The following is a 144,179-nucleotide window of genomic DNA, read 5'->3' on the forward strand; positions in this document are numbered from 1 at the left end:
TAAACCGTCGCTCATTAGCGACATTGCATGGGAACAGCCCAGATCTGTCGCTAATTTACGACACTTGTATAAAAATGTCGCTAATTAGCGACGATTATTCTCAAACCGTCGCTTTTTTGAGAAACAGTCGCTAAATTAGCGACTGTTTCTCAAAAACCCGTCGCGAAAAGCTACGGTTTAATGAACCGTCGTTGATTTTAATAAAACCGTCGCTATTTTCTTAAAAACCGTCGCAAATTATCTATAAATATGGGCGTTTCGATCAATTTTTTAACACAACTCTTCATCGATCTAATATTTTTTGCTCTCTTAAATTAAACAATTTTGTTTATTTATTAACTTAATATTTAATTGTTTCATACATTATTTATAAATTTGAAAATCATTAATTTATATGAGTTGAGTAAAATATTTAAATATTTGTTAATTGTTTCATACATTATTTATAAATTTGAAAATCATTAATTTATATAAGTTGAGTAAAATATTTAAATATTTGTATAAATATTTTTAAAAACAAAAATTTATTTAAAGAAATTATAAATTAATTTTTTTAATAAAAACGAAACAATTAGCGATGGAATATGAGGACAACCGTCCCTAATTAGCGACGATTTTTAAAGAAATCTTCGCTAAGTAGCGACGGGTTTTATCTAACTCGTCGCTAAATTAGAAACGGTTTTTCTGTAAACAAAGGTTTTTAAATCCGTCGCTAATTTAGCGACATACTAATTTAGCGACATATTTTCTCTTAACTGTCGCTAAATTAGCGATGGTTTAAAACCGTCGCTAAATCCGAGAAACTGTCGCAAAATTTAGCGACGATGACTTTAGCAATGTTGCGATAAACCGTCGTTAAATGACATTAGCGACGGTTTATCCATTTCAATTTTTTTTTATATAGTATATTATTTATAAAAGAAAATACATCTAATTTTAAGTTTCTAACCCCAAAACGTCATTTAAAAATTCACACGATAATATTTTTAAAAGTCCCCCAAAATATTTTAAAAAAGAAACTTTTTATCTTTTCAGATATTTCAAGTAGATTTCGGATGATTAAACGAGTTATTTTTCATTCTAAATAGGAATCAAATGGATAAATATGGAAACATTGTAAAATTTCCATTCCTATTAGGAGTTGGAACTCCTTGCATTTCTATATATTGACATGAGATATGTGTATCTATCACATACGATTATATTTTTTCACACGCATTCGTGCATGCATGGCGTTCTCCAGTGATTCTTCTCCGATGACAAATCCCATCGGAGGAGAAGAAAATCTCAACCCTTCTATTGTTTCTCCCGACGACACTGGTCTCAGAACTTTTGTACTGTTTGGAGTGACAATCATTTTTCCGATGATTAGGTTCCTCCAGCTGCGGTTCCCCCGAGTAGCCCACCACTTGTGCCCTAGCCGCCGAATTTAGCCATCGTCCCTGATGATGACCCTCGGACGATCACCCAAAAGTTACATCATAGCGATGTTGATGGTTTGTCGAGGCTTATGCTAGGGAAAAAACATATTGATCCCATATAGAAGACTTCGACGAGGAGAAAGGGGTGTAGCTCGTCGTCTACGATGTGGAAAACGAAGAGCTACGTCCTTTTGAAAGGGTGGACGAAAGATTTTTTTAAGAGGCGAGAACTGAGTAAGAACAACGAAATCAGGCTCCGATGGGAGAGAAACCATCGAAGGTTTGAGTTTACAGTAATCAAGTGTTAGAGTAGATGGCTAGAGAATATATTGACTCAAGTGTAATAAACAATCTTTATTTTAGTATAATTTAACTTTTTATGGTCTTATATTACTTTATCTGTATACCCATACAAACAACATAGATAAAGCTCTTGATTATACTTTAATACAAATGAATCGTAATTCGATGATGAAACTCATTTGTAAACACTGTATAATCTAAATTCGTTCCTAGTCAATTCAGCCACCTAAAACATGGATAAAGGTCTCTTGAGCTCGAGACTAACATCTGTGATGTTGTGTACTACGTTTCTTGGTAGGGGCATAGAGATGTCCAAACATGCAGATGGATAGTCATATGATGATTATACCGAACAACCCTCCCTCGGACTTTTCAAGTGGCTTTCATTCATCGAGAGGATACGTCCGTGGTATTGATTGTACACCATTACTCCTTACGACCCGGGACAACACTGAGGCTCTATATGCTAGGGATGTGCTTTGATTCATTTACCGGCTCCAGGAGAGTCATCAAGTGGCAAGGTTGAGTACAGTTACGACACATATAGGAGACAATGCATTGTATTCGGGGATTCACCGCTCACCTACGAGTGTGGAAATCTTATGTGATGTGATGAAATAATAGTGCATGGAATATCTGGCCAAAATATGAGATGTACATTAAAGAAGGAGTTCTCCAATAGTACATGTGATGCCACTATTTGTACGTATCACATAGTTATCGAATTATTATGCAACCCTCGATGAACCAATTGTTGCAGATTCGATCAGGTTATATGAGATAAAGGGACCGTACTGCACGTTAATCATAATCGACTGGTTCTTGCATGCACTATCAATGATACCTGGGGAATCATGGGACGATGCTACTAGACGCTCTTACCATGATTCGATGGCTTTAATCAGAAATATGATTTCTGACATTCTCATGATCAATTGTTGATACATAGAATATGGCAATTAGGGTAAGCCCGAATAAAGGATTATGTCCCGAATCACAAAGAATTGTTAACCCACGGCTAGCTGTATCCCTGAACCATTGAGGGTCACACAAGCACTGAATCATTTGTTCTCGTTGAGAGAATAAATTCAAGGAGTTGAATTTATATTATGATATAGTAAATTCAAGGAGTTGAATTTAGAATAATTAAATTTTTAGAAAATAAATTCAAGGAGTTGAATTTATGAGATAGTAAATTCAAGAAGTTGAATTTATGAAATTTGGAGAGAATAAATTCAAGGAGTTGAATTTATAAAATTTGAGAATTTAATTTGTTAAACTCAAAAGTTGAATTTATTAAATATTAAATTTTTGAGGTGATAAATTCAAAAAGTTGAATTTATAATTTAAATATTAAATTCAAATATTGAATTTATAATGAATTTAATTTATTAAACTCAGAAGTTGAGTTTATTAAATATTAAATTAAATATGGTGAGAAGTATGTTTAATGGGCTTGTAGGAGTATAAGTCCAACATATTAAATAATTAAAACTCCTACAAGCCCAACATACTAAATAATTAAAGTTTTTAATGGACTTTGATTAATTAATTAAACTAGTTGGACTAGTCCAATTAAATAATAAAGCTCATTAGTTTTAATTAAGAGGCCCATGTATTATTTTATGGTAATTAGGTCTTGGAGGCTTTATTTAAGTAGGAGACTTAAACCCTAGCCAGCATACCACAACCATAATTTTCGAAATCCATCTCCCATCTCCTCTCAAATTTCGGCCACCACTCCTTGGAGCCGTGTGAATTTTCATCAAAGGTATAAAATTCTAAGTGCTTATTAATGTTTAATCATAAAACCATACGAGTGCTCAAACAAAAATATTTTGTTTGTCAAAATAAAATAAAATATTTTAAACTTCCGCTGCGTTTTGGACACGAGAAAACCGAGATCCAATAGTGATATCAGAGCCAAAATTTTTCTAAATCGTATAGTTTTTATATTGAATAATTTTTTTCTAACAACACAAGAAAATTTTTCAGAAAATTGTGGCACCATAAAAAGTTTATTTTTCCAGAAATAAAAAAAAGGAGGATGCCTGGAACTGTTTCGGGCAGTGCGCGCACAGTGACGCCATGCAGCGCACATCGTGCGGAGCGTCCGCACGCTGCGCGCCCGATGCGCCCAGGATGCTCGCAGCTTGCCCGATACGATCGGGCTAGCACGCGGGCGGCTGCCCGGGAGTGTCTCGGAAACAGTTCTGGATAATGGGCTTGAATTGTTTGGGCCTAGGGTGCGATTTTTTGATTTTCAAAACTTTTGATTAAATTGATATTTTATTAAAATTAGTTCAATTTATTTATTTATTTTTTTGAAAAATTAATTTTTAGAAAACTAATAATTTTCTTGTAAAATAAATAATTGGAATATGATTCTAATTATTTATGGTAAAAGTGAGTTTTACAAGAAGTCAATTATTATTTATTTAATGGAAATAAATAAAGGTGTTTATTTAATTTATTAAAATTCTTAATAATTGTGGTGGTTAGTGATAAAATTATTAGATATACGATTTATCAGTTAATTAAATTTTTTTAATTAATCGATGTTAATATTTGATATTAAATATATGAATGATGATCGAGAGCCTTGACCAATATGTTAGGTGTATGTTAGGATATTTTATTATTTTATTCATTTTGTTAATATTTGATATTATTAAAGTGGGCCTGGTTTATGGCCCGTTCTCACCCAATGAGATGTATCTCTTATGTGTCATGGCTATTTAAAAGTAATTATTAGAAATAATGGGGGATCAAGACTGGAAGATGGTGGGCCCGATGCACAAGATGAAGACATGTAAAATATTGGAAGCTGTTCTAATAGTTGCATTTGCATCCCTGCATTTACCTAGGTTTTGAACTTGGATCCATGTCTGGCTCACATGGATCTAATAATCTTGGCGATCAATCATCCTTATTTATTGTTGAATGTCATATTATGATAAATGCGATATATAATAGTATACATGTATGTATATTATTAAATAATATAGTTGGATGAATCCGGCAAACACACAAACATGGCACACGATTTTTAAATTAAAATGATGAGACAATTTTAAAATTAAAATCCCCCATTTTGAATATGATTCACAATTTATATCAAACCAAAAAAAAATAAGTAAAAATTAAAAGAGTTTAAATTTTCCTTGCCTTCCATCAACCGTGGTTGCATGTTGATCGCTACCTACGGACAGTGTCTGGCTCATATTATTGGAGAGGCCTAGACGCCGGAAAGCTGTGACTTCCACCGGACATATGATGTGAATTGAGTGGAACTCTCAAGACTTCGGCTCATATTATTGGGGGAACTCATGGCGACCGTCCACTGCAATTCAATATTGATGGGTTGGTTTGACACTTGAAAATAAATGGCGTCATATTATTGTATCCTAATTAAATGTGAGGCAAAACACGCGGAGGTTGCATAGGGATGCAATTGGATTCTACTTTTTAGAAATTGTAATTGACTGATATTATTCGAGATTATAATTGGTTAATTGGACTCTACGTGCCCACTAAGTAAATGTGATTTCTCTTTTTTCATCAGAGGGTGGTGAAAATGTCAAAATAGTGGGAGGGAAATTTATAAAACAATTCCTTGCCTCACCTGAGATGAGAGGGAAGGTCGATTTGACTCGAATCCTGGACCTGATCTTTAATTGAAATCCATATTTTATATCTTAAAATTATTTTAAAATAATCAACAACCATTATTCTGTTTTCATATCAGTATATTTTTGATTTCGTCACGTAATTCATTTATATTATTATCAAGCTAACCGAATCTAACTTTCAAGACTGGTTGGAAAATTGTTCTGAATTCGGAGATAATGACATACACACTAAAGTCAGTCATGCTGAACTGACATAGCATACAAGATGGTAGGACCATATTATACAAAATAAAGTTTAATATGCTCGCTTTTATGTCAAATGAACTGTAGGGACAGTTTGAGGAAATGTTGATTGCTGCTGACATTCGAATACACGTGCAAGAGTTGCATGGATCATGAAGCTCATACAATGATACACACCACTTTCAAGGAGCTCATGACTACAAGTATGCAAGATGGGGCTTTGGCCCATGAGCGTGGTGTACGTATTAGTGGGCTTATTGAGAATGCGGTGGGTCTGGAATATGTGATTCCTAACGAGTTACTAGATAACATCAAATTGTTTTCTTTCTCTTCCTTATTTGACGGGGTTATGGTGAACTTCAATTTGAATAAAATAGATGATAGCCTTGAAGAGCTAGTCAATACGTTTATAACTTATGAGATCAACATAAAACATGAAATTGTTGTTTTTCTAATGGGCCTATCGTCAGACGAAAAAGCCTCACAAAGCAAGGGAAAGAAATGTTCTACCCCTCACAAGAAAAACATTCCCAATAAGAGGCAAACTCTGAAGGACACTTAAAGGGCCTACAAAGCCCGATAAATTAGAACATATTTATTTCACTACAAGAAGTCCGGACATAAAAAATTATATGCGCCAAAAATGTTCTGGAAATGATAAATGAATGTCCAAGTAAACATGATTTCAACAACAAATAAAAGAAAAATAGAAGATCCAAATCACACACAAATATTGCACGCTAGACTATGTCATATTTCTCAAAGAATGATGCACAAGCTAGTGGGAGAAGGCATGTTTGACTTGTCAGACATAAATTCTCTACCTATTTGTGAGTCCTGTCTAAAAGGAAAAATGACTAAGACTTCATTCAATGGAAACGTGGAACGTGCACATGGTCAACTGGATTTGATCCACATGGACGTTTGGGCATTCCTACTTCATTAACTTTACGGATGACCATTCGAGGTATGAGTACGTTTATTTGATGAAACACAAATCTGAAGCATTTGAAAAGTTCAAAGAATTCAGATCTGAAGTAGAAAACCGGCTAGAAAGAAGTATTAAGGCACTTCGATCTGATCGAGGTGGAGAATAATTAAGTGCTGGATTTTTGGTTTATCTAAAAGAGAATGAGATTCTCTCACAGTGGACTCAACCAGCAACACCACAATTAAATGGTGTTTCTGAACGTCAAAATCGAACCTCGATGGACATGGTTCGATGCATTATGGTATTCACTGAATTGCCTACATCGTTTTGGGGCTTTGCGCTTGAAACTGCGGCAATGTTGTTGAATAATGTCCATACTAAAGCAGTGAATAAAACACCATATGAGATATGGATGGGAAAAACTCCCAAATATTATTACATGAGAATAATGGGAATGTCCTGCTTACGTGAAGCAGATAGTGGGAGACAAATTGGATAGTAGATCCACTTTGTGCTACTTTGTAGGATATCCAAAGAATTCTGTTGGATATTATTTCTATCATCCCAATGAAACAAAAGTGTTTGTTTCAAGAAATGCCACCTTTTTGGAAAATGAATTTCTATTAAATAGAAAAAGACAAGATGATAGAACTTGAAAAAAATTCAAGATACTGCATCAACTATAGAAGTTGAACCCATTTCCCAACAACCAGTAGTTGAAATACAAGCTCCTAGAAGGTCTGATTAGGTAATTAGACCACCTGCAAGATATACGCTTCTTCATGAACAAAGCCGTGATGAGCATTGTGTTGGATGTGATCCAATGAATTTCAAAAAAGCAATATCTGATACTGATTCAACCAAATGGCTTGAAGCTATGCAGTCTGAAATGGACTCTATGTATTCAAACTAAGTCTGGACATTGGTGGATCCACCTGAGGGAATCATTCCCATAGGATGCAAATGGATCTACAAAAGAAAGCTTGGGGCGGATGTGAAGGTAGTGACCTTAAAAGCAAGACTGGTTGCTAAATGTTATACTCAAAGCCAGGGAATTGACTATGTGAAACTTTTTCACCAGTTGATATGTTTAAGTACATTAGAATACTACTAGCCATAGCATCATTTTAGGACTATGAGATATGACAAATAGATGTAAAAAATGCATTCCTCAATGGAGACATCAAAGAAGAAATTTATATGTCTCAAGCTGAGGGATGCACATCAGTAGAAAGTGAGCATAAGGTATGCAAACTTCAGAGATCAATATATGGTGTCAAGCAGGCGTCAAGGAGTTGGAACCTCCGATTTGATAGCACTATCAAAGATTTTGGTTTTGCTAATAATCTTGAGGAACCATGCGTGTACAAGAAAGTTAGTGGGAGTGCAGTGACATTCCTAGTACTTCATGTTGATGACATCCTACTCATTGAGAATTATGTATGATTACTGCAATCAACTAAAGTATGGTTAGCAAGTAAATTCTCCATGAAAGACATGAGTGAAGCATCCTATGTATTGGAAATACAAATCTATAAAGATAGATAAAAAAGGATGCTAGGGCTCACCCAAGCCACTTATATCGATACCATTCTGAAGCGATTCTCGATGGAAGAGTCCAAGAGAGGATACTTACCAATGTGTCATGGTGTTACTCTATCTAAATCTATGTGTCCCAAAACTGATGAAGATATATAGATGATGACACATATTCCATATGCGTCAGCCATTGGTAGTATCATGGATGATATGATATCGACACGTCCTGATGTTGCTTACGCTCTGAGTGTTACAAGCAAATATCAGGCGAACCCTGGTCCAATACATGGGAAGGTCGTGAAAGATATTCTTAAGTACTTGATAAGGGCTAAGAACTTGTTCATGGTATATGGGGTTGGAGAATTGCAATTGGAAGGCTACACTAATTCTAGCTTCCAATGTGACGTAGATGATTCGAAATCGACCTCTGGTTTTGTATTCATGCTTAATGGTGCGGCTGTCTCTTGGAAAACACCGTTACGGATTCCACCACTGAAGCTGAATACATTGTTGCATCTGCTGCAGCCAAAGAGGTAGTTTGGATGAGAAATTTTTCCCAAGAGTTGGACGTTATTCCTAATGGAGTTGATCCAGTCCCGGTGTACTACGACAACACTAGGGCCGTTGGCAAGCAAAGAAACCAAGGTCTCATCAACGATCCAAACATGTACTGAGGAAGTTCCACATCATCCGGGAGATTTTGGGAAGAAGAGATATATCAGTCGAAAGAGTCCCCTCTGCAGATAATGTTGATGATCCACTTACAAAGCCCGTGCCAGGACCATTGTTTGAAAAGCATCGCGAAACAATGAGATTAAAGTTAAGGGTAGTTGGCTCTAGGGCAAGTGAGGGAGATTGTTAGAGCAGATGCCCTGCAAGCCAACGGTTGTCTAGAGAATTTATTGACTCAAGTGTAATAAACAATCTTTATTTTAGTATAATTTAACTTTTTATGGTCTTATTTTACTTTATCTGTATACCCATGTAAACAGCATAGATAAAGTCCTTGATTATACTTTAATACAAATGAATCGTAATTCGATGTTGAAACTCATTTGTAAACACTGTATAATCTAAATTCGTTCCTAGTCGATTCAGCCACCTAAAACATGGATAAATGTCGCTTGAGCTCGAGACTAGCATCTGTGATGTTGTGTACTGCATTTCTTGATAAGGGCATAGAGATGTCCAAACATACAGATGGGTAGTCATATGATGATTATACCGAACAACCCTTCCTCGGACTTTCCAAGTGGTTTTCACTCATCGAGAGGATAAGTCCGTGGTATTGATTGTACACCACTACTCCTTACGACCTGGGACAACACTGAAGCTCTATATGCTAGGGATGTGCTTTGACTCATTTACCGGCTTTAGGAGAATCATCAGGTGGCAAGGTTGAGTACAGTTACGACACATATAAGAGACAATGCATTGTATTCGGGGATTCACCGCTCACATACGAGTGTGTATATCTTATGTGATCTGATGAAATAATAATGCATGAAATCTCTGGCCAGAGTATGAGATATACGTTAGAGAATGAGTTCTCCAATAGTATATGCGATGCCACTATTTATACTATCACATAGTTATCGAATTATTATGCAACCCTCGATGAACGAATGGTTGCAGATCCGATCGAGATATATGAGATGAAGGGACCATACTGTACATTAATCATAGTCGACTGGTTCTCGCAGGCACTATCAGTGATACCTAGGGAATCATGAGACGATGCTACTAGACGCTTTTACCATGATTCGATGGCTTTAATTAGAAATATGATTTCTGACATTCTCATGATCAATTATTGTTACATATAATGGGGCAATTAAGATAAGCCCGAATAAAAGATTATATCCTGAATTACAAAGAGTTATGAACTCACGGCTAGCTGTATCCCTGAATCATTGAGGGTCACACAAGCACTGGATCATTTGTTCGCGTTGAGAGAATGAATTCAAGGAGTTGAATTTATATTATGATATAGTAAATTAAATGAGTTGAATTTAGGATAATTAAATTTTGAGAAAATAAATTCAAGGAATTGAATTTATGAGATAGTAAATTCAAGAAGTTGAATTTATGAAATTTGGAGAGAATAAATTCAAAGAGTTGAATTTATAAAATTTGAGAATTTAATTTGTTAAACTCAAAAGTTGAGTTTATTAAATATTAAATTTTGGAGATGATAAATTCAAGGAGTTGAATTTATAATTTAAATATTAAATTCAAATGTTGAATTTATGAATTTAATTTATTAGACTCAAATGTTTAGTTTATTAAATATTAAATTAAATATGGTGGGAAGTAAGTTTAATGAGATTGTAGGAGTATAAGTTCAACATACTAAATAATTAAAATTTTTAATGGACTTTGATTAATTAATTAAACTAGTTGGACTAGTCAAATTAATTAATAAAGCTCATTAATGTTAATTAAGAGGTCCATGTATTATTTATGATAATTAGGTCATGGAGACTTTATTTAAGTAGGAGATTTAAACCTAGCCACCATACCACCACCATAATTTCGAAAATCCATCTCACATCTCCTCTCAAATTTCGGCATCCACTCCTAGAATTTTAGGAGTTTTTTGTACCGCCTTTAATTTTAATCTCCAACGAAAAACATCTTCTAAATTTTTAATGCAATTTGGAAGATGAACAAACGATCTAGTCGTGGACTTGATAGGAGGATTAAAGAAACGAGATTTGAAGAAAGTTCGTAGGGAATTCATCAAGAGGTATTCGCTAACCCCGGAATAGTTGGAGCCGTGTGAATTTTCACCAAATGTATAAAATTTTAACGCCTTATGAATATTTAATCATAAAACCATAAGAGTGTTCAAACAAAAATATTTTGATTGTCAAAACAAAATAAAAAATTTTAAACTTTCGTTGCGTTTTGAGCACGAGAAAACCGATATCCAACATCAAGATGGCGCACAAAGTAACAGAGATTGCTTTCTTATGAAATTAACAGGTCTGAGTTTGCGTAGAAATTTATTTGTTATTTGCCTAATAATTCCGAGGCATCAAATTTAAGAAGGAATAATTTAGGCCGTTGCAATTCTTTCGTTAAGGTTTGAATGTTAAATCTGAAATGATGTTTTATTTCTTTAAAATAGAATTTCTACTTTTGGTTTAGAGAATATATTGTGGTTTTTTTTTATCATGATTATTATTTTTTTGGCAGAACTTATCGCCTCTTGAAACTTCCACTGCGTTTTGGTCACGAAAAAATCGAGATCCAACCGTTCTTATTTCCTACCTTGTTATCGATATTTTATTTGGTTACTAATTCATAAAGAGATATAATTGGATAGATTTTTTTCCGATGTGCGCACATTTTTTTAAAACACTACAAACAATTAAAAACTGCATTGTCTATTGGATTTGTGTGTCCAAAAACTTGACAAAAGCTAAGATATAACAATTTTTTTTATGATTAACTGACTAAATTTTCTTCATTTTTCACAGCGATCGACTCGGGTTCTGCAAACTAGGATATTTCCATTCAAGTATATCTTCAGTGAAATCTTGAATCTTGCATAGAGAAGAGTCTCTTTTGTAAAAAAATTCTCAGCTGAGCAGAAATAACAAGCTTCTCTATTGGATTTGTGGAGGCTTGCTAATGTGGGCATTTTTACACGAGAAACAATCACAGATGATGTCAAAGTTGTTGCAGAGGCAGCAAAAGACATGAAAAAGTTGGATGGCTTTAGCATCATTCACAAGATAAAAAAAAAATTACCAGAATACTGACTGACAATAAAAAAAAATTTAATGTCTTCATTGAGTTCTGTTGTGTGTGTCAGTGTGTGTCTATATATATATATATATATATATTCATATTCATAATTGTTTTTTTTCTAAATTCTCAAAGTCTATCCTTTTATAGAAAGGGTCTCGTGTGAGATCGTCTCACGGATCATAAAATGTGAGACGGGTCACTACTCATATTCACAATAAAAAGTAATACTCTTAGCATAAAAAGTATACTTTTTCATAGGTAACTCAAATAAGAGATCCGTCTCACAAATACAGCCCGTAAGACCGTCTCACACAAGTTTTTGCCTTTTTTATATAGCTAATTGTGTTTTTTTCTAAATTATTACTGTAGCGAAATGAGAAATATGGGGAGCCAGGGGAGGGAGCACGAGCTGAGGAGAAATTCGGGTGTCAGAGTGACCCAATTTAACGATGATTTTTTTTTTTAAAATTCTTTTAAGATAATTTTTTTAGGAAAAAAAATAGTTAAGAGAAATTTGTGAAACGCTGTATAACATTGTAATCGTTCACATCTTCGATTAACTCAAATTCAATGCTGAGTGAAATTTTGAGTTGGATGCCGGATTATGCAGTAAAATTTATTTTTTATTATTATTACAATAACTTTTTTGTCTCGTTTCTGAGAAAACAATAGCATCGTCAATGTTCACATTTAACATCGCATCGTGTCATTTTTTTTAAAATTACGTGATTCACTAAAAAAAATTGATATGATTTCAATAAATGTCATTTATCTCCCAATATTCCACCGCTATATTTACCAAAAATATATATAAATTTTAACCGTGGGAACTTAATATATCGATCAATCATCTGTCTCAAATAAAAAAATCTAACTTATATCTCTTATCATGTTATTGAGAATCAGTAACTATTTTTGTATGACTATTTTCTTATTATAGAAATAAAAAAAAAAATCACACTATATCTCTTATTATGTCACAGATTTTTTTATTATTTTAATTATCGCCCTTTCATATAAATTACTCGTGCAGTTTTAACAACTGAAATTCAAATATCATACAGCTCCATAAGGAGTGTAAATAAACCAAGAAGCTATCTTTTATTTTACAGCTTTTGGCATTGATAACAAAAAAGCATAAGAAAAACCTTAAAACATATAATAATATCCACAAGAAATTACACCCAAAAAAATTTACGGAGAAAAATTAAATGAACACACAATTTACACAAGAGCACTAACCTGTTTGTTTATAAAGGCGAAAAATTGTAAAAGCCACCCAACTACGGCTGAGCCTGTGCTAAATTAGTAGACTATAAGAATCCAAGTACAAGGAAAGGTAACTAAGATATAGAATTATACAACAGAGTTGAAACAATCCATGAAATTCCCATTTACTCAAATCTGGATATTACCATATCGACTATAACTCAGATAAAGCAAAACGAATTGCTTCTCTTTCTATATGCGGTTTCTTGACATGAATGAAGTCATTGTTCGATTCAAGTAACATCCTTTTCCGCACCATCCCACATGCAAACTCTGACTCCTTCCCCATTCAATTTTCATCCAAAATATATCACTACTTCAGTCTTGCTAGTCTCTCTTTGCTTGCCCGTGTAAAAAGTGGCGACCCTCGTCTGTCACAAGAATTACCAAAAGAGAAGTGGATACTCATCCAGGAAGTTTTCATGAGAACCAAGATCATGAATAAGTCTTCACAAAAGAAATACCACTAGAGGAGTATTGAGTTATAGAGCTTTTATGAGAGAGTAGTTACGATAAGATGATCTCCAAGGGAAAAGCACACCATTCAATTTAGCAGTGAAACAGCAGAAAACAAGTGTGGTATATAACTCCAAGGGAAAAATTAACATATTGTCAATGATAAAACCAGAAACAACATAGGGCCAACACAAAAAAAAAAAATATATACCAGTTTCATTGTCAGATATGTCAGCAAGCTTCGAAATGGCGTCAGTTAGTGCCTGTTCATGCTCCTGATAAGATAAACATTGATGAGCCAATCTAAACAAAAGTTCAAATTTAAGAAAAAAAATAGTTGATGTTGGTGCTCTGTCTAACCTTCAACACTTTCATTGCTTTCTCCATCTCCAAAGGGTCTGGGTGACTAGCACCAAAAACCCTCTCCACCTGTCAAATATCAACAATCAATTGATAGCACATGGCATCTTACACGTGCACTGTGAGAAACTGTTTTGTACCTCCTTAATTAGAGTATCAGTTTGAAGCAACTGTATATCATCTGGTGCCTTCTTTCCGACGCCATTCTGCGACGGTGGAAAGTCCTTTCTGGATTGACTTTTAGTTAGCCCTCTTCCTCGTCCTCTTCCTGCACCTGGAACATTCTCTCTCCCAACAGGCCGTTCCAACCCATGGCCCGGTTCGCCATAACCTTCATCCCATTGTATATCTTCAGGAGAAATCTTCATACCAAAAACAACCAAAATAAGAAAGATATCTTTGTATTTCACAATTGAACATTTTAGTTTCATACACGAATTCCAGGGAATTCTTTCACTGTTTTTTGTTCCATGGTGCTGCCACTACTACGCGAAAAGGAAACTTATCCCATGTCCTGTAGAGATTGCATACCAGTACACGGCTAGGCTTCCATTTTTATTTTTCCATTTTGTTGCAACTCATATTGGGATCATGCGGTCAGTTAGGGTCCATATCAAACATAAAATTTACCTTATGCCAAGACATCCCTAAGCATCCTATAACATTTCAAGTCCTTCCTACAAATGCTTAAGCCAAGACCATTGGTTGCAATGCAAAGACAAATATCAGTAACTACAAAATGAGAACATGTGTTTCAATGTAAAGCCAATTTACAAAGAAATGCACATTAAAAATTGGAGGCGCGTACGCACTTGAAAACATAAAATCTTTGGCATTACGTAGTGCCCGATAATACTCCATTGGTGGCTCACTAAAAGTATGCCCACCTCATTATTTTCCATGAAATTATAGTGCTTTCACAATAATGCAAGCAACGCCAACCCAGATAAGATGGCAATTCATTGGAATGAAAAAAATATATGGTGTAAAAAATTATTTTAACATTAGCAAAAGATATCATCACAAAAATACAAAATTTAGCATGATTCCCGAGGAAAAGGAGAAACCAATGACTAGAAAAATCTAATGGTCTCACCGGTAATGACATGAACAAATTCAGACCATAAACCCCTGTTGCAAACCTCAATTCTAAGCTTTTTAACTACAATTTAAATAGTAAAAAACTAACCAAACACCACATGTCTTAACAAAGGCACCTTTTAAAAAAAAAATACTGTAGCAAAGCTTTTTCATCCAAAAATGCCAAAATACCAACAAGTGAAACTCAAAATGTACTCAGTCATGATTCAATTAAAAGACATGACCAAAAAGGCAACCCAAAAATTTATGATTCCATGCTCAGAATCTAACCATTAGAAGATCAATAAAAGATTAATGCAAAGCTAAGGTTCCACATGTTTGATCATTTGCACTAATTCTGCCTATTCTCGAGTAGTCTTTTCTTCACCAATATTATGATCGAATAGAGAATATTGTTTTAATAGAAATAATAGAAAAACAATGGAAACTAATGAAGCATTCGTGAACACACCCACCGATTGCTAAAATATAGGCACTGAATTCATCGATATTTTGTGTTAACACACAACACATCCATAGCAAAGAAATAGTGAAATGGATAAACAATCCCATAGATGCTATTTTTATATGATATATAACAGGAGAAAAGAGTGTGTATCTACCTCTGACAGGTTGACCCATTCCCATGTTTCATATGAAGTGCCTATATCATACACAAGGGCATGTCTCTCCTGGAAAACCATACAGACAAAGTTACGCATAAACTGAGCATAATTAAGTCGTCAAACCACAAAATTTGTACATTTACCAGTTCCGGATCATAATTAGTTATCACAGCTTCATAGAAACTATTATCGTCAGGCCATCTGGTTCTGACTTTCCTTCCAATCAATGGATCAAATGAAGCACCTTCTGCGGGCTCATTTGTAAGGCCACCAGATGACATGCGGTTACCAAATTTACCTCTTCCAGCTGGACCAAAGGGATACTGCATTTTCATTGACGATGCCCCGGCCGGTACCTGACCCATAAAACAAATTGTAACTAAAAATAAGTATAAGTAGATGTGCAGCAGAATTAAACTGAGTAAATAATGAACCTTAAACTCACAGATTTATGCTTTTTGCCTTTTGCACCCATCGTGGTTGCACGCTTTGCAGCTGATGAAGACGGCTGGTTGTTTGTAGCCATCACCTGTGGGTGGAAAGCAGGAGATGGCGCACCAAAGGACTGAGAAGTTAGTGAAGGAGCTATCTTCTGTTTTTTACGAGAAGCTGAGATGGAAGGACTGGGTATTGGATCATGGACAGCTTGACTGGCACCTCGCATGGCTGGTTGAAGCCCACCAGACTGTCTCCACTCCCTGATTTTATTCCCGCGATTGTTGTAGGAAAACGTGGAAAAACACGAGTTTTATATAAGCTTGAAAACAGGGTATGGTTCCCATAAAAGGACAAAGCTTGCACAAACCTTATTCTTCGGATTGTTTCATCTGCATTAACCCTACTAAGAAGATCCCTGTGTTCTTCATTTGATAATCTCAATTCTCTTCTGAGCTCGGTAATTAAACCTTCCTTCTCCTGAAGAAATTAAATGAAATCAAGATTCAGTCATATCTTATAAAAATTTCATGCCAAAATTTACATAATGCATGCCATAAAAATTACCCAACTAATGGCATCAGCTTGAGCTTTAAAGGCTCTTAGAATTGAAACGTATGCTTCTTGCTCGAGCTGATGAATTTTAGCTTCCATATCAGTCTCCTCATACACCCTGGGGTACGGCATTGAACCAAAGGCAGCTGGTCTTCCATTACCGGAAATGCGGCCACCTCGTGACATTCTATTTTGATGTGGTGGAGGAAAATCATCATCAGTTCCTGCAACAGCGACAAAACGGGAAAAAATCAATTGTTTTGCCAAACAAGGTACAAAGAATGAAATGATAAAAATTCCCATGGCAAGTGGAAAAACAAACATGTAATCTGAACATGGGTCGGCATATAAATAGTTTAATAGAAGAATTTATTATCCTAGACTTAGGTTGCTCATCTAAAATCTACTAATATAGTAACCTGTGATTCTCTCAAATACCCCAATTCTTACACTAAACTTACCTTCCCAAATCAGCGCAATATTGTAGTCTTGGCATATGCTTATAAGTGAATGTGTAAGGTGATCCAGTACAATATTTCCTCAAATAATAACTAAATTCAAACATACATAATATAAGGGGACAAAACCAACTTAACAAGGATCAGGACATCAGCTTATCTAACCTAAATCAGTGCCAGACTGCAAAGAAAGTACAGCACACTATAACAAGATTTGAAAACTAAACAAACACCAGGTATCCAAGTTATTGCCATCAAAAGAGACTATTTTTTCCAAAATTACAGTAATGGCATGGAACAGAAAACTCAGAATAAGCAAAGGATTGGCTGCATCATAACTTAAGTTTGCACCTGTTTCAAAGATGTAAAACATAGGATCTCTTTATTATGCATGCGACTACATGGGATCAAATATCCATCAGCACAATGCAAGTCAACAACGGTTATAGTAAATACCACAAATGATGACTTTGGTCAACCAATGGAATGCATCCAATGAAACACAAGACAATGTGGAACAATTAAGTGTGAAAATGAATATGCATATATTTTGAAATTGGTTACAATAATGTACGTGGATGACTTATTCTAGCTTTCTCACTGTAACAGTGTGGTCTAAACTGATTGACCAGAACGAAAAGGATCAGACACTGCAAATTGGGAAAAAAATGATCAAACAGTTTCCAAACAATTCAAAGTTCACATTCATGAGTCAAATGTGGTATAATAATAACCTAAAACTTAACATGTGTGCATACGACCATAGTCCCACTACTCCCCAAATAACAAGCACTAATAAAACCTAATCTACTTGTGCTTTATTTTGACAAAGATTAGCAAATTTGCACATGTACACTAATTGGATTCAATCATAAAAACTCTTTTTTGTTTATTCTCATTAGAAGGCTGATCCTTAATATCATTGTTAGCATAATTCATTCTGCAAAGTATCCAAGTACTACGACAATATTTTGGTGGCACATAAAGTCTCAAACAAACACCAATTGCAAAGCAGAGACTTTTAATGAAACATATGGTACAATGAAGTGACACATGGGATCAAACCATATCTTTTCTGAGACAAAATCAATTAATCTAAACTTATTACTACTTTTCTTCCCACAGCCACATCATGAAAAACCGCAACATCTTTTACAATTTTTTAATTCAATGACCGCTAAATTGGAAAACTATGTGCTAATCTTATTTTCTCATTTATCATTAAATTTCTCTAAAAGTTTCAGAAATTATTTGACATACCTATCAAGTTTGAAACAAACAGACTCTCACACTGTACTATACATTTCCCTGACACGCGAACCAACCAAAATAACCAAACTTTAACGAGAATCCAGAAAGTTTTACAAAAGGAAATCAACAAAGAATTATCAAATAACATTGTAACAAATAATTTGCTAAACCGCCCAAAAAGATAAAGAAAAAATGCCTGCTTTAATCAAAGACCCCTGGTGACATTTTCCAATTTCCAGTTAGATATCTGAGCATCTCATGAAATTCTGAAGTGGAAAAGAAAGTAAAATTTCTATTTTTCGAAGAAACACTCAATACTTGATACCTGAACCCCTAATTGAACTGTCATAACAAACATAGTTAAATAAACCCTCATCAAGACAACAATGCACATAACTTTCACAAAACCTAATCCAAACTTTTCAAATCCCAACATCAATAAACTACGCAAATCGATATAAATACAATTTACTGGCAGAAACCGAAATTTCATGCACTTCAGAGAGAATTACGCACCACTGCTGTCGTACGGCTCGTAGTCCATAGACAGCTTTTGCTTTTGCACACCGAATCGAAATACGTCGCAGCTCAAAATAACGAAACCCTAGAATTCAACTTCGAAACTACAGAAACTCGCAGAAAATCCTACTAAAGATCGCAACTTTACCAAGTTAACACAACGAAACGAGCATAATACGAGAAGCTTAGATTCGATTTTGTATGATTTTGCGAGCTTTCGAGTGTGCGCAAGAGTACGCACCCGGACGTGAAATTGGTCAATGAAATTAGGTTCAGAATTGTGGGGTTTGAGTCCACGCTTGTTCGCACGTGCGAATTAGAAAGAATGGGGAGATGGATTGTTATTAATTATAAGTTTACCTTTTAAGTGATAATGACTTAAAAAGTTGCTTTTATAATAATTCCAAAATTTCCTTTTATATATTAACTATGCTTTTAATTTTAAATACACACTATTTTCTCCTTCCAATTATTAATTGTATTTTATATTTTCTTAACATTTAAATTGCAATGTTATTTGTTGAGAATTCGTGCAGATGAGTTACTCAACAGTATCAAGAGACAAGGTTCGATTAAAGAATGACGACAAAATTTGACATAAAAAATTTATCAGGAGAAAATTACTTCAGTCTCCGATGAATCGCGATGAAGGGTCTATTGGTGTTGAAAAGAATATTATTTTGTAATTATTTTTTTGATATTGATAGTATCTATGTAAAGTTTTGCATTTCTATATTATAAGATTTTGCTTCATTCATCTCTGAAAATTAAAGAATTTGTTTTTAATTTAGTATTTATCTCTAATATGTGTTATCTTTGTTTAAAAGAGTTCATTTCTAACAAAACTTTGAGGGTTCTATATATTATGGGACTCTTGTATAGAATGTGGAGGAAGTCAAACAAAGGATACATATAGAGAGCTTGAGGGACGCACAGAAGGGTGTTCTTGCATAGAAGAAAAAAAATGAGAGTCAGGCTTATTTTGATGAGAAATTTTTGTGTGATCGAGTGACCACTTTGCTATGTTGCTGATCCATGTTGAGGACACTCGAAGGACAACAATCGTGTGGAGTGTTGCTTGAAGAGTCTCGGTGGTCTTTATTTTATGTGACATAAGATTTGCATATGTGGTTTTATTAATTGGTTTTAGATGTAATTTATTTCCTTGGATAGTCAAAGAATGTAGTTTTTATACTTGTCATTAGTATTGATTTTTGTAAACAATTTACAAGTTTTTAGTGATAATTTTTTCCATGTGGCAAATACTTGTACATAATTTAATTTGTCTTATCCTCGTTATTAAAGTTTACATGAGCATTAAATAATTTATTCCGCTACATGTTGTGAACGGTGTTGACAACAACGACACACAACACTATAATTTGATACACGCAGTTTATCGTTGCTGCACTTCTATGTTAAACAACCCCATTTCAAGTGATATCTGATAAAACTCTTGATATACTAAGTGATTGATTTTGGTTATTTTTTGTTTATACAGACGAAAGTGCAATGGATGTGTTGTCAGCTAAATCTGCTTTTCGACCATCGATTCTATATGGATCCAACTATGTCATTTGGAAAGTCAAGATTAGGGTTTTCATATGTGGATTCAATGTGCCATCTCAACCAACTTAGTCAGCACTTAATGAGTGACTTGGCAAAGATAACTACTTCAAAGCTGAGGGATCGAGAAAGCAACGATGAATGAAGACTTCTGTTGTAACAAAAAGGATAACTGAATAAAAGAGTTATGCCCATACCAATAGAAACAAGGAGTCTTGAAGATAAGGCATTCAAAAGAAGAGATTCATTCGGTCATCTCCGAAGATATAGAAGTAAACCATGAGAGAATTCAGTGCATGTGTTCTGGAAAGGGAGAGTGCATGAGAGTGAATTCTGTAGGAGTGCTTGTTGTTTTCTTTGTAATTCAAACTCAGATTGTTGATCAATAAAAGATAAGCTCCTCTTGTGGATGTAGGTCGATTAATGACCGAACCACGTAAATAGTGTTTTGAGAGTTATTTTCTTTTCTTGCTTATCGTGTGTTGGGTTCTTGATTGTTGTCTCTTAGATCATCAAGTGTGATCAGCCCCAAGTTGCTTGAGGATATTCAGAGACCTTGGTTTCCTTTCATCATCAAATCCATGGAAAAAAGTGTGTGACAACGAGTTTTGGATGGTTGGGCCTCTCCTAAATCTGTTGATATTGACAGAAACAGCCTTATAAAACCAGAGAGTGCATGGACAATTGATGAAGTCCAAACCTCAAATTTTACCTCGATGGCGCTTAATGCTATTTTCACCTCTGTTGATGTCAACATGTTCAGCTTTATCACCAAATGTGTCTCTGCCAAAGAAGCATGAGACATCCTTAAGAAGCACTGTGAAGGCTTTGAGAGTATATGCAGAACCAAACTCATGATGCTAACCTCCAAAGTTGAAATCTTGAGAATGGAGGAGAACGAGACTATTGTTGCATATGATCGAAGATTACATGATATTGCAAATGAAGCTTTTAGTCTCAGTGATCCTATGTCGAATGAAAGACTGGTTAACAAAGTCCTGAGATCCCTTCCAGAACGCTTCAACATCAAAATCTTTGCTATTGACGAGTCTAAGGATACTTCTAACTTAACCTGGAAGATTTGATCAGCTCGCTCAGAACATTTGAGATAAACATAGACTTGCAAAAAATGGATAAAGAGTAGGAAGTTGCACTTCAAGTTTCTGACAATTCATTCCATGAATTGACCATCATGTCCTCATTAACATCAATGCTCACCTGCATCAATCACACCTAGTGAGTCTATTGACTCAGTAAACTTTAATCATGATAACAAGTAATATATATACAATCACATGCAAAAGTGAAAATACTTTTACTTAAAATAGCTTTTCATGACCATGCATAAACTTAAATATTTTTTCTTTCATCATATACATATATGTTTTCCTTTTATTGAATTCAGATCGTTAATTGTGACTTTCGTATCAGCTGAAGGTCGATAGATCCATCTACATGTAACCACAGTATTGGGCGATGGGGACATAAGCGACACTGTCACCTATCAACTGAGCCTTGGCCTTACATATTATCATATCATGTCGACGGAAATATGATCGTCGGGCTCCCTCTAGGGCCTTCTCCCGTAAACGGCTCCCTATGGGTCCTTTTCCCTCACAATATCTCCAATCATATCATCTTATTAGTCACATTCACTTCACCTCCTTCAACTTTTCATATTTTCATCACTTATAAAAATTCATGCATATATAAATAATTTTTCTTTTAAAACCAAGCATGCAACATGTCTTTCAACATTAAATTTTCATCATATAATTTTATAAACATTAAAAATAAACATTTTAACATATATTACAGCATTCAAGGCATTGCCAGGACATCTATCATTTTTTAGGTGTAAAATGACTGTTTTACCCATAGACTTAGAATTTCTCGATTTTGACTTTTTCTTACTTTCATTGACTATAGACCATCTCAAATAATTATTTAAACTTAAATTAAATTTCTCACATTTTTTTTAGCTTAAGTTCGAGGCTTTCGATTTAATTTTCTACATGTTTATTCGTAAAGCATTTAATTCTCAAATTAATTCAAACTTTAATATTTTAATCCCAAACTTTTATAATGAACTTTTCATACTTAAATTACCGTCGTGAACCATGAATCAATCCCGTGGACCATGGTTCGACCCCTCAACCATTTAACTCAAAAATCGAACCCTGGTTTATTTCCCCTCGAGCCATCTAGCGATTTCTTCGAATCACACCGGAGCCACCTCGAGCCAACCCCTGACTAGACAACCTAAGGACCCTACTGACCAGTCCTATCCCATTTACCCAGCCCCTAGCCCACGCCACAGTTCCAGCATGAGCCGCAACCGAGACATGCAATATAAAAATCCAACTCGACGAGGGCTCCTCACCCGAGTCCGAACTCTCATGACCTTAACGGGACCACCCTCAGACCAAGCCTGACCCCTCGGCCAAGCTGTGACCCCCCTTTGCACAGCTGCTGCCTCAGTTTTCATGGGTAGATTCCTATTGTGCATGGACTCTTCCCTAGCAGCTGTGCATGAGTCCTAGCCCTCACACCTAACCACGTCCATCCTGAGCCCTGGTCATGCCGCCTGCTTTTTCCTAGCCGAACCCTAGTGCACAAGCATGTAATTCTCGTTCAAGCCTTGGCTCACCTATGGTCCAGCTCTTATGCATCCTTTCCTAGGCTCCTAACCCTGTGAAATTCATCCTTTTTTATTGAGCTAGGATGGCAGCCCCTTTATGCATCATATACATGAGTTTTAAATCATATAAACATAGGTTTTTGATCAGGGCATGTCAAAAAACGAAAATAAAAGATGTGCATCATGTTTTTCATGCAAAAATGGTTAAATACAAATAATATGGTGTGAAAGATTGATGGATCGTGTGTGTTAGCGCCTTCGAAGACATTTCGCACGCAACAACCTTCAATGAGCTTCAATAGCTCGTGTTCTAATAATATTAACACCGATGAATTAAATCGAATTTGGTTTTAAACCAAGCGGAAGAAACTCGAAGTAATCCTTCGTAAAGAAAACTGGAATGTTAGAAAATATTTTAACTTGTGTAAACTGACTAACTGAAAGAACACACATTAGTTTTTGCATTCTTGTATTTCAGTTATGGTAACAACTGAACACACGAACACTCTAACTAATCAAAAAAATTTTAAAGCAATAGATAATCAGTTAAATACACAAGATATGTTTATGGATGTTCGGAGACTTCAACTGCTCCTATGTCACCCTTCTATCTCCACGGATAGGATACACTAGAAGACTTTGATTTATACAACTACGTGTACAAGCCCACTCAGCTAGGACTTATCTACTGTCTAACTGAACTCCTAGCTACAACTGAAAAACAACACTTTCAGTCAACACTTATTTAACGTCTATGTGAGAAAGACTACATACACAAGTTTTACGTCTTTGTGCATTGAGAGTGAATGTGTGTGAGAACTGAACAGAAACGTTCTCACACACTGAGGGATAACAGGCTTCTAAACTAAGCAGATATCACGATAAATAATTCGCTCTGGGCTTTAAGTGCTTCTGAAAGCTGATAAGCAACTGAGCGTGCCCTTTTCTCTCTAGTATTGTATATGTGCTCTCTCAATTATTTGAGTCTTTCCCGCTCTTCTCTTTATATAGAAGGAGGAAGGTGAACGTACAGTGAGACTCATTTATTGTATCTGTTGCATTTGAATCGGCTTCTTGGACTATGTGTCTCGTCTTTTTGACTGTCCCTCTGAAGCGTTTTTCTATTTAATGTTCTGATGCAACGTCCATTACTGTCCTTTGGCTGGAAAATGGCTTATTACCTTCTCGCACAGCTGGAATCCACTCGAAGGAATCTATCATCGTCCATGTAAAGGCCCGTATTTCGTATTCGTATTTTTGCGGAATTATAAAAAATTTTCTAAATAAATATATAACTTGCCTCATTCATAAAATAAAAATGTAAATAAAATTTAACTTTAAAATAACAGCGGAAGTAAATATTGTTTTCGAACAACAATTTAAAAATAATCCAACGTATTAAAACTGAGTTTGAATAATAAAAGATGCATAAACTAAAACATGAGGTCATCGGGTTTACTACTGCTGCCACAAGATTGCTCACTGGTCTACGCCCTCCGTCTCGACCTCATCAGTACATACAACAATCAAGTCTAGTGAGTCTAAAGACTCAACATGTATATATCGTGAATAACAAGTAAATATATCATAAAATCGCAAGCAACGTAAAAATATAGTATCGTAAAGCGCGGTGAAAATCGTATCATGAATAATTATAACTACGTGCATATATGAAAATCATACGTAAAATTTTTGCTCAATAGAGCTCTGTCATATCATATCATAATTTTCTGGTAGAGATAATGTTTCTAAGCAAGTGGCCCATATCATAACGTGAGTGCCTGATCAGACTAAACCACAATATACTGAGCGGTAAAGATCACCACAGCCCTTGGACTGGATATCCGTACCCATACATAATCATAAACCGGTCGTAAGTCACCGGGTGGAGAGGTCCTCGGTTGCGCCAACCGACTTCCAAACCCATAAACATAAGGTGGCCACAAGACATATCGCATATATCTCAAAAATAAACATTTTATATTTTATGCACGTAATATAATTATAACTTTATTTTTACCAGATGAGTTGGATCGCTCACAGGGTTGCTGCGACTTAATTCTAATATGTGACACATGCAATTAATCTCATCTTGACCAAAACTTAGCAATAGAACAAAAAATGAGACGATTAGAACCCATAACTTGATTTTTAAATCATGGTTTCGTACCAAACCGAACCAACATTATACCGACGTTTAACCATGATTAAAATACCCCTAATATACTGGAAAATAACCATAGGAACAACTGTACACGAAAATTGGTGAAGGGAATCCACAAACATAAAACACTCTTCCGAGAGTAATTTTGGCACCTTGCACCGTAAATTCTCGTACGACCTCAAAACTCAACCGAATAACAAACGGCTAAAAAAATGACTTTTCTAACTCATTAAGGTACTATCCAGTCAAAGGCCATGGGCTAAAAGCCAACCAAGAACTCAAACAAGCACCAAAACCAAACTGAAAGTTGCTGTCAAATTACAGCAGTAGCAGCTTGTGTGTTTGTGGTGTAAACTCTGAAATTTAATGACCATTGGCTTGAATCACTGCCCAAGGACTCTTACTAACATCCTAAGGCATGGCTTGGACCATGGCTAAGGGGTAAAAGCCAACCAAAACCCAAGCAAACACCTAGGACAATCACAGTATACCAACCGAAGGCACCACTTGCTGTGTAGTGTGTTGTATTGAACCATTTTACTGTCTTGTCTCGTTCCAAGGGCCAATTTATCAACCATGGCTCGATCTAGACATGATGGAGTTTTGTATGAACCATGGTTATGGGCTAGAAGCCAACCACCATCCATTCAACACCCAAAAACCGAAGGTGTACACTCACAGAAAATGAAGAAAACCGAAATGCACTTGTGTTGTTTTGTTGAAATTTCGATGGATCCGTGAACCAATCCTTGAAGGGGTGGTTTGGTCACGTCCTTGACATGTTAAGGTAGAGTTCTAACCACGGCTACAGCCCCTAGGACAGCTAAGATTTGAACACACCCATTGAACACTAAATGACAGAAAAACGTGCACCAAATCTGTAGCTTGTGGAAATAGTTGCTGTCATGCTTTTATTTGAAATGTTTGGACTCAAACCAATAAATCACTAACATCCTAACATACTCTAGATCATGCCTAGCAACATCCGTGGGTGCCTGGAAAACGAAGAACATCCTGAAATCATCAAAACTCAGCAACCGTGAGTAAAAAAAATCAGCATGGCCGAGAGGCCTGTACAGAATTTTTAAAAGAATACTTGCTGTCATTTTCGTGTTCTTGCTTGAATCCTGCTTATATATTGGTTTAAACATATCTATAGGATTTGAATGAAGAGCAAAGAAACAATATATACATTCCTAAAATTTTTTTTGACACAAAAACAAATCAATACGACGAATACGAGCGGCAGAGTCGGAGTTGGGAATTCTTTCTTGTTTCAGCTGCTGTATCTCGATTCTAAGCTGCTGTTTTCTCTGATGTTTTTGAATGGTGAGAGTGTGGGTTTGCTAGACACTAAATATGGGTGTTATAGGAGTGTTAAATGTGTATTGAAATGCATTTAGTTGAGAGTTACAAGTGAGAATTTGAATTGTTTCTTCAACATTGTTGTAGCTGTTCCTATTCTTTTATTCTTGCTGTTAACTCACGATTTCAGCAGCCTATTTCTTCTGATATTTTCAAGCACATGGAATGAAGGAATGGTATGTAATGGAGGTGATGGTTACAAGAGGTGTTAAAGATACCATAATGTGCATTAAGGTGGGAGGTTACAAGTGAAGGCATTGAATGAAATTTGAATTGCTCCTCTTGCTTTGCTAGCCGATTCTTATTTTTATTTTTCCCCGCATGTACTCGTTTATTTATTAGCATATTGGATTGAGGAATAATTAAGGTGTATTATTGTATTTGAATTTACTAATAATTTGGGAATTAAAATGAGAGAATGAATTCATCTTAATGGCCATTGAGGTTGACTTGAATGGTTTACTACACCTTTTAAAATGTCTTGACCGAAATTTGTTACCCATTTGCATGGTAAGTTATTATTTAAACTTGTATTTTAAATTCTTTAAGGTTTTGAATACCCATTATACATTTTAGTGAATTAACATTTTAATTTATAATAAACTCTTGTATCATCTTGCATGGATTCAAATTTAAGTATTTAAATACTATGTTTATTTTCTTGAATATATATTGTAGTGCCCAAATTCAGTACACGTATAACCCGTGCATTCATTTTATTATTAAATCATTTAATTAATTTTAAAGGAGTTTTAGCCATGCATAATTTATGAAAAATGCATTATTTTAAATTAATCATGTTCATTGTGATGCAGGTTAAAAGGTTTTTCGAGTTTCATGTTTCAGGCGATCATTCGAGGCGGAATAGAGGAAAAGACCCGGTGACGATTTTGGCAAATTAAATGCGGTATTTTAAGTTTAAGTGAGTTGGGGAATTTTAAATAAATTTACTAAGTTTTAGTATTTTTAAATTTAGTGATTTTAAAGTGTTAAAACTCCTAAAGTTAGCATTTTGTATATTATGTTGCTTATTAGAGAATTTTATTAAAATTTGTGTGTATCTATTTTAATTAAGGATTTTGTTAAAGTTATTGGTAAGTTAGTATTTTATTAGTGGTTAAAAGGTTATTAAGCAATTTTCATTCCATAAACTACCCAAACACACGCACACACACACTCTACACACACTAGAACGTAAAAAACACAATACACACACACACACATTCTCATTTTCAGATTTTAAAAGAAAGAAAAACTAGGGTTCTTAGCCTAGAAGCAGCCGTCCCCTTCCCCTTTAACTTCCAGCAAGTTTCAGTGAATTTTATTGCAAGAAATCGGTGCCACGTTCGTCCCGGATCAAGCATCGCTCCGTCTCCGCTTCGGTGTCGTCGTTACGGTATCTTTAAATATCAAAAGGCACGTATATTCTGTTCTTTCTGCATCGATCTTGTCATAGTATGCGTTGTGTATTTTTATGCGTGAAAATTCATGTGTGACGTTCGTCGTTTGAGCGGAAAATTGTTTGAATGCGTTTGAAATACTTTTTAGATCTGAAATCTCGTAACTTACTGTTCTGATGAAAACTGCGATTTTCTGTCGGGATTTTGAGAAAACTTTCAACTAGAAAATTGTAGAACTTTTCGATACCTTCGATTTGATATAAAATTCGAGATTTTTGGATGAAAATTGAGTGATTTATGATGTTTTTCGTGGGACTGCTCAAACTACGTTTTCAGAAAAGTTATGATATTGATGTATTCTTGAAGTCTCAGTGTAGCAGGCTTCGTTGGAGATCGACGGGCGATTGTTGCTGCGTACGGGTATGTTAGTAATGAAGTTAAGAGTGTCTTTGAGGTTTCGTTTCATGTCGATAGGCACTCGAATTAATTAGAAGTCGTAGGAAACATTTTGATGTCATTTGTCGTATATTGGGTCGTATGTGTCGTAGAGCGAACGTTGTTGCTTTGGAACGTTTGTACAACTGGGATTGATGTTATGGAATGCTAGGATGGGTCTCGAGGTGTCGGTGCATGGCCCGTATAATCGAGTCTAGAAGGATAAACATTGGGTGTTCAGAATTTTCGTAAGTTCGCGATCACAGTGGGTACGCGATTCATGAGATCCATGAAGATCGCTGGCGCGTTCGTCAGGCCAAAAGGCATCACTAGGAACTCATAGTGCCCATAACGCGTCCGGAAGGCTGTCTTGTGCACATCTGACTCTCTCACCTTCAGCTGATGATATCCAGATCGAAGGTCTATCTTGGAGAACACTGAGGCTCCCTGAAGCTGATCAAACAAGTCTTTGATCCTAGGCACCGGATACTTATTCTTCACTGTGACTCTGTTCAGCTCTCGGTAATCAATGCACAGACGCATGCTTCCATCCTTCTTCTTAACAAAAAGAACTGGTGCGCCCCAAGGAGAAAAACTAGGACGAATGAAACCCTTATCCAACAGATCCTGAATCTGATCCTTGAGCTCCTTCATTTCTGCGGGTGCTAATCGGTAGGGTGCCTTAGATATCGGCACCGTCCCTGGCATGAGCTCAATAGAGAACTCCACCTCCCTGTCTGGTGGAATGCCTGAAACATCGACAGGGAACACACTGGAGAACTCGCTGACCACATCAATATCCTCCAGCTTCTGACTGACTGGCTCTGACACTGATACGATGCTGGCTAAGAACGCCTGGCAGCCTCTCTTAATAAGCTTTCTTGCACGCATGCAGGAAATGACGTGTGGGAACTGCTGATGTCTCGCTGCCTCAAATACAAACGGCTTTCCGTTGGGAGGTCTGACCGACACCGTCCTCTGGCGAAAATCTATGACTGCTCCATGAGAAGAGAGCCAGTCCATGCCCCAGATGATATCAAACTCTGGCAGCGGTAGTACTATCAGATCTGCCTGTACTGTCTTCTGCTGCAATCTGAGCTCCAATCCTCTCACTATTCGAGATGTGAACATCTGGTCCCCGGATGGGATCGATACACTGAAACCTGAATCCATCGCTACTGGTATGATCCCTAGTCGCTTCACGAAGGAGTCAGATACAAACGAATGCGTAGCTCCTGAATCTAGCAACGCATGCGTGACTACTCCTGCAATAAGTATCCTCCCTGCGACAGAATATACCATCAAATCTAATAGAGTTGAACTTAAGAGATTTCTTATCGTCAATTCATCCCAAAATTCTCGAATAGACTCTGAATTATCCCTAATATCAATCCCCACCCGTTCGAATTTCGCATTATAATCCTTAACTTACCCATTAGTACATTTGGATCCTTACAATACTTCAGACCAAACAGTATAATTCTTAGTCCCAACCGAGTAGAACATGCATCTTAAATCTTTCTAAGGTATAAATCCCATAATTAAGTCCTCATACAAGTATAAAATCCATGCAATTGAACAGTAAATTAAAACATTAAACCAAAAGGGTTACCAGTAATCAATGCCGAGTCGGGTGCTGCCTCAGCCTCCTCGACATGCATCACATATGCTCTGCCGGTAGTGGGGCCCTTGTTCCTAGGGCAGTCCGCTGCTTTGTGTCCCTCTTGGCCGCATACAAAACACTTGAATGTTCCCCACCTGCACTCGCCAAAATGGAATCTGCTGCACTGGGGGCACGGCTGCCTATCATCTGGCTTAGGCGCCCCTGGCGCCTGAGGAGGTCTCTGTTTCTGTGGCTGCGGCCTCCTACCCTGCCCTTGGGGCCTCTGCTGCCCCTGCTGCCTCGGTGGTCCCGTGTACTGCTTTTTCTGTGGTTGGGAACTGGACTGGGCCTGATGTCTCTTTCGCTGCATCTCAAAGTCTATGTCTCGCAACGCCTGCTCTGCCTGAAAAGCGCAGGCAGTGGCCTCGTCATAATCTGCTGGCCTCATCAGCATGACGTCTCGACGGAGAGTAGGTCTCAGTCCATCCAAGAAATGCCTCAGTTTCTGAGCGGCATCTCCTGCTATCATGGACACGAAGTGGCAGCCCCTGTCAAACTTGCGGATGAACTCCGCCACCGATAAATCTGCCTGCCTGAGGCTCATGAATTCTCTCGTCAAGCGGCCCCTGACGTCAGCTGGGAAATACTTCCCGTAGAATAACTCCTTGAACTTGGTCCAGGTAAGGGTGGCCAAGTCCACAGCATGCGCGGCTCCCTCCCACCATAGAGACGCATCATCTCTCAGCATATAGATGGCGCACCTAGCCCGGTCGCCATCCCTCACCTGAAGGTAATCAAAGTGCAGCTCCAGTGATCTGATCCACCCCTCAGCTACGAATGGATCAGTGGTACCCCCGAACTCCTTCGGGTTGAGCCTACGGAACTGCTCAAATACGTCTGTCTGCTGGCGAGGCGCCTGCTGGGCCTGCTCCATGAATCTCGCTAACCACTCCAGTACTCGGGTAGCGGGATCTCCCGGTGGTGGTGGTGGTCCCCTGCCACCCTCAGGTATATCATTCACTCTAGCCATCCTGGGCCGTCCGCGTCTAGGAGGCATATCTGAATATAGACCAATTAAAACGTAACCCTTCATACAATTAATCTAGTTTTAAAAGTAATGGACTTTATGGTATAACTATAGTTAAAGATAAGCAGTACATCATCATAAAATGTACATCATGGAATCGTGCAAGCGATAACAATACATCACTTTAAATATTTTAAACATAAAACTTACAGACTTGAGGCTTTGAAGACTGAGCGGTAGAAGCTGGCGACGGCACAACCCTATACAGGACCCTCGCTCTGATACCAACTGAAACGTCTACTGGTTTTAAAATGCGGAAATATTTTTTTTTTATTTTTTTAAAACTCTCCTTTTGAAAATAACCATTTAATTAAATCGCATACATGCACTCCTATTTTAAAAACGTCATTTAAAAATCATCATGAGTAATTGCCAATAAAATATACCGAAGTGAAGACGAGGAAAATCATAACATCAACTGTAAAATAACACAGCTTAAATACTCGTATCCTCTCAAAATATGAAATCATAATAATGCGGAATAATCATAGGTCCTCGGGTAGTGTCGCCCACCAGGTCCACTGACTCAGAGTCCAGCACCTCCAGTCTCCTCGACATCGAACTCACCTGCATCACACACGCCTAGTGAGTCTAAAGACTCAACACACCTGTACCGTTAATAACAAGTACATATACATATCACACAGCAGTGAAAAATATCATACTCAATATATCTTTCATGAACTTAAAAGCATAACGTAAACGTGTCGTATAAAATCATGTCATGTCAACTCATGTCATCTCATATCATGTCAGCTCATATCTTCATATACGTGTCAAAACAGCTCATCGTGTCATCATAAACTTAAACATTTTCTTTTAATTGAATTTAGTTCATTAGTTGTGACTTTCGTATCAGCTCTATCGTATCAGCTCTATCGATGGATCCATCTATAAAAACCGTGGTACCCGGCGGCGGGGGACATCAGCGACATCATTACCCACCCACTGAGCCCGGGCCTCAGCTCATCATATCTCATGTCATCGTATGCATATACATCGTCAGTCACAACCAATTCACATCCTTCAAAAATTTCATCATTTTCATCACTTAATAAAAACATGCATATGCGTAACTTTTTTTTTAAACCAAGCATGCAACGTATTTATCATAATTGCGTAAAATCGTAAAAACGATACATAAACATTTAAAATATCATATATTTGTGCTCAGGACGCTGTCAAGACCAAAATCTCACCCCAAGTGCAAAATGACCAATTTTGCCCCTAGAACCAAAAAAATTATCGTTTCAACCCTGGACTTCTAAAATTGACCTGAAGCTTACCAAACTCCTTAAAATGTCCCAAAACATAATTACAAGCATTCTTAGATGTAAACTCGAGCCCAAATCACAACTTAACCGATTCGTTTAAAACTTTGACCTAAGTCCCGATTTTAACCCGAATCGACTCGAAACTCAACCAAATTTTTTTCCAACTTTTACCATACCTTAAACACAATATAAAGCTCCTAATACTAAAGTAACAGGCCCAAAAACTCTCGGCTACTATCCAGGAAAAGAACAATGCTCTCGGCCAACCTTATTCTATAACCACATTACAACACATGTCCCCCAATCATAAATCACTCAGTCCCCTCTAATCCTACCACTTGTCCAGCCATTCAATCTCTTCCTTATGACCATAAGGGACCTATTAACTAATCCAATCCAAAGAGAAATGCTGTTGTACAAGATCACACGTAAATCCCGATCGGCTAACACAATTTCTCCCTAACAAACTACATCTCCAAAATCCGAACTCCTCCCTCGTCCAGGTGCCCATGGTCCACTCCTAACATCATACCAGACATGACAAAGGCTGAGACATGGCTGGGATCGAGCTCATGCACAGCCGCAGCCTTGCCGACAGAATTCGAACCACCCAAGCCTCAAACTCTCGATCTCTCACCCTACATCATCTGCATTTGGTTTAAATCTTTATACAACATCTTGGCACTAATCTCAGCCCCTTATCAACACCTCACAGCAGCCCCTTGCACAGATTATCATTACGTGAGTATCAAACTAAGGGTAGCATGATCACTTGAAAACCGAATGCATAAATGAAGCAACAACGGGTTTAAACATTTTTCGTATGCGAGAACACGTGTAACAGCATATAATGGCGTGAATGATGCAGAAATAAGGATACAAAGCGTGCCTTAGAAAGTTTGAATAGCAAGATTGATGAGAGGAGTCCTTAATGGATCTTCTTCTTTGCAAGGACAAGAGGAGATCTTCGCTTTCAGTTGTTTAGGTGAGGAAACCGATGGGTGTGTGTGGAAAGAAAATGGGTGAATATCGGTTACGGGATTAAGGGAGATTAAAGGGTAGCAATAAGTTTAGTTGTTACGTTAATTGACATGATTAAAGGCTCTAATCTTGTTAATTAAGGTTTAAAATAATACTTAAGTCTATTGAGTTTAAAAATTGGCTCGTTAAATTCAAATACACTCCCGAAAAATATTTTGTGTTGACAAGATTCTTAAAATATTAGCCGAAACCTCGAAACGTCTCCCGATTCGATAAAATTCGCGTACCGTAAAAATAAAAATCATGCGGGTAAAAATACCCAAAAATTCTCAATTTTTAAAAAAATACGCTTAAAACACCTTACATTAATTTATAAAAATAAATCGTGAAATAAAATAATTTTTCTGAAAATTCTCTGATCTCCGTTCCTCTTCGATCGTGAAATGCACCTAAAAATCCTAATGCATGAATTTCGTGAATTAAATTCTATAATTCATGAATAATTAAGTACGTAATTAAAAATTAAAAATAAAAATCCTAGATTGCATGCACTTGGATTACGCGAATTTAAATTCCTGGACCTTACAACTCTCCCCCCCCCCCCTAAATAGAATTTCGTCCTCGAAATTAGAACGTACCGAATAACTCCGGGTAGCGACTCCTCATCTCGGTCTCTGTCTCCCACGTGGCCTCCTTCTCGGAGTGATTCAACCACTTGACTTTGACCATTTGAATCACCTTATTCCGGAGTCTCTTCTCCTGTCTATCCAAGATCTGAGTCGGTCTCTCCTCGAAGGATAAGTGCGGTGTCAGCTGAAGTGGCTCATAGTTAAGCACATGTGAAGGATTCGACATGTACTTACGCAGCATAGAGACGTGGAACACATTATGCACTCCCGCCAGACTCGGCGGTAAAGCAACTCGGTATGCGAGTGTCCCTACCATCTCTAGGATCTCAAATGGTCCGATGAATCTAGGGCTGAGCTTGCCCTTCTTCCCGAACCTCATCACTCCCTTCATAGGTGCGACCTTCACAAAAACATGATCCCCTACTGCGAACTCAAGATCTCGTCGCCTCTGATCAGCATAACTCTTCTGGCGGCTCTGCGCAGTCCTCATCCTGTCTCTAACCCTGGCCACTAAATCTGCTGTCTGAGTGACAATATCTGGACCCAACTCTGCTCGCTCGCCTACCTCATCCCAATATACTGGCGACCTACACTTCCTCCCGTACAGTGCCTCGTATGGAGCCATATCTATCGATGCCTGATAACTGTTATTGTATGTGAACTCCACCAGAGGTAACTTCGGCTCCCAGCTGCCCTGGAAGTCAATCATGCATGCTCGAAGTAGGTCCTCCAGAATCTGAATTACCCTCTCTGACTGACCATCCGTCTGAGGGTGGAAAGCGGTACTGAACAATAGCTTCGTACCCAAAGCCTGGTGAAGACTCTTCCAGAATGCCGACGTAAATCTTGGATCCCTGTCTGACACGATGGATACTGGAATCCCGTGTAGTCTGACTATCTCTCTGATATACAGCTCTGCATACTGAGTCATGTTGAATGTCTTCCTGATCGGTAAGAAATGAGCTGACTTAGTGAGCCGATCAACAATCACCCAGATGGCGTTGAATACACCAGTAGTCCTCGGAAGCCCTGTCACGAAATCCATAGTAATATTTTCCCATTTCCACTGGGGAATAGGGAGTGGTCTCAGCTTCCCTGCAGGTCTCTGATGCTCTGCCTTAACCTGCTGACAAGTCAAACACTCGGAGACGAATCGCAGAATATCTCGCTTCATGCCCGGCCACCAATAAAGAGTCTGTAAATCCTTATACATCTTCGTACTCCCTGGATGGATGGAGTACGGGGTGTTGTGGGCCTCACTCATGATATCTGCTCGAAGGGAATCACTGTCAGGAACCCATAGGCGGTCCCTATATCTGACTATACCATCCACAACTGTATACAGTCTCTGACCCTTTGTCTCGTCCCTCTGTCTCCACTTCTGTAGCTGCTCATCAAAAGTCTGCCCTGTTCGAATTCTGTCTCTCAGAGTCGGCTGAACTGTCAGAGTAGCAAGATTCGGGGCCTCGCCCCTGGCATAAGCTGCAAGCTCAAATCTCTGAATCTCAGCCTGTAGCGGTCTCTGCACTGACAGATGGGAAATCGCTGTGTGCTTCCTACTCAGAGCGTCTGCCACTACATTAGCCTTACCCGGGTGGTAGCTAATGTCACAATCATAATCCTTCACCAACTCAAGCCATCTCCTCTGACGCATGTTCAATTCCCTCTGTGTGAAGAAGTACTTCAGGCTTTTATGATCTGTGAAAATCTTGCACTTCTCCCCATACAGATAGTGTCTCCAGATCTTCAGAGCAAATACCACTGCGGCTAGCTCGAGATCATGAGTCGGATAATTCTTTTCATGAACCTTCAGCTGCCTGGACGCACAAGCTATCACTCTGTCCTGCTGCATCAGAACTGCGCCCAACCCAAGCTTAGATGCATCTGTATAGACCACAAATTCTCCCTGTCCTGATGGCATAGTTAGCACTGGTGCAGTGGTCAAGGCCTGCTTCAGTCTGTCAAAGCTTTCTTGGCACTCTGGTCCCCAGACAAACTTGACATTCTTCTTTGTCAGAGCGGTCATAGGCACCGCAATAGAAGAGAAGCCCTGGATAAAATTTCTGTAATAACCTGCCAATCCCAAGAAACTGCGGATCTCTGTCACGCTCTTCGGAACTGGCCAATCTCTGACTGTCTCTACCTTGCTAGGGTCGACCTCTATGCCATTATGAGATACAATGTGGCCAAAAATGCCACCCTGTCGAGCCAGAACTCACACTTACTGAATTTGGCATACAGTCGTCTATCCTGCAGAGTTTGCAACACTGTTCTCAAATGATGACTGTGCTCCTCCCTGCTCTTCGAATAGATCAGAATATCGTCAATGAAGACTATGACAAACTGATCCAAGAATAGCTGGAATACGCGATTCATGAGATCCATGAAGATCGCTGGCGCATTCGTCAGGCCAAAAGGCATCACTAGGAACTCATAGTGCCCATAACGCATCCGGAAGGCTGTCTTGTGCACATCTGACTCTCTCACCTTCAGCTGATAATATCCAGATCGAAGGTCTATCTTGGAGAACACTGAGGCTCCCTGAAGCTGATCAAACAAGTCTTTGATCCTAGGCAGCGGATACTTATTCTTCACTGTGACTCTGTTCAGCTCTCGGTAATCAATGCACAGACGCATGCTTCCATCCTTCTTCTTAACAAAAAGAACTGGTGCGCCCCAAGGAGAAAAACTAGGACGAATGAAACCCTTATCCAACAGATCCTGAATCTTATCCTTGAGCTCCTTCATTTCTGCGGGTGCTAATCGGTAGGGTGCCTTAGATATCGGCACCGTCCCTGGAATGAGCTCAATAGAGAACTCCACCTCCCTGTCTGGTGGAATCCCTGAAACATCGACAGGGAACACACTGGAGAACTCGCTGACCACATCAATATCCTCTAGCTTCTGACTGACTGGCTCTGACACTGATACGATGCTGGCTAAGAACGCCTGGCAGCCTCTCTTAATAAGCTTTCTTGCACGCATGCAGGAAATGACGTGTGGGAACTGCTGATGTCTCGCTGCCTCAAATACAAACGGCTTTCCACTGGGAGGTCTGACCGACACCGTCCTCTGGCGAAAATCTATGACTGCTCCATGAGAAGAGAGCCAGTCCATGCCCAAGATGATATCAAACTCTGGCAGCGGTAGTACTATCAGATCTGCCTGTACTGTCTTCTGCTGCAATCTGAGCTCCAATCCTCTCACTATTCGAGATGTGAACATCTGGTCCCCGGATGGGATCGATACACTGAAACCTGAATCCATCGCTACTGGTATGATCCCTAGTCGCTTAACGAAGGAGTCAGATACAAACGAATGCGTAGCTCCTGAATCTAGCAACGCATGCGTGACTACTCCTGCAATAAGTATCCTCCCTGCGACAGAACATACCATCAAATCTAATAGAGTTGAACTTAAGAGATTTCTTATCGTCAATTCATCCCAAAATTCTCGAATAGACTCTGAATTATCCCTAATATCAATCCCCACCCGTTCGAATTTCGCATTATAATCCTTAACTTACCCATTAGTACATTTGGATCCTTACAATACTTAAGACCAAACAGTATAATTCTTAGTCCCAACCGAGTAGAACATGCATCTTAAATCTTTCTAAGGTATAAATCCCATAATTAAGTCCTCATACAAGTATAAAATCCATGCAATTGAACAGTAAATTAAAACATTAAACCAAAAGGGTTACCAGTAATCAATGCCGAGTCGGGTGCTGCCTCAGCCTCCTCGGCATGCATCACATATGCTCTGCCGGTAGTGGGGCCCTTGTTCCTAGGGCAGTCCGCTGCTTTGTGTCCCTCTTGGCCGCATACAAAACACTTGAATGTTCCCCACCTGCACTCGCCAAAATGGAATCTGCTGCACTGGGGGCACGGCTGCCTATCATCTGGCTTAGGCGCCCCTGGCGCCTGAGGAGGTCTCTGTTGCTGTGGCTGCGGCCTCCTACCCTGCCCTTGGGGCCTCTGCTGCCCCTGCTGCCTCGGTGGTCCCGTGTACTGCTTTTTCTGTGGTTGGGAACTGGACTGGGCCTGATGTTTCTTTCGCTGCATCTCAAAGTCTATGTCTCGCAACGCCTGCTCTGCCTGAAAAGCGCAGGTAGTGGCCTCGTCATAATCTGCTGGCCTCATCAGCATGACGTCTCGACGGAGAGTAGGTCTCAGTCCATCCAAGAAATGCCTCAGTTTCTGAGCGGCATCTCCTGCTATCATGGACACGAAGTGGCAGCCCCTGTCAAACTTGCGGATGAACTCCGCCACCGATAAATCTGCCTGCCTGAGTCTCATGAACTCTCTCGTCAAGCGGCCCCTGACGTCAGCTGGGAAATACTTCCCGTAGAATAACTCCTTGAACCTGGCCCAGGTAAGGGTGGCCAAGTCCACAGCATGCGCGGCTCCCTCCCACCATAGAGACGCATCATCTCTCAGCATATAGATGGCGCACCTAGCCCGGTCGCCATCCCTCACCTGAAGGTAATCAAAGTGTAGCTCCAGTGATCTGATCCACCCCTCAGCTACGAATGGATCAGTGGTACCCCCGAACTCCTTCGGGTTGAGCCTACGGAACTGCTCAAATACGTCTGTCTGCTGGCGAGGCGCCTGCTGGGCATGCTCCATGAATCTCGCTAACCCCTCCAGTACTCGGGTAGCGGGATCTCCCGGTGGTGGTGGTGGTGGTGGTGGTCCCCTGCCACCCTCAGGGATATCATTCACTCTAGCCATCCTGGGCCGTCCGCGTCTAGGAGGCCTATCTGAATATAGACCAATTAAAACGTAACCCTTCATACAATTAATCTAGTTTTAAAAGTAATGGACTTTATGGTATAACTACATTTAAAGATAAGCAGTACATCATCATAAAATGTACATCATGGAATCGTGCAAGCGATAACAATACATCACTTTAAATATTTTAAACATAAAACTTACAGACTTGAGGCATTGAAGACTGAGCGGTAGAAGCTGGCGATGGCACAACCCTATACAGGACCCTCGCTCTGATACCAACTGAAACGTCTACTGGTTTTAAAATGCGGAAATATTTTTTTTTATTTTTTTAAAACTCTCCTTTTGAAAATAACCATTTAATTAAATCGCATACATGCACTCCTATTTTAAAAACGTCATTTAAAAATCATCATGAGTAATTGCCAATAAAATATACCGAAGTGAAGACGAGGAAAATCCTAACATCAACTGTAAAATAACACAGCTTAAATACTCGTATCCTCTCAAAATATGAAATCATAATAATGCGGAATAATCATAGGTCCTCGGGTAGTGTCGCCCACCAGGTCCACTGACTCAGAGTCCAGCACCTCCAGTCTCCTCGACATCGAACTCACCTGCATCATATACGCCTAGTGAGTCTAAAGACTCAACACACCTGTACCGTTAATAACAAGTACATATACATATCACACAGCAGTGAAAAATATCATACTCAATATATCTTTCATGAACTTAAAAGCATAACGTAAACGTGTCGTATAAAATCATGTCATGTCAACTCATGTCATCTCATATCATATCAGCTCATATCTTCATATACGTGTCAAAACAGCTCATCGTGTCATCATAAACTTAAACATTTTCTTTTTATTGAATTCAGTTCATTAGTTGTGACTTTCGTATCAGCTCTATCGTATCAGCTCTATCGATGGATCCATCTATAAAAACCGTGGTACCCGACGGGGGGGACATCAGCGACAGCAATACCCGCCCACTGAGCCCGGGCCTCAGCTCATCATATCTCATGTCATCGTATACATATACATCGTCAGTCATAACCAATTCACATCCTTCAAAAATTTCATCATTTTCATCACTTAATAAAAACATGCATATGCGTAACTTTTTCTTTAAACCAAGCATGCAACGTATTTATCATAATTGCGTAAAATCGTAAAAACGATACATAAACATTTAAAATATCATATATTTGTGCTCAGGACGCTGTCAAGACCAAAATCTCACCCCAAGTGCAAAATGACCAATTTTGCCCCTAGAACCAAAAAAATTATCGTTTCAACCCTAGACTTCTAAAATTGACCTGAAGCTTACCAAACTCCTTAAAATGTCCCAAAACATAATTACAAGCATTCTTAGATGTAAACTCGAGCCCAAATCACAACTTAACCGATTCGTTTAAAACTTTGACCGGAGTCCCGGTTTTAACCCGAATCGACTCGAAACTCAACCAAATTTTTTTCCAACTTTTACCATACCTTAAACACAATATAAAGCTCCTAATACTAAAGTAACAGGCCCAAAAACTTTCGGCTACTATCCAGGAAAAGAACAATGCTCTCGGCCAACCTTATTCTAGAACCACATTACAACACATGTCCACCAATCATAAATCACTCGGTCCCCTCTAATCCTACCACTTGTCCAGCCATTCAATCTCTTCCTTATGACCGTAAGGGACCTATTAACTAATCCAATCCAAAGAGAAATGCTGTTGTACAAGATCACACGTAAATCCCGATCGGCTAACACAATTTCTCTCTAACAAACTACATCTCCAAAATCCGAACTCCTCCCTCATCCAGGTGCCCATGGTCCACTCCTAACATCATACTAGACATGACAAAGGCTGAGACATGGCTGGGATCAAGCTCATGCACAGCTGCAGCCCTTGCCGACAGAATTCGAACCACCCAAGCCTCAAACTCTCGATCTCTCACCCTACATCATCTGCATTTGGTTTAAATCTTTATACAACATCTTGGGACTAATCTCAGCCCCTTATCAACACCTCACAGCAGCCCCTTGCACAGATTATCATATACGTGAGTATCAAACTAAGGGTAGCATGATCACTTGAAAACCGAATGCATAAATGAAGCAACAACGGGTTTAAACATTTTTCGTATGCGAGAACACATGTAACAGCATATAATGGCGTGAATGATGCAGAAAGAAGGATACAAAGCGTGCCTTAGAAAGTTTGAATAGCAAGATTGATGAGAGGAGTCCTTGATGGATCTTCTTCTTTGCAAGGACAAGAGGAGATCTTCGCTTTCAGTTGTTTAGGTGAGGAAACCGATGGGTGTGTGTGGAAAGAAAATGGGTGAATATCGGTTACGGGATTAAGCGAGATTAAAGGGTAGCAATAAGTTTAGTTGTTACGTTAATTAACATGATTAAAGGCTCTAATCTTGTTAATTAAGGTTTAAAATAATACTTAAGTCTATTGAGTTTAAAAATTGGCTCGTTAAATTCAAATACACTCCCGAAAAATATTTTGTGTTGACAAGATTCTTAAAATATTAGCCGAAACCTCGAAACGTCTCCCGATTCGATAAAATTCGCGTACCGTAAAAATAAAAATCATGCGGGTAAAAATACCCAAAAATTCTCATTTTTTAAAAAAATACCCTTAAAACACCTTATATTAATTTATAAAAATAAATCGTGAAATAAAATAATTTTTCTGAAAATTCTCTGATCTCCGTTCCTCTTCGATCGTGAAATGCACCTAAAAATCCTAATGCATGAATTTCGTGAATTAAATTCTATAATTCATGAATTATGCATAGAATGCCTAAAAATAATTAAGTACGTAATTAAAAATTAAAAATAAAAATCCTAGATTGCATGCACTTGGATTACGCGAATTTAAATTCCTGGACCTTACTCGGACCCTCACCCGGACCCTGACACGGGGTCCGTGCCTTTGCTTTCCTTCGGTGTCAATTTCCAGACCCTACACGGACCCCTACACGGATGTAGGTACGGGGTCCGTGTCCTTCATTTTTGGGGAAAAATAATTTAGTATGATTTGAGATTAGACGTCATGGGTTAGTACAATGATTTACAAAGTCGAGTCATGGGAATTGTAGAACGTCCTAAGGAATTGAATGAACTCGTAAGTGAGCATGATTACCTACGTCTAAGTATGCAAGTTAAGTATGTCAATTCATGATCAGTATGTGCAGCAACGGCCCCGATCGAAGTCCAACGAATCCCTCAACGCCAAGTAAGTATGTATGACGTGCAAAGAAAATATGTTTAAGTTTTGAGGTATGCTAATTGACTTGTGACCAAATTATGAATGGGTTTGGAAGTCGGTGAATGTGGCCGAGGACCTCTCCGCCCCGTTAAATTATGAACGGGTTAGATCGTGGTTGGAAAGCGTTAAATTATGAACGGGGACCAACCAGCCCGTTAAATTATGAACGGGGATCTCATGTATGCGACAGTGGATACGTCCCTGTCAGCCCAGTACTGTGGTGTGTCTGATCAGGCGTTTATTATGTATGTGTCACTTGCTTTGAAACATCCTCTATGCAAAATGAAGTCATGTATGTTTTAGTACGCTCAAGTATGCAGTTATGATCATGAAAGTTTCACGTTATGGCACGTCTATATATGTATGCAAGTTCAAGTTATTGTGCAAGCTCAAGTTTCAAATTATGTATGTTCTATTTTTAAGATGCATGCGATTTTATTATGTAGTACTCGTTATCCCAGTTTATACGTGTTGAGTCTTTAGACTCACTAGACCTGATCGATGCAGGTGACTATGTTGAGGAGACAGGAGGTGATGACCAAGGGGCAGGCTTGGGCTGAGTGACAGGCTAGACCAGAGGACCGCAATGTTTATGTTTTTGTGCAAGTTTAAAATACTCTGATTTTTAAATATTTGGATGCGAAATATTTGGAGACAGTTTCTTTTAGCAAAATTTTATTGGTGACGGATGATTGTGAGATTTATTTTATGAATGTTGAGTGACGACCGTATGGATGTTTTTATTTAAGAAAATTTTTAATTTTTCCGAAAATTTTAAGTATGAGAAGTACGGTTCGTTACATATATTATACCTAGATTAATTCATCATCAATTGTTTACACTTTTTAATTTAAGCTTTAATTAAATATTGAATCTAAAAGAACTTATTTAATAATTTAGCTCCAATTAATTAAATAAATTCTAAAACATTCTATTTATTTAAATTAAATTATTCCTTGACTTAAATTAAATTTAGGAATATTTTTCTCATTATTAATCTTATCTCTAATCTCCAAACTCCGGTCCGGCCTCGCGTAGACATCTACCTTTAAAATAAATAATCATGACTTAAAATTATTAAAATAATAAAACACTTCATATATATATATAAAATATTCATTTTAATTTAAAAGTAGCAATTATGCATGGCTTATACGTAATCTGATTTTCGGGTTATACAACTCTCCCCCCCTTAAAAGAAATTTCGTCCCTGAAATTAAAACTTACCGAATAACTCGGGAAAACGACTCTTCATCTCTGGCTCAGATTCCCACGTAGCTTCCTCCTCCGAATGATTGAGACATTTGACTTTCACTAACTTGACCATTTTGTTCCGAAACTTTTTCTCCTGTCTGTCTAAAATTTGTACTGGTCTTTCCTCATAAGACAAGTTCGGAGTGAGCTGCAACGGTTCAAAGTTCAGGACATGCGATGGATTCCCCATATACTTCCTCAACATAGAGACATGAAACACGTTGTGTACTCCGGCCAGATTCGGCGGAAGAGCAACACGATAAGCTAATGTCCCAAATCTGTCGAGGATCTCAAATGGTCCAATGAATCTCGGACTGAGCTTTCCTTTCTTCCCGAACCGCATGACACCTTTCATCGGGGCAATCTTCACGAAAACATGTTCACCAACAGCAAACTCTAAATCTCTCCTTCTCTGATCCGCATAACTCTTCTGTCTACTCTGAGCAGTCCTCATCCTATCACGGATCTTAACTACTACATCAGCAGCCTGCTGCACAATCTCCGGACCCAATTCTGCTCTCTCCCCTACTTCATCCCAATCAATAGGCGATCTACACTTATGACCGTACAGTGCTTCATATGGAGCCATACCTATAGACGACTGAAAACTGTTGTTATAGGTAAACTCCACCAACGGTAGCTTTGATTCCCAACTTCCTGAGAAATCAAGAACACATGCACGAAGAAGATCCTACAAAATCTGGATAACTCTCTCTGACTAACCATCTGTCTGTGGGTGGAAAGCTGTACTAAACAAAAACTTCGTACCCATAGCTGAATGTAGGCTCTTCCAAAATGAGGAAGTGAATCTAGGATCTCGGTCAGACACTATAGAAACGGGAATACCATGAAGTCTAACGATCTCCCGGATATATAACTCTGCATACTGGATCATGGAGAAAGTCGTCTTAATAGGCAAGAAATGAGCTGATTTTTTAAGATGATCTACGATCACCCATATAGCATTCGACCCTCTGACTGACTTCGGCAGACCGACAACGAAGTCCATGGTGACATTCTCCCACTTCCATTCGGGAATAGGAAGAGGCTTGAGCAAACCTGCTGGTCTCTGATGCTCTGCTTTCACTAGTTGATATGTCAGACACTCGGACACAAAACTTCTGATATGCATCTTCATTTCGGGCCACCAATATAATAACTGCAGATCTTTGTACATCTTTGAACTCCCCAGATGAATAGAGTACGACGACATATGGGCCTCAGATAAGATATCCTCTCGAATAGAATCGCTGCTCGGAACCCACATTCTGTCTCGATATCTGACAATACCGTCTCTAACTGTGTACAAGATACTGCCCTTGGCTTCATCTCTCTGCCGCCACTTTGTCAACTGCTCGTCTGCTAACTGTCCACTCCGAATACGGTCTAGAAGAGAAGACTGAATCGTCAAAGTAGATAGACGAGGAACTCTACCTCGAGGATATGTCTCTAGATCAAACCTCTGCATCTCAAACTGAAGAGGTCTCGAAACCACCAAATGAGCCATCCCTGCAACTTTCCTGCTCAACGCATCCGCAACTACAGTAGCTTTGCCAAGATGATAGCTAATGTCACAGTCATAGTCCTTCACTAGCTCCAACCAACGCCTCTGCCGCATATTCAACTCTTTCTGTGTAAATAAGTATTTGAGACTTTTGTGGTCGGTAAAGATCTGGCACTTATCTCCGTACAAATAATGCCTCCAAATCTTCAATGCAAATACTACGGCTGCCAACTCTAGATCATGGGTAGGATAATTCTTCTCATGAATCTTCAACTGACGAGAAGCATATGCTATCACCTTCCCATGCTGCATCAATACTGCGCCTAACCCGAGTTTCGAAGCATCGGTATACAGAACAAAATCTCCGGGTCCTGAAGGCATGGCCAACACTGTTGCTGAAATAAGAGCTTGCTTCAATGTATCGAAGCTCTTCTGACATTCCTCGCTCCACACATACTTAACATTCTTCTTCGTAGATGATGTGAGTGGAACTGCGATGGAGGAGAATCCCTGAATAAACTTCCGATAGTATCCTGCTAGCCCAAGGAAACTACGGATCTCTGATGCATTTTGCGGCACAACCCAATCTCTGACTGCTGCAACTTTCGCCGGGTCTACCTCAATACCGCTGCTAGAAATGACGTGGCCTAAGAACGCCATCTTCTCTAACCAGAACTCGCACTTACTGAACTTCACGAATAAATTGTGCTTTTGCAAGGTCTGCAGTATTGTGGTTAGATGTCTGCTATGATCCTCTTGATTCTTTGAGTAGATGAGAATATCGTCTATGAAGACTATCACGAAATGATCAAAATATGGCTGAAATACGCAATTCATGAGATCCATAAAGATCGCTGGCGCATTCGTCAAACCGAACGGCATCACAAGAAACTCGAAGTGTCCATAACGAGTACTGAAAGCAGTCTTGAGAACATCGACGTCTTTCACTCTCAGCTGATGATAACCAAAACGCAGATCAATCTTGGAGAATACTGAAGCTCCATGCAACTGATCAAATAAATCTTCAATCCTCGGAAGTGGGTATTTGTTCTTAACTGTAACTCTGTTCAACTCCCGATAATCAATGCAGAGTCTCATCGAACCATCCTTTTTCTTCAAAAACAAGACCGGTGCGCCCCATGGAGAAAAGCTCGGGCGAATGAACTCCTTGTCAAGAAGTTCCTGAATCTGTTTCTTGAGTTCTGCCATCTCTGTCGGTGCTAATCTGTATGGTGCTTTCGATATCGGTGTGGTACTTGGCATAAGCTCAATAGAAAATTCCACCTCTCGCACCGGTGGTAACCAGAGATGTCATTAGGAAAAACGTATAGAAAGCCCCGAACAATAGGAACATCGGATGCTGACTGTTTGGGCGTCTCGGGAACAGATACAAGAGTAGCTAAAAATGCTTGGCACCCTCGATGCATGAGTTTCCTAGCCTATACATAAGGTATTATACGCGTTAAATTAAAATACCTGTCTGGTTCGAATAAGAATTGTTCCATCCCAGGCAGTCGGACGAGAACAGATCTCCGCTGGAAATCAATCAAAACTCTGTTCCTCAATAGCTAGTCCATCCCTAGAATTATATCAAATTATGGCATCGACAGAACAATAAGATCCGCATACACAAGATTACCATGAAGTTCAAGGTCTATATCTCGGATCACATTAGTAGCTGTCATCTACTCTCCAGAAGGTAATGCTACTGAATACGCTATGTCTAGCCCAATTGTCTTGATCTTGAGAGAATTTGCAAAGGTTTCTGAAATGAATGAATGAGTAGCCCCTGAATCTATCAAGGTTCTCGTAGCTGAATCGGCTATAAAGATTCTCCCTGAAAGATTGGAATATTATGCTAAAGCCAATAGTTTTACAAGAACTATGCTTATAGACATGCAAAGGTCAAAGTTATTTTAACCTAAATTCCCGTAGCTAAAACTGGTTAGAACATGCAATCCTATCATAAAGTCTAAGTTAAAAATCTTAACTCAATCTCTTAAAACATTACATTTAAAATACGAACTTAAAGCTTTTAGGATACCTGTCATGAGCATCGTCTCCGGGTTAGTCTCCGCAGCATGGAGAGCAAAAACTCTGACTTGGGTAGGCAGATTCTTCTGAGGGCAATTCTTCAATATGTGGTCAGTACTACCACATTTGTAACACTTTCCCGAACCATACATACAAGTCCCAGCATGACGACGTGAGCACTTGGCACAGACTGGATACTCCAGTGTCCTCGGGACTGCTCGTCCCTGCTGTTGCTGCTGCTGCCCTATGATCCTGGGTGGACCGTGGAAAGGTCTTTTATTCTGATGCTGTTGCTGAGGAGGACGGTGTGGTGCCTGAAATGGTCGTTTACCCTGGCGATCGCGCTCAATATTATTCTGGTCTTGCTCTGCCGCTAGAGCTCTGGAAACAGCAACATCATAGGTAGTAAGGCCAGCCACCCTAACATCACGGCGTAAGATCGGCTGCAGACCATTCAGAAAATGCCTCAATTTGGCTCCAGCATCATTAGCACTTTGGGGTACAAAATGACATCCCCTCTCGAACTTACGGATGAACTCCGTAACAGTCAAGTCTCCCTGCCTCAGGGTCATGAACTCCGTGCTCAACCTCGAACGCACCTCTTCAGTAAAATATTTAGAGTAGAATACCTCTGTAAAGTGCGTCCAGCTCAAAGTAGCCAAATCCAAAGCTACAGATGCTCCTTCCCACCACAGACGAGCGTCTCCTCCAAACAGATAAGTCGCATAACGAACCCTATCTCCATCTTCGAGCCCCATGAACTCGAAAATAACTTCAAGGGACATAATCCAGCCCTCGGTAGCCATAGGATCTGACGTCCCCAAGAATCCTTCGGTCTCATCTTCATGAACCTCTCATAGATAGCCTCCGATCCCGTCTGTCTGGCTCCGACTGCATTGTTCCCCGAAAATTGTGCGAAAAACTGAGTCATCCCAGCTAGCATCTGGGCATTCATGTCTGGTGGAGGGGGTGGTGGTAAATCTCTCTCCTCGTCCTCATGACGATTCTCATCACCTCCCGTGCGATCAATATTGCGTCTAGGAGGCATGCTGTTCTATAATTATAACCCATACGTAAACAACATGCATAATTCCACGATTTTCTTTAAATTTAAATAAATACAGCATAATTGTAATCTTGACATAAAATATTTCTTGCAATCATGATGTAAAAATATTTCATGCTTTAAACAAAATGCGTAATCGTAAAACTTACAGACCGAAGACGTGACTTCACGAGCTTTTCGAGAGCAGTAGTAGTACAACTCTTTACAAGATCATAGGCTCTGATACCAATTGTAAAGGCCCGTATTTCGTATTCGTATTTTTGCGGAATTATAAAAAATTTTCTAAATGAATATATAACTTGACTCATTTATAAAATAAAAATGTAAATAAAATTTAACTTTAAAATAACAGCGAAAGAAAATATTGTTTTCAAACAACAATTATAAAATAATCCAACGTATTAAAACTGAGTTTGATAATAAAAGATGCATAAACTAAAACATGAGGTCCTCGGGTTTACTACTGCTGCCACAAGATTTCTCACTGGTCTACGCCCTCCGTCTCAACCTCATCAGTACCTACAACAATCAAGTCTAGTGATTCTAAAGACTTAGCATGTATATATCGTGAATAACAAGTAATTACATCATAAAATCGCAAGCAACGTAAAAATATAGTATCGTAAAGCGCATGTTGAAAATCGTATCATGAATAATTATAACTACGTGCATATATGAAAATCATACGTAAAATCTTTGCTCAATAGAGCCCTGTCATATCATATCATAATTTTCTGGTAGAGATAATGTTTCTAAGCAAGTGTCCCATATCATAACACGAGTGTCTGATCAGACTAAACCACAGTATACTAGGCGGTAGAGATCACCACAGCCCTTGGACTGGATATCCGTACCCATACATAATCGTAAACCTGTCGTAAGTCACCGAGTGGAGAGGTCCTCGGTTGCGCCAACCGACTTTCAAACCCATAAACATAAGGTGGCCACAAGACATATCGCATATATCTCAAAAATAAACATTTTATATTTTATCCACGTAATATAATTATAACATTATTTTTACCAGATGAGTTGGATCGCTCCCAGGCTTGCTGCAACTTAATTCTAATATGTGACACAAGCAATAATTTTAATGATTTCCTAACTCATTAAGGTATTGTCCGGTCCAAGGCCATGGGCTAAAATCCAACCAAGAACTCAAACAAGCACCAAAACCGAACTGAAAGTTGCTGTCAAATTACAGCAGTAGCAGCTTGTGTGTTTGTGGTGTAAACTCTGAAATTTAATGACCATTGGCTTGAACCACCACCCAAGGACTCTTACCAACATCCTAATGCATGGCTTGGACCATTTCTAAGGGCTAAAAGCCAATCACAACCCAAGCAAACACCTAGGACAATCACAGCATACAAACCAAAAGCACCACTTGCTGTGTAGTGTGTTGTATTTAACCATTTTACTGTCTTGTCTCGTTCCAAGGACCACTTTATCGACCATGGCTCGATCTAGACATGATGGAGTGTTGTATGAACCATGGTTATGGGCTAGAAGCCAACCACCATCCATCCAACACCCAAAAACCGAAGGTGTACACTCACAGAAAATGAAGAAAACCGAAAGGCACTTGTGTTGTTTTGTTGAAATTTTGATGGATCCGTGAACCAATCCTTGAAGAGGTGGTTTGGTCACGTTCCTGACATGTTAAGGTAGAGTTCTAACCACGGCTACAGCCCCTAGGACAGCTAAGATTCGAACACACCATTGAACACTAAATGACAGAAAAACGTGCACCAAATCTGTAGCTTGTGGAAATAGTTGTTGTCATGCTTGTATTTGAAATGTTTGGACTCAAACCAATGAATCACTAACATCCTAACATACTCTAAATCATGCTTAGCAACAGCCGTGGGTGCCTGGAAAACGAACAACATCCTGAAATCATCAAAACTCAGCAACCGTGTGTAAAAAAATCAGCATGGCCGAGAGGCCTGTACAGAATTTTTAAAAGAATACTTGCTGTCATTTTCGTGTTCTTGCTTGAATCCTGCTTATATATTGGTTTAAACATATCTATAGGACTTGATTGAAGAGCAAAGAAACAATATATACATGCCTGAAATTTGTTTTGACACAAAACAAATCAATACGACGAATACGAGCGGCGGAGTCGGGGTTGGGAATTCTTTCTTGTTTCAGCGGTTGTATCTCGATTCTAAGCTGCTGTTTTCTATGATGTTTTCGAATGGTGAGAGTGTGGGTTTGCTAGACACTGAATATGGGTGCTATAGGAGTTTTAAATATGTATTGAAGTGCATTTAGTTGAGAGTTACAAGTGAGAATTTGAATTGTTTCTTCAACATTGTTGTAGCTGTTCCTATTCTTTTATTCTTGCTGTTAACTCACGATTTCAGCAGCCTATTACTTCTGATATTTTCAAGCACATGGAATGAAGTAATGGTATGTAATGGAGGTGATGGTTACAAGAGGTGTTAAAGATACCATAATGTGCATTAAGGTGGGAGGTTACAAGTGAAGGCTTTGCATGAAATTTGAATTGCTCCTCTTGCTTTGCTAGCCGATTCTTATTTTTATTTTTCCCTGCATGTACTCGTTTATTTGTTAGCATATTGGATTGAGGAATAATTAAGGTGTATTATTGTATTTGAATTTACTAATAATTTGGGAATTAAAATGAGAGAATGAATTCATCTTAATGGCCATTGAGGTTGACTTGAATGGTTTACTACACCTTTTAAAATGTCTTGACCGAAAGTTGTTACCCATTTGCATGGTAAGTTATTATTTAAACTTGTATTTTAAATTCTTTAAGGGTTTGAATACCCATTATACATTTTAGTGAATTAACATATTAATTTATAATAAACTTTGTATGGTCTGGCATGGATTCAAATTTAAGTCTTTAAACTATGTTTATTTTCTTGAATATTTATTATACCTAGATCAATTCATCATCAATTGTTTACACTTTTTAATTTATGCTTTAATTAAATATTGAATCTAAAAGAACTTATTTAATAATTTAGCTCCAATTAATTAAATAAATTCTAAAACATTATATATTTCTTTAAATTAAATTATTCCTTGACTTAAATTAAATTTATGAATATTTTTCTTATTATTAATCTTATCTCTAATCTCCAAACTCCGGTCCGGCCTCGCGTAGACATCTACCTTTAAAATAAATAATCATGACTTAAAATTATTAAAATAATCAAAAACTTCATATATATATATAATATTAATTTTTAATTTAAATAGTAGCAATTATGCATGGCTTATATGTAATCTGATCTTCGGGTTCTACAGTCCATAATTGAAGGATTCTAACTGAAGCTTCGAACTGGTCAGTTTGAACTGATCTTTCAGTTGGGCTGGTGAAATCAGTTGACTCGTCAGTCGAACTGATTTAACACTCGTTCAGTTGAACTGATCAGCTGGGTTTCTTCATCAGTTGAACGCTCTTTCGGCTGGCCAGGCTTCTGAGGTTTTCCTGCTGAATTACCTATCAACTGACCAATCAGATGTACTGCTCAAATGATGTAGCCAGTTGAACTGATTCATTTTTGAGCGATCAGTTGGGTCTTCAGTTTTGCGATGTAAACAACTCGTAGGTGATCCTAGATACTGCACAACTAAGGTAGATCATTAGTAAAACAATTAACAAGTTTTGTTACCATCAAAATCAAGATTACGAACTTAAAAAGTTCCAACAATCTCCCTCTTTTTGATTGTTACAAAACTTGGCCAGTTAAGCGCAATATATTCAGTTTAAGAGTTAATACATTCAAATTGTCGAAAGCTCCCCCTTAACAACTGAATCAAAAGAAAAACACCTTTTAAAACTGAGTAGAAAGGAGAAAAAATTTAAAACAATATTTATCAGTTGACTGAAAGAGTAACTGGATTTTAATACATGTTTTCAGTTAAAAAGAACGCTCCCCCTCAGAAACTGAATGAAAGCCCGTATTTGAGAATTATTTAATTAGACATTTAATCATTCAAGTATTATAGGCAAGAAAACTGAGAATATCTATTCAATCACAAAGAGACACATCTGAATAATCATGATGTTTTATTTGAGTAAACTTTCATATATTTACATATGAGTACATACATCAGTTGAGAAAAGAAAAATTGCTACAACAATAGCATATTTTAAACATCATCAGATATCAGTTGGTTTCTGTGACAGAACTGGATATACCATCAGCTGGTTTTCTTGACTGCTTGAACTGTTGCGTCAGTTGTGAGTTCAATTTGCTAGAGAAACGAGTAAAACTGCTTTGAACTTGTCCTCTATGCTTAACCAACTGGTCAAGCAGAGTCTGACTAGGCTCACGTGGAGTTTAGCTGGTGATAGAATCGACCAACGTCCCAACATAGATGAGTTTCGTCTGAAGAACAACTGACTTGGTAGGTTTGCAACTGATTTCTTGTTCAGTGAGCAATTCAGCTCTTCATCTTTGCAGATGTTCATCAGTCCCCTGCAAGCTGATTAAGATCTCCAAGGTTAGGAAATTGGAGAAGTGGCCATAACGAAAATTGCAGTACCAATCATCTCAACTCTTTACCAAGGAGCGCCATATAAATATTTTCAAATAGTTTTTGAATCGTATAAAACATTTTCAAATAGCTTTTAAAACTATTTTAGGGTAATATCTTTTAAACACAGTTTTCTTCAAATGTTCTTCTTAGAACAACCTGCTCTGATACCAACTGATGGATCGTGTGTGTTAGCGCCTTCGAAGAAATTTCGCACACAACAACCTTCAATGAGCTTCAATAGCTCGTGTTCTAAGAATATTAACACCGATGAATTAAATCGAGTTTGGTTTTAAACCAAGCGGAAGAAACTCGAAGTAATCCTTCGTAAAGAAAACTGGAATGTTAGAAAATATTTTAACTTGTGTAAACTGACTAACTGAAAGAACACACATTAGTTTTTGCATTCTTGTATTTCAGTTATGGTAACAACTAAACACACGAACACTCTAACTAATCAAAACAATTTTAAAGCGATAGATAATCAGTAAATACACAAGATATGTTTATGAATGTTTGGAGACTTCAGCTGCTCCTACGTCACCCCTTCTATCTCCACGGATATGATACACTAGAAGACTTTGATTAATACAACTACGTGTACAAGCCCACTCAGCTAAGACTTATCTACTGTCTAACTGAACTCCTAGCTACAACTGAAAAACAACACTTTCAGTCAACACTTATTTAACGTCTATGTGAGAAAGATTACATACACAAGTTTTACGTCTTTGTGCATTGAGAGTGAATGTGTGTGAGAACTGAACAGAAACGTTCTCACACACTGAGGGATAACAGGCTTCTAAACTAAGCAGATATCACAATAAGTAATTCCCTCTGGGCTTTAAGTGCTTCTGAAAGCTGATATGCAACTGAGCGTGCCCTTTTCTCTCTAGTATTGTATATGTGCTCTCTCTGTTATTTGAGTCTTCACCGCTCTTCTCTTTATATAGAAGGAGGATGCTTAACGTACAGCAAGACTCATTTATTGTATCCGTTGCATTTGAATAGGCTTCTTGGACTATGTGTCTCGTCTTTTTGACTGTCCCTCTGAAGCATTTTTGTCTTTAATGTTCTGATGCAACGTCCATTATTGTCCTTTGACTGGACAATGGCTTCGTACCTTCTCGCACATCTGGAATCCACTCAAAGGAATCTGTCATCGTCCATAACTGAAGGATTCTAACTGAAGCTTCGAATTGGTCAGTTTGAACTGATCTTTCAGTTGGGCTGGTGAAATCAGTTGACTCGTCAGTTGAACTAATTTCACACTCGTTCATTTGAACTGATCAGCTGGGTTTCTTCATCAGTTGAACGCTCTTTCGGCTGGCCAGGATTCTGAGGTTTTCCTGATGAATTACCTATCAACTGACCAATCAGTTGTACTGCTCAAATGATGTAGCCAGTTGAACTGATTAATTTTTGAGCGATCAGTTGAGTCTTCAGTTTTGCGATGTAAACAACTCGTAGGTGATCCTAGATACTGCACAACTAAGGTAGATCATTAGTAACACAATTAAAAAGTTTTGTTGCCATCAAAATCAAGATTGCGGTTCCAACAAAGATGTTTGAAAGAAAGTTAAGGCGTGTCTTTGCATTTATTTACGCACAAAAACGAGTTGGTGATGCGAAGAACGGCGAAGTAGAAAACCCTAGGCTGTAATCCTCTCAAAACCATGGCTTTTTCTTCTTCAAGATCTTGTGTGTGTGTGTGTGGTGAGGTGGAGGGAGAGTCCATGTGTGATTATGAGGGGTGGGGCGTGAGTTGTGAGGGGTGGGGGAAGGGTTTGGGGATTTTATTTTTAATTAAAAACCATAATATAAGCTTAAGCACATTAACACGGTATACTAGGCCCATTAGTTAATATTTAAAATATTTTTTTTAGGAAAGTTCGTGAAAATATTAGTCAAGTTCTCAAAAAATTCATATTTTTGTTAAAAATCAAATACCGTTTAAAATTACGTCTTGGCGTATAAAATCATCTCAAAAAACCTCATTTTCAAAAATACCATATAAAATTTACAATATTTTAAATAATTAAAAAAAATTATTTAATAAAAATATTATCCCTTTTCAGCCCTCGGTCTCCGTTCTTCGATCGCGTCTCGCATAAGTTTTAAAACATAGTTTCATGCATTCGGGTCGAAATGTGCATTTTAAACATGTAAGCATGCACCCTATATTTAATTCATGCAATTAAAACCATTTAATTAGTCATTTTTATTTTTTCCCTAGATTCGCATGTGGTTAGGTTACGTTATCGCATTTTGGACCTTACAATTCCTCCCTCCCTTAAATAAAATTTCGTCCTCAAAATTAAAACTTACCAAATAGCTCCGAGTAGCGACTCCTCATGTCTCTCTCAGTTTCCCAAGTAGCTTCTTCCTCCGAGTCATTTAGCCACTTGACTTTGACTATTGGTATGACTTTATTTCGTAGTCTTCTTTCTTGTCTTCCTAGGATTTGGGTAGGTCTTTGCTCGTAGGACATATTTGGAGTTAATTGTAGGGCCACATAATTCAGTACATATGAAGGGTTCGACATGTACTTCCGCAACATCGAGATGTGGAACACATTATGTACTCCGGCTAGCATCAGTGGCAACGTCACTCTATAGGCTAGTGTTCCAATCATTTCCAAAATCTCAAACAACCCTATGAATCTCGGACTGAGCTTGTCTTTCTTACCAAATCTCGTAACACCCTTCAAGGGTGCTACTTTCACAAACACGTGGTCACCCACTGCAAACTCCAACTCTCTTCGACGCTTATCGGCATAGCTTTTCTGTCGGCTTTGTGCAGTTTTTATCCTATCTCGGATTTTGACTACTAGCTCCGTTGTTTGTTTAATCAAGTCCGGACCAAATTATCCCCTTTCACCAACCTCGTCCCGATGTATGGGCGATCTACACTTCCTCCCATATATTGCCTCGTAAGGAGCCATTCCTATTGATGATATATAGCTATTATTATAGGTAAACTCCACTAGAGGTAACTTAGGCTCCCGAAAGTCAATCACACAAGCTCGAAGTTGATCCTTCAATATTTGAATCACCCTTTCAGACTGACCAACAGTTTGAGGATGTTATGTTGTACTGAATAACAACTTAGTCCCCATCACTGCATGTAGACTCTTCCAAAAAGATTATGTGAACCTCAGATCTCTGTTAGAAACAATAGACACTGGAATCTCATACAGTCGAACTATCTCTCGTATATGCAGCTCAGCATACTGTGTCATGGTGAAGGTCGTTTTAATAGGTAGAAAGTATGCTGACTTCGTAAGACGATCAACTATCACCCATATAGCATTAAATCCCTTGATAGTTCTTGGTAATCCCACAAAAAAATCCATGGTGATATTTTCCCATTTCCACTCGAGAATAGGAAGTGGCTTAAGTTTTCCTGCTGGCCTCTGATGCTCTGCTCTAACTTGTTGAAATTTTTTAACATTCGGATACAAATAGCAGGATATCTCGCTTCATGCCCGACCACCAACATAATAATTGAAGATCCTTGTACATCTTTGTGCTTTCAGGATGGATGGAATACAGAGTATCATGGGATTCCTTAATAATCATTTCTCTCGAAGAATCACTGTTAGGAACCAAAAGTCGATCTCGATATCGAACTATACCATCCATCTCAGAATACAACTTCCGACCCTTAACTTCATCTTTCAATCTCCACTTTTGCAGTTGCTCATCAGTTGAGTGTCCTCACGGATTCTAACTTTCAAAGTTGAATGTACTGTCATGGTGGAAAGATTAGGGGCCTCGCCCCTAGCGTATACTGCCAGCTCAAATCGCTATATCTCGGACTACAGTGGTCTTTGAAGTGATAATTGAGTAATGACTATTGTCTTCCTACTCAATGTGTCCGCTACTACATTAGCTTTTCTCGGATGATAGCTAATTGATAAGTGCAATTTATTGTACTTTTATTACTTGTTTTTAACTTAGAATTTTGTGATTCTTGAGCAGGTTTTATGTGATTTGTTGTTGTTTTTGTTTTTGTAGTTTGGAAGCTTAGAATGAGAGTTTGGAGTATTAAAGTGTTGAATTGGAAAGTGCAAAGGATAAAAATTGCCGAAGCTCCAGTGCACCCGCGCTAACAAATAGACCGCATCCACGGTCAATGAAAATCGAATTTCAGAAAATCTTCCGAAGCTATACCGCACCCGCGGTCATTGTTCTACCGTACCCGCGGTCACTGAAGTTCGAAAATGAAAGTTTTCCCCGAAACAGCAGCGCACCCGCGGTAACATTTATAGCGCACCCGCGGTCTTCGAAAAAACAGAGTCCGAAAAATCTGTAACTTTGTGGGCTGCACATGAAAGTCTATGAAAATGGTGTGCTGCGATTTGAGACTTGTCTGGACTATAAAAAGGCATCATTTACTAACCATCTAGGGTATTGGGAGCCAAGGAAAGGAGTGGAGGCTGCTGCTACAATATAGAAGATCAAGTTCATCAAGTTCTTGAGAAATCTTTTGCACAAATCCACGGAGGGAATTAGCACTTCAACTTCTTGTTCTAAGTCTTCTTTTTTTTTTTTTTTTTTCATTTGATATGTCTTGTTTTAGAACCATGTTTTGTTATTTTATTTGTGTTATTATGAGCTAAGTTTTTATTTCTAGAGGAAAGATGGAACAAAACTAGAAACCATGTGTTGAAATCTATGAACTAAGTTATTTAAGTTCTTCATATTGTTCATTTGTATTGTTCTAATCTTAATGCTTTCAATTTATTGGCCATAAGTTGAATGATTTATATGTTTACAATTTATCACTTGGAAAAGGAAATTATAAACAAGAAAAGAGAAAAATACATCAATGGTATTTATAGAGTTTGGGAGAGCCTATAATGCTATTGAAGCCTATAGAGAATCTAGTGCTTGATGTGTTATTTATTTGTAGATTGTTGATGGGAACATTGCAATAAAATTTTAGAGAACCAATATCTATTTAACACTCGGGAGAGGGAGTAGATAACTATAGGATTCTTGGCTAATAAATAAAAAGGATTTTTATAACATAGCTACAAGAAATTACACATGATGGATAGTTATGTGAAATCGGACCTCTAGATCTTTTATTCCATTGTTATTTGCAATAGTTTGGTGTGATATTATATTTAAATCCATTGTCAATTTAGTTATTCTTGCAAACAAATCTTTTAATTGATTTTTATAAATAAAATTGAGACTATTTTAATTACAAGCATTAATATACATTTAGATACATACTCCTCGTGGGATCGACACTTGTAATCGAAAATACATTTTATTACAATTTGACGTTGTGCACTTGCAAGCAATTAAGAAAACAAGCAACACTAATGTTACAATCGTAGTGTTTTACCAACTCTAGTCATCTTCGTTGTCTCTTATTCAACTCCTTTTGTGTGAAGAAGTAATTTAAACATTTATCGTGAGTGAAAATTTGCACTTCTCTCCATACAAATAATGTCTCCAAATCTTCAGTGCAAATACCAATGCGGTGTGCTCAAGATCATCTGTGGGGTAATTTTTCTCGTGAACTTTCAATTGTCTTGACGCAGAAGCTATAACTCGATCATTTTGCATCAAAACTGCGCCTAACCAAGTTTCGAAGCGTGCGTATAAAGAACATAATCTCCTTGCCCCTATGGCATCGATAATACTGGCGTTGAAATCAGAGCTTGTTTCAACTTGTCAAAAATTTATTGACATTCGGATCCCTATATAAACTTTGCATTCTTCTTTGTCTAGAAATGACATGGCCTAAGAATGTCACTCTCTCAAGCCAAAACTCGCCCTACCTGAACTTAGCGTATAATATCCTATCTTCCAATATTTGCAGTGTTGTCCTCAATTGCTGACTATGCTCCTCTTTACTCTTCAAATAGATCAAAATATCATCGATAAAGACTATAACGAATTGATCAAGATATGACTAAAATTCGCAATTCATGAGATCTATGATCGCTGGTCCATTGGTCAACCCAAATGACATGACCATAAACTCGTAATGACCATATCGAGTCCTAAATGTTGTCTTATGAACATCCGACTCCTTAATCTTTAATATATGGTATCTCGAACGAAGATCTATTTTTGAGAATATCGATGCTCCTTGTAATTGAACGAATAAGTCTTCAATTCTAGGTAGAGAATATTTATTCTTGACGGTGACTCTATTTAGCTCTCGATAGTCAATGCAGAGCCGCATACTTCCGTCTTTTTTGTTCACAAATAATATCGGTGCACCCCATGGAGAACAACTGGGGTGAATGAAATCCTTGTCCAATAATTCTTGAATTTGATATTTCAACTCCTTCATCTCGGTGGGTGCTAGACGATAGGGCGCTTTAGAAATTGGTACATTGCCTGTCCTCAAATCATTAGAGAATTCCACCTCACGGTCCAGTGGAATGCCAGAAACGTCCTCAGAAAAGACACTAGGAAAGTCTCTGACGACCTCAACCTTCTCTAGCCTCCGGCTGTCACGGACATGTGCTGAAGTAACACATGCCATAAAAGCTTGGCATTCTCTTCTCATAAGCTTCCTCGCGCACATACAAGAGATAATGTGCGGCATTTTCTTGTTCCTCGCTGTCTCAAAGACAAAAGATTTCTCACTAGGCGGTCGAATAGACACTGACCTCTACCGAAAATCTATCGAAATTCCATTCAATGATCACCAATCCATGCCAAGAATGATGTCGAATTTAGGCCTTGGGAGTACGATAAGATCTGCCCGAACCGCATCTTTTTGCAAACGAAGCTCCGGATTCTTTACAATGCTTGTAGTGATCATTTGATCACCGGAAGGAATAGAAACTTTGAAGCCCAATCTCATATTCTCGGGTATAATATTTAGTCGCTTGACGAATGTCTCAGATATGAATGAGTGTGTAGCTCCCGAATCCAGCAATGTATAGGTAGCTACACCTAAAATGAATATCCTCTCTGCCACGAAAATTCCATCAAACCCATTCGTGTTGAAGCTTAAGGAGGTTCTATCATTATTTTCCCAAAGTTTTTGAAGTTTTAATGCTTGGATCCCAATATTCTATTGAAAATTGCATTTTTATCCCCCTCAGATTTTTTTTGAGAACAGCTTTATCATCCCCAAAAGTTTCGAATATTACATTTTAGCCCCCGAGATTTTCGAAAATTCTTATCTTTACCCCATAAATTTCGAATTTCATCATTTTGAGCCCTAAACTTTCGGAAATCATGATTCTGACCCTTAGGAATCCATAATTACAAAAAAGACTCTAAATATTTGAAATTCGGAAACAGCACCTGAACTTACTAAACTTTGCAATTTAGTCCCTGAATTTTTCAAAAATTCCATATTTCACCCTAGGATTTTTGGTTATCTCAATTTCAGACCCTGGAAATGTTGGAAACGAAATTTCTGAGTATGACAAATTAAGCGTGAAAATATTGAACAACTGATCAAGAAAACTGAAGGTAAATGAACTGAATATTTGTAAACTGATAGTTAAATTATAGAAAACTGAACTGAGCAAAACTAACTGAAATGTGTTGTCAATTGAAGGATCAGTTGAGACTGATCAGTTACACGATAATCATTTGAGAATGATCAGTTAATCATATCGGCTAAAGAAGTCAATTGATGTTATCAGCTTGACACGTCATTATTAAGGACATAGCCAACAACCAACAGTTTGTATAGAAGCAGTGGGAACAACGCATCTCAGAAAATATACAGTGTACGACTGTCAGAGGAATGTTGACATGGCTATACAAATAAAGATTCAAATGCATTCATTGTTACCGTTGGAATCAAAGCTTATAAATAGCCGAAAAGATCAGCTGAGAAAAATACGAAACGAAAGAATAATGCAACACATACAAAATAACTAAGTCATTCGACTATCAAGATTTTCAGTCAGAACTCCATGTGTATTCTTTCAAAGCTCAGTTTTAAAAATCTCACACTTCATAGAAATATTTATAATATCCAAGTTATCATCTGAGCTGAAGTACTAACACCTTACACAAGATCAGTTGTGCTTATAAATTGTATCAGTTGAGTATTGATACATATTGTATTGATACTAAGAGTTTCAGTTTTGGCATTTTTAAGACCAAACTGAAGAGGGTTTGTACAAATCATTGTATAGATCAAAGTCTTTTAGTGATTATCGTATCTTCGTGATAGAAGGGGTGACGTAGAAGTTATTGAAATCTCCAAACTTCCACAAATCTGGTATTTTTTCTTATCAGTTATATTCTATCTGTCTTTCAGTTATTTCCGCACTTTTATTAAATTAAATGATTGATATTGACAACAAGATTCCTGAATTTAGTTAATCACTTAACTGATTCTACCTTCGAAAAGTAGTGAAATATTTTCAAGTGTTTATTCAACTCTCCCTTATAAACACTTTATCACACCCAACCGATCCTAACAGAGACTCTTCAAAAAATTTGGATTAGCCCCTTGAATTTCGGTTATGTGCAATTGAGTCACCTAAGTTTCGGATTTTTCAAATTGGTCCTCATAATTTTTCAAAAATACTCATTCATGCCCAAATTTTGTTTTCTCTCAATTTTAAGCCTTAGTACTCTTATTTGTATTTAATTACCCCTTTTGCATGATTAAGACTCATAATCCATATTCAATTTCTATGGTTTCTATTATCATATTTTAATTCCAAGTATTGTAGAGCATGCAACCTAATTTTCACTAGGTTCTTCTTGATCCCGAATCGATTCCCATAATCAATTTAACATTTCATGCAATAAAAGCAATATAAAAACATTAAATAACTAGGTTACCGGTAATTAGGGTCATGTCTGACTATTCCTCAGCTACCTCAGCATGCATAACATAAGCTCTACCCACAGTTGGTGCTCTATTTTTCGGGCAATCATCAGCTTTATGTCCTTCTTCTTTGCATATGAAGCATTTGTACGTCCCCCACATGCACTTGCCAAAATGTGAGCGATTGCACAATTTGCATAGTGGCCTCTCTACAGGTGAATTCGATGGTCCTGACTTCTACACTTTCCCTTGGGGCTTCTGCTACCCTTGAGCTCTAGGAGGTCCTATAAATTTCTTTTTATTCGGCTGGGAGTTCTGTTGGTGTTGTTGCCTCTTGCGCTGCATCTCATAATCGATATCTTTTAGGGCATGCTCAGCTTGGAATGCATAGGCAGTGGCAGCTGCATAGTTCATCGGTCGTATCATCATCACATCATGACGTATGGTAGGTCAAAGGCCATCCATACAGTGCCTTAATTTCTCCGCAGCATCTCTAGTAATGAGGGGCACAAAGTGACAACCCCTATCGAACTTCTTCACAAATTCAGCCACTGTTGTGTCCCCCTGGATGAGACTCATAAAATCCCTCTTCAGGCGCCCTCAAACATCAACAATAAAGTACTTCTCATAGAATATTTCCTTGAATATAGCCCAAGTAAGTGTAGTCAAATCAATCCCATGTTTTTCCCCTTCCCACCAAATGAAAGCATCATCTCTAAGCATATACATGGCACACCTAACACGGTCGGCATCTACCATATTCAAATTACGAAAGTGCACCTCAAGTGATCGAATCCAACCCTCAGCAGCAAACAGGTCGGTGGTGCCAGAAAATTCATTCTGACCTAGCCTCTGGAACTGATCGTAAACATCAAGTTTTGGCATCGAGGCATGCTGAAACTGCTCAAAAAAGCGAGCCATGCCTTCCAATGCACGAATAGAAGCATCCCCATTAAGAGGTGGGGCTGCATTCCCTTGACGATCCTCAGTATTCTCAGCTTGCCTATCAGTACTAGGTGCGCGTCTAGGAGGCATTATATCTGAACGTTTTCCAAATTCTAAACGTAACCAACATGTAGTTAAATATAAGTTTTCTAAACATGCAACATATACTAATCCCTTTATAAGAAACTTTTAAGAAAATATATAACATTTAACCTCAAATAGCTTTTAAACATTTAACATAAGCATATAAACCATATAAACATACAGGTATCGTCATAAAAAGCATGTAAAACAACTAAAATTATAGGCTTGAGGCTTGACGACTGAGCTTTCTGGAACTGGCAGTGACACAACCCTTTGCAGGAACGTTGCTCTGATACCAATTGAAACGTACACTACTCATTTTTCTTACAAATATACTAGAAATATTTTTTTATAAAACAAACTCTTGACCCTAATCATATATAAATATAATATTTGCAACTCCTTTAAAATAAATTTACCAACTAACCATTTAAAAATCCAAAAAAAAGAAATGCAAATATAAAGTCGTAAAACGTCAACCAAACCTAACTTTAACATTTTTAACAATAACTTAACTCTAAAATCCTCTCAAGGACCTCTTAAATCATCATAAATCATAAAATCTTAAAAGTAACTCAAATCATTAGCAAAAGTCATAAACAAAAATCATAAACGTAAGTCGTAAGTACAAAAAAACTAGCGCTGGTCCTTGGGTTGTGTGCACCTTCAACCAACAATAATAACCGTCAAGTCCCTCATTAACATCAACATCATGCTCACCTGCATCGATCACACCTAGTGAGTCTATTGACTCAACAAACCTTAACCATGATAACAAGTAATACATATACAATCACATGTAACAGTGAAAATAATTTTACTTAAAATAGCTTTTCATGACCATGCATAAACTTAAACATTTTTCTTTTCATCACATACATATATGTTTTCCTTTTATTGAATTCCGACCGTTAATTGTGACGTTCGTATCAGCTGAAGTTCGATGGATCCATCTACGTGTAACCACACTACTGTGCGGCGGGGACATCAGCGACACTCTCACCCGTCAACTGAGTCTTGGCCTTACATATCATCATATCATGTCGATGGAAATACGATCGCCGGGCTCCCTCTAGGGCCTTCTCCCGTAAACAGGCTCCCTATGGGTCCTTTTCCCCGTCGATATCTCTAGTCATATCATTGTATTAGTCACAATCACTTCACATCCTTCAATTTTTCATATTTTCATCACTTATAAAAATTCATGCATATATAAATAATTTTTCTTTTAAACCAAGCATGCAACATGTCTTTCAGCATTAAATTTTCATCATATAATTTCATAAACATTAAAAATAAAATTTTTAGCATATATTACAGCATTCAAGGCACTGTCAGGACGTCTATCATTTTCAGGTTTAAAATGACTGTTTTACCCCTAGACTTATAATTTCTCGATTTTGATTTTTTCTTACTTTCATTGACTATAGACCATCCCAAATAATTATTTAAGCTTAAATTAATTTTTTTACATTTTTATTTAGCTTAAGTTCGAGGCTTTCGATTTAATTTTCTACTTGTTTATTCGTAAAACATTTAATTCTCAAATTTAATTCAAACTTTAATATTTTAATTACAAACTTTTATCATGAACTTTTCATACCAAAATTACCCTCGTGAACTATGAATCGACCATTGTGGACCATGGTTCGACCCCTTAACCATTTAGCTCAAAAACCAAACCCTAGTTTATTTCCCCTCGAGCCATCTCGTGATTTCTTCGAGCCACACCGAGCCACTTCAAGCCAACCCCTGACCAGACCACCTAAAGACCATACTGACCAGCCTTGACCCATTTATCTAGCCCACACCACAGTTCCAGCATGAGCCGCGATCTAGACATGCAATATCAAACTCCAACTCGATGAGGACTCCTCACCCGAGCCACCCCGAGTCTGAACCCTCATGAACCTCATTGGACCACCCTCAGACCTAGCCTGGACCCCCTGGCCAAGCCGTGACTCCCCTCGCACAGCTGCTGCCCTTGGTTTGCATGGGAAGAGTCTCATCGTGCATGGACTCTTCCCTAGCTGTTGTGCATGAGTCCTAGCGTGGCTATGAATCTTCCTCACACCTAACCATGTCCAACCCAAGCCATGGTCAAGCGCTGGTTGTGCCGCACGCTCTGCTTCTTCCTAGCTGAACCCTAGTACACAAACATGGAATTTTCGTTCAAGCCTTGGCTCACCTACGGTCTAGCCCTTATGCATCCTTTCCTAGGCTTCTAACCCTCTAAAATTCATCCCTTTTTATTGACCTAGGATTTCAGGCCCTTTATGCATCATATACATGAGTTTTAAATAATATAAACATAGGTTTTTGATCATGGAATGTCAAAAAAAGAAAATAAAAGATGTGCATCATGTTTTTCATGCAATAATGGTTAAATATACATAATATGGTGTGAAAGATGTTTGAAACAAAGTTAAGGCGTGCCTTTGCATTTATTACGTACAAAAACGAGTTGGCGATGTGAAGAACGACGGCGTAAAAAACCCTAGGCTGTAATCCTCTCAAAGCCGTGGCTTTTCTTCTTCAAGATCTCGTGTGTGCATGTGGTGAGGGGGAGGGAGAGTCCTTGTGTATTTATGAGGGGTGGGGCCTGAGTTGTGAGGAGTGGGGCAAGGTTTTGGGGCTTTTATTTTTAATTAAAACTCCTAGTATAAGCCTATGCCCATTAACATGGCCCATTAAGCTCATTAGTTAATATTTAAAATATTTTGTTTAGGAAATTTCGTGAAAATATTAGTCGAGTTCTCAAAAAGTTCATATTTTCGTTGAAAATCAAATATCGTTTAAATTACGTCTCGGCGTATAAAATCACCCCAAAACACCTCATTTTCAAAAATACCATATAGCATCTAGCTTATTTTAATAATTAAAAATAATTATTTAATAAAAATATTTTCTCTTTTTCAGCCATCGGTCAACGTTCCTCAATCGCGTCTCGAATAAGTTTTAAAACATAGTTTCATGCATTCGTGCCGATGCATTTAAACATGTAAGCATACATCCTATATTTAATATGCAATTAAAACACTTTAATTAGTCATTTTCCAATTTTCCCTACATTCGCATATAGTTAAGTTACGTTATCGCATTTTGGAGCTTACAGAAAGTGTGCAGACCATGTACGAAGAGCTATACGAAGATTGGATAAAAAGAAATCAGATAAATTCAATCATCTCCAGAGAGAATGTAGAACTAAAGAAATGTGCGTCTCGGCTTGAGTTTGTTCTAAGTAAAAAAGATCTAGAGTTGTAACATTCAAGAACCAACCCAAGTAAACAACATGCATGCAAATGATTTAAATTGCTTAATTGCTTTATTTAATTGATTTTAAACGCTTACTTGATGTATATTATATGATTGAATGTCTAATTGCATAATTAAATGATTAGATTGCACGATTTCATGAGAATGAAGATTTTATCAGAATACTCGATAATAGGCTGGAGAAAGGAGACTGAGAATGACCAACATAAAATATTTTTTGATAAATATTTTTGAGGCTTAATAATATGATTAAAATTTTCTAAAAATTCTGAAGCCCAATATTTTTATGAGACTAGTTCGATTTTATCCGAAAGTCGGTTTTGGACAAACGAGAGACTTTTACAGGACCAAAAGTATTTTTTTGAAAAATAATTTTAGTAAACCTTTATTTTTCAATTAAATAGGTATTATTGGGCCTAATTTACATAATATTATTAAGCCCAAGTACTACTAAACACAAAGGCCCAAACCTTAACCCATTAACATGCAATTTTCAAAATTTATAAAAAAAAACCTAGGGTTCTAAGCCTCCATAGTAGCCGAAATTTCACACACACAAAATTCGAAAATTTCGAGAGGAAAAATCAAGGATTTTTCGTCACCCGTTCGTCTCCCTTTGCAACCCATGCCAATGATCGCGTATTCGAGCATTTTAAACATGAAGGCATGCTTCTAAACCTTTTTGACGCAATATTCAAATCGTATTATGCTTGTTTTAATTATTTTTGCATTGAAAATATTGAAGCATGAACTGTTTAACGTCAAACAAATATTTTCAAAGTTTTGATGATTGTACGCTTGTTTGAAATACGTTATGAATTTCAAGGACATGATGCCAATAGGATGTGTTTAAGGGCTAGGAAAAGAGTCGTTAAGGGACAACACGAGGGCTGGAGTCGAGCTGGGCTAGGAAGAAACGAACTTAGGGTTTGCTTGGGATACAAGGCTCGGCCATAGGGGAGTTCGAGCGAGGGGCTGCGTGTAAGGGCTAGGGCTGGTCAGGGCTGTCTCATCAGAGTCTGGTGCAGTCGTGGGAGGTTCATGTAGGGCTGGATCATGTAAGGCTCAAGATTATTAGTTTTTATTAATATGATACTCGGGAAGATATGAGAATGTATGAGGTGCAAGGAGAGGAGAAAAGACATGAAAATTAAGAGCTTGCAAGACCGCACCCGCGCCCAGAACAGGAGTGCACCCGCGGTCATGCAATTGTAGATTTTAACAAGAAAAGTCGAAGCTACACCGCACCCGCGGTGCTAGGAGACACAGCACCCGCGGTGCATTGACAGAAAGTTGGTGGATTTGTGCGAAGCAAGACCGCACCCGCGGTGGTGCGACCGCACCCGCGGTCCTGCAATGATCGCACCCGCGGTCGGAGAATGTCAGAAAAATGCAAGGCATGCCGTGGGCACAGCGCACCCGCGCTCCTGAGCCACCGCACCCGCGGTCATGCGTGCCCTTTGAAGAATGAGCCATGTGTTATATAACATTCAAGATATAAATAGAGGTGTCTCGTTTCTCCTCATTCAGCAGCAAGAACCGAAGGATTCCAGGGAGAGAGAAAGCTTCATTCCTCATGCTTTTAAATTGTGATTTTGTAAGATTCATACATCCAAACTTTAATCCGATTTCGGTTTTGAGCTCCCCTCATCGTTAGCTTCAAGGGGATGTAAGTTTCTTTCAGTTTCAGTATGGTTTGAATTATAGATGTTGGGGAAATTGTAATATGTTGGTTATATTGCGTTCTTGACGTATCGAACATGATATATTTGCAATCGGATCAAGAAACGGATGTTATATGCTATGGTGGATAGTTTACAGAATGTATAGATTGAAGTGATATAGATTTTGAGTATTGTCCTATGCTTATGATGCTGTTTATGAGTTGAGGACTGTATACTGTTGATACATGTTGAGATCGGATTGATTGGTATCAAGGAATTAAGTCGTTATGCCGTCAAATTGTACCAAGATCATATATAGAAGTAGATATGTGTTGATTTGGATTAACGATTGATAGAATGTCTCAACATTGCTATTTCAGATTAGGAGTGACAGTTTGTATCCCGACTTCGAGACTTCGAGTTAGTTTACAACAAGAAAGGTATAAGCCATGTTTGTTTGGGAAGCCACAACTCAAATAAGATATTATTTGAGTTTCCCAACCAAAATCACATACTAGAATTATTGTATATATAGTAACATGTTATGAATTGATTATAGAGTTATATTCAAATCTTGTTACATGATTATGCTTTGATTATAGAATTGTATTCAAGCATATCAGATCATTATGATATTCAGATATGAATATGAGCATGCTTTGTTTACAGATTGATATTCATTGCATTTAAGATAGGAGAGTCGTTGACAGTCATTGTCAACTATCTAGATGTTCGGTGTATCTCAGCTTAGGAGCAGCCCTGACTCCTATTGCAGTCGTTGATACAGCTCAGACCGAAGTCTAGGAATAAGACGTACAGTCACCCCGAGTGGGAGGGTAGGTGACAGCCATTGACGTCTTATTCACACCGGGATCCCTAGAGTTCTAGTTGAGTCAAGTCCAGACATGGTTTGATTCGCATTGCATTGCATGTGCATATGATGTCATTCATGATAACATGTTTCATGTTTAATTGATTATATGCATGTATACATGTTTATACTGGGATTTGTTCTCACCGGAGTTTCCGGCTGTTGTTATGTCTGTATGTGTGCATAACAACAGGTGGGGCAGGATCTGGGTCATGCAGAGGATGAGAGATGGACATAGCGTGGTGATCTCAGGCTTAGCAGAAGAGCTAGTAGTTGTACTTTTGGCATGTACTGTATTTAATTACTAGTTATTGAGCATGGATGGAACAAGACATGTTGTACTTTATGTTTGTATATTATGATTGTAAAATAAATAAAGACTTTATGCTTGTTTATACAACATTAGAATAAATGTTGAAAAGCAAAAATTTGACCCACTTTTTATATTAACGATCCATTGAATCCCAAAGAAAGAGTTAGAGCCGGGGTCCCCACAACAGGTGGTATCAGAGCCATAGGTTCTATAGATTGAGATAGAATAGAATGAGCGGGGTAGATCGAGTCATCTTCCTTGTTTATATCATGCTAACATATCATGATTTATTGCTTTCCCTATTACGTGTTGTGTTATCTGATTTGATTGCAGCATGTATTGGTTAAGACTGAATCAGAACCGATTCTGGATCAGCGGTAAATGATCAGAGGAGGGCTGAGACAGTTGGTATAGATGGTATACTAAACTGTTTGTATAGCAGATTCATGCCTCCTAGAAGAGCAGCCGTCCCTTTACGACCACCAGTACCAGAATAGGGTAGCACATCTGGTGATACGATGGATGTTACTGCTACGCCCATGGAGACTCTATTAAAGCGATTCCAGTCTTTCCGACCACCGACCTTAAAGGGTACAGAAAATGCAATTGAATGTGAAAGTTGGTTGGAGGATATTGAGATGTTATTCGAGTCTCTGGAATATAGTGACGAGAAGCGAGTGAAACTCATTGGCCATCAACTGCAAGACGTGGCTAAGTATTGGTGGTTGAATATAAGGAGAGCACTAGAACAGCGTGGCACCGAGGTTACATGGAAAGCATTCAAGACGGAGTTCTATCAGCGATTCTTCCCTGTATCATATCGCAAAGATAAAGGCGCTGAATTTGCAAACCTGAGGCAAGGACAATTAAATATTGAAGAGTACGTTGCTAAATTTTCTTCTTTGCTTCGCTTTGCACCTCACGTTTCGGGTAATGATGAGGTCGTGGCAGATCAGTTTATAAACGGCTTAAATCCTGATGTCTTTACATTGGTTAATACTGGGAGACCCAATAACTTCGCTGAAGCATTGAACCGTGCCAAAGGAGCAGAAGCAGGATTGCTTAGGCAACAGAGTGTTCCGTATGTTGCCCCGAGTCCGAGACCGCCATTACCTCCAGCACAACATCCTCCTAGATTTGATAGCGGCGGTAGTAGCAGCGGGCGGAAGGATCCGTTGAAAGCGAAGGGCAAACAGTTTAAGAGGGCAGGGAGCAGTTCGTCGAGCTCCAGCGGGTCAAGACAGAGAGGTCCTGGCCAGAGTTTAGAGGTGATGAGTGGATATTGCAGTATTTGTGGAGGTAAGAATGCCACAGAACAGTGTCAAGGTGTAGTGGGCAGGTGTAACATATGCAAGCAACCGGGACATTATGCCAAGGTCTGTCCTCAAAGAAATGGAGCATCGAGATTTCAGGGTGAAGGGTCATCAGCATCAGTGACTCAGCCTGAGAGGCAAGCTTCATCTGTTCACTCATTTTAGCCGCCACCTACACAGATCCAGCCTCGATCCAGAGGTGGTCAGACCGGGAGCCAGCCGACCCGACAACAGGTTCAGGTGTTTGCGTTGACAGAGGAGCAAGCACAGGATGCCCCAGATGATGTCATTGCAGGTAATTGTTTCCTTTGCGGTTATCCTGCTTATATATTGATAGATACGGGTGCATCGCATACATTCATATCAGAACGATTTGCATTATTGCATTCTCTGCCTGTTGAGTCTTTGTTAGATGTCGTGTCTATTACTTCGCCGTTGGGAAGTGGTTTGATATCGGTGACTACGGTTAGACATTGCATCTTACAGTCTGAGGGTCATGAACTTGATCTAGATTGCATAGTACTTGGGCTAGCTGACTTTGATTGCATTGTTGTAATTGATATGTTAACAAAGTACAGAGCCACTGTGGATTGTTTCCACAAGATTGTCAGATTCAGACCGGAAATGGCAGAAGAGTGGAAATTCTAGGGTAAAGGTTCCAGATCTCGGATTCCCTTGATTTCGGCTTTGACTATGAATAAGTTGTTGCAGAAAAGAGCAGATGGGTTCCTTGTGTATGCTGTAGATGTACAGAAATCTAGCCCGACATTGGCAGATTTGCCCGTGGTACGGGAATTTGCAGATGTGTTTCCAGAGGAGATTCCAGGGTTACCTCCAGTGCGAGAGGTAGATTTTAGTATTGAGTAGATTCCAGGTACCACTCCTATTTCGAGAGCCCCGTATAGGATGGCACCGATAGAGTTGAAAGAATTAAAGGCACAGTTGGAAGATCTTCTAGCCAAGGGATATATCAGACCTAGTGTATCTCCTTGGGGCGCTCCGGTGTTATTTGTGCGAAAGAAAGATGGATCGATGCGGTTGTGTATCGATTACAGGCAACTGAATAAGGCAACGATAAAGAACAAGTATCCTTTGCCTAGAATTGATGATTTATTTGATCAGTTGCAGGGATCTTCTGTTTATTCTAAGATTGATTTGCGATCCGGATATCATCAGCTCCGAGTTCGAGATATAGATATACCGAAGACAGCATTTCGAACCAGGTATGGGCATTACGAATTTATTGTCATGCCTTTTGGTTTAACAAATGCTCCGGCGGTATTTATGGGCTTGATGAATCAAATCTTTCAGAGGTATTTGGACGATTTTGTGATTGTCTTTATCGATGATATTCTGGTGTATTCTAAGAACAGGAATGAGCATGCAGAACATCTCAGAATTGTGTTGCAGACACTGAGAAATGAGAGATTGTATGCCAAATTGTCAAAGTGTGAGTTTTGGTTGAATCGAGTTGTCTTTTTGGGACATATCATATCTGGAGATGGTATTTCTGTAGATCCGAGTAAAGTGGAAGCTGTGATCAGTTGGTCGAGATCGACTTCTGTGCCAGAGATACGCAGTTTCATGGGTCTAGCAGGATACTATAGACGATTCATCCAAGATTTCTCCCGTATTGCCAAGCCAATTACACAATTGACACAGAAGAATGCGCCATTCTTATGGTCTGAAGAGTGTGAGTCTAGCTTCCTAGAATTGAAAAAGAGGCTAACCAGTGCACCTATCTTGATGATTCCTTCAGGTACGGGTGATTTCGTTGTATATTGTGATGCCTCTCACAGAGGTTTGGGATGTGTTCTTATGCAGCGAGGTCATGTGGTCGCATACGCCTCACGACAGTTGAAGACTCACGAGACTCGATACCCCATTCATGATCTTGAATTGGCGGCTATCGTATTTGCACTGAAGATCTGGCGTCATTATCTTTATGGCGAGAAATTTGAGATCTATTCAGACCATAAAAGTCTAAAATATTTGTTTTCTCAGTCGGAGTTGAACATGAGGCAGCGTAGATGGCTTGATCTGTTAAAAAACTTTGACTGCGAAATCAAATATTATCCAGGGAAGTCAAATGCAGCAGCAGACGCCTTAAGTCAAAAGGTTTGTTCTTTATCCTTATCAACAATGGGTGTTACAAAGCTAGTTGAAAATTGCTGTTTCTCTGGACTAGAATTTGATACAGATAGGAGGCCACTACGACTTGCTGCTATTCAAGTTGAACCGGACTTGATCATGAGGATCAAAGAAGCTCAACGAACCGATCAGAATGTGCAAAGATCAATTCAGATGGTCAGAGCAGGACATTTATCAGAATATCAGGTACGTGATCATGTGCTGTATGTGAATAACCGCCTTGTAGTGCCAGATGTTTCAGACTTGAGACATCAAATTTTGTCCGAAGCACACTGCAGTCGGTTCAGCATCCATCCTGGTGGCAGGAAGATGTACAATGATTTGAAGACACAGTTCTGGTGGAAGCAGATGAAGTCAGACATCGCAAAATATGTCTCTAAATGCTTGAACTGTCAACAGGTGAAGGCCGAGAGGAAGAAGCCCGGAGGGTTACTTCAGAGTCTAGCTATTCCAGAATGGAAATGGGATCACATTTCCATGGATTTCGTGACGAAGTTACCTCGATCTTCCCGAGGCTGTGATGCGATTTGGGTCGTTATCGACAGACTGACCAAATCAGCTTGTTTTATCCCATACAGAATGACGTATCGGCATGATCAGATGGCGGAGATATATGTCCGAGAGGTAGTCAGATTACATGGTGTGCCGAAGTCTATCGTATCAGATCGTGATCCACGATTCACTTCACAATTCTGGCACAGTTTACAGCAGGCCTTAGGTGCGACATTACACCTGAGTACTGCTTACCATCCTCAGACAGACGGATAGTCAGAGCGGACTATCCAGACACTAGAGGACATGTTGAGAGCCGTAGTGCTAGATTTTGGCACTAATTGGCAAGATTCCTTATCTCTTTGTGAATTCTCTTACAATAATAGCTATCAGACGAGCATTGAGATGGCACCGTTTGAAGCTTTATATGGTAAGAAGTGCAGATCTCCGCTATACTGGGATGACATCTCAGAGGTACCAGAACTTGGGCCAGATATGATTCGTGACATGACAGAGAAAGTGAAAGTCATTCAGAAGAGGATGAAGACGGCACAAGACAGGAAAGCGAAATACGCCAACATCAGACGTAGACCGTTAGTATTTGAACAAGGAGACAAAGTGTTTCTAAAGATCTCCCCATTCAGAGGCGTTGTCAGATTTGGCAAGCGTGGTAAGTTATCTCCTAGATACGTCGGTCCTTACGAGATCCTAGAGAAGATTGGCGATCGAGCATATCGACTGGCTCTTCCTCCTTCTCTATCCGGTATACATGACGTTTTTCATGTATCGATGTTGCGTAGATACATGCCAGATATTTCTAATGTCATTCAGCCTGACGAAGCTGAGCTTGATCAGACATTGAGCTATATTGAACAACCGATACAGAATCTTGATCGGAAGGAAAAGAAGCTCAGAACGAAGACTATTCCTCTAGTGAAAGTCCAGTGGAGTCGTCACGGCGTTGAAGAAGCGACATGGGAGACAGAAGCCGACATGCGACAGAAACACCCCGAGTTATTTCAATGATGTAAGTATTGATCTAACTTTGATGTTATTACTTTTGATACTTGCATTGATAGAATAAAGTGCGATTTCGAGGGCGAAATCATTTCTTAGAGGGGGAGAAATGTAAGGCTCAAGATTATTAGTTTTTATTAATATGATACTCGGGAAGATATGAGAATGTATGAGGTGCGAGGAGAGGAGAAAAGACATTAAAATTAAGAGCTTGCAAGACCGCACCCGCGCCCAGAACAGGAGTGCACCCGCGGTCATGCAATTGTAGATTTTAACAAGAAAAGTCGAAGCTACACCGCACCCGCGGTGCTAGGAGACACAGCACCCGCGGTGCATTGACAGAAAGTTGGTGGATTTGTGCAAAGCAAGACCGCACCCGCGGTGGTGCGACCGCACCCGCGGTCCTGCAATGATCGCACCCGCGGTCGGAGAATGTCAGAAAAATGCAAGGCATGCCGTGGGCACAGCGCACCCGCGCTCCTGAGCCACCGCACCCGCGGTCATGCGTGCCCTTTGAAGAATGAGCCATGTGTTATATAACATGCAAGATATAAATAAAGGTGTCTCGTTTCTCCTCATTCAGCAGCAAGAACCGAAGGATTCCAGGGAGAGAGAAAGCTTCATTCCTCATGCTTTTAAATTGTGATTTTGTAAGATTCATACATCCAAACTTTAATCTGATTTCGGTTTTGAGCTCCTCTCATCGTTAGCTTCAAGGGGATGTAAGTTTCTTTCAATTTCAGTATGGTTTGAATTATAGATGTTGGGGAAATTGTAATATGTTGGTTATATTGCGTTCTTGACGTATCGAACATGATATATTTGCAATCGGATCAAGAAACGGATGTTATATGCTATGGTGGATAGTTTACAGAATGTATAGATTGAAGTGATATAGATTTTGAGTATTGTCCTATGCTTATGATGTTGTTTATGAGTTGAGGACTGTATACTGTTGATACATGTTGAGATCGGATTGATTGGTATCAAGGAATTACGTCGTTATGCCGTCAAATTGTACCAAGATCATATATAGAAGTAGATATGTGTTGATTTGGATTAACGATTGATAGAATGTCTCAACATTGCTATTTCAGATTTGGAGTGACAGTTTGTATCCCGACTTTGAGACTTCGAGTTAGTTTACAACAAGAAAGGTATAAGCCATGTTTGTTTGGGAAGCCACAACTCAAATAAGATATTATTTGAGTTTCCCAACCAAAATCACATACTAGAATTATTGTATATATGGTAACATGTTATGATTGATTATAGAGTTATATTCAAATCTTGTTACATGATTATGCTTTGATTATAGAATTGTATTCAAGCATATCAGATCATTATGATATTCAGATATGAATATGAGCATGCTTTGTTTACAGATTGATATTCATTGTATTTAAGATAAGAGAGTCGTTGACAGTCATTGTCAACTATCTAGATGTTCGGTGTATCTCAGCTTAGGAGCAGCCCTGACTCCTATTGCAGTCGTTGATACAGCTCAGACCGAAGTCTAGGAATAAGACGTACAGTCACCCCGAGTGGGAGGGTTGGTGACAGCCATTGACGTCTTATTCACACCGAGATCCCTAGAGTTCTAGTCGAGTCGAGTCCAGACATGGTTTGATTCGCATTGCATTGCATGTGCATATGATGTCATTCATGATAACATGTTTCATGTTTAATTGATTATATGCATGTATACATGTTTATACTGGGATTTGTTCTCACCGGAGTTTCCGGCTGTTGTTATGTCTGAATGTGTGCATAACAACAGGTGGAGCAGGATCTGGGTCACGCAGAGGATGAGAGATGGACATAGCGTGGTGATCTCGGGCTTAGCAGAAGAGCTAGTAGTTGTACTTTTGGCATGTACTGTATTTAATTACTAGTTATTGAGCATGGATGGAACAAGACATGTTGTACTTTATGTTTGTATATTATGATTGTAAAATAAATAAAGACTTTATGCTTGTTTATACAACATTAGAATAAATGTTGAAAAGCAAAAATTTGACCCACTTTTTATATTAACGATCCATTGAATCCCAAAGAAAGAGTTAGAGCCCGGGTCCCCACAGATCAGGCTGCCGCAAGAGATGGGAGAGTCCACAAACCCTAGGATGGTGGCTCGATTAATGAGGGCCGCGACCAAGGGAAAACAATAGAGGGGAGCACACGGCTTGGATATGGGCTATGGGCTGGTGCGCTGGGCTAGGCTAGTTCAGGAGTGGTCCAGGAGGTACTGGTGAGGGTCTGGTCCTAGGTGGCTCGAGGGTGGCTCGGTGTTAGAGGGAGTCGTGGCTTGACTTAGAGCTTAGGGTTCGAATTAGCTAGGGTCAAAGGAGATGGTTCGAACCATGGGTCCACGGGGGCTGGTTCGTGGCTCATGGGGCTAGCTTAGGTATGAAAAGTTTATGTTTAAATTTTGGAAATAAAATATTGAGTTTTTTATTAATTCGAGATTTAAACGCTTCACGGTTTATTAATTAAGGAATTAAATCAAAAAGCCCGAGTTTACGTCAAATAAAAATACTAGAAGTCAAATTTAAGCCTAAATAAGTATTTGGGATAGTCTCAAGTCAATAAAAGTGAGAATAAGTCAAAAATCGAGAATTTTAGAGCCCTTAATTTTACGTCCCAAGTAGTACGAAAGGCTTGGCAATGTCCTGAAGAATCATAACGCATGCTAAAAGATATTTTAAAATGTTTATGATGAAAATATGAGATTTTATGATTTATGATAAAGATGCAATTTTTACTGATAAAATGCTATTTTACGAATTTGGATAAGACGCGATATTTTATGATTAAAAAGAAAAGAAAAATATTTTGAAGGATGTGAATTGACTGTGACAAAAAGGATATGATATATAATCATTGGGAATATCGTGAGGGAGAAGGCCCCAAAGAGAACCCATTTACAGGGGAAGGCCCAGAGGGAGCCCAACGATCATATTTTCATTTACGTCGGTGCCTAGTGCCCGTCCCCATGCGCAATGGTGAGCTAAGACTAAACAGTTGACCAAACGATACAGCCAGTCACTTTCAAAGATCAGATTTCACCCAAAACGATAAATGATGGAAAAGCTTTGTGATTTGACGATTTATGATGTTTATAAATTTATGCTAGCTTATTTTGAATAAAAGTATGATTTTTAATGCATGTGTTTGTATATTTATTATTTTCTACTCATGTTTAGAACATGCTGAGTTATTAAACTCACTAGGTTTGAATGTTGCAGGTGAGGATGAGATTGAGGGAGGCGCTGACGCTTGAGTGAATCGAGTCCGGCAGTACAATCCCGAGGGACATTATTTTCCGCATTAGCTTGATAGTCAAAGTTTTAACGATTTTGTTAATGATTTATTTAGATATTTTTATGCTTTATTTTGAAGTTAGTGTTGATCATGTTAATGGTTGACGTAAGATTTTGTTAATTGACGAGTTATGGATTTTATATACGTAAGATTTCAAATGTTAAATTAAATTTTTATTCATTTACGATTTTTGAAATGCTGTGTGGTTTTTAGTTAAATGTTTCGAATTTTATAAAGAAAAAATTAGTAGGAATTTAAGGTTTAAAAGTATTGAACATTTCAAGAGCTCTGCAGAGTCAAAAATGATATTGAGAAGGCCTTAAAAACGCTTGTAAAATTCAACTCAAGCTCAACAAAACTTGACTCAATGCTAATGATGGGAAAGGACGGTAGAGCTGGTCTTGGATACGTAAAAAGCACATATGAACATGGAGAAACCTCCAACACTGTATCACAATCAACTGTTTTCATAAAGGAAAGGAAATTCGATCCGATCTATTCAAAGATTGATATTGTGGTGAAGACTCTCCAAACCAAGAAACTAGACATGGTGCAAAAGCCGAAACAAAGGAAGCGTCACTTTATTTGCCACTACTGTCATAAGCCAGGTCACACCAAACCTTTTTGTTTTAAGCTGAGAAATGACTATGTAAACTGGATTGAAAATCATGTATTGCACAGTGTTTCTCAACACCAGGCACAACACTGTAGTCGAAAGGCATCCTATGTAGAAAGTTTGGATACCAAAAACAGTTATTCATTGTAATGTCATTTATACATCATTTAAAACTAATATTGCAAGTATATTCTCGTTCTCAAAAAATATAGAAAAAGGAGTATCCGAAAATCCTATTTCTGAATTTTCGTGGAAATTCCGCCAAGATCCCTTCGTTAGTTGAAAAGTTGACAAATGAAGTGGGTTTATTTGTTTCTGTCCATAGGTTTTTTTTTTTGCTTTAAACTGGTATTTTGGCAGTGGGTGACGTCACATGAGTGGGTCCAAGGAACATCTCACTGATTATATTGAAGAAAGAAGTGGACATATAACCTATGGAGGTGGTGTTAAGGAAATATTGTCGGCAAAGAAACCTTAAATGTGTATGGACTCCCTAAGCTTCACAATGTGCTTCATGTTGAGGGACTTAAATCAAATTGAATAAGAATTAGTCAACTTTGTGATGATGACTTGCATGTTTATTTTAACAAAATAATTTTGAAGTATTTGACATTACTAATATCTGTGTTATGACAGGATCTAGGTCTGCCGACAACTGCTATCAACTAGGTGAAGACCATGCTCACCAAAATAGCAAGGTGAGCGAGTTCAATCTATGTCATCAAAAATTGGGACATGCAAACTTTAAGACACTGAAGAATCTTATTTGTACGAGGTATGCTCAACTTAAGCTCAGGAACTGTATACATTTGTTGACCATGTCAAAAAGGTAAGCAAACCCGTGTTCCACACCAAGTGTTGCAACACCTTGGGACAACACGGTGTCTTGAACTCTTGCATATGGATCTCATGGGTCCAATGGAAGTGGAGAGCCTGGGAGGTAAGAAGTACTCATTTGTTTGTATTGACGATTTCGCATGTTTCACTTGGGTAAGTTTTCTTAGAGATAAATCAGACACATTTGATGCCTTCAAAAACTACATACCAGGGTCACTAATATGCATAATATGACTATTGGTAAGATCAAAATCGATCTTGGTAAGGAGTTTGAAAATTCTCAATTTGAATCCTTGTGTGACCAAAAGGGTATCATTCATGAATTTTCAGCCTCTAAGACTTCTCAACAAAATGGTATAGCTGAGAGGAAAAATCAAGCCTTGCAAGAAATGGCTCGAGTCATGCTAAGTTCTAAAAATATCTCAAAACATTTTTGGGCTGAGGCGTTGAACACATCGTGTAATATTTCAAACCATGTATATTTAAGAAGTGGTTCTACAATGACATCATATGAAATTATCATGGGAAGAAGACCAAACCTTAAATGTTTTCATATTTTGGATGTGTGGGTTATGTGTTGAATGACAGAGATCATCTAGTTAAATTTGATTACAAAATTGATAAATGTCTATTTCTTATATACTCTACTAACAGCCGTGCTTATCGTTTATTTAATATAAGAACCAAGTCTACAATAGAATTAATTGACGTTGACCATGATGATCTTGCAGATCTGGCAGCTAAAACACCGGAGGATGATGTAGAAGACTTGCTGTATACGTGCGAGCCACTGACCAAAATTGGTGTTGAGGCTAGTGTTGAGCCAAGTGTTGCAACATCCAGCACAACACTGCCACAAATTTGTGCAGAAACAGTGGAGAATGAAAATAATGATGATGCAGTAATCAATGGTGGAAAAGAAATTCCCAACAAAATTCAGAAGAATCACTCATCATAACAAATCATTGGTGAAGTACATGAAGATGTGGAAACAAGAAAAAAGGATAAAGTTGATTATCGAAAGATGATTGGCTAGTATGCATGAGCTCCGTGTACTCCCAGGTAAGTCACTCTTGCTTTGTGTCAAACACTAAACCAAAACATATTAATGATGCACTAAAAGACGAATTTTGGATCAATGCTATACATGAAGAACTTGAATAGCTTGTGCGCAATGATGTGTGAGATTTAGTTTCAAGATCCAATAATGTAGATGTTATAGGAACTAAATGGATCTTTAAGAACAAGACTGATGACTATAGTAATATCATCAGAAACAAAGCATGATTGGTTGCTCAAGGGTATACACAGGTTGAATGGGTGGATTTTGATGAAACCTTTGTTACTGTAGCCCGAATTGAGTCAGTCTGATTGTTGCTTACCATAACATGCCACATGCATATTAAGATGTATCAAATGGACGTTAAGAGTGCATTTTTTAATGGCACTCTAAATGAGGAAGCATATGTGAGTCAACCAAAAAGATTTGAAAATCCACATCACATGGACCATGTCTACAGGCTGAAGAAAGCTATCTATGGACTTAAACAAGCTCCACGAGCATGGTATGGTAGGTTGGCCGATTATTTGATCAACTTGGGCTTTAAACGGGGTGAGATTGATAAAACCTTCTTTATTCAAAAATTGAAGCATGACATTTTGATTTTTCAAGTTTATGTTGATGACATTATTTTTGGTACTTCATTACAAAAACTTGTTGATAACTTTATTGAGTGCATGTCATCGCAATTTGAAATGAGCATGGTAAGAGAGTTGAATTTCTTCCTTGGATTGCAAATTAAACAACTGCATAATGGTATATTTCTGTGTCAATCTAAATATGCCAAGAACTTGATCAAAAAATTTCCAATGACAACACCATCTACCGCAGTATCATTGATAGTCTTTTATATCTAACCGCTAGTTGCCCCGACATCATGTTTAGTGTATGTTTCTGTGTCAGGTACCAAGCCAATCCTAAAATATCACATTTAGAAGCTGTCAAACTTATTCTATGATACATAGCAGGTACACTTGATTTAAGATTATGGTACACATGAGAGACCAACACGAATTTGGTAGGATTTTCTGATGCTGACTGGGCTGGTGACCTATATGATAGAAATAGTACAACTAGAGGTTGTTTTTACCTAGGGAATAATCTTGTTTCATGGTACAATAGATCTTTTATCATGGTACAATAGGAAACAGAATTATGTGTCTCTTTCCATTGCTGAGTCTGAATATGTGACAGCCGGTAGTTGTTTCTCACAACTTGTGTGGATGAATCAAACGATTGAGGACCGTGGCTTTCACAGTGATACCATGATTGTTTATTGTGACAATTCCAGTGCCATTAACATTTCTAAAAATCCAGTTCAACACTTTCGAGCTAAGCGCATTGGCATAAGGAACCATTTTATTCGAGACTTGGTTGAAAAGCTATAATTCGAATGGAGTTTATTGGAACTGAGAACCAACTGGCATATATATTCATGAAATCTTTGGATTTGAGAAATTTTCCTGCCTTCAGAAGTTTCTCAGCCTGTGTGCACAATGATCACTCATGCGTGTTGTCGCAAGTGTTACGACACCAATGACAACACCAATCATGCATAATTTTTATAGGATGTTAAACATATTGCATACTCACAATCATCATGTTTTTGTGTGAAGTCTGAACAGTGAAGACAATTTATAAAAGGCGCTCTCTGAGTGTTCATACTTCCAATCAAATATTGAAGAGCGAATTATGCTCAATCCAAGGCATCAAGTAGTTGAGGATGTTCATGGAAATCATGATAATGTCCAATGTGAAAAAGTGATTCGGAAATTATGAATAATGATAAAAACAAAAAAGAGGTAAATAAAAAAATTATTTAGAAGAAAATATAAAAAAGTTACCTAGAGGAGTCAATCAAAGACCGTTCTTCTAATGTGAGAGCTACCACTTCTAACTCAAAATAGTAATGGAAAAAGATACATATGAGAGTTCATTGAAGACTATTCTTCTAGTATAGTGAGCTACTATTTCTGAATTAATAGAAAGTTTATGGAAGTTTGACTCAAACTCAGGGATGTTGCCAAGAGGTGTTGCGAACATCATAGTTCAGACACTTCACAATTTGTTCACTGCCTGATTATTTTTTGTATCATTATATTTTAATTATACTTTAGGCATAAATAGGATATGCATATTGTTTTGTTTTGTGAATAAATCATGCTCAACGAAGTATCAGTTTTCAATCCACAACATTTGAAGAAAGACCTTGATTTCTTTACTTTTGAATTTACGTGGTTGCATATAAATAAATGGGCTATGTTCGAAGTGGCATTACAATTGGATTAACTTCTAAGTGTAAAATTTTAAGTAACCGTTGGATGAGGGTGTGACATGTAAATGGGAAATCAACTTTGAAAATTGTTACCGTCACCGTACGGATTGTTTGGAATTGAAGGATTGCGTCGGTATTATTTTTTTTACTGTTGGAATATGAGTATATGTACAATGTTACCATTGAATATATGAAAATTCCTCACTTACCCTCGCATTTTTCCTTACTCTCTATGATTTCTTTGTGCTTTCTTGTGCATAATTTCTGATACTCTTTGTAATCCCCTCTCACATATTACAGATGGCCGTATCAGACTATGACCCGTTGGATATTCGAAGTAAGATGGCTGGAAGAAGTGGTGTTCCGCCACCAGTGGCAATATCACCCACAAAACCGCCACCAGAACCGTCTGCAGAAAATCAGTTTCAAATGATCACTGTCGTCGAGAACCCCATTCCCTTGGAAACCATTGCTCCAGGTGAACTAGGAAATGAAATTGATGCCCTTAAATCCATCGGATTTTGAAGTCTTGAATAGGGCATTTCCAGTCCCCCCTGAACAAAAGCGGTCAAAAGTCAAGCAAGGTATGACCCCGAATTTGCACCTGCTGAGAAGCCTTGTGCTTCTTCCTTCACTACAAATGTTCTGGACCCGGATTTATCGTGGGGTGATGATTCAGATGATGTGGATTTTGAATTGGTCGCAAGATCAAAATTGGTAAGTGCTGCCCCGAAATCAGCCACCCCTCAAAAGATGAAGGCACAAGACATGTCTGTAGGACAAAGCACAGCGGCTGAGTCCTCTGATGATGAACTTTCTTGGCTGAGATACTTGATGGCCTGAAGGAGGAACGAATTTTGAAGAAATCCACTCTGGCCAATGAAGAGCCCGATGAAGAGATGCTTCACGAATTCCACGACAATCGACCTGATTCATCAAGCGTTTCATCTTTTGACTCCAACTTTGAGTCCGAAGAACTGAGTGATATAGGATAAATTGAAGATAGTTCTGATGAAGAAGCGGAGTCTGCTGCCGATGTTGCTGGTGCTGAGCTAGGTGTTGTCAACACTCTGGACAACACAGAATCTGAAGACTATGATCTAACTGTCTCTTTCTCCAACAAGTTCTACTCCGAGTCGGCTGTGTCTCGATGGTCAATCTATGCTCATAGAGAGTTCATCGAAGAAAAGAATATTGACATCGAGGCTTATGCAAGGCAGAGCCTGGTTGCATTTTTTCGAGCTCGGGGGGCTGAGCGCAACAGTGGACTATGTGCTGCCCTACTTGAGAAGCCCAGTACTAGAATTCTTCTATAATCTTTTCTTTTGCTTCAGTGATGGGAGCTCTGCCAAGTATGGGCATGTGTTTGTGCGAGACACCATCTATGATTTCTCGATATATTCCATCAATGAGTTCTATAACACTCCGACTGAAGACGAGGAAGATGATGCTCCTGATATTGACATTATCACATTCATCCTCATTGTGATCTAATCACTCAGTTTCCGAGTCTCCCCAAACGTCTCTCCGCAGCGAACCTAACGTCTTTTTACTCTATCTTGCACAAGACAACCATTCGGAATTGGACCCTTTCTTCAAATACCACGGTGGTTACCCGACCACAAGCCATCACCTTGTTCTGGTACTGGTCGCCCTTTAATTTGGGACAGCTAGTGTTCAACACGGTCCTAAAATTTGTAGAAGAAGGCCTGGAATCTACCAAACTACATTTTCCATCCCTAATCTTTGGGTTACTGGAGTCACATGGATCCCTCAAAGAAGAGGATGAGGGTGTATCTGATATAGAAGAAACCCTCAAAATCTCTCATGCATATTTCAAGGGCAACAGGAAACTGGACCTCCATAGGTCACCAACTGGTGTTGCCACTGGTGTTGGCAAGATGGCGTCCATATCCTCTTCAACTCCCGAAGGCTTTGTCATGCTCTATGCCTCTCATCTACAGGCACAAATTTACTTTGTTCTACAATAGATCCAACAGGCCAAAGATCTCAATGCCTAATACGAAGAGCAGGTGGCTAAGTATAGGCTACTATGAGAAGTTGGCCTACATTCTGTCAAAAAAAAAGGGAGCAGAAAACCCAAAAATGAAACAGAAAATGGATGATGCCGAAGCTGCCAAAGATTCTGGAGGAGCTGAGACTGATGAGCTTATAGAAATAAAAGAAGATAAATAATAAATAATTATGATCTGTAGTATGTAATGATGTTTTTTTTATCGATTTTCTCTTATATCTGTTTGTGTTTTAATGAATTTTTCGTTCATATGCCTTCTTATGTTTTCATGTGTTCTAAAGTTGGTGTTGACAACACGCTTTAACACGTTTAACTTAGGGACAGATGAACTTAAGCTCAGGAGGAGATACACTCTAACTCAAGAGGAGCTTAACTGAATGCAGAAATAACCAAGATTATCATTTTTGGATGTTTTGTCCAGAAACATAAAAAAGAGAAGATTGAAAGGAATATTTTATTCCTTAATTATTTAGTATCTATTTAAAGTTTTGTCTTTCTAGATTATAAGATTTTGCTTGATTTATCCCTAAAAATTATAGGATTTGTTTTTAATCTAGTATTTATCTCAAAGATATGTAATCCTTGTTTAAAGAGTTCCTTCCTAAAACTCTCATGTTTCTATATATTATAGGACTTTTGTATGGAATGTAGAGGAAGTCAAACAAAGGATACATATAGAGAGTTTGAGGGGCGCACGGAAGGGTGTTCTTGCACAGAAGAAAAATACGAGATCCGAGCTTATTTTGATGAGAAACTCTTGTGTGATCGGGTGATCACTTTGTTGTGTTGCTGATCCATGTTGAGGACACTCGAAGGACAACACTCGTGTGGAGTGTTGCTTGAATAGTCTTGGCGATCATTATTTTATGTGACATAAGATTTGCATATGTGGTTTTATTGATTGGTTTTAGATGCAATTTATTTCTTTGGGTTGTCAAGGAATATAATTTTTTATGCTTGTAACTAGTATTGGTTTTTGTAAACAATTTACAAGCTTTCTAGTAATAATTTTTGTCATGAGGCATACTTATACATAATTTAATATGTCTTATTATTGTTATTAAAGTTTACATGTGTGTTGAATAATTTATTCTGCACGATGTTGACAACACCGCCACACAACACTATAATCTGATACACACAATTTATCATTTCTGCACTGTTATGTTAAACAACCCCCTTTCAGGTGCATCATGGATTTACATGTGCAATAAATAAAGAATTTATTATCATCGGCTCTAACTCGAAGAAACTAGCGGAGATTGATTCAAATGCTCACAATACAATTTTACTAAGCCTAGGGGGTGAATTCCTTCAAAAATTGGTAAGAAAGGAGTTGCTATGGAAGTTAGGGATCTAAGAAGACATATATGGATGATTTTAATAAGACCATTTTTATTCTCAAGAATATCAATATTAAGAACGAAGAAGAAGACCAAGTGATTTTATTATTGAGCTCATTGCCAAAACATTATGAATGCTTTTTTGAAACTATGTTGTATCTTCTTTATTTTTTTTACAATTCGATCTCCTTTTTTATCGATACTTTTTTTTGAAATAATTCACTTTTTTGTTACTGAAAAGTTTTTTTTAACAATACTTGCACGACAACAAAAACGAAACATGCGCGACAAGAAACACAAAGAACAACTCAAAGATTTTCTAGAATCACAAGATTCAAGAACAAACGAAAAAGATAAACAATATTTTAAATAAAAATCTTGCGATAAAAGAACAAATAATGAAAAATGATAGAACAATGCAAATTGATAATAAACGAGATACTTACTTGATTCAAAAGGAATCTAAGCAGTACCAAATGATATGAATCCTTGTACGTATGAAAAGCAAATACAGTTTGACTTAAATTTTGCCTTCAGTTTAATAAAAGAAAAGGATTCGTGTATGTGTTTGTCCCGATCTTTGAAACAAATAACATGTGATATTCAACCCTAAACTACGTAGTTTAAGGATAAAGAAAACAAAAAAAAAAAAAAAAGACAACTAAATTCAAGAGAACCTTTAAAGAAGTTGTCTTGACAATCCGCGAGAAGAACAATTGACAAATGCCACAAAGATTGAATCTTTGATAAGTTTGATTTTTTCAAAGAACAAAGCTAAGCTTCTTGGTTTTGAAAGAAAACTCACAAAAGTTATCAATAATTGTCAAAATCTTCTGATAACGGTGTCTTGAGATGTTTTTTTTTTTTGTTAAAAAGGCAACAAATCAATTAAGACTCCCAACTATGTTTTCCATAATTAATTTACACAAAATATTGAACTCCCGCACTTCTCGTCGAGCAGGGGCCGCACGGGTTGGAGCACTAGGGCTCGTCTGTTTGGGTGCTAGGGCACACTTGTTTGGGCTTTGGGGCGTGCTTAGTGTGCTGGGACGCGATGTTGTTGCGCACTAGGGTGCGGATGACCGATTTCTTCTTGGTAGATCATCATGAGTCCTTGAAAAGTTTCCTTAAATTTCTTGTTTCGCCCTCTCATTATTGGTCTTTCCGGCAACTCTACCGGATAATCAATACAGTTCAAAATACATATTTCTATCATTTGGTTCATAGTCATTAAGTGCACAAAAATTAGTAATCAATAATCAATAATCGTTTTCAAAAAAATTATACTTTTAAATATGCATGTGAATATGTTTTGATTTTGACATATAAGATAAATTTTAAAACAAAAGTTCACGTACTATTGTCGATAGTATGTTACGAAGGGTTTGAAGCTATATAGAACGTGACTACTTCTTGAAAGTCGCCGTGTTCGCTATTAGTTAGCTGCTTACGAAATTTTTTACTGACTTTTTGGATGTTCTTAACTAGTTATGTGTTTCATATCGGTAGTTACATTTAGGAATTCGGGAATTACAACCCCATAATTGACTCTTTCACACACTCATAATCAATCAGAAACCTTATTTATCACTCATTAATCACAATTAATTGGCCGTTACGATCTATTGAAATGAGAAGTTTCACATCCCTCCCTCCTCATTATAAGTTCGTCGTCAATGTTTGAACCATTATAATCAAATTCTTCATCATCCTCTTCTTCCATCAAATCGTTCTAAGCATTAGCATATGCCTACTGCAATTGCTTGAGATGATGTAGGATAATGTTTAGTTAACAAAAAGTTTCACCACATTTCAAATTTATTAATACCTTAAATTGGTTGTCTAAATCAATAGCTCCCAATCGATTTTTCTCTCAACTAGACATTTTGTCCTGACCAATTCTTTCCTTCCCAAATGGTCCATTTTTATCCTATTCACAACTTCCGATTGGTCTATTGTCCCCATTGATCTACTTTAATCTGAACTCTAAAATTTTGTACGGCCAAAAGTTCATCCCAACCGTATGATTGAACCTATCTGCTCTGATGTCACTTGGATCACGCCCGCGCCTGGAACCATTGACATCGGCATAGTCTCCAAATGCATTTTAACAATTGAAATTCAAGTATCAAAGAGCTCCATAAGCAGTTTAAAAGAAACCAAGAAGTTATCTTTTATTTTACATTTTTTCTCATTGGTAAAAAAAAAAAACGTAAGAAAAAACTTGAACAGAGAATAATATCCACAAGAAATGACACCAAAAAAAATTGAGGAGAAAAATAACACAGAAGGAAACTGTGATGATTTTACACAAGCAGCACTAACCTGGCAAAAAATTGTAAAAGCCACCCAACTACGACTGAGCCTGTGCTAAATTAGTCGACTATAATAATCCAAGTACAAGGAACTGAAATGGTAACTAAGATATAGAATTATAAAATAGAGTTGAGCCAATCCATGAAATTCCCATTTACGCAAATCTGGATATTACCATATCGACTATAACTCAGATACGGCAAAACGAATCGCTTCTCTTTCTATATGCGGTTTTTGACATGAACGAAGTCATTGTTCGATTCAAGTAACATCCCTTTCCGCACCATCCCCCACATGGCACTGACTCCTTTCCCATTCATTTTTCATCCAAAATAAATCATCACACTTCAGTCTAGCTACTCTCTCTTTGCTTGCCCGTGTAAAAAGTGGCGGCCCTCGTCTGTCACAAGAATCACCAAAAGAGAAGTGGATACTCATCAATGAAGTTTTCACGAGAACCCTGATCATGATTAATCAAGTCTCCACAAAAGAAATACTACGAGAGTAGTACTGAAATATAGAGCTTTTGTAAGAAAATAGATTACGAAATGAGGACTCCAAGGGAACAGCACGCCATTCAATTAGGAGTGAAACAGCCAAAAACAAGTATGGTAAACAACTCCAAGGGAAAAATTATCATATTGTCAAGTGATGAAACCAGAAACAACATAGGGCTAACACAGAAACATACCACTTTCATTGTCAGACATGTCTGCAAGCTTCGCAATGACTTCAGTAAGTGCCTGTTCATGCTCCTGATGGGATAAAGATCACATCGATAAGCCAATGTAAACAAAACTTCAAATTTAGGTTAAAAAAATAGCAGATATCTGTTCTCTGTATAACCTTCAGCACTTTCATTGCTTTCTCCATCTCCACAGGGTCTGGATGACTAGCACCAAAAACCCTCTCCACCTGTCAAATCTCAACAATCAATTGATAGGCATTTTATATGTGTACTGAGAGCAACTGTTTTGTACCTCGTTAATTAGAGTATCAGTTTGAAGCAACTGCACATCATCCCGTGCCTTCATTCCAATGCCATTCTGAGACGGAGGAAAGTCCTTTCTGGATTGACTTTTTGCTAGCCCTCTTCCTCTTCCTGCACCTGAAACATTCTCTCTCCCAACAGGTCGATCCAACCCATGGCCAGGTCCGCCATAACCTTCGTCCCATTGTATATCATCAGGAGAAATCTTCATTGGAAAAACAACCAAATAAGAAAGATATTTTTGCTTTTCACAAAATGAACATTTTAGTTTCATAAAAAAAAATTATGTTCTAATTTCTTCCAGTGAATTTTTTCACTAGTTTTAGTTCCATGGCACTGGCTGTTATGGTCCCGATTTATGGATCTCGCCAGGGGGCTGTCTAGCATGAATTTGAGGCTAGTTAGGAGAAAACCTCGATCTCTTGGTTTTGAGGGTCTTTGGGAGAGAACCTCAGATCTTGTAACACAAGATTGTGAATAATTCTTTTCCAATAATTTAATTCATACTAATTCTGCCGTATAAATAATAGAGTAATACAAGATGAAATCGGAAATCAAATCCTTACAATCCTATGGATTTTGATGACGCCAAATCTTTTTATTCAGATAGCTTAGAAACCTAAGATAAAGAAAACGAAATCCTAAAATAAAGAACATCATGATCCCTAATTTAATAAATATTTGTTTGAATTATCCATGCGCTGCCTATAACTCATCCTCATGGCTCATGACACTAGCACTACTACACAAAAAGGAAACTTATCATATGTCATGTAGTGATTGCATACCAGTACTCAGCTGGGTTTCAATTTTCTTTTTACATCAATAAGCATCATACAACATTTCAAGTCCTTCCTATTAATGCTTATGCTAAAGACCATTGGTTGCAATGCAAAGACATATATCAGTAACTACAAGAAGCCAATTTACCTAGCAATGCACATTAAAACTTGGTAGCGAGTACGCACTTGAAAATATAAAACCTTTTATCAGTAACTACAAGAAGCCAATTTACCTAGCAATGCACATTAAAATTTGGTAGCGAGTACGCACTTGAAAATATAAAATCTTTGGCATTAACATTACATAGTACTCAATAATAATCCTTTGATGGCTCACTAAAAGTGTCCACCTCATTATTTGGTGTAAAAAATTATTAACACTAGCATGATTCCCTAGAAATGGAGAAGCCAAAGACTAAAACAATCTAATGGACTCAACGGGAATGAAATGAGTCAATTCAGACCATATACCTGTTGCAAACCTCAATTCTAATCTTTTTTAAATACAACTTAATTGTGTAATAGGCTTATTCAAGGAAGAGTTTATAAGATAAAACATCATATTGCGAGTATTGTAGAACAAGTTGAAGCATGCCCTAAAGCATCCTATGAGGAGTTTACGTATTTATTTGCATATTATCTAGATGATATTATATTGTATGAAGCTTCTTTATATTTAACATTATTTAATTACGCGTCTTACATAAAAAATTATAACTATTTGTGATTATATTGTGTAATTATATATGATTATCTATAAAAAAAAAAATTACTTAAAAATTCAACCGCCTAGGCGACCGAGGTGATAGGCGGTCACCGACCACCCCGCCACCGCCTCCCGTCATTCACAACATTGGTAAAAATTAATCAACCACTTTTTTTAACAAAGGCACGTATAAAAAAATATCCTAAGAAAGTTTTTTTCATCCAAAAGAATTCCAAATGCCAAGAAGTGAAACCCAGAATGTGTAAATTCACATTATTCTCCATCACGATTCCATTTGAAGACGTGACCTGAAAGGCAACCTAAAAATTATGATTCCATGATCAGATTCTGACCATTACACGATCTATAAAAGATTAATGCAAAGCTAAGGTTCCACCTGTTTGATCATTTGCACTAATTCTGCCTTTTTAGAGTAGCCCTTCTAAACCAATATTATGAACGAATAGAGAACACTGGTTTAATAGAAATAATAGAAAAAAACGGAAACTACTGAAGCACTTGCGAACACATCCACCAAATGCTAAAATGTGCGTACTGAATTCATTGATATTTTATGTCAACAGTCAACACACAACACATCATAGCAAAGAAATAGTGAAATGGATAAACAATTCCTTAGTTGCTATTTTCAAATGACATACAACAGGAGAAAAGAGTGTGTATCGACCTCTGACAGGTTGACCCATTCCCATGTTTCATATGAAGTGCCTATATCATACACAAGGGCATGTCTCTCCTGGAAAACCATACAGACAAAGTTATGCATAAACTGAGCATAATTAAGTCGTCAAACCACAAAATTTTTACATATACCTGTTCCGGATCATAATTAGTTATTACAGCTTCATAGAAACTATTATCGTCAGGCCATCTGGTTCTGACTTTCCTTCCAATCAATGGATCAAACAAAGCTCCTTCTGCAGGCTCATTTGCAAGGCCACCAGATGAAATGCGGTCACCAAATTTACCTCTTCCAGCTAGACCAGAGGGATAATGCATTTTCATTGACGATGCCCCGGCTGGTACCTGATCCATAGAACAAATTGTCACTGAAAATCAGTATCAGTAGATGTGCAGCAGAATTTAACTGAGAAAATAGTGAATCCTAAACTCACAGATTTATGCTTTCTTCCTTTTGCACCCATCGTGGGCCCACGCTTCGCAGCTGATGAAGACGGCTGGTTGGCTGTAGCCATCACCTGTGGGTGGAAAGAAGGAGATGGCGCACCAAAGGACTGAGAAGGTAGTGAAGGAGCTATCTTCTGCTTTTTACGAGAAGCTGAGATGGAAGGACTGGGTATTGGATCATGGACAGCTTGACTGACACCTCGCATGGCTGGTTGAAGCCCACCAGACTGTCTCCACTCCCTGATTTTTATCCCCATGATATTTGTAGGAAGACGTGGAAAGTGTGAGTTTTATCACTAAACTTGAAAACAGGATATGGTTCCATAATAGGACAAAACACAAACCTTATTCTTCGGATTGTTTCGTCTGCATTAACCCTACCAAGAAGATCCCTATGTTCTTCATTTGATAATCTCAACTCTCTTCTTAGTTCGGTAATTAAACCTTCCTTCTCCTAAAGAAATTAAATGAAATCAACAGTCAGTCATATCTTATCAAAATTTCGTGCCAAAATTCATATAATGAATGAGTAAATAATTACCCAAGTAATGGCATCAGCTTGAGCTTTAAAGGCTCTTAGAATTGAAACATATGCTTCTTGCTCAAGCTGATAAATTTTAGCTTCCATATCAGTCTCCTCATACACCCTGGGATACGGCATTGAACCAAAGGGAGCTGGCCTTCCTCCATTACCGGAACTGCGGCCGCCTCGTGACATTCTATTTTGATGTGGTGGGGGAAAATCATCATCAGTTCCTGCAATTGACGGAACCAGAGAAAAATCAATAGTTTTGTGAAACAAGGAACAAAGAACAAAATGCTAAAAATTCCCATATGGCGAGTGGGAAAACAAACATGTAAGCCGGACATGGGTTGGCACATAATAGTTTAAAAGCAGAATTTATTATTCTAAACTCAGGTTTCTCATTTTAAATCTACTAATATTGTAACCTGTAATCTGTTGAATACTCCAATTCTTCCAAATCGGCGCAATTATAGTCTTGGCATATGCTTTTAAGTGAATGTGTACGGTGATATAATACAATATCTCCTAGAATCATAACTAAATTCCAACATCCATAATATAAGGAGAGAAAACCAACTTGATAAGGATCAGGACATCAGATAATCTAACTTACATCAGAGCCAGATTGCAAAGGAAGTACAGAAAACTATATTGTGATTTGAGAACTAAACTAACACTAGGGATCCAGGTTATTGCCATCAAGAGAGACTATTTTTTCCCAAATTACAGTCATGGAACAAAAAACTCGGAACAAGCAAAGGATTGGCTGAAAATTCGGAACAAGCAAAGGATTTCATCCCAAAGTTGCATCTTGAAAAACGCAACACCTTCACTCTTTGATAATTCAATGACTGAAAATTTTGAGAACCATGTGCTTATCCTATTTTCTCATCTATCATTAAATTTCCCTAAATGTTTCAGAAATTCTTTGAGAAACCTATCAAGTTTGGAACAAACAGATTATCATTTATCACACTGAACCATAAATTTCCCTGACACGCAAAACAACCAAAATAACCAAACTTTAATGAGAATCCAGAAAGTTTTGCAAAAGGCAATCAACAAAGAATAATAAAAAATAATTGCAACAATAATTTGCTAAAACGCCTAAAAAGATACAAACAAAATGCCTGCTTTAATCAAAGATCCCAGGCGACCTTTTCCAATTTCTAGCTAGAGATATCTCACGAAATTCTGAAGTGGAAAAGAAAGGAAAATTTCTATTTTTCGAAGAAACACTCAATATTTCATACCCCAAAACCCTAATTGAATTGTCATAATAAACACAGTTAATAAACCCTCCTGTAAAGAACAATGCGCATAACTTTCACAAAACCTAACCCCAACCTTTCAAACCCCAACAACAATTAACTACGCAAATCGATATAAATACAATTTACTTGCAGTAACAGAATCTTCATGCACTTCAGAGAGATTTACACACCACTGCTGTCGTACGGCTCGTAGTCCATAGCCAGATTTTTCTTTTACACACCGAAATCGAAATACGTCCAGCTCAAAATAAGGAAACCCTAGAATACAACCTTAAGGCTACAGAAACTCGCAGAAAATCCTACTAAAGATCGCAATTCTACCAAGTTAACACAACGAAACGAGAATAATACGAGAAGCGTCAATTCGATTTGTGTGATTTTGCGAGCTTTCGAGCAAGAGCAAGCTATGCACGCGGATGTGAAATGGGTCTGTGAAATGAGGTTAACAATTGTGGGGTTCGAGTCCAGGCTCTTTCTCACGTGCGAATTAGGGAAGAATCGGAAGATGGATGGTTATTAATTGCACACCTTTTTTTAAAGTTTTATTTTATTAATTTACACCTTTTAAGTAGATTGGACAAGGGCTGGTCCAAACACGGACCTGGACCAGAACCGACTGGAACAATGGGTTTGACTCAGAACCTTGATCTAAATCGTCTAAAAGCGATCTACCCAATAAAGCCGATACTTCGGATCCTACTTATACAAAACAGAATATCCGATTTATTGGTGTAAAATCGGTTGACTCGTCGGGTCCAGGAGGTTCAATCTGGCAGTTCGGTCAAATTTTTTATATATTTTAAATGAACCGCCACGATTGGTTGATCAAGTGATCGTTGAAGATCTATGATAATGATTATGTTACCGATGTCGACCTGGAGGGTCCATCCATTGGGTCAGGAAATTTTTTTTTAAAATATCAATTCGTTTTAAAATTAAAGACCACGATTTTGTGGCAATTGATCAAGATGATATGACTGTTGTACAACTGTCAACCCGTAGGCTCGGGTTGGATTGTTTGCTTATCAAAATATCAAGTCTCAATTATTGGTTTATTGTCAATTGTTGATAATTTATTTTCATAAGGGTAAATTGGTTTTAAATCCCTAAACTCAAACTCAACTTTATCATACCTCTTTACACCTCAAAAACTTTGCCCTAACTCCCAAAATAATTTAAATTTGTGTGTTCATGATGGACTAAAAAATTTATCAACATATATTTAACCAATACGGAACACAATTCATTAATTATGGACACATCCCCAATTATGAAAAATGGAACAAATTTTGCAAAATAAACAGTTTGAGGCATAAACGGTTTGTGCCAGACATTCCAACTCATTGAAATTCAATATATAAATTTTTATTATCGTATTTTAAATATAAAAACTTATTTGGTATATTTTTTTATGAACATGTTCTAGCTCGTGATATTTATGTGTTTTCAATAAATGGAACATATGTACTAATATTTGCGAAATCTTAAAAAAAATTTATGATGCTAGTGACCAATTATCCGATATTTATTATCATACTTCCCATTTAGTTTTAGCATATTGTTGCAACATTACATGTATTTTTAGTGAACATATTAAATGTGGGGACCCGGACGCTAATCATCTTTTAAATCGTCATTGGGACTAATCCAATCAATTATAATACACAGGGTCTAATTATTTTTAAAATGCGGAAGGTAATGGAATCAAACTCCTATACATATCAGTATAAAAGTATAAATCTCATATATCATACAATAATTTACATCTCATGTTCAACACCTAACTATCAAGTGTTTAAACCATATCACTAGTCCAAGTTCGGAATCATCACTCTAATCTCGATCAGTCTTCACCTCTGTGACCCTGTACCTGTCTCACCTGTTGTCATGCACACATACAAACAAGACAACAGCCGGATAACTCCGGTGAGATATAAATATCCCAGTATAAACAATGTATTAAATGCAATCATATAAAACATATATAAAAGCATAAACAAACATCAAAACATGTATCTAGTCTGACTACATGAATCAATGACTCGTGATCTAATCTTATCTTATCTCAAATCTAGGAATCCCAATCTAATTTAAACTTTGGTATGCTGTATCGAGTGTCTGAGATAGACGTCGATCTACATCTAAGGCTCTTCGATACACCGTAAGTCTAGAGTCTTATCGGTTCTGAGAAAGACTCGGCGGTTCTGCCCTAGCTAGGCTGATCTGCCCTAGACTCAGACTCTGACTCTGCTCTAAGTCAATAAATTAACATATCAATCTGATAATCTGCAAATATCAATGCAATAAAATAAAGTATGTGATTTAGGAAAACTCAAGTCAAACCTCACTTGAGTTGTGCAATCCCAACTCAACATTAATTTATACCTTTCTTGCTGTCGATCTGATACAATCAAAGTCTTGATTCAAAGTCTGTCACTGTTCAATCTGGCAATGACAATATCCTAATCAAATCACAACGTCTCTGTTTTATCAAATTCTGACAATACAACAGTACAATCTTGCGATATCGGTGATACCAAACCAGTATCTACTAATTCCAATAATTTACATTCAACCACCGTAGGAATCTGATATCACATCTCAACCAATTTTATTCTGAAATCATAATAATTCCATATGATATCCGTTCTCAATCTGGCTTCGATTCCACGCTGTCTAACATGTCAAGAATAACATATATGACGTGTATTCAATTCTGATAACATCATAATTTCAAAACATGTCAAAACGTAATAAAACTTACGTCATATAGTAGCCTGCGTTGATAGGAACACAGTACCGAAGTCGGATTTAAAATCAACGGACGGATTGATCGTAAATCGAATTCAAAAAATTCAAAAGCTATTTTCTTCCCTCGGCTTCGTTTTCTCCTTTTCTGAAGAAGATTTGCATGTATATATATATATATATATATATATACATCCGCAACATGCAATAAGCCACCCGACAATTTTTCCTTTTGCATGTGCGCGCCTACACGTCGCGCATGTGCGCCGACCTCTCTGGATGTCTCGCGCATGTGCGCGCATATATGTCGCGCATGTGCGCCAATGCTACTGCCCTCACACTTACCCTTTTCACATGCGATCTTATTTCGTGTCTCGATTAGCCTTTTCATAATCATTTCGATTAAAAATATATAATCTTAATTAAACACGACATAAAATCTTGGGCATTACATTAAATCTAATGATGATGTTTTATTTCAATGTATTTAATTCATTAAATAAAAATGGGAAATTTTTTAAAAACATTCAAGGAATATTTTTATTTTCTTTTTTTTTTTTATATTCTAGACTTAAATTAGATGGTTTACAAGAAATGTTAAAATTATTTTCTGAATGTTTGGACTCTGTTACCGAAAAGATTCCTAATATCTCATTGATTTTTTTAAATATAAAAAGTCATATATGATATTTATAATTTATATAATACCAAATATGGTGGACAAGTTCCAAATGAAACACAAGTCACTATCACTAGTAATATTACTTGCAAACTTATTAACACACAACTTTTGTTAAGGGAATAGACGAAACGTCAATGAGGATCCTCAAGTTCCAGACTGGAACTTGATCATTAGTTCATCGCTAATTTTGATTTTCGTGATGCAGATGATGAATCTTTCAACATTTTGCGATGGTGGTCGCAAAAAACACAAATATATCTAAATTTGTCTATAATGACTGTTGGGTTAAGAGTGTATGAGTGAAAGTAGTACTGAGATGAGTGATTGATAAACCAAAATCTTATATAGATTTTAGGGATTTAATTTTATAATATTTGTGTTTATCTAGAAATTTTATCCCTAATTAAGTGTTTATCTGTATTAATTTACAATGATTGTAGATTTGAATAAAAGAGAAAATAATGCATAATTTGAGAGATAAGATGATTTTACAAGACTTCAGAAGAAAAAAAAAATATTAAAAGAAATGAAATAAAATATTCTTATATTTTACTATATTGAGAATATTTAAGTTTTGGAAGAAAATCTATCTAGATATTGTTAGAAAGGAGGCATCAAATTTGAAAAATAAAATATCTACAATCTTATTTAAAATTTTTGAACTTGACATGGTGAAACGACCCTCGCCTTTTAACTTTAAATTCCTACTAAATTTTTTTTATAAACATTATTTCGAAATTTAATAATTAAAATCACTTAACATTTTTATAAATCAAAATAACATTTAGAATCTCAAGCGCATAAAAATATCCTTAAATCGTCAATTACCAAAATTCACTCCAACCTTTAACACGACCATCTTACTTCCAAATAAAGCATAAAAATCACTAATAATCATTAACAAAAATCTTGAAATCTTTTAACTATCAATCTAATGTGGAAAATAAAGTCCATCGGAAGTGTACTGTCTGCCTCGATCCACTCAAGCGTCGGCTTTTCCCTCACTAACATCATTACCTACAACATTCAAACCTAGTGACTCTAATGACTCAACACGTTCTAAACATGATTAACAAATAATATATATACAAGAACATACATTAAAACATACTTTTATTTAAAATAAGCTTGAAATCATAAATCGTAAAGTCATAGAATCGTAAAGATGTCAGTCATTTATCATTTTGGGTGAAATTTGATCCTTGAAAGTGACTAGCATTTTATCTTCTGGTCGACTGATCAGTCTTAACTCACCATTGCGTGGGATTGGAACGTGTTAGAGTAGGTGCACTTCGAGCCAAGTGTTGGCCGAGTGTTCACAATGAAACTCTATGTATAAGCAATCTTTATTTTAGTAATATTTGAAATTATTATTTTGGCACATCTTTATCTGTATACCCATGCTAGTTGCATAGATAAAGCCCTTGAATATACAAATAGTAGAAAGAATATGAGATGCTCATATGATGAGTATCATGAAACTCATATTTGTAATACTATATATTCTAAACGGTTCCTAGTCGATTCAGCCGCCACTAAGAAGGATATAGGCCGCTCGAGTTCGAGACTAGTATATGCGATGTGAGTACCATATTTCATTGGTAGGGGACATTGTGATGTCCGAGCATGCAGATATGTGCTCCTGGTAGAGTGCACTGAACAACCCTCCATAAAGGACTTTCCAAGTGGTTCTCACTTATCGAGTGGAAACGTCCTAGTTTATGGTTGTACACCATTAGTCCTTATGACCCGGGACAACATTGAGACTCTATGTGCTAGAATTACACTTTGACTTGTTTACCGACTCTCATGGGGTCATCAGGTGGCAAGGTTGGGTGTTCTGTCGAAACATATAGGAGTCGATGCATTGTAGTCGGGGATTCACCGCTTACCTTCGGGTATGGATATCCTATGTGTTATCATGTGCATGTAGGTTGAAATCTCCGATCAGAGTATGGTGGTAATTATGAAAGGGATTTCATAGATTACACCATCGATGCAACTACGACATGACACATAGTATCGATTCATTGACAACTCTCGATAAACCAATGGTTGTCGAATCGTTCGGGATATATTAGTTGAAGGGACCGTACTGTACGTTAACCATAATTGAATGGTTCTTGCAGGAACTATCATTTGATACCTAGGGATAGGGATGTAAACGATCCAAACCAAACCAAACAGTATCAGGTTTGAGCTTGGTTTGTTTAAAACTGTTTGAGGCTCGAGTTCGAGCTCGAGCTCGATTCGAGCTTCTATTATCAGGCTCGATCTTGGTTTGTATTGAAATTACTGAGCTCGTTAAAAGCTCGAGCTCAGCTCGTTAAAAGCTCGTTTAGCATGTTAATCAAGCCATGCTCGAGCTCGGCTCGTTAAAAGCTCGTTTAGCATGTTAATCAAGCCAGGCTCGAGCTTGATTCATTAATAGCTTGTTTAACAAGCCTGGCTTGAGCCCGTCTCGTTTTCGAGCTGGATAAGCATAGAATTGAGCTCGAGTTTGAGTTTGAATCGAGCTTGTTAAAAATTAAATATATCTATAAACTAATTTTAAATCAGACATAAAAATGTAAATTCATTCATAAATAACCAAAATGACACAAATAAGAGCAAAGAAAAACATAAATAAGTATATTATTGAACATTCCAAAATCATGTTTTCGAGCCACCTAAACGAGCCGAGCTCGAGCGCGAGCTCGCGAGCCTATTGTCAAACATGTTTGCGAGCTCACGAGCCGAATATCCTTATGCTTGAGCTTGATTTGATTAAATTTTCGAGCTCAAAATCGAGCTTGGGCTTGGTTTGATATGATTAACAAACAAACTCAAACGAGCTTTTTATCGAGCCGAGCTTCGAATAGCTCGCAAACCATTTGGTTCATTTACATCCCTACCTAGGGAATCATGTAATCGATGCTGCTAAGCGTTTAACATGGTTGGTTGGGTACTATCAGACTTGAGTTCTGACGTTCTTGTTATCAAGGAGTTGATAAGTAAGAATGGAGCAATTAGGGTATGCTCGTATAAGGACATGTTTAGTCCGAATCACATGGAGATGTGAACCCACGGCTAGTTGTATCAATGAACCATTGAGGGCCACACAAGTACTAGCTATCTAGATCCCGTTGAGAAGTAAAATAGTTCAATGTGTTGAACGGCTTATAAAGGAGTTTATAAGCGTAAATAAAAATTAGAAGTATGAATTCGATAAGGAGAATGTAACTTTTAATTTGAGGAAGTGTTACTAAATTAAAAGTTGGCCAAACGAGTAATGTATTTGAAAATTGTGATTTTCATATACATTATTATGAACTAAATTAAATTAATTCGAGTGTTGAATTAATTAATCACTAGTGGACCTAGTAGAGTCCAAATAATTAAATTAATTCAAGTGTTGGATTAATTAAATAACATTGGGCCTTGTAGAGCCCAAATTGGAAATAATTATTAAACTAGTGGGCTTGAGTAAATTCAAGTAAGATTTAATTGAGCTCAAATATGTTTGAGACAATTTAAATAAAAGTCCATGGGCCCTTTGTAATTGTTACAAGCCCACTCAAAAAACAAGCATGGGAAGGTGAAAGGTTGGAGATAACTTTTGCAACAAACAAGGCATGGCATGCACATGCTAGACTACACTTTTTCAAGCACCAAGAAAACTCTCCTCCCTCTCTCTTCCCTTCCCTTGGCCGAAATTCTTCTCCTCTTTTTCTTAAAAATTTTGCTTCTTCATTTTGATGAATTTATAGCAAACTTCTCAAAGAAAATGCCTTACATTTTCTAGTGCAAGTGTAAGGTGGATCTTCCTAGTTGATGGTGGGCTTAATTTTGAGCAAGGTGTGCTCAAGGAAAGCTTGAAGATTTGTCATTTTTTCAAGAGCTAAGGTGTTTAAACCTTAGTTGGAGCCATCATCAACCTCAAGAGGTTGATAGATAACGATTTTCTCAACACCCTATGTATGAAAAAGTTGAGATTTTGTATATGCTACACCTAGTACTAGGGTGGCCGAATTTTTCAATGTAAAAATCGAAAATTTTGAGCTTCCGTTGTGCATTTCGGTCACCTAATTCGATCTTTTTCAAGTGGTATCAGAGCTAAGGGTACTAGTTTTTGTAGTATATACATGATATTATGTTGAGGTTCATTTCTAACCGCATGAGATAAAAATTTGCATCGAATCAAGGCCGGTTTCGGGGGAATTTTGGGCAGCAAGTTGCTGCCCATTTAGGGCAGCTTGGGCTACCCGAGGGGCTGCCCGAAACGGGCAGCTAGGGCAGCCCCGAACAGCCCCATGTTTTAAATAAATAAAAAAAATATTTTGGTAAGTTGGCCAGAATCCGACGACGGCGATGACGACTAGGGTTTCTAAAAGTGTTGGATAATCAAAGTGTCATGAGCCTTGATGTTGTTGGGCCATTAGATGGTTAACATATTTGTGAATTTTAAATGGGCCAAAATGTTTTTGGTGAAAAATAAGTTTTTGGGCCCTTAAATTTAAAATTACAAAAGTTGTAAAATTTTCTCATAAAATAAATAATTGAAGTTGGACTTACAAGAAATTCGGTTATAAATAAATTAATTGGAAAGTAGACAAAGTTGTTTGTATACTTTGTTAATTTAGTTTATAATCGTGGTGGTTAGTGATTGGATCAAGATATATAATATTGGATCAATTAATTATTGTGATAATTAATTGATGGTGTATGATATGTGATATTATACATGAAGGATGATCAAAAGCTCAATCCCAATTTGCTAGGTGTGTGCTAGGATATTTTGTGTTGAATGATTGTAATAATTATCAAATTTAAAGTGGGCTTGGTTGATAGCCCGTTCCCACCCCCATGAGATGTATCCCTATTTGCCATGGATATTTATTTGTAAATATTAGTATAGTGGAAGATCAAGATTGGAAGATGGTGGCCATGATGATTATGAAGATCGAAGACATGTAAATATTGGAAGCTAATGTCATAGTTGCATTTGCATCCCATGCATTTCCCTAGGATTGGACCTAGGCCCGTGTTTAGCACACACGGGCCATTAGTATTGGGGCGATTGATCATCTTTTTTTGTTTACTGTTAATAATATATGCATGATATGTTATAAATAATGAGTATGTGCGTTATTATTATGATAATAACAAAGTTGCATGAATCCGACAAACATACAATCAAACATGGCGAGCTTTTAAATAAAATTAATGATGAGACCTTTCAGAATTAAAAACCCTCATTTTGAATAAGATTCAAAATTAATATCAAGCCCGAAAAGGGGAATTATAAATTTGTTTATAATTTCCATGTCTTACATCGACAATGGGTGCATGATGAACGCTACCCGTGCTCGGGGTTCGGCTCATATTATTGGGGGGGGGGGGGGCCTGGTTGCCGGAAAGCTGTGACATCCATTGACATGGTGATGTGAACTACGCGGAACTCCCATGATTTCGGCTCATATTATTGGGGGAACTCATGGCGACCGTCCATTAAGGTTCAACATCGATGGGTAAGGCTTGACACGTGAAGATGAACGACGTCATATTATTGGGTCATAATCAAACGTGAGACAAAAGTTTACGTAGAGGGTTGCATTGTGATACAATTGGAAACTACCTTTTAGGAATTATGATTGGCTGATATTATTCGGGATCATAATTCGCTAATTGGACCTTACGTACCTACTGAGGAAAGGAGTTTCCCGTTTTCACTAGAGGGTAGTGAAAGATGTCAAAACAGTGGGAGCAAATATTTATGAAGTAAAAGTCCAAACTTCATATCTTACTAAATATTTTAAAATAGTCATCAACATTTATCTGTTTTTACTTTTCAGTACAAATTGACAATTTCTTCGATTCGCAATCCGATATCTGCAATACTCGACAAACACATATTAACCGGACCTAACTATCTCACTTGGCTAAGAAACCTGAAAAACGTCTTGAATTCGGAAAGGGTAGCATATACACTGACTAAGTCGCCCCCTGTTGAGGCTCCGACTGACTGCACTCCTGAGGAATTGCAGGCTTACAAGGAATGGTGTGACTATGACTTGATAGCCAGGTGTTATATGCTGACTTCTATGAATGATGAGCTGCAGAGGCGTTTTGAGGATGCAAAGAGTGCTGCTGACATTCACTTGCATCTCAAGGAGCTCTTTGGTGAGCAAACACGACCTCTTAGGCATGCTACCGTCAAGGAGCTGATCACTTTGCGCATGCGAGATGGGGCATCGGTCCATGAGCATGGCCTGAAGTTGATTGGGCTCGTGGACAAGCTCATTGGCATGGATCTGATCTTGCCTTCGGAGTTGACCACCGACGTGTTGCTGTTATCATTGCCTAGCTCATTTGATCCTTTTGTGGTGAACTTCAACATGAACAAGATGGAGCCGACCCTTGAGGAGTTGGTGAATATTCTTGTTACGTTTGAATCAACCATCAAGAAAGAGAAGTTTGTTCTTTATGTGGGTTCTTCATCTGGTACGAAGATTGATCCACATGGGAAAGGAAAGAAGCGTTCTTTCCAACGTCCAAAAAGGAACGTGCCCTTGATGAGGCAATCTCCGAATCCCGTTGAGGCAGCCACACCAGTCAAGGCTGACAAGACTGCTGATTATGCCATCACTACAAGAAGCCTGGACACTGGAGGCGTAACTGTAGGGAATATCTTGCCCAGAAGAGTTCTGGAAACGGTATGTTCTAAATTGAAGTAAACATTTCAATTAACTCTACTTTTTGGGTATTAGATACCGGTTATGGTTCACATCTCTGTAATGATTTACAGGTGATGGGAAGAAGTAAAAAGCTTAGGGAAGGTGTGACCTTCTTGAGGATGGGCAATGGAGCAAGAGTTGCTGCCAAGGCTGTTGAAGATGTTTACTTATTGTTGAACAATAGTTTTAAGTTAATTTTATGAGATGTTTTGTTTGTACCTAATTTTGTGAAAAAACATTGTTTCCATTTCTATGTTGATAAAGATGGATATTCTTGTTTATTTAGTAAAGGTGTTTGCAACATTTACAAGAATGGATGTTTAATTGATACTGGAGAACTTGAAAACGATCTCTACAACTTAAATTTGAAAGATATTCCACTAAATGTCCATTTAAAGGCAGACACCATATGAGATATGGATGGGTAAACCTCCCAAATATTCTTGTCTTAGAATATGGAGGTGCCCTGCTTATGTGAAGCAGGTAGTGGGAGATAAATTGGATTGTCGATCCATTTTATGTTATTTTGTGGGATATCCAAGGAATTCAGTTGGATATCATTTCTATCATCCCCAAGAAACAAAGGTGTTTGTTTCTAGGAATGCAAATTTTTTGGAAAAGGAATTTCTATTGGATAGAAAAGGGGAGATGATAGAACTCGAAGAGGTTCGAGAGACACCCACAATTGAAGAACCCACACCCGAAGAGCCAAGAGAGGATATACAAGCTCCTAGAAGATCTGAGAGAGTTTCGAGACCACCTATGAGGTATGGTCTGCTTCTTGAAGAGGGCCATGATGAGCCTAACCATGGATATGATCCAAGGACCTTCAATGAAGCATTATCTGATGCCGATTCATCCAAGTGGCTTGAAGCTATGGAATCTGAGATGAATTCCATGCATTCGAACCAAGTGTAGAATCTCGTGGATCCACCTGAGGGAATTGTTCCCATAGGGTGTGAATGGATTTACAAGAGGAAACTTGGGGCGGATGGGAAGGTATTGACCTTCAAGACGCGATTGGTAGCAAAAGGATATACTCAAAGAAAAGGAGTGACTTTGAGGAAACCTTTTCTCCAGTTGCGATGTACAAGTCGATAAGGATATTGCTAGCCATTGCTGCATGGTATGACTATGAGATATGACAGATGGATGTCAAGACAGCCTTTCTTAATGGGGATATTAAGGAAGATATTTACATGTCTCAACCTGAAGGGTTTACATCTATCAGAAGTGAGCATATGGTATGCAAACTTCAAAGATCTATTTATGATCTAAAGCAGACATCTAGGAGTTGGAACCTCAGATTTTACAGTACAATCAAAGAGTTTGGTTTTGCTAAGAATCTTGAGGAACCCTGTGTGTATAAGAAGGTCAATGGGAGTGTTGTGACATTCCTGGTATTTTATGTTGATGACATTCTAATCATTGGGAATGATGTAGGAATGTTGCAATCAATTAAAATATGGTTAGCAAGTAAGTTCTCGATACAGGACTTGGGTGAAGCATCTTTTGTATTGGGAATACAGATCTATAGAGATAGATCAAGAAGATTGCTTGGTCTCACCCAGTCCACATACATTGATATCATCGTGAAGCGGTTCTCGATGGATGAGTTCAAGAGAGAACATCTACCAATGTGTCATGGCGTGTCCCTATCCAAGTCTGTCTCCCAAGACTAATGCAGAGATAGCGGCGATAACAAGCATTCCTTATGCATCTACGATTGGTAGCATCATGTATGTGATGATATCTACACGTCCTGACGTGACTTTCGCACTAAGTGTATTGAGTAGATATCAATCGAACCCTGGTCTTCCACACTGGAAAGCTGTGAAAGACATCCTCAAGTAGTTGAGAAGGACCAATAAATTGTTCTTGGTCTATGGGGTGGAGAACTGAAATTGGAAGACTATACGACTCTAGCTTCCATAGCGATATCGATGACTCGAAATCAACCTCTGGGTTTATATTCATGCTCAATGGTGCTGCTGTCTCTTGGAAGAGTTCCAAACAAGACAATACTGCGGATTCCAGCACAGAGGCCGAATACATTGCTGCATCAGATGCAGCAAGGGAGGCTGTTTGGATAAGGAATTTCATCTAAAAGTCGGACGCCATTCCTAATGGAGTTGCTCCTGTCCTGGTGTTGTGTGACAACACGGGAGCTATAGCTCAAGCAAAGGATCCAAGGTCTCATCAGAAATCCAAACACGTATGGAAAAAGTACCACATCCTCTGAGAGATTGTAGAAAGAGGAGATGTCTCGAAAGACAAAGTCGGCTTCGCAGATAATGTTTCTGATCCACTAGCTAAGCCTTTACATGGACCATTATTCGAGATGCATCGCGAATTGATGGGTTTTAGCACATGGGTAGTTGGCTCTAGTGCAAGTGGGAGATTGTTAGAGTAGGTGCACGTCGAGCTAAGTGTTGGCCGAGTGTTCACAATGAAACTCTATGTATAAGCAATCTTTATTTTAATAATATTTGAAATTATTATTTTGGCACATCTTTATCTGTATACCCATGCTAGTTGCATAGATAAAGCCCTTGAATATACAAATAGTAGAAAGAATATGAGATGCTCATATGATGAGTATCATGAAACTCATATTTGTAATACTGTATATTCTAAACGGTTCCTAGTCGATTCAGCCGCCACTAAGAATGATATAGGCCGCTCGAGTTCGAGACTAGTATCTGTGATGTGAGTACCATGTTTCATTGGTAGTGGACATTGTGATATCCGAGCATGCAGATAGGTGCTCCTGGTAGAGTGCACTGAACAACCCTCCATAAAGGACTTTCCAAGTGGTTCTCACTTATTGAGTGGAAACGTCCTAGTTTATGGTTGTACACCATTAGTCCTTATGACCCGGGACAACATTGAGACTCTATGTGCTAGAATTACACTTTGACTTGTTTACCGACTCTCATGGGGTCATCAGGTGGCAAGGTTGGGTGTTCTGTCGAAACATATAGGAGTCGATGCATTGTAGTCGGGGATTCACCGCTTACCTTCGGGTATGGATATCCTATGTGTTATCAAATGCATGTAGGTTGAAATATGTAATGCCCGAGAATTTAATTATTGTAATCTGAAATGATTTGGATATGATTTCAGTAATCTGAGATTAATGCGGAATGATTTATTTAATTAATCGAGATGATTATAGACGGAACGAATCGGACCGGGAAAGTCGAGAAAAGAATTGATATAAGGTGCCAAGAAAGGTCCGCGCGCACATGCGCGACTCCATTGCGCGCACATGCGCGGCAAGTCCAGTAGCATCGGCGCATATGCGCGACAGAGATGGCACATATGCACGGAAGGGACAGAAGGGTTGGCGCATATGCACGGAAGGATTGGCGCATATGCGCGAGAAGGAAAAGTGCTAGTTCGAGTAACTGGCGCATATGCGCGACTTTGTGCGCGCATATGCGCGAAACGTGCAGAACATGCACTCTGCCACTTGCCTTGCATGCATGAAATGTATATATATATGTATGTAAGAATCGAATTCTCCTCAGATTTCATTCAGAAATCAAGAGGTTAGGGGGAAAGCGTTGTTCTTCATTTTAAAATTTGATTTATGAGCGATTCGTCTATCTGAATTGAAATCCGACTTCGGTACTGTGTTTGTATCAACACAGGCTACAACTGGACGTAAGTTTTATTACGTTTAGACAAGATTTGATTTTATGATGTTGTCAGATTTGAATATGATTCAGATATGGTGTTTCTGCTACCGTAGACATTATAGGATTGAAGTCAGATTAAAGAACAGACCGTTTCTGTAATTGTTATGATTTTCAGAAGATATTGATTGAGATTAAACACTAGATTTGTATTGTTCTTGATTGAAGAATAGAGAGATGATTATTTTTATGTGTGCTGGATAGATTATTCAGTATATATGTGAAGTCAGATCGAAGAAATCATACCGTATGCCTATGTTATGAATCTCAGCATATCTTGAGTTGCATTTGATAAATATTGATATGCTGAAATTAGAAGAATGATAATATGGTATTGATTACGAGTTCTGATATGATATTTGTGATGTTAACATCGACGGGTTTACAAGACTGTATTGTTGTACCGTTGAAACATCAGCTGATTCAGATTGATTAGATTCAGAAATGATTTCGATTATATCGTGATATTGTTGATATGAATCAGATTGTATTTTGTTCAGATATTGATCAGATTTTGTACTGAGCTGAGTATTGATCAGCACAGATTGTGAATTGAGTTACACATTGATACAGTGTATTTGATATTGTCATTTCAGATTTGATATGGATAGATTCGACTTCGAGACTTCGTCTTCGTCAGAGCGGGACGACAAAGGTATAATTCATGTGATATTCGGGAAGAAACAACTCAATCGAGATCATCCTTGAGTTGCCCAATAAATCACATACTATATTCTTGTTTATGTTTTATCTAATTATGCTTTGTTTACAGATCATGTTGCATTGCTTTAAGATGATTATGCTTGTTTACAGATTGTGTATTCATGCATTAAGATAGGAAAGTCTGCGAGATCATCCAGACTTCTAGATGTTCGGCGATATCACAGCTTAGGGGAAGATCACCGCCCCTATTGTAGATGCGGATACAGATCAGGCCGAAGTCTAGGAATAAGACGTACATCACCTCGATTGGGAGGGTAGGTGACAGCCAGTGACGTCTTATTCACAACGGGATCCCTAGAGTTATAGATCGAGTCAAGTCTAGACATGATTTGATTAGGACTTCATGCTTATATGGATGTGGCTCCTAGATCATGGGACCCATCGTTATTGCTTTCAGTTGTGCTAGCATGTTTTATGATTTAGATTGTTTATATGCATGTTTATCTGATTTGAGTTGCATGCTTAATTTCATATATTATGAAATATATTGTGTTTATACATGATCGCATGTTTTATGAATTAGTTTGTTTATATACATGCTTACCATGTTTTATACTGGGATTTATTCTCACCGGAGTTATCCGGCTGTTGTCGTGTTTTGTATGTGTGCATGACAACAGGTGGGGCTGGATCAGGGTCGAGAAGATGACGAGAGAAGACGAGCTTAGCGTGGTGATTTCGGACTTACAGTAGATTGGATTTTACTACTAGAACTTGAGTAGTGAACCTTAGATTAGAAGGTTGTACATTATTGTATTTTAATACTGAATTTGTATTTTTATATACAGACATGTATAGTATTTAGAGTCCCTTACCTTCCGCAGTTATAATTTAAAAAGAAAAATTTTTAGACCCTGTTTTATCTTAATTGATAATTAAACCCCAAAAAGATGATTAAGAAGATGATTAGCGTCCGGGTCCCCACAAAATATCTAATCAGAGTATGGTGGTAATTATGAAAGGGATTTCATAGATTACACCATCGATGCAACTACGACATGACACATAGTATAGATTCATTGACAACTCTCGATAAACCAATGGTTGTCGAATCGTTCGGGATATATGAGTTGAAGGGACCGTACTGTACGCTTATCATAATTGAATGGTTCTTGCAGGCACTATCATTTGATACCTAGAGAATCATGTAAGCGATGCTGTTAGGCGTTTAACATGGTTGGTTGGGTACTATCAGACTTGAGTTCTGACGTTCTTGTTATCAAGGAGTTGATAAGTAAGAATGGAGCAATTAGGGTATGCTCGTATAAGGACATGTTTAGTCCGAATCACATGGAGATGTGAACCCACGGCTAGTTGTATCAATGAACCATTGAGGGCCACACAAGTACTAGCTATCTAGATCCTGTTGAGAAGTAAAATAGTTCAATGTGTTGAACGGCTTATAAAGGAGTTTATAAGCGTAAATAAAAAATAGAAGTATGACTTTTATGAGGAGAATGTAACTTTTAATTTGAGGAAGTGTTCCTAAATTAAAAGTTGGCAAAACGAGTAATGTATTTGAAAATTGTGATTTTCATATACATTATTATGGACTAAATTAAATTAATTCGAGTGTTGAATTAATTAATCACTAGTGGACCTAGTAGAGTTCAAATAATTAAATTAATTCAAGTGTTGGATTAATTAAATAACATTGGGCCTTGTAGAGCCCAAATTAGAAATAATTATTAAACTAGTGGGCTTGAGTAAATTCAAGTAAGATTTAATTGGGCTCAAATATGTTTGAGACAATTTAAATAAAAGTCCATGGGCCCTTTGTAATTGTTACAAGCCCATTCAAAAAGCATGCATGGGAAGGTGAAAGGTTGGAGATAACTTTTGCAACAAACAAGGCATGGCATGCACATGTTAGACTACATTTTTTCAAGCACCAAGAAAACTCTCCTCCCTCTCTCTTCCCTTACCTTGGCCGAAATTCTTCTCCTCTTTTTCTTAAAAAATTTGCTTCTTCATTTTGATGAATTGATAGCAAACTTCTCAAAGAAAATTCCTTACATTTTCTAGTGCAAGTGTAAGGTGGATCTTCCTAGTTGGTGGTGGGCTTGATTTTGAGCAAGGTGTGCTCAAGGAAAGCTTGAAGATTTGTCATCCTTTCAAGAGTTAAGGTGTTTACACCTTAGTTGGAGCCATCATCAACCTCAAGAGGTTGATAGGTAACGATTTTCTCAACACCCTATGTATGATAAAGTTGAGATTTTGTATATGCTACACCTAGTACTAGGGTGGCCGAATTTTTCAATGTAAAAATCGAAAAATTTGAGCTTCCGTTGTGCATTTCGGTCACCTAATTCGATCCCTTTCAGAACGAGCATTAAACATCGACGTAAAAATGGAAATACGATCATCGGGCTGTCTCTAGGCCTTTTAACGTAAACAGGCTCCCTCTGGCGCCTTTACCCTCACGATATCCCAAAAATCATATATCATATTATCTATGTCACAGTCAATTTACATCCTTCAAGACATTTTTCCTTTCCTTTTAATTCATACAATATCACGACTTTCCAAAAATATCATTTTTTACAGTAAAATATGAACATCTCTACTATAACTCATAAAATATCATATTTTCATCAAAATCATCATAATATACCATTTAACATGCGTTACACTGCCAACCCTTTTCGTGCTACCCAGTGTAAAATTAACATTTAGCCCATGGATGTAAAATTTCTCGATTTGATTTTTTCTTACTTTCATTGACTCTAGACCATCCCAAATAATTATTTAAGCTTAAATTTAATTTTTAGTATTTTTATTTGACTTAAATTCGAGACCTCAATTTAATTTCCTATTTACTAATTCGTGAAGCATTTAATTCTCGAATTAATTCAAAGTTGAATATTTTATCCCAAACTTTTTCATGACTTTTTATACCTAAATTACCCTCGTGAACCATGAACCGACCCCCATGGACCATAGTTTGAACCCTTCATTTTCCTCGACCAAAATTTCGAACCCTAGCCTATGCATACTTAGCCACGGCTCGATTTCCTCGGGCCACCACTGGACCATCATGGACCAGCCCCTCACCCGAGCCTCTTAAACCCTCACTGACCTAGCCTAACCCAGCGCACCAGCCCCTTGCAACAAGACTAGCCCAGGCGCACGCTACCATCACTAACCGCGGCCTTCCTTGCATAATTAGGAGTCTAGCCATGCTATGACTCTTCCTAATCTCCAACCAACGACTCCACTCACACCTAGCCATCTTTGGACCACCCTCTAGACCCTGCTGGACCATCCTGACCAGTCCACTCGAGCCGCACGCCCCTCACAAATAACACCAGCCACGCACACCTTCCCTACATCTTGCGGTTTGCCCTCCATCTGCACACAGCAGTGTCCAGCCACCCTAGGAATCTTCCTAGACCATCAACACAGCCTTAACCGAGCACCTGACCAAACATGGCTGAGCCCTAGTGCACCACCCTATTGGGACATCTAGCACCCAAGACGCAGTGGAAGTTTAAAATTTTTGTTCTTGGGCGTCATGTGTTTAGAAACATTCATAGAGTGTTCTAAGAATTTATACATTCGTGTATCAAACGCTGGACACCAAACTATTCTATTTTTAGGTGGATATAGCCCTTTTTGTAATTCCCTACGAACGGCTTTCCTCATTCGATCGCCTAATTGGGTCTACGATCAGAAATTCTGTTCCTCGCTTGGATTGCACTAGTAGTTCCAAACAATACTTGCGTTGAGATTGTAGTCTCCAAATTTCCAAAAGACGGAGACAAAGCAACGACGGTGGTGTGGCATGACAGAATAAAACAATTGGCCAAATTTTTTTTTCCCAAAAATGTGACCGTGAGTTTTGAAAAAAATTTGAGAGATTTTTTTGTTTCTTTTTGTGTTGCAAAAATAATGGTATTTAATCATGAGTCCTAGTGGTATATTTATAAAGTGAGACTGCTAATCTAAGAGTGGGTCTCATGTGAGACGGGTCAACCCTACCCATATTCACAATAAAAAGTAATACTCTTTGCATAAAAAATAATACCATTTCATGGATGACCCAAATAAGAGATCCGTCTAACAAATACTACCCGTGAGACCGTCTCACACAAGTTTTTGCCCAAATCTAATTAGGAGTTCTTCTTCCCACAAGGACTCTAATAATTTCATTATATTGAAACTCACATATATTTAATATATAATGTATTTATTAACCTTTAATAATACATATATAATAATATTATATAAAAATATTTTATATCACTATATAAAAAATATACAAGTATATTAATTAAATTAAATAACCATTATTTAATTTATAAATTAACTCCTTAGTTAATTTTATTCTAGATTCCTCTAGAACATATATGAGAATTTGTGCATGTTAGTAGTCATCACTACTAGCTCAATCATTTAATCAGTAAATTCCAAACTCACAAAAAAAAATGATTCTGAACTCATTATAACCCCGATCGACGATCCGAGAGCGCCGATGTACCAAGGCATAAAATGAAAATAAAAAATTTTGAAGATCAAAATTTTTATTTACCAAATTTAGAACTTACCCTATATGGCAGTTACCATATTTGGCAGCTGCCAGTTTTAGTGAACTCCTTTACAAAACAGGTAGTTCCACTCTCCTTCCTCATTTAGCAATCCTGCTAACTTCCATTTCTTCCATCCTATGGAATCAGCTCATAAACTCCTTTACAAGCTTCATGTTTGATATCCATCAAATTATATTCGCCAAATTCCAACTCCTTGAAATTTGGCTATCTCAACGGGAACACAGAATCCGATACTTGTGTGATCCTCAATGGTTCAGGGATACAGCTAGCTGTGGATTCACATCTCCATGTGATTCAGAATAACATTTATTCTTATTCGGGCTTACCCTAGTTAGCCCTATTCTTTTTATCAACACCATGATCAAGAATGTCAGAACTCATTTTTTATTGCACCCATTGGATCATGTTAAGAGCTTCTAGTAGCATCACCCTATGATCCCCTAGGTATCACTGATAGTACCTGCAAGAACCTTTAGTCATGGTTAGCGTACAATATGGTCCCTTCAACATATATATCCTGATCGTATCTGCAACCATTTGTATATCGAGAGTTGCGAATGAATTCGATATCGATGTGATTTATCTGTGAGTAATAGGGTCATGGTATGCGCAAATGAGGAAACACCTTTCCAAACTACACGTATCTGACTCCGGCCAGAGATTTCTTACACTATTGACTCATCAGACTACATAGGATATCTTTACTCGTAGGTAAACGGTGAATCTCCGACTACAATGCATTTTCTCCTACATATTTCGAAACTACACCAAACCTTGCCACTTGATGACCCTCGATGGAGTCAGTAAACGGATCAAAGTGCATGCTAGTACGTATAGCCCCTACATTGTCCTGAGTCAAATGACTAATGGTGTACTACCACAACTGGGATTATTCCACTCGATAAGTGAGAACCACTTGGACAGTCCGAGGGAGGGTTGTTCAGCGCATCATCATATGATCACTCATCCGTGTGAATGGACATCTCCATGTCCTTGCCAATGAAACATGTCGTTTACATCACAGATGCTAGTCTCGAGCTCGAACGACATTTATCCTTATTTTAGGTGGTTGAATCAACTAGGAACCTGTTTAGAATATAGAGTACACTTCCTAATGAGTTTCATGATCTTACGTTGAGAGGCAGACCTCATGGTACCTATTGTATATTCAATGACTTTATCTATGCAGCTTGTATGGGTATACTGATAAAATATAATGTCATAATCAAATAAAATCGTAAAATATTATTAAAATAAATATTGTTTTACATCAGAGTCAATAAAACCGGAGCTACAAGTTGGCTTGTCGAGCATCTACTCTAACACACCCCTCATAGCCAAGCCCTAGGACTCATGCAAACTCATGAAATCCTAGGTTCTACCCTTCCACCAAGCACAGCTCCTCCTATTATCGTACATCCCTCGTATTATCCCTTAAATGACGCTTTCCTAGCCCTTTAACATCCTAAATTGGCAGTGTACTCTTTGGGAATCATAACACTTTCATATATACATAAAAACTTTCAAAACTTTAAAAATATTCGTCAAAATATTACGTAATTTAAACACCAATTTTTCATGCAAAATAAACAAAACATGCATATTATGGATTGAATGATGCATCAAGGGAATTATAAACGTGCCTTTGCGTTTTAGAATGCTCGAATACGCGATCGTCGTTGTGGGGTGCGAGGAAGAACGAACGGGCAACGAAGACTCCTAGTTTTCATCTTTTATAATTTTCGAAATTTAGTATGTGTATTGTGTGTGAGGATCGGTTTAAAGAGGTCTCCCAAAGCCTAGGTTTTTATTTTATAGGTTTTAATTTGTATGATAATGAGATTGGGTTTTGGGCTTTCAAGTTTAGGGGTAATTGAGCCTACTCATCCTAGATAAATTAAGTTTAATAACACCTATTTAATTGAAAAATAAAAGTTTATAAAAATTAGTTTTCAAAAATAATTCATTTGATACTTTAAAAGTATCTCGTTTGCCCAAAACCAACTTCCCGAATAAAATCGAGCTCGTCTCGTAAAATAATTTGAACTCGATCATTTTTTAAAAAATTTAATCATTTTTAATCATATTAATAATCCTAGAAAATATTTATTTTGTCTTGGTCGTCCCCGATCTCCTTTTCTCAGCCTATTATCGAATATTCAAGTAAAATCCTTCAATTTCATGAAATCATGCACTTTAAACATTTAAGCATGTAAAATATATCAATTAAGTATTTAAAATCAATCAAGTAAAATAAATATGCAATTTAAATCATTTGCATGCATACGGTTTACGTGGATTGGCTTTCGGACGTTACAAATCCCCCCCCCCCCCCCCCCCCCCCCCGCCCCCTTAAATAAAATTTAGTCCTCAAAATTATGACGTACCGAATAATTTGGGATAGCGACTCCTCATCTCCGACTCCGTCTCCTAAGTGGCTTCCTCATCCGAGTGGTTTATCCATTTGATTTTGACCATCTTTATCACCTTGTTTCGTAACTTTATCTCTTTTCTACCCAAGATTTGAGATGACTTTTCCTCATATGACATGTTTTGTGTAAGTTGTAGTGGTTCAAAGTTCAGTACATGTGAATGATTTGACATGTACTTGTGGAACATCGATATGTGGAAGATATTATGAACTCCTGGGAGATTAGGTGGCAATGCCACTCGATATGCCAATGCTCCCACTCTTTCGAGTATCTCAAATGGTCCAATGAATCTTGGACTAAGTTAGCAATTCTTGCCAAATCTCATAACACTCTTCATTGGTGCTCTTTTTACAAATACGTGATCACCGACTGCAAACTCGAGATCTCATCTTCTTTTGTCTGTGTAGCTTTTTTGTTGACTCTGAGCAGTTTTCATTCTTTCTCGGATCTGGGCTATCATTTATGCGGTGTGCTGAACTATCTCGGGTCCTAATGTGACTCTTTCTCCTACCTCATCCCAATGGATAGGTGATCTACATTTCCTTCCTATAGAGTGCCTCGTATGGAGCCATTCTTATAGATGACTGATAACTGTTATTGTAAGTGAACTCCACTAGAGATAGTTTCGATTCCCAACTCCCTTGGAAGTCGATCACGCATCCTCAGAGCAGATCATCTAATATCTGTGACTCTCTCAGACTGACCGTCGGTCTGAGAATGAAATACGGTACTAGATAGTAGCTTAGTCCCCAATGCTGCATGTAGGCTCTTCCAAAACGATGAGGTGAAACGTGTGTCTCGGTCCGACACTATAGACAATGGAATATCATGCAGTCTAACTATCTCTCAAATATATATCTCTGCGTACTACGTCATGGAAAAAGTCGTTTTCACTGGTAGGAAATGTGTTGGTTTAGTAAGACAGTCAACTATTACCCAAATGACATTGAGTCCTTTCATTGTCTTTGGCAATCCTACCACGAAATCCATAATAATATCTCCCACTTCCACTCAGGGATGAGAAGCGGTCGAAGCATTCCCGCTGGTCTTTGATGCTCTTCCTTTGCTTGTTGACATGTCAGGCATTCAGATACATAGTGCATAATGTCTCGTTTCATTTCCGAATACCAATATAAAAATTGCAAATCCTTTAACATCTTGGTACTTCTGGGATGAACAGAATAGGGAGTACTGTGAGCTTCAGTCATAATGTCAACTCTAGGTGAATCACCACTAGGAACCCATAGTTGACCTCGATACTTAACAATGTCATCCTCGACTAAATATAACATGTTGCCCTTTGCTTCATCTCGTTGTCTCCACTTCTGCAATTGCTCATCATTAGACTATCCGGCTCGAATTCGATCTCGCAGATTGGAATGTACTGTCAATGTAGCGAGATTAGGGGCCTCTCCCCTAGCATAAAATTCAAGATCGAAGAGATGAATTTCCACTTGTAAAGGCTTTTGTATTGATAAATGTGTCAAGACTGTCCCCTCTCTACTCAAATCATCCATAACTACATTAGCCTTGACGGGATGGTAGCTAATGTCACAGTCGTAGTCCTTAACAAGCTCTAGCCACCGTCTTTATCTCATATTCAAATACTTTTGGGTGAAGACATATTTAAGACTTTTATGATCCATAAATATCTTGCACTTCTTACCATACAAGTAATGCCTCCAAATTTTCAATACAAATACGACTGCTGTGAACTCTAGACACGCGTCGGATAATTCTTTTCATGTATTTTCAATTGTCTTCACGCATATTCTATAACTCGATCATTTTGCATGAGAACGGCGCCCAACCCAAGTTTTAAAGCATCAGTAAATACTACACATTCCCCTTGCTCCGTCGGCATAGCTAAAACTGGCGCTGTAGTGAGTGCTTGATTCAACTGATTGCAGCTAATTTGACAATCCGATCCCCACACAAATTTCACATTTTTCTTCGTCAATGATATCAAGGGTACTGCAATGGATGAAAAGCCCTTGATAAACTTGCAATAGTAGTCGGATAAACCCAAGAAACTGAATATTTATGTCACAATTTTAGTTGCAGACCATTGATTAACTGACTCGACCTTAGATGAGTCGACCTCTACTCCATCCGTTGACATGATGTGGTCTAAAAATGCCACCCTCTCTAGCCAAAACTCGCACTTGGTGAAATTTGCATATAATTTTTGATCTCATAAAACTTGCAAGGTCGTCCTCAAGTGCTGATCATGCTTCTCATGGCTCTTGGAATAAATCAAGATATCATCGATAAAAACAATAATGAATTGATCGAGATATAGCTGAAATACGTGATTCATGAGATCCATGAAGATCGCTGGAGAATTAGTCAATCCGAAAGACATCACCAGAAACTCATAATACCCATATCTCGTTCTAAACTATGTTTTGCGTACATCCGATTCCTTTACCCTCAATTGGTGATATCCAGACCGTAAATATATCTTCGAGAATACCAAAGATCCTTGCAATTGATCAAATAAATCTTCGATTCGGGGCAATGGATACTTATTCTTCACTTTCACTCTATTTAGCTCCCTATAGTCGATACATAACCTCATAGTTCCATCCTTCTTTTTCACAAATAACACTGGCGCGCCTCATGGGGAAAAATTAGGGTGAATAAATCACTTGTCTAACAGTTTGAATTTTATCTTTTAATTCCTTCATTTTAGCGGGTGCTAATCGATATGTTGTCTTAGAGATTGACACTATATCGGGCATCAATTCAATAGAAATTTCTACTTCTCTTTCTGATGGGATGCCAGAAATGTCGTCGGGGAATACGTTCGAGAAATCCTTAACTACCTCCACATCCTCAATAGATCGACTGTCAGCATCGGGTGGAGATATAATACTAACAAGGAAACTTTGGCACCCTTTTTGAATAAGCTTCTTCGCACGCATGCATAATATGCGGCATTCATTCAAATTAAAATTACCAAAGATGAGATAAAGGTAACTTAATCTAATTAGATTTTTCCCATATCAGGAACTCGTCACTCCCTACTCTATAAGTAACAGGTACTACCATTCATTATTTGATTCACTCCTTGCTTTACAGAAGCACTAGTATATTTGCGCTACTTAAGTTTGTTATCCACAATGACTTAAGCATCACAGGGATAGGCTGGAAATAATTCTTGAGATTTCACTTATAGACCAGGGGATTTCTACACTCCCGGATACAAACATTTGGTGAATTTGGCAACGATGTAAATTCAATCAGGCATCCGAACCGTGGCCTCGGGAATATGAACATACATATAATCCCCGGTAGTCCACATGTATATCGAATGGCCAAAAGAATAAGTCTTTCGGATCTTGTCTTGGTTCACAGGGATTTTGATACCAACCGTTCGTGGCCTTTTGATTTAAGCGCTTTAGATACGAACCAAGTTGACAAGCATCTGGGGTAAATATTCGGGTTGGCTGTTACCCAAACACTTGGTCTAAAATTCATACTTCATTTAGATCAAAAAGGAAGAGGTACTATTGATGCCCCAAAAATAATACCTGACCCAAAAATGGGGAAATTGAATCCCGTAAATCCAACCTGAGCTCAAATATCCTTGGCCCGAGAATCACTCCTCGGTATGGCGGCTGTGGAGGAGTCCAACATGAGTTGTCCAAACAACCGACCTAAGTGGATCCCAACTCGAACTCATGGTAATAAGGCAGTGGACAAAGTCCTCGCCACTTAAAACTCTCGGCAAATAATATATGATAAGTAATTAATCTTGGAAAAATAGGGATATACCATTCAAATTGCAAATTACCAAAGACGAGATAACATCAAACCAAATCCCTTATTCAAGGTTACTGATTCTACTTAGATTTCCTCCCATACTAGGCACCTGCCTCTCATTACTCTATAAATATCATGTACCTACCTTCATTATTTGATTCATTCCTTGTTTTACACAATCACCAATAAATATTTACTAGTTAAGTTTTCTCTTCGGACTGACTTAGCCATCAGATAGGCCACACCAGAAACACTTTTGGTGCTTCTAACATTTTTTCATCCACACAGGATTCATCTCAGCTACTTCCCAAGCAAGGGAATTCTGCTCGCCCGGATACTAACATTCAGTGAATTTGGCTCGTCAGGCCAAACTCTATGTACGAGATTTTTTTTGCATCATCGGTAAGATTTGAATCATTTCTTTTAAACACCAATGAATCATTTTTATGTGTATTGAATGTTGGTATGAACTTTTGACTATTGTTTAATGTATATAATTAATCGAGTTTCATTTTAAAAGAAATTTGACGAGAATATGGATATATAGAAATGGGTGGAACATTTTTAAGTGTTCGGCAATGTGCTACAGTTCCGGGAAGAGTACTGTAGTTAGTGGACGACCGAGATTATGTGTATGTTTGCTGCAATGCGAGTCAACATGGTACATGTTGTGATCAGCGTGATACGAGGTTCTGTCAACTTTTTTCCTGGGCAGCTGGAATTTGAAGTATGTAAAGAACTGATAGCTCTTTATTACCAATGGAAATTATTTTAAATCTAACGTCAAAAATTGTATTTTAAAGGAGGTTGTATATTAATTTTATGTTTACGTTGAAAGAAAGATTTCTTAATTTTTATTTATGTAAGAATTTTAAATTTATTTTTAGTTTATGTCAAAAATTATCTTTTATGAAAATTATGTTGATAATTGGATGGTTATATTGCTTGTAGCAAAAAACGACTGTTACAAGAGTTTTTAGCGTCGACGTTCTCGTCGGGGTGTCGTTACCAACTTACATAGGTTCAAGGTGTCGGTTTGATGACCATGGTACTTCTACCAACTAGATCAATGTTTAGTCAAACAACATGAAAAAATGGGAAGAAAAGAAAGGGACACAATTAGTATTTTTTCTGGTTGCCGTATATGAGTATAAACTGTTGAATGTTTTTATGATATGTGTAGATGCCCCGAGGGATCTACAACTAGTACCTGCAAGCACTTGCCCGAGCCTTTCTAATTCCACAAAAAAAAATATATATTAGGTTATGAGGGGACAAATTTAAAAGTTAGGTCAAGGATTATTTTTTATGATGTGAAAAGAATTTTTATGTCGACTTTTGGAATACAAGGAATTTTTTAGTTTTGATTTGAAGTACTTTTATTTTAAGTTGCGTGTTTATTTATTTGAAGATTTTAAGTTATTTAAAGCTTATATTTTTTATATTTTAAAGGAAAAAAATAGCGTCATTTTATCTCTTTTACAAAATAATGGGACTTTATGGTTGATATCAGATAAGGATCCTGAAGGATAACTGTCTGCCATTGGATTACAACACTGAACGATCGCAGCTCCAAGATTGTAAATTTATAGTGCATCATTTTAAAAGTAATTGTTTTTTTTTGTTTTTAATGCTAGTTAAAACTTTATATTGTGGTTGCTGGTTATGTGGTGGATTCGGGCTTACATGGAAAGACAATGACTGGAAGCCCTGCAAGGCACAAGAAAAACATGAATGAGAATAATGAGTAGAATTCCGGAGAACAGATTATGGTTGGGATGACCCAAGTACTTCAGCAGCTTGCAGGCTAGACAGGGTAGGGTGTACGACAAAAGCCCTTAGGCAAATCTCACATTAAAAACTACCATTAAAAACAACAAGAGAGATCTTGGGCATCAATGTTAAAGAAATTCCTAAAATATTTTATTGGAAATACTTATATCAACAAGACATATCTTCTTTTCGAGAGCTCATAATTAAAGAACTCCTAAGTTAAACGTGCTTGACTTGATGCAATATTTGGGATTTATAACCTATGATGTTTTAGGAAAATGAGCAAGGAAGATATATTTGTGAGGAAGGTATATCTCGGGCTTCCACTGCAACCTGCATACAATGAAATGAACTCGTGAATGGGCGCCGGAGGGGTGTCCGGCCTATCCACTCCGATGCTTAAGTCAGCAGGTAAAGAAGAAAGGTGAAGTGGCTTGAATATGTGATGATATACGTGAAATGCTCAAGAATTTAGAATTCCAGAATCTGTAATTTAGATTGATACCTACTATTTATAGGAGGAAATACCATGATATCCTTCTTTTCAGTGCCCACCTGCTAAGTATGATAAGACGGATGCCCATACCCTGCTTCTGATGACTTCTCTGACTCGCCAAACCCATGTTCATCTGACAGAAATGATTTCCAAGAATAAGGTAGTCTTTACTGGTACACTCAAGTGTGACACACTTCTCGAGGTAGCACATGTAGAAAGTTCCCGGGAGCTTGTATGAGAGCCCTGGCTCTTGACTGCCCGGGTAAAAAATATCCCGGGTGATCCCATGCCCAACTGATGAAGAAATTGATCTGCATATTGATTCTGTTTTGGGCAATCCATTTAGTTTCCTGGGTCATCCATGACCCGGGCTCCTATGGGGGTATCACCACACATCTCTTAAATAGTTGGGCTAGAGTCTTACTCTCTATCTCGATCAGTCATGCTTAGACTCTAAAAGAAAGATTACCAGTTTCATATTATAAAAGCATCGGAGGCTTCAAATATCCTAGAGATGGGATGAGGTGCCAGGAGCTTCAATTTCCTGAGATGTAGATGTCGGGGCCTCATGTCTCCCGGACTTTAAATAAGATGTCGGGGCCTCATGTCTCCCAAACTTTAAATATTTTGTCATTTAGTATTTTCGGGCAATCAGGATGATGTCATGATGACGCATGCCCTAGAATTCCAACAGTCTGAAACGTTTCGTATTCTGAGGTAATGATGAGCCTGACGCCTCGATATCGATGCATGTCCTTTCATATACCCGCACAATTTCCAAGATGCATCCTCACCATTCGATTTGTCTTTAGATCAACAGTGGAGATCAATTACCTCCGCCTATATATAACAACACACCCCTTTCATTTGTCACTTTCTGACATTCAAAAACTCTCAAGATTCTCTCCAATCCTCAGATGTACGGCGCTCATCTTCTCCGACGATCTTCAATCACCGACTCCACTCATCACCATTGTAAGAAATCTCCTCTTAATGTTTTTCAAACATGTCAGATTCCACTTCTGGGGCGAATGCGCGAGGCTCGCCTAGCGACGAGTCCAACGCACTGCACTCATCTTCTTCCCCTTCTCCTTCCCTAAAACATTCTGTTACTAAACCAAAACCAAAACCATCAAAGCCTTCATCTTTCGGCCCTCCCCGAGCTCTGAAAAAGAGCAAAGGTAAGGGTAAAGCCCGAGTTTCTTCTCCACCCCAATCTGAGACTCCGGGAGTTCCCTGGTTCGCTTCAATGAGCAGCGCTCTGAGCTTGGGAGCGGATGAGGAGCTTAGGACTCTAGGCTCCATCCCCTCGACTTTTCAAATTCTAATTCCCGGCTCTTCTGACAGGGCCAACCAACCTCTCCATGGTTTCACTATCTTCTTTCGAGACCAGATTAGGAATGAGCTTCGCTTCCCCATTCTTTTTTATTACATCGAGGTCGCCAAGTTTTTTGGCGTACCTATCAACCACTTTACCCCAAATCTTTCCGGATCATGGCCTTGGCCTACGTCCTTTTTAAAATGAACAATCTTCTCTTCAACCCTTTCATACTCCATTGCTTTTTTGTTTGCAGACTAGGAGATAATTCCTTCTCCCTTTCTGTCAGGCTAAATGTCCGGTTCCTTGATGATATCCCTTATTCCCATAAGGGGTAGAAAGGACAATTCTTTTATATTCGCCTCCCGGCTCCTTCTTCTTGTCTGATCGGGTTTCTTCCTTCTCTGCCTGTACAACCCACTCTTCCTCGATCATACAAATTTGAGGAACCTTACTGATAAGTGCATTTTGTGCACTTAAATTATCCTTACAATTCATATAGATTGTTAGTTTTATTGGACAGAATTATGCATTTTTGTTATTTTTGGTGTGATTGCAAGAATTTAGGTACTACTATGACATGGGCGTGAAAATGAACTAGGAGAAGAAGTGTGAGCAAAGCAAGAGCTGAGGGCAATGCATTGCGCATATGCACGACTCATTTTCGCGCACATGCGCGACTATGGCAGTAGGTTACGCGCACATGCGCCACTCAGAGCACGCACATGCGCGACGCAGGCAGAAGGCTCCGCGCATATGCGCCACTCAGGGCGCGCACATGCGCGACACATGCAATATGCGCGAAGCAATGGCGTGCATGTGCGCACAAGAAGAAGGCCAACACCAGAAGCACCCGCGCATATGCGCGAGTCTTGGGAGTGCATATGCGCCCGGCGTGAATCTCAGAATAAAATAGGTTTCGACGTGAGCTTTGAAAAAGGTTCGAAAAAAAATTTACACGCAGCCGACAGGAGAGAAGAAGAAAATGCGAAAAAGTCAGAGCACACGGATGATGGAACACGAAGAACGGAGAAAGAAGACGTTGAATCCGGACACGAAAACGCACTTCCATCTCTCGCCAACACGTTTCTAATTCGGTTCTTTACTTTTACGTTTTTAATGATTACAAACAGGTTTTGTATTGATTTAAATTCGAGTATGAACTAATTCTATTTTCTAGAGATTGATGTAGTCGTGGTTTACCCTATGTTATTGACGTTTTGAATTTTCATCTAATTAATTCATCGTGTTTATTTGTGATTTCTTGGTTTTAATGCTTTTGGATTACTGGCCATAATTTAATTGATCAAATAATTGAGATCTAACACTCGACAGAGGGGATTGAAATTAGGACAGGAGAAATCGGATCGTCAGACGTTTATAACGTGCAAAAGACGTATAACTCTAGTGAATCCATAAAAAGAACATTATTTGCATTTATTATGTATTACGTGTTTTTGAATAGACATATTAAAATCAGTAATAGGTAGTACATTTCTATTTACCACTTGAAAAAGGGAATAGGAAAATCGCGAGTTCTTGGTTAGTAAACATGATGCATTCCAATAATATGTTAGTCAATTTTAATTTAGCATAGGGAAACCAGACGAAATCATATCTCTAGATTTATTTACTTAGTGAATTTCTACTGCGTGCTAGAATTACAGGATTTGTTATTTTATTTGAATTGATTATAAACCAACTATTTGATTTGTCTAAATAAAGTTGAACTATGTCAATTATGGTACTTAATATACAATCGTAAATAATTACTCCTCGTGGGATCGATATCTGTACTCAAACCAGTACTAAAACTTGACACCGTATACTTGCGGTAGTGAAAACATGCAACAAGTTTTTGGTGCCTTTGTCGGGGAGTAAACTGTTTAATTTCATATTAATATCGTTACTACGTAGTCTTGACTTTAATTTAGATTTTATTTTATCTATTTATTTTGTTACGTTATAATATTTTCTGTTTTGCAGTGCATGCTAAGATCGCATAGCCCTGATTTGCTTATCTTTGATCCGGAGATCGAAAGAACTCTGAGAAGACTAAGAAAAGCGATAAGGGAAGAAATCCAAACAATGGCTGAAAACAGAGAGGACGCGAGATATAACCCACCAGACGCCATACCTATCAGAAACAACTTCAGACCAGTGATCAACAATCATTACTCTGGTATTGCAAGAGGGACCATATACGCCAATAATTTTGAGTTGAAGCCTACTCTGATCAATATGGTTCAGCAAAATCAGTTTGCTGGAACTGCCACTTCTGATCCTCATATTCATTTAAGGACATTCCTGGAGATCACGGATACGGTAAAGATTAATAATGTTTCTGATGATATTATTCGATTGCGCTTGTTTCCATTTTCTCTCAGGGACCAGGCGAGAGGATGGCTCCAATCACTTCCCTTGGGAAGTATCACTACATGGCAGGAGCTGGCGACGAAATTTCTTTCTAAATAATTTCCCCTAGAATAGTCTGCGCAATTGAAGATTGAGATCAGTACTTTCAGCCAAACTGACTTTGAGCAGCTGTATGAGGCGTGGGAAAGGTACAAAGAGTTGTTGCGGAGGTGCCCGAATCATGGTTTTGAAGACTGGGTACAGATTGAGCTTTTCTATAACGGGTTGAATGGTCAGACACGGACAACAGTGGATGCAACAGCAGGTGGCACGATCTTTGTCAAATCTCCTGCTTAAGCCTATGACTTGCTTGAGCATATGACTATTAACAGCTACCAATGGCCGTCTGAGAGGTCAGAAGTACAGAGGACTGCTGGAATGTATGCTGTGGACCCTATCACATCACTCACTGCGCAAGTATCAGCATTGACTACACAGATAGCGACTATGAACAAAGTGGGTACATCAAACACTGAAGGGACCACCGGTTTTTGTTGAAGAATCACATTTTCCTGAAGAAGTCCAATACATCAACAACAAGAACTTTGGAGGCCATGGAGGATATCGAGGTAACCCTCCCCCTAATACTTATCACCTTCGATTGAGAAATCATAAGAATTTTTAATATGCAAATAATAAAAATGTATTGAATTCTCCACTGGGGTTCAATACATCAAATGGGGAAGGGAAGCCATCATTTGAAGATTTAGTTGGGACATTTGTTGTTGAATCTGGTAAGAGGATGACTAGGACTGAATCTAGGCTTGACAACCTAGAGACCCACATGGCAATTATTGGTGCGACCTTGAAAATCCTTGAATCACAAGTGGGGCAGATAACAAAGCAACTCACGTCTCAACCGACAGGCGCAGTCCAAAAGACTGCAGACCCAAATATGAGAGAAGTGAATGCCATTTTTATACAGCATGAAGAGTTTGGTGTGGTAGGCAGAGAAGAGAAGGAGGTTGAACCCTGATAGGACTCGTTTTTACGTGTTTTTAGTGTTGGTTTCGAGTCGTATTCATACATCATATTAGTTTGTTTTAGTTTATTCTTGCATTTTGTTTGCATTATTTAGCATATGACTGATCTCGTGTGTTTTGTGGTATTTTGAAGGAATGGAACCAAATATGGCAGAAAATGGGCACAACAACGAAGAAGCCTCGCTAGGGCGGTCAAAACTGACCGCCCCAGCGAGCATTCTAGTCTTACCGAGGATATCGAACAGAAGACCTCTCGCTAGGGCGGTTAAAACTGACCGCCCCAGCGAGACTGCTAGCCTGGACAAGAGAATTTAACAGAAGATCACTCGCCCCAGCGGTCAAAAGTGGCCGCCCCAGCGAGGCTAGAGAGAAGGCTCAAAGTTTTTATTCGAGAGTCACTCGCCCCAGCGGTCAAAACCTACCGCCCTAGCGAGTCACGCGATCCAGCAAGATTCTGCGAGATTTGTTTCTATTTTCATGGACTCTATCCAAGACCACTAACCTAATACACGAGATTGGGCGCCTCTTGGATGATTCATCATATTTTTCATCATTTTTTCTGGAAAAGAAGGCTAGGAGTAAGGAAGACTTTCGAAGAACTCGAGAATTCCAAGCATCGCAGCCATCTTCCATCGTCATATTTAGTATTTTATTATTCAGTATTTTATTCTCTTGCATAGATTGTTGATTTCTAGTATGAATTTGGTTGGCTAAACTCTAAATTTGTTGGGATTTGAGGGGATCCTACCCGTACTCGTTGTTTAACATTATTTCTTGACGTTTTTACAAGTGATTTGTTTATGCTATTGTTATTTCTTGTTTCAAGCGAAGCCTAGCTATCTTCCTTTGATTATTGCATGTTGTTAACGATGTCGACAGACTAATTAACAATAGGATCGCATAGTATAAACCACGGACTTACAATTTTAGTAGACATACGAAATTGGGTACGTGTCGATAGTGATAGTTCACCCGGATAAAAGCTAGAGGATTCCATAGAACGTAAGGCGATCTTAAACTGTTAAATAATTGAGGACACTTGATTACTGCATGTTTATGATTAGTATTAATATAGCTCGACAGAGTATATTGATTAGTCTAGGGAATTCCGTCGAATGCACGAGTAAGAGTCGAGGGTAATTATTAAAACACGAGTGGTAGGTGAACTGATAATTCCCAACAAAGTCATCTTTCATTTGATTTAATCCAACTTAATCATTGCATTATTGCATACATTCTCTTTGCGCTTTGATTCTTTTAGTTATTTGATTTACATTAGTTTAATTACCAAACCACTTTATCGTTGCTAAAGAAATTTTAATTGAGAATAAAAAATTAGTGTAACGCAGTCCCTGTGGATCGATACTCGTATTCACGTACGTTTATTATAACTTGACTATCGTGCACTTGCGATATTTAAATCGAGCTTTCATATATAAAACAAATTTTGGGACCATTCACTGTGCAAGTTTTGCTCGATCAAGTTTTTGGCGCCGTTGCCGGGGACTGTTGTTTCACAATTTTTCTATTTTTCATTTAAATTCTTTAGTATTATTTATTTTATTGTTAGTTGATACTCCTATTCTGTTGCAGATTTTTCTTGTGGTGCATGCGAAGATCACTCGAAGTTAAGCTTGAGCCTTTTGACCCTGAGATCGAACGCACTGCTAGACGCCGAAGACAACAGCAAAGACTCAAGGAACAAATGGAGAGGCACGAACAAGAGCAGGAGGAGGACCGCCAAAATGAGAGACGGATTGAGATGCCACGCCGTGTACCGATGATGGACTATGCACAGCCGTCTCTTGATGGAGCACGTCCAAGCATCGTAAGGCCAATCATCCGGGCGAATCAATTCGAGATCAAGCCAGCTATTATTCAGATGATCCAGAACACTGTTCAATTTGGGGGAAGTGCACTTGACGACCCAAATTCTCATATAGCTGACTTTCTTGAAATTTGTGATACTTTTAAGTTTAATGGCGTATCTGATGATGCTGTTCGTTTGCGTTTATTTCCATTTTCACTAAGAGATAAAGCTAAGTCGTGGTTGAATTGTTTACCTGTAGGGTCTATCACTACATGGGAGGATATGGCAAAGGCATTCCTGACCAAGTACTTTCCTCCGTCGAAGACTATGAAGTTCAGAGCCGACATTACTACTTTTGCTCAACATGAGCTTGAGTCACTTTACGAGGCATGGGAGCGCTATAAGGACTTGTTGAGGAGATGTCCCCACCACGAGCTACCTCTCGGGTTAGTTGTTCAAACTTTCTACTACGGTCTGCTTACTTCTAACCGTACTATGATAGATGCTGCTGCCTGTGGTAACTTACTGAGGAAGACGGCTGAGGAAGGATATGAGTTATTAGAGGAGATGGCTGCTAGTAGCTATCAGCCTCAGTCTGATAGACAGAGACGAGGTGCTGGGGTTAATCAAGTTACTGATTTGTCTGCGGTGTCAGCACAGTTAGAGGCTTTGAACAGAAAGATTGATGGGATGAGTGCGAGTGGATCGGCTATGCGTCTGCAAGAAATTTTCTGTGATAAGTGTGGAGGTGAGCATGACGTGCATGATTGCCAAGATGGAAATCCATTCTATGTGCCTGAAGGAGCACCGGTAAAGCAAGTGGTATTCCAGAACCGTCCAAGAAATGACCCGTATTCAAACACATATAATCCGGGATGGAGGAATCACCCAAACTTTTCATGGGGAGGTCAAAACAACCAGAATCGCCAGCAAAGAGGTCCACCATATGGGATGCACCAAGGGTTCAAGCCAGAACCGCCTAGGGAGGAGAAGTCAAATTTAGAGCAAATGATGACTAAATTTATTTCTGCAACCGAGACGAGATTTCAGAATCAGGATGCATCCATAAAAGGGTTAGAGAATCAAATTGGACAATTGGCTAAGTTAATTGCTAATAGGGAGCAAGGAACTTTGCCGAGCAACACGGAGACTAACCCGAGAGAGCATGTGAAAGCTGTGGAATTGCGCAGTGGAAAGGCACTTGAGTCTAAGGAGGAAAAGAACAAGCAAGGTGAGGATGAGGTGGAACAACAAGGAGGTAAGTCTTCTAACTCTACTTTTACACCTATTGCACCGAGTAAAATTGTTATCCCCCCACCTTTTCCTGCAGCACTGAAAAAAGCTAAGTTAGATGCACAATTTGGTAAATTTCTTGAGATATTCAAAAAATTGCATATTAACATTCCTTTTGCTGATGCTTTACTGAATATGCCAAGTTATGCAAAATTCTTGAAAGATATCTTAGCAAACAAGCGGAAGCTAGAAGATCATATGACTGTGAACTTGACTGAAAATTGCTCCGCTTTAGTTCAAAACAGGATGCCTCCTAAGCAAAAAGATCCAGGGAGTTTCTCTATACCTTGCATTATTGGTGATATTAATTTTCATAAAGCTCTATGTGATCTTGGTGCGAGTATTAATTTGATGCCGTATTCTGTGTTTAGGAGACTGGGATTGGGTGAACCAAAGCCAACTAGGATGTCATTGCAGCTGGCTGACAGATCTGTCAAGTATCCACGTGGGATTATCGAAGATGTCTTGGTGAAAGTGGATAAGTTTATTTTTCCTGCAGATTTTGTAGTACTTGATATGGAGGAAGATTTGGAGATGCCTTTAATCCTAGGGAGACCATTTCTGGCTACAGGGAAAGCACTGATCGATGTTGACGAGGGAAAGTTGAGACTGAGAGTTGGAGAAGAAGAAATTATTTTTGATGTCTTTAATACTCTCAAGCACACAATGCACGATGATAGTTGTTTTCGCGTTGATGTCTTAGATTCTCTTGTTTGTGATTTTGTGCAGGATGGATTGCAAGAGCCATTGGAGGCTACTCTCACTACTGAAAAACAGGAGGACGAGCTGGACGAGGAAAGGATGGAGATGGTAGCTCATTTGAATGCCATTCCACCTTGGAGGAAGCAAGTGAGGCTTCGACTAGAGGAATTGGGGGATAGAAAAGATTTAATGCCTCGAAAGGCAAGCCTAGAGGAGCCACCCACTTTGGAGCTCAAACCACTACCTCCACATCTCAAGTACGTATATTTAGGAGAAAATAATAAACTGCCTGTTATTATTTCCTCTTCTTTGACAGATGATATGGAGAGTAAGCTCTTGGGAGTCCTTAAGGAGCATAGAGGAGCATTCGCTTGGAAAGTTTCGGACATCAAGGGGATAAGTCCTTCGATCTGCATGCACAAAATCCTAATGGAGGATAAGTACTCACCTCTAGCACAACCACAAAGGAGACTCAATCCAAAGATGCAAGAGGTAGTAAAAGCTGAAACGATCAAACTTCTGGACGCAGGTATTATCTATCCTATCTCTGATAGTGCGTGGGTAAGTCCTGTACAATGTGTGCCTAAAAAGGGTGGGATTACTGTTATTACCAATGAAAAAAATGAGTTGATTCCCACTAGAATCGTCACGGGTTGGCGTGTGTGCATGGATTATAGGAAATTAAATGATGCAACCCGTAAAGATCACTTCCCCTTGCCATTTATTGATCAAATGATTGAACGATTAGCCGGTCATGAATTTTACTGTTTTTTGGATGGATATTCGGGATACAACCAAATCACAATTGCACCCGAAGACCAAGAGAAAACTACTTTCACTTGCCCTTATGGTACTTTTGCGTTTAGGCGTATGCCCTTTGGTCTATGCAATGCACCTGCTACATTTCAAAGATGCATGACCGCTATTTTTCATGACATGATTGAGAATTTTCTTGAAGTTTTTATGGATGATTTCTCTATTTTTGGCTCTTCATTTGATGAATGTTTAAAAAATTTGAATTTGGTGCTCATTAGATGTGAAGAGAGCAATTTGGTGTTAAATTGGGAGAAATGTCACTTCATGGTGCAAGAGGGGATTGTGTTAGGACACAAAGTATCGGAGAATGGAATCGAGGTCGACAAGGCCAAGGTGGAAGTGATCAAAAATCTACCACCACCTTCATCGATAAAGGGAGTTCGAAGTTTCCTAGGCCATGCGGGTTTTTATAGGCGTTTTATTAAGGATTTTTCTAAAATTGCTAAACCTTTATCCTCTTTGTTGATGAAAGATGTTGAGTTTAATTTTGATTCTACTTGTCTGCAGGCATTCGAAGTACTCAAGAAGAGCTTGGTGACAGCACCTGTGCTGACTGCCCCTGATTGGGAGTTACCGTTTGAGGTAATGTGCGATGCTAGTGATACAGCTGTTGGTGCGGTGCTGGGTCAAAGGAAGAACAAGGTATTTCATACCATCTACTATGCAAGTAAGACCTTAAATGATGCTCAATTGAATTATGCTACTACTGAAAAGGAACTACTTGCTATAGTATTTGCTTTTGAGAAATTTCATTCATACCTTGTTCTGTCTAAAGTGATTGTGTATACAGATCATTCTGCCCTAAAATACTTGCTTGCTAAGAAAGATGCGAAACCTAGGTTAATTAGGTGGATTTTACTATTGCAAGAATTTGATCTCGAGATTCGAGATAAAAAGGGTGTAGAAAATGTGGTTGCTGATCATCTGTCTAGGCTTGAGGATGTTAGAATTAATGGCTTTAACACTGATATAGATGACTGGTTCCCTGATGAGCAATTGTTTGAGGTAAATGCGTGCCCTTGGTATGCCAATTTCGCAAATTTTCTTGTCACTGGCACACCTCCCCCAAATTTATCGTTTCACCAAAGAAAGAAATTCTTTTCTGACGTGAAATATTATTTTTGGGAGGAACCGTTTTTGTTTAAAATCTGTGCAGATGCCATGATAAGGAGATGTGTAGCGGAGGAGGAAACCAGTCAAATTCTGAACCACTGCCATGACCGTGAGGTAGGTGGTCACTTTGGACCCATACGGACGGCATCTAAGGTACTCGAATGTGGCTTCTATTGGCCAACTCTTTTTAAGGATGCTCGTTTGTATGTTCTCAATTGTGATAGATGCCAACGCACAGGTAATATTTCTAACCGTCATGAGATGCCTTTGAATAACATTATTGAGTGTGAAATATTTGATGTGTGGGGGATTGATTTTATGGGTCCTTTTCCTGCGTCTTTTACAAAGAAATTTATTTTGGTGGCAGTAGAGTATGTATCTAAATGGGTGGAGGCGGAGGCTTGTGCCACGAATGATGCACAAGTGGTGTTAAAATTTTTGAAAAAACACATTTTTAATCGATTCGGTACACCACGTGCAATCATAAGTGATGGTGGCACCCATTTTTGCAACAAAATTTTTGATAAACTGATGGGCAAATATGGTGTCACCCACAAAGTTTCCACTCCATACCACCCTCAGACTAGTGGACAAGTTGAAGTGTCCAATCGAGAGATTAAGAGGATTTTAGAAAAGACGGTTAATGTGAATCGAAAGGACTGGTCCATTCGGTTAGATGATGCTTTGTGGGCTTATCGTACTGCGTTCAAAACACCTATAGGCACTACACCATATAGGTTACTTTTTGGTAAAGCATGTCATCTACCCGTAGAATTAGAGCATAGAGCATATTGGGCGACCAAGGCACTGAACTTTGATTTTGCTCTTGCAGGTGAAAAACGACTGTTGCAGTTGAGTCAGTTGGATGAGTTCCGAGGTACAGCGTATGATCTTGCCCTATCTTACAAGGAAAGCACCAAAAGAGCCCATGATAAACACATTGTAAGAAGAGAATTCAAAGTGGGTGAAGCGGTGTTGTTATACAACTCTCGCTTACGACTCTTTCCGGGCAAGCTGAAGTCAAGATGGTCAGGACCATTCGTTATAGCCGAGGTGTTCCCATCAGGTGCAGTGGTGTTGCATGACGGCAAGGAAGGGACGTTTACTGTGAACGCCCAAAGATTAAAGCACTATATTGGTGGCACGATTGAGCCACAAATTGGAGTCACTCGGCTCCAAGACAGTCGTTAAGGACATGGGTGAAAAGTCGAGCTCTAGACTATAAATTGAGAACTACTTCTACTCCTTATTTTATTCTTTTTCGTTAGTTAATTAATTGCATCATTTGCATTTAGATAATTGCATGGCATTTGCATTAAATTTTTTTTTTTTTTCAAAATGCTTTCGAAAATACCTCGCTAGGGCGGTTTATTTTAACCGCCCCAGCGAGAGGTTGAAATTTTTAATGGATTTTTGGCCGAGCATGCACCGCTAGGGCGGACACTTTTGTCCGCCCCAGCGAGGAATCGAAATTTTCAAAAACATTTTTCCCCGAAAATCCCTCGCTTGGGCGGTCAAACTTGACCGCCCCCGCGAGTGTTACAACTTTTCAAAATAATTTTAGTCGAGGATGTCTCGCTCGGGCGGTCAAAACTGACCGCCCTAACGAACACTCGCGTCTTTTTAAAATTTTTAAAACCGAGGGTCCCCCGCTAGGGCGGACACTTTTGTCCGCCCCAGCGAGCACTCGTAATTTTCGGGCAGACAGACTCTCGCTAGGACGGACACTTTTGACCGCCCTAGCGAGTCGCGAATGTTTAAAAGCTGCGCCCTCCCTTCTCTCTTCTCCCACTCGCAAAACCTACACTTTTCTCTCAAATTTTTGCCCCTCCACTCCAGATCTGAAGCGATTGACGTGGTTTCTTGCCAATTTACAGGTATATTTGTGAATCTCCATTGTTGCAAAGCCCAAGACGCGATTTTCCCGGCCAGATCTACACTCTCCGACCACCACCCACGCCGCCGCCTCTCCACCACCCACGCCGCCGCCTCTTCACGTTCCAGCGATCTTCCAAATTTTCCGGCGACTTCATATTACTTGTGCACTCTACTCTTACCATGGCTTCCAAACGCTCGAAGGTAACCCGCGGTGCCTCTAGTTCTCGATCCACCCCCTCTATATTTGTGAATGACAGGGCTAGGGAGCGATTTGAGCAAGCTAAACTCCATAGAAAACCAATCCCTGAGAGGGGATGTACTTCGTGGATTTTAGATAATATTTTTGAGGAGTTCCAGGTTGCAGGACGAGGGTGGACGAATTTTTTAGCACAACCGAATGCGGCTGTGGTGCCGGTTGTACGTGAGTTTTATGCTAACGCCCCGGAAGGGACTGAAAATAAGGCCAGGGTGAGGGGACGTCAAGTCCCATATGATCCTAAAACGATAAACGATTTGTTGGGTTTACCGGCAGTGGATGATTCGGTATTCCAGGCTTGGGTGCTGAATCCGGATTACGATCTGATCATTCACACATTGTGTTATCCGGGCAGTACGTGGAAGCAGCCGGGAACGTATACGGTGTTTCTTGAGAAATTTTTGAAGGTGGAGGCGGCACTTTGGTATGCCTTTCTATCGAAGAGATTGATGCCGGTAGGGCATACGAGTGATGTACAGCGGGATAGGGCGGTGGTTCTTTATGCGATCTATACCGGGATGCCTATTGATGTGGGCAAACTCATATTCGGGCAGCTGACTATCTGTATCAATTGCAACAATTTAGCCTTTTATTTCCCCACTATCGTGACTGAGCTATGTGCCCGCGCGGGTGTGATTTTCGCGCACGATGATGAGTGGCTACCGCCACTGAGAGCCATCGATGAGGCTCTTCATACCTCCAAGTACGCGAAGAGACGGGATGAGCTGCCCGCTGATGTATTTTACGGTCACGTGCAAGCCGCTCCACCACCTCCGGTCTTCGGACATCCACCACCACCGCAGCCACGCCGCCGTGCCATTCGAGACCGAGTCGACGAGTTGGGCGCTTGGGCCACCTACCAGACTCATTATCAGGCCATCGACCAAGCCCACACTCTGAACATCGAGTACTTGGTGCAGGGCATCTCGACTCACTTGGGCTTAGACACTTCCGGCCGGCCGCCTGTTCCAGCATACCCGCCACCTTTCCACTTCCAGTACACGTATCCTATGCCGCCTGCAGCTGACGAGGGCAATCCACCACCTGAGCATGATGAGGAGGAGGAGTTTTGATCAGGGGAGTTCACTGTTTCCCCTTTCTTTTTCTTGTGCATTTTCTATTGTTGCATTTGAATTCATAAGTTGTTATTGTTTTTCGTGTCTGTTTCGTTTTGTGCGATGAGGGCATTGCACAACTCTAGTATGAGGGGGTCGGGTAGTTTGTTTTGTTTGTTTGTTCAGTTATTTAGTTTGTTATTTGGGTTTTTAAGTCGTTGTATTTTCGTTGTTAGATTGTGAGTCGTTTATGGTGAGTTGACATGATTTATGAGCCGATGATGATGTTGCTTTGAGAAATATTGATTGGGTCAATGCATGAATGATACTCTGGATTGTTGAAACATGAGTTTTGGTGCAAATTTTGAACTTTTTGAGCACATATGTGTGGGGCCTAGAATTTTGTAGAAATAATGGTGAAATTTGAAATTCTTGTTGGTTAACTTGAAAGACATCACGTATGAATTGATTTAGCATGAAAACCCGTGGAAATAAGTCACTGATTGAGTTCGTGCATGATAGCATTTGACTGACCTTGAACTGTACATATGCCCCCTTGTCAATACCCTGAATTCAAATACAGTACTCCTAACCAGCTATAATCCAAAAAGATATATTCTTAGCCTAGGGAGTACATGTGTGAAAATTGTGCATAAAAATGTTGAAACAACAAAGTTCTTGTAAAAAGAACTTTGGGAAAAAAGGAGATGTAAGGTGAGGGGGAGCCGAAAATAAAAGGAATGAAATTCTATTCCTAGGCTAAAAGTTGGAGATGTAAGGAGTCGAGGAAGTCAGACGCACAGTCTTGACAATTGCACAATGAAAATGATCGATGTACTCCCAACTCTTCGCCACTTGAGCTTAGTTTCTTTCCTTTCGACACCCTTCTATGCACTTAAAAAATTAACTAAAGTTCAAAATGATGGTTAGTGATGAATGGACACGGGGATGCATGCTAGTGAGATTTGTATTGAAGTGTTGATTGAGTGACTTGCATAACTTGACGATTGATCTATTTGACGTACGAATGACTAGACCCACCATGACACACACACACGTTCTAATTAGTGCCAAGACTTATTTGTAGATGAGAAAGAGTATTTATTTGTGAAATGACTTGATTATGATGTGAAAAAATTTACTGAGGCATGAACATAAAGTTGTTAACTCACCATTAACTTTTTCTTGTGTTGGTTATTTCGTTTTTATTTTGTCTGTTTAAAATCTCGTGCTTTAACCTATTTTACTCGAGGGCGAGCAAAAGGTTAGTATGAGGGGGTTGATAGGACTCGTTTTTACGTGTTTTTAGTGTTGGTTTCGAGTCGTATTCATACATCATATTAGTTTGTTTTAGTTTATTCTTGCATTTTGTTTGCATTATTTAGCATATGACTGATCTCGTGTGTTTTGTGGTATTTTGAAGGAATGGAACCAAATATGGCAGAAAATGGGCACAACAACGAAGAAGCCTCGCTAGGGCGATCAAAACTGACCGCCCCAGCGAGCATTCTAGTCTTACCGAGGATATCGAACAGAAGACCTCTCGCTAGGGCGGTTAAAACTGACCGCCCCAGCGAGACTGCTAGCCTGGACAAGAGAATTTAACAGAAGATCACTCGCCCCAGCGGTCAAAAGTGGCCGCCCCAGCGAGGCTAGAGAGAAGGCTCAAAGTTTTTATTCGAGAGTCACTCGCCCCAGCGGTCAAAACCTACCGCCCTAGCGAGTCACGCGATCCAGCAAGATTCTGCGAGATTTGTTTCTATTTTCATGGACTCTATCCAAGACCACTAACCTAATACACGAGATTGGGCGCCTCTTGGATGATTCATCATATTTTTCATCATTTTTTCTGGAAAAGAAGGCTAGGAGTAAGGAAGACTTTCGAAGAACTCGAGAATTCCAAGCATCGCAGCCATCTTCCATCGTCATATTTAGTATTTTATTATTCAGTATTTTATTCTCTTGCATAGATTGTTGATTTCTAGTATGAATTTGGTTGGCTAAACTCTAAATTTGTTGGGATTTGAGGGGATCCTACCCGTACTCGTTGTTTAACATTATTTCTTGACGTTTTTACAAGTGATTTGTTTATGCTATTGTTATTTCTTGTTTCAAGCGAAGCCTAGCTATCTTCCTTTGATTATTGCATGTTGTTAACGATGTCGACAGACTAATTAACAATAGGATCGCATAGTATAAACCACGGACTTACAATTTTAGTAGACATACGAAATTGGGTACGTGTCGATAGTGATAGTTCACCCGGATAAAAGCTAGAGGATTCCATAGAACGTAAGGCGATCTTAAACTGTTAAATAATTGAGGACACTTGATTACTGCATGTTTATGATTAATATTAATATAGCTCGACAGAGTATATTGATTAGTCTAGGGAATTCCGTCGAATGCACGAGTAAGAGTCGAGGGTAATTATTAAAACACGAGTGGTAGGTGAACTGATAATTCCCAACAAAGTCATCTTTCATTTGATTTAATCCAACTTAATCATTGCATTATTGCATACATTCTCTTTGCGCTTTGATTCTTTTAGTTATTTGATTTACATTAGTTTAATTACCAAACCACTTTATCGTTGCTAAAGAAATTTTAATTGAGAATAAAAAATTAGTGTAACGCAGTCCCTGTGGATCGATACTCGTATTCACGTACGTTTATTATAACTTGACTATCGTGCACTTGCGATATTTAAATCGAGCTTTCATATATAAAACAAATTTTGGGACCATTCACTGTGCAAGTTTTGCTCGACCAAACCCACACCTGTTCGGGATGAAAAGCCAACTCCAACCAAAAGAGCCAGAGGTAAGAAATATGAAAGGTATGGTTTAAATCAATGCATTGATATTTCTTTACTTCCATACCCCCAGAGATTTTTACAATTACAAGCTGAATTTCAAAAGAAAAAAGGTCTTGAATATCTCAAGAACCTACAATTGAAGGTTCTGGCAGAGTTCGTGGTACTTGACATGGAGAATAGTCAGAACGTTCACGTCATTCTAGGACGACCATTATTGGCTGCTGTTGGAGCTATCATTGACGTGAAACGAGGAAAAATGACCATAAAAGTTGAAAGTCAACTGGTGTAAATAAGGGCATCCAAGAAATCATACAACCCACCATGATCAGACTTTGTGACAGTCGGGCTGATGACGTTAAACCAAGCGTTGTGTGGGAGGCAACCCACATTTATTTTTGCATTCTTTTTGCTTTTATTATTTTATTTCAATTTCTTAGTTATTACTTTTAATTTTCTCTAGTCGATTATTAATTTGAAATATTTTATTTTTGCAGGTAATTTTAAAAAAAAACAATAAAACAAAAAAAAACAAAAATGATTCGAAAAGCTTATGGACAAAGTGCATCGCGCATATGCGCACTTTATTTTGGCGCACATGCGCAACTATGGCAGAAGGTTTGGCGCAAATGCGCCATTCAGGATGCGCATATGCGCGAGAATACAAGGTGCCCAACTCGGAAGGCAGAGACCATCGTGCATATGCGCGATTTATTTTCGCGCACATGCGCGACACACACAGATACATCGGCGCATATGCGCCATTCAGGGCGCACATATGCACGAAAGACCACACGACGGGCAGAAACCTTCACGCATATGTGCCAGATTCAGACGCGCATATGCGCGCGACCTGTTATAAATAAAAAAAAAGACTTGCGAATCAGAAACAGCCGCCCCCCTCACCAAAAGTACTGAACCCTTTCTTCCTCGCACACCGCCGCGCCGCTCGCCACCGCAGCCCCTTTCTGAAAGCCGATCGCCGCCTCCAATCACCGCCGTGATTTACGACCGCACTCCTAATTCCGGTCATCTGGTTCAAGTAAGGGGTTTTCTCCAAACTGTGCTCAATCCATCTTAAGAGTTAGAATTGGTGTTCGATCTTTAGGGGAACTTCTGTTATTGTGACGTGGGTACTTCGATTTGTTCTAAATCATTTCGTGATTGGGATGTACGTTGTGTTGCTAATCGGATCTGTTGGTGTGGCGGAATTGTATTTGCTCTGCTACTAGATTATTTTAGTTTAGTGTGTGGTTGTGATATTTGATTATTGAGTTGATGGCACCGAAAAAGAAATCAAAGAAGGGCGCCTCCTCCTCTTCAAGGTTCGATTCTCACAGATTTTGGAATGAGGAAGCCCAGCAAATTTATGAGAACTTTATGACTCAGTCTATCATCCCGGAGAGGGGATTTAATTTAACGATAGCGCGTAATATGATTGTGAATGAGCTGGAACGAAGACCATGGGTTGAATTGCTCACCCTCCTCTAGATGCTTTGATTTCAGTTGTGCGGGAGTTCTATGCTAATCTGCGAATACGGCATGACGAGTCGAAAGTACTGATGCGAGGTAAATTGGTATCGTTTGACTCTCAAACGATAAACATTATCTATCATATGCCAAGCCTCGAATGGACCGTATGTCAGGCAGGCGCTGTATGGAAAATGAGCTCGAGTGGTCCAATTTCTCTAAAGAAATTCGATATGGGCCCCAATGCAAGTGCGTGAACATCGTTCATATTAGCCCGGGTTTTCCCATCCTCGCACTACCATGATGTAACCAAAGACAAAGTTGCACTTGTCTTTGCTATTTTGATGGGCAAAAACTGTTGACTTGGGGAAAATAATTTATGGATCGATCATGAGAGCCGGCACAGGATTAGCCTCGGTCGCCTTTCCATGCCCTCACATTGTTACCGAGCTATGCAGGCAGGCCAGCGTGTCCTGGTCGCCTGATGAGCAAGTGCTTAAGCCGAAGGCTCCCATTGTTGCCTTCTTTGGAGATGCCTCTTATATTCCCCATGAGTATCCGATGACGAGGAGCTCGCACTGGTACAGCTTCCACCACCACCACCACCTCAGGCAGCCATACAGCGCAGGGGAGACCGATTTCATACTTGAGGCAGAGATGGAGGACCAGAGGTGGATACTGGTTGAGAAGCGCTAGGTGCTGGATTCGCTTCAGTACCGCACCAACCATTTCATGGGATACATGATGGACTTCACCTCCGTGCTTGCTCAGCGGTTCCCATAGGTCCAGAGGATCCGTTGTTTCCCCAGCCACCTGCATGGCCACCATAGTATCCAGGACCTCCTCCACAGGCCCCACCCCAGCACATGGATGAAGATGTCGATGATGATGACGGCGAGTACTGACGCTTGTCGTGGGAGGTATGATTGTCCCTTTCTTTCTTGTTTATACATTGAGGACAATGCATACTTTAAGTTTGGGGGGTGATTTGATTTGAATTGATGTTTTGATGATTTGATTTTGATGCTTTAGTGTTTTAATTTTGATGAATTTACTTTAGTCTTTATGTCCATTTTTAGACGTTAATTTTTCTAGAGTTTTGGAATTAAAGTAATAACCAAACAATGATGAGAATTGACCCGAAACACATGTTGTCCCATGATTACAAATCTAAATGCATGCTATCTTTACTTAACCATTTACACACGAATTCACGATTGCTATGATTGTTGATACATCCGACGTCAAGAGAATGTTCATGTGGTTTGTGATTTGAAATGTATGAATGGACTCCAAAACCTGCATGTTGATTACTTGTTGTTGAGTTACATGTTCACTAACACAAAAATGATTCAGACAGTCTTTGATTTATGTTGGGCATGTTTTTCCTTGAATAATTTGTCAATTGTTAGCCCTTTGAGCCTAAATGAGAATGAGATGTGTAATTCTTTCTGTTTGAATGCCCGAAAACATGATCTATCTGTGTTTGTTGATTGGTAAATTGAAAGTAGTCTAGAACTTGGTTTGGCACTAATCGAGGCGAGATACATGTATTGTGTGACTTAGGGATGATTTAGGCGATTTTTGGAACATTTGAGCCTTTCAAGCCTACCCATAACATCATTTTATACCCTAGTGTCCCATGTTTGAGCTTAATGAAAATCGAATGGAGTGTGCCAATGCAGACAAAAGCCCCCATTCGTATCAATTTTAAACTCCTATCTCAACTACCAACTTTTGAGCATATACACTAGTACCTACCGAAAATTGAGAGAAAACGAACCTGTGTATTACTACAAAAGTTCTTCTCCCTTGTATGCGTATAAGAATATCATCGAAAAAAGAGGAAATAGATGAAAAGAAAGAAATGAATTTCTATGAAAAGAAAAAAAAATGTTGAAAAAAGGGAGAAGGAAAAAGTTGAATACATAATAAAAGATTGTGACGTATTGATGTGAAAAAGAGGACAAAATTATGAATATGTTGTGGCAAAGCAAGTGGCTGTGAAACAAGAGGAAGAAGGAGAAGCGTGTTGAAAAATAAATTGGTTTGTTTCTCTCACCTTTGATTCCCTATCTTCATTTGTAGCCATTAGCTATAGCCTAACGTTTTAAGCTTAAAAGACCTATTGACCGAGTCACACGTACCCAATATACTAGTGGAGAAGAATTGCCAAAGTTAAGCCTATGGACATTTGAAAAATGCCGTCGATAGACATAGATTTCGATTGTGTACATGTGCGCATCTCATGATATTGGACTTCGTTGGTTAATTATTATTTTCAAATTGTCATTTTGTTTAGCCAAATGTTATCCTATAAGTCCTATTGATTTGTGAACGTAGATGTGTGTCTCAATGGTTTTGCTAATTACATGTGTGTCGAGGAGTCCAGAATTTAATGAGATAAAAAGTTATGAACTTATCTTGGCATTTGGATTGGGTAAATAAGAATAACAAAGCACACACGCACGTGAACTGTGAGTAATGTTGCATGTGTTTGATTCAATATCATGGAGACTGTAATCTCTGAGGCTAGTGGTTATCCTTTTATTCCACAATTCTTGTTCGTTCAGTTATTTTCTTTAGGATGTGTTGAGTCTAGTTTAGTTAATGTTTTAATTTATTTTGCTCGGGACTAGCAAAACTTTAAGTTTGAAGCGATTTGATAACATTTTGTGCACTTAAATTATCCTTACAATTCATATAGATTGGTAGTTTTCTTGGGCAGAATTATGCGTTTTTGTTATTTTTGGTGTGATTGCAGGAATTTAAGTACGACTACGACATGGGCGTGAAAATGAACTAGGAGAAGAAGTGTGACAAAGCAAGAGCTGAGGTCAGTGCATCGCGCATATGCGCGACTTATTTTTGCGCACATGCGCGACTGTGGCAGTAGGTTACGCGAACATGCGCCACTCAGGGCGCGCACATGCACGACGCAGGCAGAAGGCTCCGCGCATGTGCGCGCAAGAAGAAGGCCAACACCAGAAGCACCCGCGCATATGCGCGAGTCTTGGGCGTGCATATGCGTGCGGCGTGAATCTCAGAAATAAATAGGTTTCGACGTTAGCTTTGAAAAAGGTTCGAAAAATAATTAACACGCAGCCGACATGAGAGAAGAAGAAAAGGTGAAAAAATAAGAGCACACGGAAGACGGAACGCGAAGAACGGTGATAGAAGACGTTGAATCCGGACACGGAAACGCACTTCCATCTCTCGTCAACACGTTTCTAATTCGGTTCTTTACTTTTACCTTTTAAATGATTACAAACAGGTTTTGTATTGATTTAAATTCGAGTATGAACTAATTCTATTTTCTAGATATTGATGTAGTCTTGGTTTACCCTATGTTATTGACGTTTTGAATTTACATCTAATTAATTCATTGTGTTTATTTGTGATTTCTTGGTTTTAATGTTTTTGGATTACTGGCCATAATTTAATTGATCAAATAATTGTGATCTAACACTCGACAGAGGGGATTGAAATTAGGACAGGGGAAATCGCATCGTCAGACGTTTATAACGTGCAAAAGACGTATAACTCTGGTGAATCCATAAAAAGAACATTATTTGCATTCATTATGTATTACGTGTTTTTGAATAGACATATTAAAATCAATAATAGGTAGTACATTTCTGTTTATCACTTGAAAAAGGGAATAGGAAAATCGCGAGTTCTTGGTTAGTAAACATGATGCATTCCAATAATATGTTAGTCAATTTTAATTTAGCATAGAGGAAACCAGACGAAATCATATCTCTAGATTTATTTACTTAGTGAATTTCTACTGCGTGCTAGAATTACAGGAATTGTCATTTTATTTGAATTGATTATAAATCAACTATTTGATTTGTCTAAATAAAGTTGAACTATGTCAATTATGGTACTTAATATACAATCGTAAATAATTACTCCTCGCGGGATCGATATTTGTATTCAAACAAGTACTAAACTTGACACCGTATACTTGCGGTAGTGAAAACACACAACACTTACACCCAAAGCCAAGAATTGGTGGAGGGTCATTTTCATCCTCCACCCTTATCTCTGAGGAGAATTTAATAACTTATGGGTTGAGTGCCCGGGTAGAGGAACCGATTGATCGGGTAATAGATGAAGTTGCTGGCTCGGGCGCTCATTTCGGTAACTCTCTCTTTCCTAACTTCCTTTTTATTTCTTGTCTTATTATTTTATAATCATCCTGACCATCTTTTCCTCTTCTTGTGCAGATAATACAGAGATGCAGAAGGCTTTTGCCAGGAAGTGGGAGGCTGAGAAGGAGGCAAAAGAGGAAAAGTTCACAGTCCGGAGAACGGCTGCTGAGAAAAAGAGAGTGGCCGAGGAGGAGGCGACCCGGCTGAAGAAATCTGCCCAAGTAGAAACCCAACAGCACCAAGAGGCAACTCGGGTGGCCTCCCAAGAAGAGTCTGAAGACTACGTTCCCCTCGTCCAGAGGAAAAAAAATTCCACCACAGGCCCGAAACTGGTACTAATTGAAAGGACTCAGGGAGATAGTCAGGGCGCCACCTCCCGGGCAACACAATCCACCCCTCCCCTCCAAATCCGGCCACTCCAAGAACCTCTGCAGCCCAATATGCCTCCCTGGGCCAACATCTTCATAGAAGGAGCCACTCCAACCGGACTCTTGCTACTGAAACAGATGTGCTTCTGGTCAAGAAGGTGCATTTGACGAGCTCCCTCCCCACCCCCAAACTCTTTGAGGGGTCCAATTGGATTCTATCCGTAAGTTCTTCGATCCTTCTTTTTTTTTTTTTTTTTTACAGTAACCCTCTGTGAACAGTGTGTTCAAATGCTGATCTCAGCTTTTGAAGAGGTTGTGGCGGCAGCCACCACTGCTACTAATAGAGCCCTGTCCTTCCAAGAGCTTCAAGAGCAATTGCGAGGGGAGATTTCTTGGGCTCAATCAACCCATGAGGGAGAGATGGCCAATCTCTGGGCTACTGCAGAATTGACCCGAGCAGATCTGGATAAGGCTCTGGATAACATCAATGAGGGCCTTGTCCGGGAAGAAACTCAGCAAAGTACCATATCTGTCTTGGAATCAAGGATTAACTCTTTATTCGAGCAGGTAGTTGTAAAACAATCTCGTGAGGATGCTGCGGAGAGGACCTTGGTTGTTGCAGATTGGACCTTAGTCTTTTGGATTGACTAAGAATAAACGGCATGCCTCATTCCTCCAATCTCCTGAATTCAAGGCGGCCGTTGAGGATCAGGCCTATCCTTTCTTCAAGACCAGTTTTGACAAATTCCAGGAGCAATTTGAAGAGGTGGGTTATTGCCTGAGGATAGGGAGGGATTTCTTGACATTGGATGAGCCATAGCATCCCTCCCAAGGATGGTGAAGAGGAGAAGGAGGAGCCACAAGAAGAAGACTTAGAATATAATTGTTGCTCTTTTTCTTTATTGTAAACTCTAGCCTCCGGGATATTAATGAAATATCATTTTTTGTCTTATTGTTTTGCTCCCATAAATAAACAAACATTATACAACTAACTGGCTTCTGACAAGTCAATTGTGAATGAGAACTTAAATATTTTCTAAATGTTGGAATATAACCGGTAACTTCAAATAAGTAACAAGGATGTTGAACCTTGAGTTAGAATGAAAATCCTCGTACTTAATAAAGACCCTAGGTGTAGACCCTCCAAGTTAGGGTACATGACCTCGGTTTGTTTCAATAACCAGAGTGCGGAACCCTGGGCCGGAGATCATGTCCCGGGACTTGCGAATGGTCGAGGTGTGGTGCCCCGAGCCTGGGTGTAGAGCCCTGAGCTTATTAATAACCAAGGTACAGAGCCTTGGGCAGGGGATCATGTCCCGAGACTTTGGAATGGTCGAGGTGTGTTGCCCAGAGCCAGGGTGTAGAGCCTCGAGCATATTAATAACCAAGGTATGGGGCCTTAGGTCGGGGATCATGTCCCGGGACTTGGGAATGGTCGAGGTGTGTTGCCTCGAGCCAGGGTGTAGAGCCCTAGACTTATTAATAACCAAGGTACGGAGCCTTGGGCCGGGGATCATGTCCCGGGACTTGGGAATGGTTGAGGTGTGTTGCCCCGACCCAGGGTGTAGAGCCTTGAGCTTATTATTAACCAAGGTAAGGAGCCTT

The 144,179-nt window shown here is 38.5% G+C and overlaps 2 protein-coding genes and 1 non-coding gene across 4 annotated transcripts; all 3 read right to left on the bottom strand.

Moving 5' to 3' along the window:
* Positions 1–12,906: 12,906 nt before the first annotated feature.
* On the bottom strand, positions 12,907–93,036 carry LOC140813179 (protein EMSY-LIKE 3-like). 2 transcript variants are annotated; one of them, XR_012113847.1, is made up of 11 exons: positions 92,707–93,036; positions 91,278–91,492; positions 91,081–91,190; positions 90,724–90,976; positions 90,422–90,634; positions 90,276–90,344; positions 88,089–88,304; positions 87,955–88,023; positions 87,800–87,863; positions 87,414–87,508; positions 12,907–13,377 (listed from the first exon to the last, which is right to left on the bottom strand). XR_012113847.1 is itself a non-coding variant. In XM_073171643.1 (10 exons), the coding sequence occupies exons 1-10, from the start codon at positions 92,732–92,734 to the stop codon at positions 87,465–87,467; spliced, it is 1,281 nt and encodes a 426-aa protein (XP_073027744.1). In that variant the 5' UTR covers positions 92,735–93,035; the 3' UTR covers positions 87,045–87,464. The 2 variants fall into 2 exon arrangements, 1 of the variants encoding a protein (XP_073027744.1); XM_073171643.1 differs by lacking the exon at positions 12,907–13,377 and having other exon boundaries at positions 87,045–87,508; positions 92,707–93,035.
* LOC140813178 (protein EMSY-LIKE 3-like) lies at positions 13,052–19,147 on the bottom strand. The gene is made up of 10 exons (XM_073171642.1): positions 18,835–19,147; positions 16,622–16,833; positions 16,425–16,534; positions 16,065–16,317; positions 15,763–15,975; positions 15,617–15,685; positions 14,054–14,275; positions 13,914–13,982; positions 13,765–13,828; positions 13,052–13,468 (listed from the first exon to the last, which is right to left on the bottom strand). The coding sequence occupies exons 1-10, from the start codon at positions 18,860–18,862 to the stop codon at positions 13,425–13,427; spliced, it is 1,284 nt and encodes a 427-aa protein (XP_073027743.1). The 5' UTR covers positions 18,863–19,147; the 3' UTR covers positions 13,052–13,424.
* A 33,945-nt stretch (positions 93,037–126,981) lies between the features above and the next one.
* LOC140813386 (small nucleolar RNA R71) lies at positions 126,982–127,088 on the bottom strand. The gene has a single exon (XR_012113921.1). It is a non-coding gene; the product is annotated as a small nucleolar RNA R71 (small nucleolar RNA).
* Positions 127,089–144,179: the final 17,091 nt, after the last annotated feature.

The sequence above is a fragment of the Primulina eburnea genome, chromosome 14 (genome assembly GCF_022965805.1).
Source record: "Primulina eburnea isolate SZY01 chromosome 14, ASM2296580v1, whole genome shotgun sequence".
Classification (NCBI taxonomy): Eukaryota; Viridiplantae; Streptophyta; class Magnoliopsida; order Lamiales; family Gesneriaceae; genus Primulina; species Primulina eburnea.

What these genes read in the sequence shown, in the direction of transcription:
- LOC140813178 (XM_073171642.1), bottom strand. Translation starts at nt 18,862, where the DNA reads ATGGACTACGAGCCGTACGACAGCAGTG. An exon ending in CGAGCCGTACGACAGCAGTG is followed by an intron (nt 16,834 to 18,834) that starts GTGCGTAATTCT and finishes TCGCTGTTGCAG; the next exon opens with GAACTGATGATGATTTTCCT. An exon ending in AATGGGTCAACCTGTCAGAG is followed by an intron (nt 14,276 to 15,616) that starts GTAGATACACAC and finishes TTTGGTATGAAG; the next exon opens with ATTTCTCCTGAAGATATACA.
- LOC140813179 (XM_073171643.1), bottom strand. Translation starts at nt 92,734, where the DNA reads ATGGACTACGAGCCGTACGACAGCAGTG. An exon ending in CTAATTATGATCCGGAACAG is followed by an intron (nt 90,345 to 90,421) that starts GTATATGTAAAA and finishes ATGGTTTTCCAG; the next exon opens with GAGAGACATGCCCTTGTGTA. An exon ending in AAGCAATGAAAGTGCTGAAG is followed by an intron (nt 87,864 to 87,954) that starts GTTATACAGAGA and finishes TTATCCCATCAG; the next exon opens with GAGCATGAACAGGCACTTAC.